The sequence below is a fragment of the Rhamphochromis longiceps genome, linkage group LG1 (assembly GCF_057381845.1).
Source record: "Rhamphochromis longiceps isolate RC_006_pf linkage group LG1, R_longiceps_female_GT1.1, whole genome shotgun sequence".
Classification (NCBI taxonomy): domain Eukaryota; kingdom Metazoa; phylum Chordata; class Actinopteri; order Cichliformes; family Cichlidae; genus Rhamphochromis; species Rhamphochromis longiceps.
The window spans coordinates 36373732-36496952 of record NC_140557.1 but is presented as its reverse complement, the minus strand read 5'-3'; the positions used below and the strand labels follow the sequence as shown (position 1 = coordinate 36496952).

The 123221-nt window shown below is 40.3% G+C and overlaps 4 protein-coding genes and 2 pseudogenes across 11 annotated transcripts; 2 read left to right on the top strand and 4 right to left on the bottom strand.

Annotated features, from left to right (window-relative positions):
• The first annotated feature begins 15581 nt into the window (after positions 1-15581).
• Positions 15582-18479, top strand: LOC146679105 (myoblast determination protein 1 homolog). Of its 2 annotated transcripts, none has more exons than XM_085408021.1 (3): positions 15582-16347; positions 16760-16832; positions 17753-18479. In XM_085408021.1, exons 1-3 carry the CDS (start codon positions 15817-15819, stop codon positions 17959-17961), a joined length of 813 nt encoding a protein of 270 aa, XP_085264147.1. In that variant the 5' UTR covers positions 15582-15816; the 3' UTR covers positions 17962-18479. The 2 variants fall into 2 exon arrangements, with proteins under 2 accessions (XP_085264147.1, XP_085264156.1); XM_085408030.1 differs by having other exon boundaries at positions 16760-16836; positions 17760-18479.
• A 641-nt stretch (positions 18480-19120) lies between these two features.
• tnnt3b (troponin T type 3b (skeletal, fast)) lies at positions 19121-36699 on the bottom strand. 3 transcript variants are annotated; one of them, XM_085407998.1, is made up of 15 exons: positions 36564-36691; positions 31400-31439; positions 31270-31283; positions 29026-29154; positions 26491-26508; positions 26201-26221; positions 25132-25150; positions 24976-25021; positions 24171-24287; positions 23983-24060; positions 23543-23656; positions 23320-23429; positions 20750-20840; positions 20491-20531; positions 19124-19402 (listed from the first exon to the last, which is right to left on the bottom strand). In XM_085407998.1, exons 2-15 carry the CDS (start codon positions 31417-31419, stop codon positions 19366-19368), a joined length of 855 nt encoding a protein of 284 aa, XP_085264124.1. In that variant the 5' UTR covers positions 31420-31439; positions 36564-36691; the 3' UTR covers positions 19124-19365. The 3 variants fall into 3 exon arrangements, with proteins under 3 accessions (XP_085264136.1, XP_085264124.1, XP_085264131.1); XM_085408005.1 differs by lacking the exon at positions 26201-26221 and having other exon boundaries at positions 36564-36692; XM_085408010.1 differs by lacking the exons at positions 26201-26221; positions 26491-26508 and having other exon boundaries at positions 19121-19402; positions 36564-36699.
• A 20829-nt stretch (positions 36700-57528) lies between these two features.
• Positions 57529-58924, bottom strand: LOC146679103 (uncharacterized; annotated as a pseudogene).
• Positions 58925-59983: 1059 nt separating this feature from the next.
• LOC146679102 (uncharacterized) lies at positions 59984-68965 on the top strand. Of its 4 annotated transcripts, none has more exons than XM_085407971.1 (3): positions 59984-60100; positions 60410-60458; positions 62888-68965. In XM_085407971.1, the coding sequence occupies exon 3, from the start codon at positions 62894-62896 to the stop codon at positions 68720-68722; it is 5829 nt and encodes a 1942-aa protein (XP_085264097.1). In that variant the 5' UTR covers positions 59984-60100; positions 60410-60458; positions 62888-62893; the 3' UTR covers positions 68723-68965. The 4 variants fall into 4 exon arrangements, with proteins under 4 accessions (XP_085264097.1, XP_085264104.1, XP_085264090.1 ...); XM_085407978.1 differs by lacking the exon at positions 60410-60458 and having other exon boundaries at positions 62888-65099; positions 67943-68257; XM_085407964.1 differs by lacking the exon at positions 60410-60458.
• Positions 68966-72729: 3764 nt separating this feature from the next.
• lsp1b (lymphocyte specific protein 1 b) lies at positions 72730-79779 on the bottom strand. The gene is made up of 6 exons (XM_085406734.1): positions 79744-79779; positions 79321-79362; positions 74747-74887; positions 74442-74540; positions 72936-73019; positions 72730-72852 (listed from the first exon to the last, which is right to left on the bottom strand). Exons 1-6 carry the CDS (start codon positions 79777-79779, stop codon positions 72730-72732), a joined length of 525 nt encoding a protein of 174 aa, XP_085262860.1.
• A 4451-nt stretch (positions 79780-84230) lies between these two features.
• LOC146679100 (uncharacterized) lies at positions 84231-122576 on the bottom strand (annotated as a pseudogene). Its single transcript, XR_014911874.1, has 7 exons — positions 122362-122576; positions 116672-116812; positions 113934-114192; positions 99165-99319; positions 98142-98436; positions 96479-96604; positions 84231-86408 (listed from the first exon to the last, which is right to left on the bottom strand). The product of XR_014911874.1 is annotated as an uncharacterized LOC146679100 (transcript).
• Between the last annotated feature and the right edge of the window lie 645 nt (positions 122577-123221).

Genomic DNA, 123221 nt, shown 5'->3' with positions numbered 1-123221 from the left:
TAGCGTGCTTGTGATGACTGGAAGTAGTGGGCGTTTAAAGAAGTGGGAATGTGGATAATCGGGAAATAAGAACATGTCCTCAGCTCAGTGCAATCCGTCACCATTATCAGATTCATATTTTACCCATAATGCTGTGCCTTCTTTTTTGTAAATAATTTAAATTACTAGCTTCATAATAATTTGCAATATGAACTGTTTAGATATTTGACTTTTAGAAAGATAACAATAAACTGTATATTCAGTGATGTGAAATATATTCAATCAACATTAGTGAGGTGTATTAACCGATCTAAATCCAGCTGTATGTGGAGCACTTTATTTATTTATTGGAGTTTGATAGGGCGCAGCTGTTCCAGTGAAATGGACAAGAACAGTAGGAAATGCTTTCGGCCCATTTGAAGAACAAGCCTACTCAACTGAATCCCAGACTTTCATTTGATTTTACTCCGATTACATAGTGAAAGCGGTGAAAATGTTAGGAGATGTGTTTTGTGGACTAAATTTTTAACGTGTTTCCCACAGACTCACCTGGATGTTCAAGTTAAAGAGGATTTGTATCATACAAATGTACATTTGCATTTTCATTAAAGGTGTCCTTTGAAAAGAGACGTTGCTCTGATTTTTTTCTAACCAGATGCCGTGCAGAAGAGCTGATTTTATTCTTGTCCTGCCCTGTAGTGGCCAAAGGCCAACAAATGTAGCCTCATCAGGTCCAGGGTGGCTCTATTAAGAGCGATAGTGACCTGTGAATGAACGCTGTGTGCGAGACAAAATATGATCAGGGATAACAGAGGATATGGTAAATGGCCTGCTTTACTAGTCCCTAAGGAACCCAAAGCGCTTTGCACATTCAGTCATCCACACACTGGTGATGGCAAGCTACATTGTAGCTACAACGACCGAGACTGTCCGGGGCTCAAACCGGCAACCTTGTTAGAAGACGAACTGCCAACACTTGAGCCACGATCGCCCCAGGATAAAGAGACATCACCAAATGAATTGGTCCACAGTCATAACTGACCTGATTTTAGTGAGCCACACTTCTCGCGTAAGGATCTGAGAAGGGCACATAGTGATCATCTGACGAGACCTGCAGTGACGCAGCTGCTGACGACTGCCGACGTCCAGCTGGCTGGATGGCAGCTGAAAATAGTCACTGACATCACCAAACATGTAACTGATAAGCAGTGCCGAGCTGGTATCTGCAGCACTAAATAGTGCTGACTGAGTATGCTTTCTGGAAAGTATCTGAACTTAACTTGGTTTCAGGGGTAGTGTTCAGCTTGCTATTGCCAGATTTCTGGATGAAGTCCCATTCTGTTTAATTTCTCAGCAACACACCAGCCAACAGTTCATCTGTAGAGATGACAAAGAAAAGTACTTGTCTGGCCTTCAGCTTATAACAAATAAATTATAGCAAATACTGATTTAGTGATGATGTAGAGCATACTACATTATGTTGTGCACAGTAGGGGCATAAATACATAGAAGATCTGAGGGGCTGCTATCACTTTTCAACAATATCTTTATTTTTTTTACTGTGCAGTTGTGTTTCCTTTAAACTTTAAATCCTCTAGGGTTAACAGTATTAAGTGAGTCGTATCCCCCAAAAAAGAGAATCACTGTTTGTTTGCAAAGAGTTTCCTGTGGATGCAGCGCTTAGCTTATATGTGCATTACTTTAACTTAAACGTCTGTTAGCACAAGAAAGCTTGAAGTAAATGAACTAAAACAAAAAGTTTATTAACAGCTTACTCTAAATTGTTAAATTGCCAAATTCATAATTTATTGTTATTTACTGCCTTTAAATGTTGAGTTTTCCCAGCTACAAAAAGCTTGAACTCTTTTTAAAAATAGTAATTAGAGCATACAGAAAATAGTAAACACTAACACAGTAGATTACGTGTCATCCACATGGCCACAGAAATACCTATGAGTGCTCATCATATTGTTCCCAGCTCTGCACCAAGGTCCTCAGCAGAGCCCCAGTCAGTGAAAAATGCGATCAGGCGTACAGTGACTGTCAGCTTGACAAGCTCAAAGCAGCTGCAGAAACACACATAGCATTAGTGTGTGTCTGCGGCTGTGTATACTTATTTTACTTAAAGTACGGTGATCTCGTGATTTGCCTCTTGTTTCATGTGCACTAATAGAAAGTCCCTGTAATGTAAAACATTTTTGGGTGGAGACTTGGTTTTAGGTTACAGTGAGTCCCCATTGATAGAAATGTGATCTCTCTCTCCAAGTGTGCGTATGTGGGTGTGTATTCATAACTTTGTATGGACCAAAAATTGGAAGTTTACTATACTTGTGGGGACCAACAGACTAAAATCCTGGTCCCCACAACTTTGAAGGCATTTTTGAGACTCACAATGTGGTTTTAGTGTCAGGGTTATAATTAGGTTGTGGTTAGGGTAAGGGTAAAGGTTAGGCATTCATTTTTGATGGTTAGGGTTAAGGGAAACATTATCAATTAGATGTCCATATGAATACCCAACATGTGTGTGTGTGTGTGTGTGTGTGTGTACACAAAATCATGGTGTCCATCACTAACAGCAGCAAAAACAGGTTAGTGAGAATAACATCAGGCATGGTGTAGTACATGTACAGTTTGCATTTGAGTATTATATCATATTAACTGCAGTTTCTGATCCATTTCGCTTGCTTTGATTATCGCTGAGATTTTTCTATATTCTACTGATTAATTTGGGATATTCAGCTGATCAGACAGAAGGGTATATATAATCTTTTAAAAATTTACTAACTAAAATGTAAGCTGTATTCACTTCAGATGAAATACTTATGTTTAACAAGTGCTGATACTTCCAAAAACATGTAAAAACCCCATGTAAGACTTGGAATCGGAACACATTGAAAAACCTTTTTTTTTTGTTTTTTTTTTGCCTGTCCCGTTTGGCTCTTTTGCCATCAGAATTATTGTCTAAAGGCGAAGAAAGATGCCCAACGGATTTACTTTACCAAATGGACCATCCCAGCCTTGTAATGGTCCATTTGATTCACCTTTTATTGTTTATTTTATTTTCACTTGCTGAATACGGGACAGACTTGACTGGGGGAAAGAAGGGGAGAAAGAAAGAGGGAAAGAAAAACAGCTGAGAAGAGGGACGGGGGAGAAGGGCAAAAAACAAAAACCAACAGAATAAGCAGAGAAAAAAAATACATATATCGATCACCTGGATCACCTGTTGAGAAAGAAAAAAGAAAACAAGCAGAAGAAAACGAGAGTAATAGAATAAACAACATCACAATGATATATGGGAATATGACAGTAAATACTAAATATTAAACATTATTGTGCAGCACATAAGATCAACAGAACACAGTGTGCTTTGAGGTAGGAGCCAAAAAGGGTGTAATCCCAGAAAGAGCTGAGGAGAGTACCAGATGAGGGGTCACTCAGCAGCCGCGGAGCAGAAGCCAGCCACATTGAAAAACTTTTTAAAATTCCTGAATTTTCTTTTAAATTGTTTTAGGCTACTCCCTCATTATGTTCTTATGTTTTCACTAACGCTCTGCTGGACCTTCCTCATGTCTCTCTGTTGTGCTGTTTTCCAGTGCACAAGCTGAATCCTGAACACGAGCACGTACTGTGCATTATAGTAATCTGATGCGCTTTATCGTATACAGTGACTAAAGCGATCTCACTGAGAATTCCTTGGAATATCACATTCCAAGGAATTCTGTATCCATGCTCCAAAGATTGTGACACATGAAGCTTCAGTTCTTGGCAACATTATTTATTCACCAAATAATATCAGGAGGGGCATATAACATGAAACAAACTTATAGCTGGCTGATTGTGTATAATGAAAGGGTGTTGATTTTCTTTTATTTATTTATTTTCTTTTAAACTGTAAATAAAAGAACAGATTTCGACTTTGACATGTTGGTTAGCCCATTCATTCCTTACTGGTTGAGGCCAAAAGCTCATAAAATACATCAGTGCTATCAACATTTAGTGCTTCTTTTAATCCCGCGCCTTTGCACAGAGAGCAGCTTTGCTCTGGTTTACATCCAGCCCAGGGGTTGCTTACCTCAAACATCCCCACGACAGAGCTGCTGATCACGAGGCCAGATATCAGCGATGTCTGGACCCAGAGGGGGAGTGGGGGGCTGGACATTTGTCCCCTCTTCAGGAAGTGGCTGGATGGCTTTGTCACAACGGGAAAACAGATAGAGAGAGCAGGTTGAACCGCTTTGACCTTTAACCTCTGAGATAAACAAAGACAGAAGAAGAAGAGCTGATGTGTTCTCGTGACTAAAGCACATGACGAGTGGAAGAGTTACAGTTTGTGTGAATGATTTCTTCTTTTAAGTAAGATATCACTATTTTACCAATCTGTTGGTGCCTTATGTTTTATATCAGCTTATAAGTGACAATAACACTACACTGTTGACACCTGCGCACATAACATTATATCCACCACAGGGCCTGTTACTATGATATTGTCACAAATGTTTAATTGCTAATCATTTAAACTTTAAACTTTATCATTTCCATAGCATTAAATATTGCTGTGTAGTTAAAGCTACTGGCCTTCCATAGATCTACACAAAGCGTCCTTTAGTGTTAGTAATGCACGTGTTGCAGCAACAGTGCCTCATCACTCACTATGCAGTGTTAGTGCCTTAACCCAAACCACAGTCCTTTCCTAACCAGCTAGTGATAGTGAAAGTAAAACTAAGCAGTAATTAGGAAATTACTAAATAATTATCTAAAGGTTAATTATCTAAATAATATTAATGGGTTTATTTACAATCCAACTATGAACCTGTTAGTAAGCACAATTCATTATTGTTTCATTGCTCCTGAACAGTGACATAGTTCGGTAAAACAACAATTAACTAAAGTTTAACTATAACTTTACTATTTATTACCAAAGATGAAATACCTGCACAGACAATCTGAGTTGTCTTGGTATTAAAAGTCAGCCTCAACTAGCTAAAATCTTCCTAACAACCGGTTAAACATGCACATTTCTCTCATTTCCTCTTAATAGTGGTGAATCATAACTCAGTGTGTTTCACAATACCACGCAGACTTTCTGGAAAAATTATGTGCTTAAAAAACTTGTTTAAAAACTTTTTTGTGCATTAAATGTTTAAAAACATCATTCTTTTTCCTCACAGATTAAGTGAGCAGTGAGAAGTTGAACGTGAGTAAGTGGAGCTGGAGATCAGATGAGATGCAGCAGCTGCTGCTGCACGTTAACTTGCAGCCAGTGTCACTCACTGTCCCTGCAATGGTCAATTACTGTATGCACCCCACTCAGAATACTTATAGCAATTATGACACAACATCTACAGCATTTACGGTGCCTGTGGGAGGGCCTATGTTTACACGAAGAATAACGCACTGATATGGTATTTATGAGCAAGTAGAACATTTCTGAGAACTGATTTTACAAGACTGTGACACACCAGACTCTATTTTATATAGTGATGTGCTCACAAGGGCACACAGACAAGTCCGTCCCCTGAGTATAACTGTTTTGCAATAGTGCAAAAGAAATATGCTCATGACATTATTGGTTATGATTTTAAACTGACTTTGTATCCTGCTAAACGTATTTCTAGGATTCTCCTAACACCACCATGAGGCTGTCTTAAGGATGCCTTCAGGTGAAGACATCCTTTCTGGAAAAAATTGAATTGAGCTGAATTTACAGGGTTTTTTTTATTGGTTTGGCGCAGTTTTCACAAGCAATTGGTATATTTTCAAAACTCTTAGTACTTATATCACAACAGATCATCAAAAGTGCACCTTTTTCAAACATTTCAGCATATTTTCAATTGTGTTAGTACAATACACATAATGACAAAATATCATTTTCACTACACATAATAAGTGTTTCATCTAAATAAATGTTTCGTTCACAGTTACTGCCTTTCATAATGTTATCACTATAAAATTTTTGATTTGCATCTCTTATTATTCAGTTTAATACATTTTTCTGTCATTTAATTCAACCGATCTTAATGTTTAATCAATGAATCATTCATTATGTCCATGGATTTTCAACTTGACTGATTGTTGTCTGGTCATTTGTAAGTTCCTTTTGAGAGGAACAATGTCCAGGTGAAACAACTGCGTTCAGAATATATTCAGGTACAACACTAAACTGGCATGCAATTACTGTAACAGAGGTTGATGGAGCTGGACGCTGCTGTGAATCATCACAAGTATATTTTTGTTGATGAGGCCGGTTTCAATCTGGCAAAAACTAGACACAGAGGACGTAACCTTATTGGGTTACCATCCACGTCCCTGGACAACGTGGGGGAAACATCTCAATGTGTGCAGCTATATCTGAAGATGGTGTGGTAGGCTGTAGACCAGTTCTAGGGTCATACAACACTGAACACCTGATAGTTTTTTTTAAATGAACTGGAGCAGGCCTGTCAGGGAGAAGACATCGTCTATGTTGTTGTGTGGGACAATGTCAGCTTCCACCATGCACAGCTGGTTCAGGAATGGTTTCAAACACATCCTTGCTTCATGACCTTCCATGATCTTCCACCATATTCCCCTTTCCTCAACCCAATTGAGGAATTCTTTTCTACATGGAGGTGGAAGGTGTATGATCACCATCCCCATGAGCATGTCTCCCTTCTTCAAGCCATGTGTGAAGCTTGTGATATATATATATATATATATATATATATATATATATATATATATATATATATATATATATATATATATATATATATATATATATATATATAAAACTGTAATTATGAAAGAAGTTTGTTTTCTTTTCCAAATATGTCCTAGTCTGTTAATCGTTGATGCTCTCTTTTTGATTTATTTTTGCAACTTCCAGAAACGATAACCAGAACTCGCATTGATATCTCCTTTGACTGCTGAAGGTTCTGGGACCATAGAAATGAGCATTTCCAATTGTAAATGCCTCACTCCAGTCAGTTAAATAGAAATAAGACCAAATAAAAAAATGAAGGTTAGAGCAGGATAAAAAGCCTGCTGTCATAAAGTCGAGATTCTGTACAAATGTTTGATTGAGTTTTGTGCAAATTAATGTATATTTCCATCCAGTATCGTCCAACTCTGTTTGCATCAGAGAACAGGAAAAGGGTGCAATGTGATGTCTGCCCATCCATTTTCTGCTGCTTGGTTCACACAGGTCCTGATGCCTTTATCAGCTGTCACAGGGCAGGAAGCAGGGTACACCCAGGACAGGTCTGTCACAGGACTAACACAGATAGACAGAAAACCATCCACACTCCCATTTATACTATAATCTGGTAAAAGCAAGTCTTTTATTCACTATGTTCACTTAGCCATTTGTCACATTTTGCTTTATTGGCAAAAAGTGTGTTAAAGTGTGTTTGTGCAAGTGCATAAAGTGAAAGTGTGATAGCTCTTCAGCTTTGCCTGCCATATGCTTGACAGCTTGACATCAGAATCAGAATCAGAATCAGAATACTTTATTGATCCCTGGGGGAAATTATTTTTTGTTACAGTGCTCCATTTTAAACCAACATTAAGACAAGACAGACAATACGCTAACTAAGAATAGTACAATATATACATATATATACATACATACATACATAAGTCACTTATAAATAAATATTTGGAAAAGAAACATGTGTAGTTGTAGCACATGACTCAATTTCCCCTAACTATGCTGATATACGGATGATTTCAGAGGCTGTTTGGTGACAACTTCTTTCTTTGAAGGTCTACGTGACCTTCAGGGATCTGAAGCTGTTGCGTCTCCCCTCCACTGAAAAGAAAGACAGAAGGAGGGAAACCTCTCAGAAGCCAGACGACAATCACTTTGCTGTTACTGTTAACAGGAGTTGTAAAACTGCTATGTGTATCTGTGGGTTTCCCTTGGGCTCCATCTGGAATCCACATCCGGGTTTGGCAGGCCGTTGTGCGTGTCCCAACTTGTCCCATCAGATTGAGGTCTCATGGTTTCCTCGTTTGAGCTTTGATGGCAATGCTGACGACAAGTGAAGATTTACCATTTGTTTGTTTTTCATTTGGAAGAAAAAACAACAGCCACAACAAACAAAACTGTTAGGACGGTGTGCTGATTTAAGCAGTGTTTTTCTTTTCTTTTCTTTTTTTTATTTTCATGGCTACTAGACTAAGCAAGTACATGCACTGCTGACAACGTCACACTTTACACGAATAAAGAAAATATAGTTTAGTTTTCCTAGTTTTGTTTTGTAGTTTTATAAGTATGCATATAGTCATCACATTTTGTAACACAAAATAAATTAAAAAACTGGAAATCAACTCCAACAGCAGTATGTCACTGAACACAACTTATATTATATAGTAAAAACTGATGGGGCATGAGCTCCCAGTGTGATAACAAGGGTACGTATAAGGTGAGACATCCAGTATAACAGCCAGCAGATGAACATAAAGAGCATGGAAAATCCAGATTGAAGATGGAAAAACATGGAAAAACAATTATTCCATGGAAGCTAATCAGATAGTACTGATGAAATAGCACTTACTTAATTGATTAAATATTAACTGGTTAATTATTAATTATTTTACAGAAAATAAACAATTAAGGCAAACGGATTTTTACACATACATTTTATGGGGTAACTGTTTCTTAAACGTGCTAGTTTCCCATTTTTAAACTTACTTTGAAGTAAGTTGTGAGCCAGATAGCAAAAGGCTAAGAATACATTTAGTTATGCTCCACAATTTTTTTTTAATTAAAAAAAAAAATATATATATAATTTAGTGAAAGAAACTTAACAAAAATTGGGTTTATGATTTAGGATGTAAGACTCTTTAAGGTTAATATTCTGGTTGAATTTGTGCAAATTTAACAAAATGCAAATGATCAAATTATTGAAAAAAACTTAAGGAGAGAGCATTACAACAGTTACAAATTATAATGTTTATTGGAGGAAATATGTTTGTAAATGTTACATGAAAAAAAGAACATCACATTTTCCCCCTAACATTTTGAAATCTTCATAACAAAGAAGATTCAAGACTCAATTTCCACTTAAGCATCACAATCTAAAGCTAAAATCCACATTTTTGTTCAGCATGATTTTTTTAATGCCAATAAAGAAGGTCTACATTTTGATACCAGGCTCTTCTGCATCAAAATACTTAACACCGTGGAGTTAGTAGTGGTGGTGTAGTTAGTTAATTATATTTCATGTAATGTTACATGTTCACATCAGCATGCCTCCCACACATCCAGTGTTAGAAGAAGCTGATGGCGTAAGACTGGACAAAGTAATGAGGAGTATTTTTCCCAGGCATCAAACTCATACATGCGTGATGGGGATTTTGAGAAATTTGGGAGGAGTTCTGCAAGAAAGCATTCAGCACAGAAACACAGAAACACCAAAATATCAGATGAGTATCACATAGTCAAAGATGAGTCACTTTGTTTCTATCTGACTTGTTCAAAGGGCTTGTTCAATAAAAATTTCTATTATCTGATGATACAAACAGAAATTCCATGCAAAGTGAGTGGATTGCCTTAACTGTTTGTATACTTGCATGTATTTGTGCACAAATAGCCAGTCTAAGTATGAGTCTGTATAATGAGTATAATGAGTGTGTGAGAAGTTAACTAGCAATGTAAATTTTTGTTTGTTTATTTTTTAGTCCATGGCTTTAAATGTTCACACTGCTGCCAAATATTCAGCCTCTCCCATCTTCAAAGCTCGGTACTAACTAGTTTCTACTTGGCTCTGACCAGGCATCTGTTTGGCGGCTTGCTTAGATGTTAAATCTTTCAGGCACAGTCCCAGCTGCATAGCGTCAGATCAGCCTTACTCATAAGCTTTAATATCAGACTATAAGGCAGAATTGTAGCAGCAGCAGTTTGTATCTATCTATCTATCTATCTATCTATCTATCTATCTATCTATCTATCTATCTATCTATCTATCTATCTATCTATCTATCTATCTATCTATCTATCTATCTATCTATCTATCTATCTATCTATCTATCTATCTATCTATCTATCTATCTATCTATCTATCTATATGCACTTTTTCTCCATCTGCAGTGGAACTCAGTAAATCAGTTTTCATGTTAGCGATTTGCTCACACCATTTCTAGTGTAAATAAGTCCAGTACATTTAGTACAAAGCTACCTTATAACAGAAAGATATAAATCAGAAAAGTTGCCAACACTCTGCTGACTCAGTACCTGCAGAGTTCCAAACCTCCTCAGGCATTACAGTTTTTCTCCATTGGTTTGGCTCATTTCTTAAAACCGAAATTACATTCTCAAAATAACATGGACAAACCTCCAAACCTCTTGGCAAATGTTCACAACAGAATGGCATTTCTCATTCATTTTATCAAATGGCAAATGCCTAAGTACATGTCTCAATTGTCTCAGTACATATTTGCAAATGATTAAGTACAAGTAGCCTACAGTTATACAGTTAGCCCACATTTAGCACATTTTCCAAATGAATAGATCTTGTAGATCTAAACTATTTAGTTGATTCTCAGTCTAATGATCATTCCCTCCTAAACATGTCAGCATGATTTCATTGTATAAGTACTCGCATGCACAACTGTCTGTTCAATTGTCAAAATTGGTCAAGAACATAATACCATGAATATTTGATAAATTGATGACAGTCATTGACAGTCAGGTGAAACTAGACTAACGAAGGGGGAGTGTCACACACAGGTGTTTTCCATGATTGTGTGCTGCCAAACACAGATATATAGAGCTTGACCAGAGCCAGTCCGATCTCTGAACATGGATAGACAAGGCCAAGCAAACTGACAAGGGGAAGTTCTTCCTCAAGGAAGAGGAGGAGGCCTGAGAATGCGTGGTGGAGGAATAGGGGGAAGAGGCCGAGGAGCGCGAAGACACTGCGCTGTCCCGAATGAAATTTGGGCCACAATTATAGACCATGTCATAAACCATGGCCTCACAATGGCAGAGGCAGGTCGTCGAGTGCAGCCTAATGTGCCTCGCTCTACAGTCTCCTTCATCATCCAAACCTACAAAGATTTGTAACATGGTGATGGCAAATGATGCCATCACATTGAGGCATATCTGTGATGCCATCCTTCAGGACAATCATATATTCCAGAATATAAACACAATAAGCATCTCCACAATAGACCGGGTTTTGAAGAAGCATCAGATAACAATGAAACCAATCTACAGGGTACCATTTGAGAGGAAATCTGACAGAGTGAAAGGAGCTGCGCTACCAGTATGTAAATGTAAGTCAGTTACTGGTTGTCTCTCATTGTAACCTTACCTGTAATCACAGTAAGCAGTAGTTCACTTATTTGGTTTCAATACCTCCTTTACCTGATTTCAGAATCATCTGACTTCAACAATTTCAACAGAAAACTGCAGTTTACTGTATGATACAATTCTCATTACAATCCTTATTTTGTTGTCCCCCAATCAAATCTATCTAATACTGTAGGTTTTACTGTAACATCTCAGTAAGTCATCAGTATTTCCCACTCCCCTTTCTATCAAATACCCCTGCAGTACTTCCTCATAGGCCTATCACTAGTTTAGAACCACTGGAGTAGTAGCCTGTAGTATATTGAACCTGTGGGGGAGAACATGTAATTGTCTAACTGTAGTATACGACTCTTCTGTATGACTGATTTTATGTTCTTTACTCTATTTTAGAGAATAATGTCATTGGAAGGACATGAGACCCCTTACATCCTGGTGTTCGTGGATGAAGCAGGCTTCAACCTGGCCAAAGGCCGAAGACGTGGCCGTAATATTATTGGCCACCGGGCCACAGTGGATGTCCCAGGTCAACGAGGGGGCAATATAACTATATGTGCTGCCATTTCTGAGAATGGTGTGGCCACTTACATCCCCAGTCTTGGCCCATACAACACACACAAGCTCCTCATCTTCTTGGATCGCCTTTATACCGATTTTATCCCTAAAAATGAGAGGGGACTCATAGGGCCTCACCTACCCATTTATGTAATTGTGTGGGACAATGTCAGTTTCCACCATAGCCCACTCATTAGGGGCTGGTTTGCAACGCATCCAATGATGGTCATGGGGTTCCTACCACCTTACTCTTCTTTCCTCAATCCGATAGAGGAGTTTTTCTCTGCTTGGAGGTGGAGAGTGTATGAGCATCATGCTCAGGATCAGCCGTCCCTGCTCCATGCTATGGACACAGCGTGTGACGACATTACAGGAGATCAATGCAGGGGATGGTTGCGGCATGCACGCCGTTTCTTCCCTCGTTGCATTGCAAGAGAAAGTATCCGCTGTGATGTGGAAGAGAATCTGTGGCCAGACGGACAACAGCGTGTAAATAATCAGGAGCGTGAAGACAGTGGACAAGAGCAGGAGAATGAGTACAGTGACCACTGAATAAGTCCTTGTATTTTGATTTTGTTTTTATACAATTTACTACTGTAATGTACATTTTCTTTTTACATATGTATGAAACTTTCTTTGCGTGTGAATAAAAAATGGTTATCATTTCCTTGGTAGTGAGAGTGCAATCTGTGATGTCAAACCTTGGAGGCTACTCTTTTCTGTTGTATATTGTTGGTCCTCTGCCATAGTGACAAAACATCTAAACATTTTGTATGGCAGTACACAATGCCAAAGGGACGATGCATTTTGGGGGCACTGACTATTCAGATTAGAAAGAAATGTAGTTTTGACACATGAGTGAACTGTTTTAAATGGTAAATGGCCTGTATTTATATAGCGCTTTACTAGTCCCTAAGGACCCCAAAGCGCTTTACATATCCAGTCATCCACCCATTCACACACACATTCACACACTGGTGATGGCAAGCTACATTGTAGTCACAGCCACCCTGGGGCGCACTGACAGAGGCGAGGCTGCCGGACACTGGCACCACCGGGCCCTCTGACCACCACCAGTAGGCAACGGGTGAAGTGTCTTGCCCAAGGACACAACGACCGAGACTGTCGGAGGGTTGCAAGGTCGGAAGGTTGCAGGGGCTCAAACCTGCAACCTTCCGATTACAAGGCGAACTCCCAACTCTTGAGCCACGATCGCTCAAGAGTTGATTTTAGGTGAGATATGAGCTTTTGCAGGTGGACCATGTTGTTGTGATCAACCATCCAGGTTTATTTTGACAAAAGCACCAAGAATGATGAGAATGTCCGATCTGTGTCGAGAAATGAGCCAAAACTATTGAGAAGGATCTTTGCCATTTTGGAGACACTGACTGTTTAAATGAGAAAGGGATTTAGATTGAAGCCTGAGTGAACAGTTTTGGAAGAGATATGGGCTTTTGCAGGTGACCTTTAGTGTTGTGCTAAACTGTAAGAGTGTTTTGCCAAATGATCTTAGAGTTTTGAGAGAGTTTCAAGAAATGAGCCAAACCAATGGAGAAAAACTCACAAAACTGTGCACCAAAACTGTGCACATGATTTTGTGAATATTCAGCTTCTGTGTGCCCCTCCTTATTTTCTTAAATACTTACCTAGGTGTATTCTGAGACCAGACAGACATGACAGCTCACAAGTCCATTACTGGGCCAATAAATAGAGACAGACAATTCCCATTAACATTCATGTCTACGGCCAATGTCACCCGTTAACTTAGAACCTCTCACGTTCTGTGTAAAAACAAAAAACAAAACTCCATTTGTACTCAGTGCAAGCGCTCTCATATATTTACATAATTCCTCCTTCCTATTATATAGTTTTTGCCAGTTGCAATGTCATGAACATTGTCACTTTCAAGAGTGACATTTAATTGCACTGCCATAAGGTTACGCTTGAACTGGGGGGATATGAGAGCAAGAGGGGATATTCCAAAATGATACCAGTGCTCACCTCAGCTAGAAGGGCACATGTCTTCGATTTCATGAGCTGCTAAAATTAACGCTCTCCCACTAAGCAAACTAATGCAAGGAGTCTGTGAAGTGAGGTCTTCTGTACCACCCCATTATGTTGTACTGGTTCCCTGAAGGCAAGAAAAATGGTATGATTAGGTCTACTTTTAAAAATAATCACTAATTAAAATGTCCTTATTGTTTTTGCAGTTAAGCCTTTAATAAAATCTCTCAGTCTGTTTCATACTTCATACCTTCAGACTTTCTCATGGTGATAGTGACCAAATGTATGCTGTTGTGGCCAGAAGTTTACATACAGTCATCATGAGCATTTATTTAAAGGATTATACCTCTGTGAATGAGAGCAATCCCAAAAAATGTTCAAACTTGTGCATCCAATTGATCTTTGTAGAGTCATTAAAGTAAAATCATTCCATCCCAGAAAAGAATTAATTAACCCAATTAAAATAAATTATTAAACCCCCAAATTACCATGATATCCGTGCCCATGATGAGTGTATTTAAATCTCTGACCTCAACTGGATGTATCTGTAGTCATATATAGAAATTTCTAGGCCCTACAAGGCTCCATGCAATTCATATGAGTCTAGAAGAATAATGGGATTTCAACAGTGTACACTGAAACCTTTAAAAAGAACATAGTTCACCTGTTTGGCCAAACTGACCCCCCCCCCCCCCCCCCCCCCCCCCCACACACACACACACACAGGGAAGAGAGGGAGCCATTTCTTTCTTAGATCTGAGCCCTGACGGCTGTGTGACACGTTGACCTGCTCAGCAGGACTGTCAGGACACCGCAGTAAATCACTGTGCTTGTCTAGTGTAACTTCATTACGACTCTATTCTATGTATTCTATTGTGCTTGTTTATTGCAGAAAATCTTTTTCAATAACCTACACAAGAAATGTCTTGTGTAGGTTATTGTTTTTAACATTAAGCTGAATGTTAATAGTACTGTTTCTGAAAGGAATTCTCTCTGATTTACTGTGGCATGGATCTTCACCTTTGAACAAACATGTTTAAGAATGAAAAAGAACATATTATCACATCTTTACGTGGGTGTGATTGGAAAATCATTGGGATCTTAAAGCAGAAATAGGGTCGGTGTCAAGCTTTCATAAATTGTCAGATAACTGTAGAAGTTGCAAATTAATAATAATTAAGCTTTCATTTGGATATATTTCACGATATACTGGTAATTTTAACCCTATAATGCCCTTTGTATCATATTTGATACATGAGTTTCTGAGACCTCTATCTCATCAACATGATCAAAACTTGCCATAATTTCAAAATGTTATGGACAAAACTCTTTTTTTTTCTAAAATTAACATTGTTTTTAACAAAAAGTTGCCAAAAACACCCAATGTATCATTTGTGATACAACAAATATACAATAAAAATGTATCATACACAGCATGATATGGTATCAGAAACAAACTAAGGTTCTTAGGTGAGGTGTAATGATGCTATTGAATGGCCATTCACACATGTGTTTGATCACTTAACTAGGACCATGACATGTATTCAGAACAGACTGAATGATTTGTAAAGATGGACACGATTGCTTTTTTATTGCTTCCTTATTGTTGCTGAGTTTCACCTCAGTGACCTCACATTACTCATTCATTCACACACACTCTCAAACAGACACACCCCTCACACCATTGGTCCCTTACGCAACATGCCCCGCCTCCACACTGCCTCCTTTATAAAAACAAACTAAGCTAAGGGAGGTGAAGTTCCACAGACTATCCCTTTAAACACACTCTCAGCTCCACAGAGTCACTTTTAATTTGCTTTTGAAAGGCCAGCTGACTGACAACGAGCAGCTTCTTTTTTTCACACCTTTCATGTTATGGCTTTTTAATTGAGGAGACTTTTATTGTGTTTTTCCTGTTATCACAAGGAGTTTTTAAGAAACCTTTTCATCCTCCTCACCTTTGATTTTTCGGAGGGAGTCCGATGGATCTGTCAGACTTTCCCTTCGTTCTCTCTTCAGCAGATGACCTCTATGACCCCTGCTTCAGCACCAGTGACCTAAACTTTTTTGATGAACTTGACACCCGGTTGATGCATGCCAACTTTTTGAAGTCAGAGGACCATCTTCAGCACCACGTCCCCATCACAGAAGAAAAGGACCAGCATGTGAGGGCCCCTGGGGGCCTCCACCAGGCAGGTCACTGCCTGCTGTGGGCCTGCAAGGCCTGCAAGAGAAAGACAACCCATGCAGACCGGAGGAAAGCGGCGACCATGCGTGAGAGGCGACGACTAAGTAAAGTCAACGATGCATTCGAGACACTGAAACGCTGCACAGCTTCCAATCCAAACCAGAGACTGCCCAAGGTGGAGATCCTCCGCAATGCAATCAACTACATTGAGTCCCTACAGGCGCTGCTCAGAAACAGCCAGGATGATAGCTTCTACCCGCAGCTCGAACACTATGGGAGTGACTCAGGAACCTCCTGCCCCCACTCCAACTGCTCTGATGGCTCGGTGAGTCCGTGAACAGCTGAGCACTTTATGTGCTGCCTCGTTAAATGTAAAGAATCTGTTGAGGATATTTATTGTTGGCAACAGTGAAGAATTTTTTTAATGGACTCAAAATGCAAAATGGACTCAAATGCATCTGAAATGTTTTGCAGTTATTAATTTGTCACAGTTTTAAATATGCGTGAGACGGCTGTTTCAAATGCATTTCTTGTACTATGTGTTTACTGTAGATGAGCTGTTTCAAATTTCAGTTTAGTGCCTAAATTTAGCTATAAACAGGACTCAGATTTGATTACTGTAATAAAATAAAACAATCAGAGACAGCATTAATTAGTCAGGCTGAAATATCAAGAAAACCATCAGTTTTTGTAAATGTTTGTGGTTGATTGTGACATGGTCTGATCCTTGTTTTCAGGTGGATTTTATCTCACCGAGTTCAGCCAGAAGTGAAAACAGTGACGCTTCGTACTGCAGCCAGAGAGCAGAGGGTGAGTTTGTCAGTATTGTCTTCTTATAAAACTGCTATCAGTTTGCAATTTTCCAACTGTGTGTTTGCTCTCTTTTTAATTTGACCAATCCTTTACAGTCTTCGAGAATATTAACATTTTAATATTTAACAAAACATAATCATTGTTTAAAATGGCCTCTCTTTTTTTCTTCTCTGTTTTAAAGTAAAATCATCTTTTACTCTTTTTAAATATATTTTATGGGGGTTTGTTGGCCTTTAAAAAGAAAGGACAATGGAGAGAAGACAGGAAAGCCGGGAGGAGACACACAGTAAATGGTTTTAGGGCAGATTTAATCCTATTACCATTTTGATATACTGAGTCCAGGGTTAGTGAGCTAACCCATCAGTCAGTCTTCACACTTTTCTACTAAATCTACCGTGTAATGACATCACAAGTGTAATTTTATAAACTCTCTTTAAAACTTTATGAAAACTTTCACCAAAAGCTGACATTTTACCAGAGCTTTGGTGAAGTTATTGATGGCAGCCAACATCACATTGTTCTAAGTTCTTGCTATCTTGACAGATGACAAAACCGATATTTCTCTTTTTTTAATATATATATTTTTTTCTTTTAATGCATAGTGTACTGTTTCAGCTGCTAAAACATTTATGCTAGTATGATAAAAATTAGAATTATGCATAATTATTAAGCTTGAACACTAGCATGAAAAATGAACACAGGGTAGTTTGGACACTACACTGATTTGCTGCACCATCATGTGGTTCAAAGGAGAATTATGCAGGAGTTGACCATTTACTCTTTTGATACAATCAGTAGTTCTCTTAGTGCCGGCTACTAACTCTTTTAATGCACTAGGTTTTTTTTAAGCTGGTCTTTTAATTCAACCAACAAAAGCAAGTAAACCAAAACTGATTTCTCCTGTTTCTTTTCTAAAGATTGCAGCAGCAGCAGCAGCAGCAGCAGTAAAACATCACTCATTTCCAGTTTGGACTGTTTGTCCAGCATTGTAGAGAGGATCAGCACAGATCAGACTGCAGCCCCCCCTGGGGACAGCGTGGTCCCCCAAGGCCCTGGATCACCTCACACCGGCACTGCTATCTCCAGTCTGTCTGCCGAGTCCAGCAACATTTGTGAATCCGTCTAAAGCTGATGGCGTAGGGACTCATTTTCATCAAAAAACATCTACCTCCAGGAGGAGGAGGAGAGCACAGGTGGCATGAAGAAAAAAACAAACAACAGTGTAATATTCCTGGGGTTTTTTTTGGGTTTTTTTAAGTCTTCAGATTAGGGACTTATAGAAGACATTTTTTTTTCTTAAGCTAGCGTCTCACTGAATTAGATAAAGTATTTTTTCCTGTGGTTGAAGACTTTTCTGGTGGATGACAAATTAAGTTTGAGTCTAGCGTCATCAGTTTTTAGCCTCCTGGATGAACCAAAAACTGCAGAGTGGCTGATAAATCAAAGCACTGCTATAAAAGAGACGACAGTTGGATATTTATACATGCTGATGATAACTGAGGACCATTTGGTGCACCTGCAGTTGACTGTTCATATAATACCATATAGTACTTTCAAATGGTTGCTAAAATAGTTGCGTAACACAGTATGTTTCTATATTATTTATGTATTACTGAAATGTAAATAAAGACATATTTATATTCTGATTCCTTTATTTAAATATGATCACCCCATAGCTTTCATCTTCCCTTATATTTTACTCTTCATTTTCAATAAGAGACAGCTGCCAACATCTGGATTTTTGGGGACACACCATTGATATATGGTCACCTTTTAAGTCAATGCAACAGTCAAAGATCATGAGTATTATTCATTCGGAGTCCAACTGACAAAAAGAGCCTAAAGCTGTCTTTTACTTCTAGTTTTGGTCTCCAATTGTGCTGAGCAGGTGGTGTAACTTGTGTGGATACTTTTGGTTTCACTCTAAAATCATCTTCACGTTTTAAAAACATCACTGTTAGGTAAACCAAAAGATCAAAGACAATCTTCTGTAGAGCTGAATTCTACTTTTGTGTTTCTATGAGTGACTTTCCTTATTTTACATACAGTCATCACTCATTTCATCTGTTGATAGCACAAAGATGTTGATATTTGCAGTGTCTCTGAAGTTTCTTTTAAAGTCTGCTTGTAAAAACAACAATTTGGCCTAAAGCTGAAAAAAGTAATATGATGTGAAAATTACAAAAGGTTTTTCAAAAGTTTTTCTTGTTTTTCATGCTGAACTTGCACAAGGTTCATCTATTCTTTTCTTTCTTTTCTCTATTCTAACAGACAAACTGAGAGGAGAAATGAATGCATTCACACAGATGATTGTTTAAAGTGCCACATGTTCTTTATACAAACAAAGCATAATTTTTATTGTTTATTTCATTACTTGAGCTAAAATCCTTGTGAAACTATCTCACTAAGGTAAACACAGGCACTAGCTTTGTTGTTGTTGCTGTGGATGTCATCGGGTGGGCGACTGGAGCTACTGCTGTGGTCGACTGAAGATGCCTCCTGCTCAGGCTGACTGGCACCGAGGGGCTGCTCACTTCCTGCGGCGTGATGCGGCTCCCTTCTTGCTGCTGCAAGGTGCAAAGTACAAAAAAATCCCCAAGAATCAGATCTGTTCAGTAGGCCTTTATGAATATCACACACATCATGCTAATGTGAAGTTACTGTATGAATACCTGAACAAAGACTATTTTATAAGCAGAGGTTTATTCAAGGGCTACATACAGCCCTATTTGCTAAATGTTTCAGACAAGTAAAACCATTTCCTGATAACCTTTTATTGTACTCCATGTTTTCCCCCTTTCTTTTAGTGTGAAGAGGTAAGAGTATATTCTAAAAATAAAAGGTATTACTGTACAGTATTTACCTTATAAATAAAGTGCCTTGAGGTGACTCTTTTTGTGACTGAAAAATTTTGTGAAACTTAATTGAATTGAAATTTCAAATTCAAAAACACACCATGAACAACAGTCGTCTTGCACTAAATTGAATTTATAATATGCAGAGGGTTAGAAAAAATGACAATAAAATTTCATTTCTTTGTAATTCAAACAGTTTGTTGGGATCTAAAACTGTTGTGCGGCTTCTGCCCATGAATTAAACATGCTTAACACGACTGAAAAGCTTTAAGTCAACAGCGCCCTCTGTTGCTAAAACATGTTTTATGACTACTTTCAAAAAGTAACCAGAAGGCATATGGTTGCATGGATGTAGAAAAGTCTATGGGATGAAGTATATCCTATAAATGTCCTTACAGATGCTGCAGACTTTAAATCTACAGACAAAACCAAATGATGTTGCAAAAGGAACAAGGACGAAGCATAATAAAGCAAAATATAGAGAAAGCGCCTGGCTTGCTATATTAGTTAAATCTGCAAACACATGGTGCACAGGCAGAAACGTATTCTTTTGTCAATTAAGAAAGCTCCATGTCCTTTGAGAGGACAAAATAATAAACTTACTTTATTTAGCATAAAATGAAATGAACTACTTTGTGAGTGTTTTTAATAGATTGAGTCAGGAAAAGGTCAAATCAGTGCAACATTACTACAAAAACAGATTTCTGTCCTTGTATGTCTCAATCACTCTCCTAAGAAGAGGGAATTTAGTAGTATTTAGTTTTGCTGCCTGATGTGGTCTGTTTATGTTCATAACTTACTGTTTCTGCAGTTCATCAATACGGTTCCTGAGAGAAACAACCTGAAAGACATCATCATTAGATACTTAGAAAACCTGTATGTTTGAACACTGAAATGCTACTTGTTGTTGTTGTGGTAGCACAAGTGACACCAGACAGGAAATGATGAGAATGATCTCAAAAGAGGTATTAATCGGATGTGAAAATATCTGACCCTACCTTCAGGTGAAAAAGACAAACCAGGACATTTGGCAACCAATACATATATTTCTTTACCAACCTCATATCTTTGCCTCTTAAGCTTCTCACAGTGGTCGTATTTTATTGCCTCAAGGTTGTGCAGCCATTCCCACAGCTCTTTTGCCTTTTCCCTAGCAAACACAAACCAAGGATTCAGTCTTATGGCTAAAGCAATAAAAAAAAAAAGCAGTTTTCATCTTTACCAAACAGAGTAAGAATTTTTCACTTAGCTTTTTTGTCAATACTAAAGAAGTGCCACGTGAAAATTCACCACAAGCTGCTCTATTTTTGACATAATGGTAAAGAAAAACTATTCTGAATTTAAAAAAAAAAATTGAATCCATCTTCTTTTGTTTGTTTTTTTCAAGCATTTTAAACATTCAAATACTGCATCCTCAGTAAGAGGCTGCGAGAACAGCAGGGGGACTCAACTGAACGATGACATAAAAAGACACATAAGGAAAAGGGGAAGTGGGATGGAAGTGGGTTGCAAAGTTGCTTGCAGTGCTAAACAACTGTGGGCAGACTAGAAAAGCCTAAATAGCAAGGCCTGTATGCAGGGCTCTATAGTGCGACCAATTTGGTTGCAAATGCGACCACATTTTTCAATGGTGCAACTAAAATAAGTCTTAGGTCACACTGGTGTGACCAACTGTTCAGTAAAAAAAAAAAAAGTCTCCGCAACTCTGAAAGTCTCCGTGTGGTCAACAACAGACACACATTATGCCCCTATCGTGGTCTAAACCAATCAGAGATAGCCAAGGGCGGGACCTCTCTGATTGGCCGTGGTCCAGATAGTCTTGTAGTCTTTCGCGTGTACGTTTGAAAGTGCAGGGCAGGCGGATAGAAAGAGGTGAGTAGCTTGAATAAAGTGATATCGATTCAATCCTGAATCGACTTCTAAATATAAATATATTTTGGGGCTAAAAGCTGACAGCTCACTGATTCTGAAGCGTTCGTGGGTCCGCGCTTTGTGTTTACTCTTTTTTTGTGCTAGATTCTGAGCTGCAGGTTTTGTCTCTCTCCAACCAAAATTCACTAAACCAGCAGCAAAAAAAGATCCAAACTATGCTTCACATTTGATAAATGTTCCCTCTGACTTTCGCTGTTTGCTTCGACCACGCTTCCAATCACACTTCAAGCACAGCTCTCTCTCTCTCTCTTTCTCTCTCTCAGTGTACTTTAAGAACAGTTTCCCATCTAAAAATCTGTCTTCTGCATTATTCATTTGCTTATTACCCACCAGTCTACCATTGTTTACAGCGCTGTTGGCCGCTGTCTTTTTTTTTTTTTTTTACTTAAATGTCCTCAGACAAGAAAGCCTAATTTCTGAATATTGCAGAATATTTTTAAGGTTATCTGCTATAAAAAGCCAGGCCAGGAAAATTGCCTTCATGTTTTTCTGTGTTTTATTCTCAGTTACTTTGACACAAAGGCATCTGCTGTGATGTTCACAATTCTGATGAAGTCTCACATGTATCAGTACTGATAAATGACCAGAATTATAATATTTCTGACTGTCTGAAGCAAAATTGATTCGAATCAAATTGGGACCTTGTGAATCTGAATTGAATGGATTATAGAAATCAGTGATGATACCCAGCCCTAGTGAGTACCCTTGGCCCGACAGAAGTGGATGTAGTGGATGAAAAATTTGGGTGCGCCTAACTTTTGAGCTGATACGCCTAAGAAAAGAAGTTAGGCACACCAGTGCAACCGTGGCAAAAAGTCAGTCTAGAGCACTGCCTGCATGAGATTTGGATGTCCAGAAGCTGCTGTGGGTGGGCACTGTGATCTGATTGAGTTTTGGCTGAGCTTGACTTTGTGTGTGTCACAGCAAGGCAGTGACTATTTTTAGAACCATGTTCATTTACCATTTTGGGTTGAGTTTCTGGGAGAATTTTAAGATAATCTTTTGACAAGTTATTGCTTTTAACAGTGCCTGATTGCATTGTATGTATGATTGTAAAGATACGATACTGTTTTTATAAAACTTCTCTGAAAGTCAAGAAAACATGAGAATTGTAAGACATTTGCCTTAATTTTTGAATATAAATCTTTACTCAAAATGTGCACTTGTTATATAGCATATAAAGAGCTCAGTTAGTTGTAATCTGTGAAATATTTCATGGTAATCATTCATAATAATAATGGATTGGATTTATATAGCGCTTTTCATGGCACCCAAAGCGCTTTACAATGCCACTATTCATTCACACACTGGTGGAGGCAAGCTACGGTTGTAGCCACAGCTGCCCTGGAGCAGACTGACAGAAGCGAGGCCATCACCAGTAGGGTAAAGTGTCTTGCCCAAGGACACAACGACCAGGACAGAGAGGCCGGGGAACGAACCGGCGACCTTCCGGTTACAGATGCGCTTCCCAACCCCCCTGAGCCACGGTCGCCTCACATTCATCTTCTTCATGTTGAGTCAGCTGCTGTTCCAATCTATCTGTTGCTAATACATTTTAAAAGAACAAATTATTGTAGGATCTACTGTTGTTGTGATGTGGAGCTATATCAAAGAAATTGAATTGAATTGAAAAGAACAGTGAAAATGAAATCAAATATCTTCTGTGGGTTTCCTTCATTTGTTCCCCTTTTTGTTACCTCAGCTTGTCATCACTGAGATTATCGACTTTCAGGGGTTTGCATCTCTCTGCAAGAACCTTCTTCTTCTTTTCTCTTTCAGTCTGCTTCTTGCCTCTTCTCTGTTCAATCTAGAGAAACATCACACACAATTAAAACTGTAAGTCTGCACAATTATTTAGCTGGCTGCTTTGTGTGAAGCTGTAGCAAAGATCTGAAACTTAATAAGTGAAACACATGGTACCCTCTGCAGGTGGCTGCTTAAGCCCGATCCCATGTTTGTCAGTGCTATCTTCTTCTTGGCATCATCATCAGCCTTTCTCTGAGCGTCGGCCTCCTCCTTTCTCATCCGCTCAGCCTGCAGAATGAATTTTAAAATTTGATTATTACAGAGCAAAAGGGAAGAAAAACCGCTTTTCTGTTTATACTGAGTTTGTCCAAAGGATTTTTGAAATTCCTGAATGAAATTACGGCTGCAGTGAGATATGCAGCATATTTGAAAATCTGAATAAGTAGCAATCAGTGTGTCACTACTCTTTTTTTCATCTGTATCCTTGCCTGCTGCTGAAGATTAACCAAACTACTGGAATCATTAATTACTTGAGAGAGTGACCAAACTGTTAAAAGAGATTTGTATTTTGTTCTGATTCACACCAGATCAAAAAGAGACAGTTTTATGCGTACCTCCCGCCTGGCCTGCCGCTCTTTATCTTGCTCAGCGCGAATCCTCTGCTGCTCAGCTCGCTCAGCACGACGCTTCTCCTGAAAACACAAATCAAGATACTTGATGGTCCTGCAATGCTTATTGACAGAAAAATACCATTACATATTCTGGGTTCATTCTGTAATAAATAATTGGGATGCAATCTCACAATTCTCTCCTTGAGAGCTATGAGTTCCTCTTCTTCCTTCTTCCTGCACTCAAAGTGAGCATCGATCAGTGACTGCAGCTCTACAAGATCTTTGTTTTGACGTTTCTTTTGGATATCCTGTAAGACAAGAACGGCATGAGGCTGCCTTCATAAACATGTACTAGCTGTGATCATACATGACACAGCTGATTGCTAGCCCAACACTATTAGAGAACCGTAAGTTAGTAGCAACAGACCCTTATAAATTCAAATTATATACATGGCAGATTACACTGTGTAATAATTGGAAGGTTGCTGGCCAATTGCTGGCTGCTCCAGTCTGCATCTAATACATTCATCAGATATTGAGCACGCGCTATGAGGTTAGATAGAAAAGAAAAAAAGGAAAACAGTGAGTGAATGGGTATGAATAAGTGAATGAGACATGTTGTATGAAGCGCTTAAATAGAGTAGAAAAGCGCGATATAAGAACCAGTACATCTACTCAAATTGTGGGGGATGGCCCATTGGTCACACACAGAGTCACTGCAGGTGGAGCAAGGCCCATGGGAAAAAATATGGACTCAAACCTGAGTAATTATAATTTTTGTTTATATTAAAAAAATAAAACTCTACTTGAGCTATTAAACTGACTTTTACTTTAGAAAAAACAAACCTGGTTCTTTAAAATGGATTCTTCTTTTTGTACAATGATCAAAAGTGTTGAGGTCTGGTTTTTAGTTTTGAAGTGAGACAAGCACTTAAGTTCAGCTTTATGTATAATCCTTTTCTGGCTTCATTTTAACATTTTAACAAGTCAGCTTACATCAAAATCCACTTTCTCGCCATCTGGGATCTTCGGAGCAGTGGGCCTGTAAAATAAAGTATGAGAGGTATAAACAAATAAGGTAATTTATAGTATATAAATGTACAGATGCTAGCTATGCAAAAGCCTCAGGTTCAAACAATAGTGCATACTTACTTAAACTTTGGCTTCTCTTCTGGGTTTTTGGCACAGAAAGAAAAACAAAAACACAACAGGGACAGGAGAGAGATTGAAATATTAGACATATAAATGTAGAGAGAGTGTAGTGTCTAAAGTGCTGGTTAATTAGGGAAGAAGATCCAAGTGGACAAGCTGAGTTATTTCTGAGGCTGCAGGTTGTTTCACACCTCCAGTAGATCATTGTATAAGAGTGAGTTTTAATTGTCCAATACTTTCCATTAACAGTGACCCAATTACTGTGCATTAGCTTCTGATTTAAGTAGCCTAATGTAATTACACAGCATGAATTGTGGGAAATTTACACAGTGAGTTCATATGTAGCTGTTAAGAGTAAAGGCTAGAAAATTACTCTGTGCATGAAGAGATATTCAATAACAAATAAATTACAATTTTGTCATTTATGCATTATGTAAGATTATGTAAGAAAGAATTAGGATTAGTAGTAAAATATTTTACAGTCCCCTTATATTTCTGAGGTTTTTATAGAGGAAAAAAAAGTAAGAATCTACAATATGATCAAATCTGTATTGCTTATATGACACCATTATTTATTTTTAAAAGTATGACAGAGCGTCACAGGTTATATTACATTCCACAGGCCTAAACTAAGAAACAAGAATGTTGATTTGATGTAGCATTTGCTGGTAAGCCCATCGGTGCACAGGAACGAGGCCACTGTAGTGTGTTACCTTACTTTTCTGTTATTTTTTTGTGCATTAGTGTGTAAATCAAAACAATATGATTTAAAAAGTGCAAATCAGGATCAGTATGCGGTGTCATAAATCAACACATAGAAACCTTTTATAGTTACATTTACTGAACATACAGTACATCAGTGCACACTTGTCACAACGAGGGACTTTGTATTTGTAACTGTTACTGTTAATCTTTTTTGTGGTAAAGACATAACTGGGATTGGGATGTGTGTGATTAGCATTTTATTTTCTTGCAGGAACCTACTATAAAAAAATAAAATAGAGACGGACAACATGGGGAGGGAAAAAACAGGCAAAGCAACATGGACTCAGCAGGAAATGCAAACTACCATCTTGATCTCCCTCCTCCCCTGGCAGGACACAATCATGCAAAAAAGAGAAGAAGCACAGATGAGTGGTGCAGCCCGTAACCATGACTCAGTATTAATGAATCCTTCAACCCGTTCCTCCAGGTCACATTGGTCACCTGATGCACAGACTAAACCGAATTGATTAATTCTGCCTTTCTCTTCAAGAAAGATCAGAAAAACAATTATACATGTGTGAAAGGTCCCCAGCCAACAGGAAAACAAAGAACAGGTTCAATGAGAAGAACAGAGAAGAATTCAATTCTACATACCTTCTTCTTCATAGGCCTCTGCATGCAGCAAGCATCCAAAGCAAGAGCAGAACAGAAACCATTAGTGATTGGACTGGGCAGCCTGTTCCTGTCCTCTTCATGGTGCGCAGCTTATAAAGCACATTTACAATATTGGGGTGTTTATATTCATACTGTAGGCAGCAGCAGCCACTGCATAAGTCCCATATCATGGCATGCATTCATTCTAGATTAACGTCGCAAGCACCTGTTGTTTTAAGTTTTATTTTGATAGGCAGCTGACTCCATATCAAATCTTGGATATCGAATGTTCATGTTAACTGAGTTTTAAGAAAAGCTTTCAACACTAAAGAAATAAATCGTTATTATTTGAAAACCTTTGTAAATCTGTCTGAGAATGATTGCAGTCAGTTATGCAGACACTAAGAAAGTTGCATATTCAATCTATGGATTACCAGAAGGATGATGCAACTACTTGAAAATGGTTAAATTGAAAGTTGCCATACTATTTTTACTCAACTGTGCCTGGGCCATGAAGCTGAACAAAAAATTATTAAATTGAAGCAGTGCAGCAAGAGTTCATTAGTTCAACAATAGTACACCAAAGCAAGGGACTTCTGCAGTGACTCTGTAATGAAAGATTCTAAATTTATTCGAGGGCTTGACAATATGTTTTTGCACCATAATACCCCAATGTAAATGCTACAGAGCAATTTGCTGGTCTCACTCCACATATACACACAGAAAAAAAGAAAGCTGGACTGAAGAAAGGAAAAGAAATTGCAAATTGCTTTTACAGGCTAAAATTTCCCATCATCCTTTATGATTTGGTCTTACAGAGTGACACGAGTTTGCCAAAATGCAAAATACTGGAGAAGGTTATAAAAACAAAATGAGACACTAAATGGATAGAAGACCATAGATGACCAAGGGAAACCAATTCATGTAAAAGCAGTGAATGTTCTTGTCCTCGCTTTCAAGATTTATATGCACAGCTCATATTCCAAACACACAGCAATATTGCTTAACCAGGACAATGAAAAATGGTTTTACTGTGTCTCTTCTAACACTGATGATGATGCAATTATAACTAGACATTTTAGAGAGCAAAATCTACATGTTTTCTGCAGTGCACTCCCAAAAGCGGTATCTACAACAAAAGGCCCTTTAGCATATGTCACTAGAAAAAGACTAAAGTGGAAAATGTATTGATATGTAAATGACAGCATTCATAAACTCAAGATTTTTCAGTATGCCAGTGCAACTTTTGTTGTTCTGTTTTTGAATGATAACATTTTGTAAAGTACATGACTGTGACCAGTATCCCATAGTGATATGTTACCTAGATTATAAGAAATCGTATAATCTAAGGATAGCACCAGAAAAGCACCAGTAAACTACACCTAAATTTGAATTGCTGATACTGCCTGGGAACCTTCCAAGAACTAAAACATATTCTGACCCTTTGTGTTTTCACCTAAGTCTAAACCCTGCAAACATGTTTAAATGTATACATATGGTTATATTTAAGAAAACAAAAGAGTCAAACACATCTCACATTTGGAGGAGATATACTGTTACTAGCTATGTTGTGGCTAATTTGACAATGGGTAACTAGACAATGGATAAACTTGGGTAAGCTAATTCTGGTTTTCGAAAGATTTAAAAACCTGTTCTGCATTAAAAACATCCATTAATTTGATCTAGGTATCTTCAGACCCTCTTATTTTCAAACAGGGCAGTTATGAAGAGAAGGCAACACCAGTGGAAAGGGCTAAATGGAAGCTAAAGTGGAACTAGATTAGTCAACTGCCAAAATATCGAACCCAACAAGGCACCTGAGTCTTTTATCATCTGATTAAAGGTGAAGTGTGGTTTGTTAGTCTTGTCTTGACATAACTGAGATCAGTGCTCCAGAGTATGTAAAAATCACATATGTAGTCTGGAGATGAGATATTATCAGTTTGTTCTGAAGGAATTTGAAATGTCTGTGTGAATGGAAAGTAAAAAAACAAAAAAACTTTAGGATGATTGGTGTTTCTGTTTTTTCACCGTTACAGTGTAAAAATAAACTGCATATTTACTTTGAAAATAATGAGTTAAGAACAACTTACTGAGCATTCAGAATTCATACCACAAAATCTAGCTGGTGCATAATAATCCACAAGTGGATTTTTTTTTTGGACGTTTTAGTTATTTGTTATGTGTTTCATCCTGTCTTCCTCCCATCACATCTGGTCATGTCAAATGGCCCCTCCTCCCTAGGCCTGGTTGTGTTTGAGGTTTCTTCCTATTAAAAGGGAGTTTTTCTTTCCCACAGTCGCCAAGTGGCGTTGTTTGATTGATGGGGTTTGCTCTGTATTGTTCAGTCAATAAAAATGAACTGAATATTTCCAAATATAAAATCAAAAACTTTAGTCATAGTGTTTGTCCTTTTGACTTGTCAGGTAGGATATTATTTGCAGTGTGTGGATGGTTACAGGACTGACTGTCCTATGGTTTAAAGTGCTGGATGTCCTTCATAAAAAAGGTGACGGGACTGCCCATGCCACATACCTTCCTCCTCATGAACCACCTGCTGCACCACCTCTGGCTCTGGTTCTGGTTCAGGCTCTACCTCTGCTTCTGCTTCTACCCGGGCCTCCGCCTCAGGGGCTACTTCTACTTCTACTACCTCCTCCTGGGCTACGGGCACACAGCATGCACCAAACCACCGGGGAGAGGGAGGATGTCGGAAAAGGCCGTTAATGAAGACCATAGACATGACAGAGCCATTAGAAACCAAAAGTGAGAGAGTACTTTAGTTACAGAGAGGATAGTTGAGCGAACAAGGAACAGTGCTGCTGGAGAACAAAGAGAGAGAGAAACAGATGATGATGAAAAATAGTCAGTTGACCTTTCACACAGAAGCCATATCGAACTGTTGATGTATAACTGAATGTATAACTGAAGAACAAACATTCTGGCTCACAAAGATCATTTTAGGTTATCGATGTAAAAACCTATAGGCTATCAGATGATAACTGAGCTCATGTTTAGAACACCATGTTTTGCAATCTAATATTGACAAAATGTTAGATATTAATGAATTATTACTATTCTGACATTTCTGAAATATTTTAAAAGACACTGTCATGGCATTTTCAAAAAAAAGAAAAACTGGTGTTTTACACTTGTTTTACATTATAGTTCCAATACTGTAGATTATCATGACATTATCAGTGTTAATGATAACACCCCTTTAGTTTTATTCAGGAACAATTTAAGCTTGTCTACACATGCTAATATACCTGAGCATGATAAACCCTAGGAACATGTTTACTGCCTACAAAATGTTTCACAAATGTATTGTAGGGAAACTATGATCAATGAAAATAATGTTAGCATAACTTAATAAATGTTTATTAAGTTAAGGTAACATTGCTAAACTAGTTTTTAGCTCTATCTTGTTAGTTAGCTAGAAACTAACCCGTCCAAAAGATTTTCACAGATATCATAACATCCTATTATTAAATATCCCTTTGAGCACCACCCGATTTGCTTGTGATATTTGGATGAATAACTAAGCATTATGGTTTTCATCCAAGCAGTTTGCTACATCAGCTGTTCAAAAAATAGCTGTTGTGTGAATTAGGTCAATGACGGAGGTACTGACATTAACAGATGACCATGTAAACAAGTCACATGTCGAGAAAAATGTAGATAGCCGGATGCTAAAAAACATTTTTTCTTCCATGTGAGTAAAAACTTCACTCCGCCAGAGAAGTCACCCTTAACTTGGAAGTATTTGATTGAGAGCTAGATGTTAGTTATGCTGCAGTAACAAAATAAAGATAAATAAATATGGATTAATGAATGAATAAATAAATTAATAAATCAATAATATGCTGTATTTTTATTCCAAGTACTCCCAGATTATGAGTTTCTTTTTTTCTTCTACACTGTACATACATGAGAGAAGGTTCAGATGTAATAGCATTGTCACCCCAAATATTTCTAATATAACTAGAATAAAAAGTGGAAGGTTAATTTTGCAGATCCTAAATCCTGTTGGAATCCTAATTTCATCTATGCATATGTTAGTATATAGTAATTTCACGGCTGGTGCCAACATCAAACACTTCAAATTAAGGGTAAAACAAACACTCAACAATTAGTACAGTGGATAAAGGTTGTGATGTCTGGCCGATCAGTTGTCTTTACCTTCCTCTTCTTCAGTTATTGAAAAAAAAAAATATGGTGGGACAAACAAACAACATTGTGTCATTTCATAATCACATTTAAATTTGAATTTGATCAAGAATCAGTCATAGGGGAAATGTTTAATTTGTATTTTAAATGGCAAAATGCAATATAATAAAGGCTTATGACATTATTCCCAGTGTAGCTTGGGACAAAAGGAAAGCAAGTGTCTCTGTGAAATCTATTTTCACTTTCAAGTTCAGTATATATGTGACAGGTGAAAAATAAAAGTAGCATATTCTATTAATGTTGTAACTGAAATATTTTGCTGTTTTCTATAAAATGTATTTATTCAATGTGTACAGTATACCAATGGATATAACAGAGGAATGTACACAATCAAGCATTGAGGCTCTAAAATGAGATTTTACCTCATCCGAAAGACTTCAAACAAAACAGTGCACTTACATGGGTAGCACACCTGCTAAGTTTGAAGTAGATCAGATGATCACTTAAGTAAAGTAAGTGAAGAACAGACAAACACACCGGCAGACGAACAGAGACTCCATGATTTATTAGCTAGATGAAAATGAACCAAACTGTGTGGTTGTCACTTACCCTCGATATTGTCCCTGAAACATGAAAAACACATCTTTCAAATATCAAACAAAAAATGTTTTTTTTTTTTTTTTGATAAAGAGTGAGTTTAAAAAAGAAGAAGCATGAGTCATTATTGGTGGGCACTTACACTTCCTCAGTGTCAGACATAGTGACAGCAGACTTTACACCTGAGGAGAAAGACAAAGAGTGAGGTACAGCAGTGGGATTGTGCCAGTACAACAAAGTAAACCTGGGATTCAATTCATGGGAACATGAGAAAACAAGCCAAAATGTATATTTTACTTTCCAGGTAAATTTTGTTCGTATTCAGGAACTATGGAAAAACATCTCTGCATTTGCAGTGACATAGAGGCTTTGTCCACACTAGCCTGGATAGATTTGAAAACGGCGTTTTCATCTGAAAACGTTCCGCGTCCACACTAGCGTCTTCAGTCGTTTTCACAGAGTTGTGCGTCGTCATTGAAACAGCCGAAAATGCTTGGGTTCTAGTACTGTGCATGCATGAAACGCAAGAAGATTCGACCTGCCTTATTTCTGTCTGCTGCTTATTTACTTTCCGGCTCTTTGAAACGTTGCAGCGAGTTTGTTAAATGGACTAACAACAAGGTGGAGTTGTTGCTCCACCTTGTACAAAGTTGCAAGTACAAAGTTGCAAAAGCGAGTGAAAGTTAAAGAATTTGAAGAAAAGCTATCTGGAGCATGTACAGACTGATATTAATCTTCAATAGGGCTGTCAAATTTGAGAGCAAACAAAACAACTGCTGTATAATTCCCTCCGCTATCTTAGTTTAATTGGTCACATGACGGCATCATATGACTAACATGCATCATCGTTTTATAAAGTCTCCGTTTTCACTGTCCACACTGCGACGCGAAAGCACCGTTTTCAAATGTATGTGTTTTTGAGAGCCTTTTCAAAACGTTGTGTTTTCCATGAGTGAAAACGCCGTCTCAGTGTGGATGGGAGGCCAAAATGGAGAGAAAAGGATGCGTTTTCAAACAGAAATACATTAGGACGTAGCCTCAGTTTGAGAATAACTGAGGTTATTCACTATTTTTGGAATTCTTCTATCTAATCTGTGACAGTTGTTCCTGTGCCTGCTTATAAGGTGAGAAAGCAGTCACATAGTGTATCTGTCCTTACTGTAGCATTTCCACACCTAATCCAGGGCTGTTTACTCAGCTGTTTGGAAGGTGTTATCCTCTTTGCAAGTTTGTGTTGATGTGTGAGAATTCAGTCCGCAAACACAGAAGATTGTCATCAGCACTTATCATATAAGCCAACCAAGCCATGGGGTAGGGTGTTGGAACTCCAAGCCAGTGTATTCCTAGTGTCTGTCCCAAGTCTGGATAAATTGCTGCCAGAGGGTTGCATCTGGAAGGGTATCCAGCCTAAAATGTTGGCCAAATCAAATCCATGGATCATGAAAAATGAGATCTCCATGCTGGAATTGGTTTCCAGGTAAACAATGACCGCCTGTGGTGCTATTGGGAAACAGGGTGCCAGTGGAAAGTTTGCTACTGTTGGCTGAAGACAAAAGAAGAGGAAATGGAGGAGTTATGCTTGGAAGCATCAAGAGAGAAGAAAAAGCAGGAGCGGCAAGGTGAGAGGGACTTCAAACGTAGACTATGGCTGGTAAAGGGAGAGAGGTGCCTGATATGATGGTGAGAAGTAAGCTAGATATATTGTGTGTGCAAGGAAGGGAAGTAAGGGCAAGAGCAATCAAAGGGCTCTTCTGCTATGGTTTAAATAGGAAGTGAAATGAAGCAGAAGACGAGTTTAAGCATTGCAGAGAGGAAAAGTACGGTGGCCCCTAGAAATAAAGCACGTACAAAGTCCAAAACACATGCAAACTCCGAAGCACATACAAACTGCAAAGCACGTACAAATTCCGAAGCACGTGCAAACTCCAAAACACAACGGAACTGCTCTTGGACGCTAGGGGCAGTGCTGAGCTCGATTTGCAAAATAAATGGCAAGTTTGTTGCAAACACATGGAGTTGGATACCAGCGGAAAACACCTGCAAGGATAGAACAACCACACTCAAATATATTCAAATAATTTAAAAAAAAAAAAAAAGTTCATTTACCTGTTACTACCACACACCAAATCCGGTCGTTGGTACTTCCTGGCTTGCGTAGCCACTAGGTAAGAAAAACTCAACACTGCCTCTAGTGTCCTGGAGCACTTCCGTTATGTTTTGGAGTTTTCGGAATTTGCACGTGTTTTGGAGTTTGTACATGCTTTAGAATTTGTACGTGCTTTGGAATTTGTAAGTATTTTGGAGTTCGCATGTGTTTTGGAGTTTGTAAGTGTTTTGGAGTTTTGTAGGTGTTTTGGAGTTTGTACGTGCTTTGGAAATTGTACGTGCTTTGGAATTTTTAAGTGTTTTGGAATTTGTAAGCGTTTTGGAGTTTGTATGTGCCACCGTAGAAAAGCATCAGACAAGATCACAAATTTGAAGGTGAAAATCGAAGGCATGACATGGAATATAAATGTGCGTATACACCACACATTGGATGTCAATTAATTAAAAGAGAAAGAGGAATTTGAAATGAGTTGAAATAAGTGGTATCTGTGCAGGACATGTATGAGGATCGAGACAGAGTAGTGAGGTTTGTGGTAGGAGTGACACCAGAGCTCTGGTCTCAGCCCCTTTTTGGGACCAGGTTTAAGAGAGTCTGGAGAGAAGAGAAATGAAAGATACAAGATAGAATACATGTGTGTGAATGAGAGAGAGTGAGATGGGCAGAAAGGTGAAAATGCAAGGAGCAGAGATAATGAAGGTAGATGATACCTGGGGTCAAGATTAGAAATCAGTACATCAGAGGTACAACTCAAGTTGATGGTTTGTAGATCTCTAATCTCCTGCAAGGCAGGACAAAAAGAGGAACGCCTCAGATAAAATTTATGGATGCAGTTTAAGACCACATGCAGAGTGTCGGTGTGACAGAAGAGGATGAAAAGTAGGCAGTACTGTACCGACCCCTAAAAGAAGTAGCCAAAAGAGGAAGAAGATGCTTGTAATATGAGCCATCTTTAGCTTAAAGATCATTAAAGGCTTGTTTTGACCTGTCTAGGATGTACGACACCTCTCACCCTATGACAGCTGGGATAGGCTTCAGCTCCCTCATGAGCCTACTGCAATATACTAGACACTACACATTAGCTCACTAAAAAGAGAGCAGTAAATCATCACTGTTTCACTTCACTTTTGAAGCCCCATTTTTGGATTGTTTTTAAAACAAGCAGTAACCCGACTTAGTTGATTTTACATTATAACAATCTGAAACTCTAAAATGGCAAAGGGTGTATGTGCATCTTAAACCAATCCACTTAAATCCACAGGCTAGATATTTATTTTATTCTCCTGATCTGTGAGGACATAAAAAAATTAACTTCACCTCCTCTGCAGAGATAGAGCAGAGGCAGAAATCCTTTAGCAGCTGGACAAATTGAATAAAAGTGAGTGCATCATAGTGAAAATGAAAAGTATGACAAATCAGTCAAATCAGATGCTAAAAAAATGGGCTAAACAACTTCAAGCAAATGTCTTCAACAAATATGTTTATGTGCTTTAAGAGTTCGAAAAGCATGACAAACAAAATCTAATGAACCCCACTGTGAAAACCTTCTTTTAGTCCCTTTTGCAATGCTGAGTTCCAAACAACTTCCCCATGGTTAAACGTACAAGGATAAGCTCTGTTGGAGGACTGCTACCTCTCTACATAGTCTATATTCAACTATATCATATTTGATATATAAAAAGTGTCTTTGGATGACTCTTTCACACTTAGTGTGGGCACAGCTGCAGAGGACCCAGAGGATTAGCTCTGGATCATATTTCTACCCATCAGCTGAGGAACAGTGTCCAAATAGCTTCTTTAATCCCTCGACTCCGTCCAGCGGGAGGATCCTTTCCAGTTAAACAGCCAATCTCCAGCCACCTCCGACAAATGAGCTCTTTGATCGACTTACAGCTGACAGCAGTCTCACCTCTGTGTGTCCAGCATTCATACAGCACATACCTACATTTCAGCGCTCTGTATATTTAGTGGATGGCGACTTCATTTCTTCAGTATGAGAACACTGAATGCTGAGAAGTCTTTCTGAGTCTTTCTGAAACTAAAACTTGGCGCTGAAACTGAAAGACTGACATAACAGGTGAGACGGCGGAGGAAAGTCGCATCCTGAGCCAATCATACTCAGATTTAGATTGAAATACCAACTTGATAGGAATATATAGACACATCACATCAGTCTGGGTGAGAGAAGATAGGTAGGTAGAAGATCAAACCTCTGTGTCTCCAAGATGAAACACCTGTTTGCAGTGCTTCTAAGAGTACAAAGGATATGGCATAATGACAATGATCTAAGATTAAAGAGCTACCAAGGCAAAATGCTTGATTAAATGCAGAAATCTAATAATAAGCATCTTCTCATCTACAACCTGAAACACAATGCTAAACTGGTGTACATGTGAGCATCTCTTCAAAAATCTTAATGTGTACATATTTGTGTGAATTTGTAAGTGGAATCAATGAAAATAAAAATAAATACCTGCTTGATGTTATGAGGCTCAGAGAATCTGCATATCTTTGTGGTTAGACCCCCTGATAAGCTCTAGGCTTATGTCCATTGCTCATTTGAAAGCCTCTCCAAACCACCATCACAGTATTATCCTGGAGTTACATTCATATCAGACATTTCAGAAGGACTAACTTCACATCTGAAGCCATGCTTCATCTCGATTGCAGCAGGTATGTTATTTGGGAATGACTGTAAATGTAACATAGATTAGATACTTAAAGTTGGAGTATCAAGTCCCTTCGCGTCTTCACAGTATGCAGTTTCTTGTACAACAAGCTGCTTAAACGTACTAAGTACAGCTGTCAGATTGCTTGAATGCATTTCTCCTTCATTGCAAATGATGATCAGCTTTAGAAAGCACATACATTTTGTTTCCAGCTTTCATCTTACATAGAAAATTTTTTAAGTGAACTTCCCAATCAAATTAGCCCAAGAAATTGGACTCCAGCTCTTGATATGGACTATAAACCATCCAACACATAAAGTACACATGCAGTGAACATGTCTATGTCCAAATGCTACTTTGCAGTGTTTGAGGACAAACTGTTATCTGGTGTTTATGACCCTGAGACTTCCTTCTCCTTCTCCGCAAATGTAACAAAACCAAAACCTCCAAAGCAGATATAAAAGAGCAAACAAAATCTCAGAAACCATCTTCAAATGTGAATCCAGGCTCTCGAGTGTCTCTTGTCATCTTACCTCAGAGATGAAGAGAAACTCCTCAGACGATGGAGATGAAGGTCTGTAAGGAACTGCAGGCTCCGCTCAGAGAATAAGTCCTTGTGTTATAGTATGTGATACTTGAGCCCATCAGGCCCTTATTGGCTGTGGGATGAGAACGAGGTGTGTGTGTAGCATACATGTTTATGTGTGGAGAAGGTGGGGAGGGTGTGGGGGGCCTGCAGCTATGACCCTGGAGAAGGAGATGGGTGAAATACTATGGATGGAAGAGGAGGGCTCAGGTTTTGGAAAGGAGCAGCTGAGAAGCTTCTGTTGCTAAATTTACAGTGATAGAAGGCTGAGTGTGGGGCTTACACATAAGCTTGGCATCCAGACAATGGAGAGAAAGTGTGTGTGTATGTGAGTGTATGCGTCAGCCGCTTCATCAGCCAGTCAGTAAAACAGCCAGTCAGAGTGAAAGAACAATAATAGAAGCGGGCTGCACACTGAATGCCCGCTGACAATCTGTCAGTTTTCTGTGATTTAAGGAACAATAAAAAAGACAATACTATGTCCTGCAGAACAAGCCTTGGTAGAACCTCAAAATCCCATCCTTTCGTGAACCTCGGGACCAAAAAATGGTCCCGCCCCAAAAGTGCTCTAAAAATGTTATATATCAATATTTTTTTCTACTTTAAATTAGTCAATCTTTTAAAACTACTTCTGCTTAAAATATCCATGTCAAGTTTTAATTATATTTTCATTGTTTTAACCCTTTAAATCCCAGTTTTATTACATTAGCGCCCTGTTTTTTTAGCCCCAAAAAACAAAAAAACTAAATATTTTCCAAAAAAAACATTTGAAGTAATATTTGTTTGTTATTATAATTAGGCCTTTAGATGGACTAAAGATTGGCACCAACAGTCATTTCGATCGCCTTTTATTTTTTTTTCCAGGAGCGCATTTCATAAAATGCACACTATCGACCACGCCCAAAAAGTGCTATAAAAAATTTATATATTAATATTTTATTCCACTTTAAATTAGCCAATCTTTTAGACCTACTTCTCCTTGAAATATTCATGTCAAGTTTTAATTACATTTCGCGGATTTTAACCCTTTATATCCCGGTTTCGTCACATGAGCGCACTGCTTTTTTTGCCCCAAAAACATAAAACATAAAACATAAAATATTTTCCAAAAAAAACATTTGAAGTAATATTTTATTGTTATTATAATTAGGCCTTTAGATGGACAAAAGATTGGCACGAACATTAATTTCGATCCGGTTTTAATTTTTTTTCCAGAAGCCAAAAATGTCCCCAGGCGGCGCTGCTGCTCCTGCTCCCCCGGGGAGGAGTGCCTCTGCCGCGGGTGTGTTTCGCGCAGCGCCGGAGCATATGGTTCGGTTCCCGTGTCTGCAGCACACACTTCCGCTACCACGTGAAAACAAATACGTCATTTCCTGTTGATTAAAAAAAAAAAAAAATCAAACGAACCTAAGGGCAGAAAATGTTCCGGAACGAGCAGCGGGCCAAGCTGCTGTGGTACGCGGGAAATTAGTGTGCCTTTTCCGGGTATCTGTCTCGAGCAGGCCGCTGGAGAACATGTGTATGTTCCAGCAGGCGTCACATGTGGAGCAAGGGCGCCACCCGGTGGACAAATAAAAAATTACAACTCTAAGGCCTGTAGTCCAAAACGAAACCTAAGCTGGAAACCTGACGATCGATTTGACCGTAATTTTTCTGGCGTGAAAAATAGCGTTTATAATGGGTTTCAATGGGGCACAAATCGGCCACGAGGTTCGGTAGTGGATGTATGCCTTTTATTCAGCCATTTAAGCTCATTTAAAAAACTCAGACTGAAATTTTAAAATAAAATGGGAAAAAAATACATGTTTGAAAATTTGGCTATACTCCATTAAACACAGTGGAAATGGCGTGGAATTAAAAAACGCAAAGGCCACGAAATGGTCCCAGGTTCTACCAACGGTTAATAAAACGAATAAACCTTTGAAAAACAGTTCATCAAATAGATTCAACAGACAAGATTTAAGGCTTTGTTGCCTGTTTTTGATAGTCATGGTAGTGTTGTTACTCCAGTTGTATAAACAAATACATACCATTGCATAAGGGTGGTTTTCTGTGGGGGCGTGGTGAACCATGGATGTATAAAGAGAACTGGATAGTGTGCCATTGCACTGTGCTTTGCAGCCAATGTTTCCAACAGCTCAATGGTGCTATAACAGTAAAGAAAAACCCCAACAACTATTAACTCTAAGTCTTTTATTTTCATCCATCCATGTTCTTAAACTTGTCCAATTCAGGGTCACAGGGGGGGTGGAGCCTATACCACCTGTCACAGGGCTGTACCTCATCAGTCTAACACACAGAGACAGACAACCATTCATGGCCTATTTGAAATTCACTAAGTAACCGAACATGCATGTCTTTGGACTGTGGGAGGAAGCCAGAGTACTCAGAGAGAATTCATGCAGACACGGGGAGAGCATTTGCAAACCCCACGCAGAAAAGTCTCAGGCGGCTGGTGGATTCAAACCCGGGCCCCTTTGAGGTGACAGTGCTATCCTGCATCACTACTGTGCCTCTCCTCTCTCTGGCTTTCTACTCTTCATATTGTAATTATTTTTTTCAAGCTGGACTATGTGTGTAAGAACTTTATTTGCCACTCAGGCTGAATAAATTATACAAAATGTACTTAATTTTGACTATTTGAATTTTACTTTTACTCTATCAGTCATCTGTACTGTACTTTGCCAGTATGCTTGTTTCACTGAAAAATATGGACATGATTTTTTTTCAGTTGGTATCCCCAAAACTGTTAATGTCTATTTTCGACTCTAGATCCAGTCTGACACAGACACTCCCAGACCACCTCCTCAGGCTCTTGTGTGGGGACATTCCAAAGCCAGATATGCTCATAATGTCAGCATGTCCTGGGTCTTTCCGGACCAGTTGAACAAGCTCAAAACATATCACCTAGGAACCATCCTAGTAGAATGCCGGATACCCTTAGCTAATCATCACTAATTGACCATGAGAGTGATAAACAGGTACATTGTGGAGTAACTAAAAAGCAGTAGGGGCATTATTTATGCTTGAATGATTCATAGGATCATTCAAGCACAAATGTTTGTTTCATAAAGTGCTTAAGCGGTTTATGAAACAAACAAACAAATCAAGGAGTGGACTGAAAATGAATAAACAACCAGCTGATGTCCAAAGAAAACTTTGAAAGAAATTCAAAAAGCCTGAAAAACTACTTTATAAAAATAGAAATAGGAAAGAAAAAAAACATGGTTTAAATGGACTCATGAATTTATCTTACCACTTATCCTGTACACAGTGTGCTGCCCGATTAGCTGCTTCTCAAGATATTAATAAATTCTGTTAGGATTCATTAAGGCCTCCAAGGAAGAAAGCCCTAATCCACACTGACAAATATAAATACATGAGTACCAGCAGAGTAATGAAGAGAAGTCTCACCATACCATACCACCTTTATTTATAAAGCACTTTAAAATAAAACCAGGGTTCACAAAGTGCTGTACATATATAAACAGAAAATAACATCAAATATGTTAAAAACAGGGGATTATAAAAAATAGAAATAATCTCTTAAAAAGTGCCAAAGACCTCAGCAAATAAATATGTTTTAAGAAGAGTTTCAAACTCACACAATAAAGTGTGTTAGATTAATCCAGCTGAGATGTAACAAAGGCATGGATTACCGTCTCAAAAAGTTATTTTGGCTAACTGCCTCAAATGAAAAAAGCTAGTTCTTACAACAGTTCTGACCTGGCTTTCAAGTTTAGGATCTGCATCTATTTTAACTCCCAGATTAGCAGTGACCAGTTTAACATAATGTGCCAAGGAACCAAATCCACCAAAAACCATCACTTCTGTTTTTTGCTCATTAAAATGTAAAAAGTTCAGAGTAAAACCATGAGCTAAGCTCTTCTGAATCATTATGGTCGAGCTGCATTAGTGAATAAATGACTGGATTTAACTGGTCAGCTGAAAGTCAGAAGTAGCCATGAACATGCTATTGATTATTAAGCATGGCTAAATGATGACAAATGCTGATAATTCAGCAGACTTCAGTGCTTTGCTTGAGCAAATACCGTTGCAGGAGATATAAGTCTTTAACCTCTCCCTGAGGCAGTCACGTCCCTCAAAACATCCACCATCATTCCCATTCCTAAGAAATAAGTGGTCTCCTGTCTGAATGACTACAATCTTGTTGCACTGACATCCGTCATCATGAAGTGCCTCGAGCGGCTAGTCAAAGGTCACATCTGCTCCTCCCTCCCCGACACAATTCAATTCAATTCAATTCAATTCAATTTTATTTATATAGCGCCAAATCACAACAAAGGTCGCATCATGGCGCTTCATAGATACAGAGAAAAACCCAACAATCATATGACCCCCTATGAGCAAGCACTTTGGCGACAGTGGGAAGGAAAAACTCCCTTTTAACAGGAAGAAACCATCTGCTGTGACCGGTTGGGGTGAGAGAAGGAAGACAGGATAAAGACATGCTGTGGAAGAGAGACAGAGGTTAATAACAGATATGATTCAATGCAGAGAGGTCTGTTAACACATAGTGAGTGAGAAAGGTGACTGGAAAGGAAAAACTCAACGCATCATGGGAATCCCTGGCAGCCTACGTCTATTGCAGCATAACTTAGGGTGGATTCAGGGTCACCTGGTCCAGCCCTAACTATATGCTTTAGCAAAAGGAAAGTTTGAAACCTAATCTTAAAAGTAGAGATAGTGTCTGTCTCCCGAATCCAAACTGGAAGCTGGTTCCACAGAAGAGGGGCCTGAAAACTGAAGGCTCTGCTTCTAGGAACAACAAGTAGGCCTGCAGTGCGAGAGCGAAGTGCTCTAATAGGGTGATATGGTACTACAAGGTCATTAAGATAAGATGGGGCCTGATTATTTAAGACCTTGTATGTGAGGAGCAGGATTTTGAATTCAATTCTGGATTTAACAGGAAGCCAATGAAGGGAAGCCAAAACAGGAGAAATCTGCTCTCTCTTTCTAGTCCCTGTCAGGACTCTTGCTGCAGCATTTTGGATTAGCTGAAGGCTTTTCAGTGAGTTTTTTGGACATCCTGATAATAATGAATTACAGTAGTCCAGCCTGGAAGTAATAAATGCATGAGCTAGTTTTTCAGCGTCACTCTGAGACAGGATACTTCTAACTTTAGAGATGTTGCACAAATGGAAGAAAGCAGTCTTACATATTTGTTTAATATGTGCGTTGAAGGACATATCCTGGTCAAAAATGACTCCAAGGTTCCTCACAGTGTTACTGGAGGCCAAGGTAATACCATCCAGAGTAAAAATCTGCTTAGATACCATATTTCTAGGCTTTTCAGGGCCGAGTACAATAACCTCAGTTTTATCTGAATTAAGAAGCAGACAGTTAGCGGCCATCCAAGTCTTTATGTCTTTAAGACATTCCTGCAATTTAACTAATTGGTGTGTGTTATCTGGCTTCATGGACAGATAGAGCTGGGTGTCATCTGCATTGCAGTGAACATTTATGCTATGTCTTCTAATGATGCTGCCTAGGGGAAGCATGTATAGTGTAAACAGAATTGGTCCTAGCACTGAACCCTGTGGAACTCCATAATTAACCTCAGTGTGTGAAGAGGACTCTCCATTTACATGAACAAACTGGAGTCTATTAGATAGATATGATACAAACCACTGCAGTGCAGTACCTGTAATACCTACAGCATGTTCTAATCGCTCTAATAGGATATTATGGTCGACAGTATCAAGCGCTGCACTGAGGTCTAGCAGGACAAGCACAGAGATGAGTCCACTGTCAGAAGCCATAAGAAGATCATTTGTAACCTTTATTAAAGCTGTTTCTGTGCTGTGATGAGCTCTGAAACCGACTGAAACTCTTCAAATAAGCCATTCCTCTGCAGATGACCTGTTAGCTGTTTGACAACTACTCTTTCAAGGATTTTTGATATGAAAGGAAGGTTGGAGATTGGCCTATAATTAGCTAAGACTGCTGGGTCTAGAGATGGCTTTTTGAGTAAAGGCTTAACTACAGCCAGCTTGAAGGCCTGTGGTACATAGCCGATTATTAGAGATAGGTTGATCATATTTAAGATCGAAGAATTAATTAATGGCAGGACTTCTTTGAGCAGTTTTGTAGGAATGGGGTCTTAAAGACACGTTGATGGTTTGGAGGAAGTAATTATTGAAGTTAACTCAGAAAGATCAATTGGAGAAAAAGAGTCTAACTTAACATCAATGGTACTAAGAGTAGCTGTAGATAATATTACATCTGTAGGATGATTATTGGTAATTTTTTCTCTAATGATAAAAATTTTATTTGTGAAGAAGTTCATGAAGTCATTACTAGTTAACGTTAAAGGGATGGTTGGCTCGATAGAGCTCTGACTGTTTGTCAGCCTGGCTACAGTGCTGAAGAGAAACCTGAGGTTGTTCTTATTTTCTTCAATCAGTGACGAATAGTAAGATGTTTGGCTTTGCGGAGGGCTTTCTTATAAAGCAGCAAACTATTTCTCCAGGCTAAATGATGATCCTCTAAATTTGTGACACGCCATTTCCTCTCCAGCTTATGAGTCATCTGCTTTAGGCTACGTGTTTGAGAATTATACCACGGAGTCAGGTACTTCTGATTTGAGACCTTAGTTTTCACAGGAGCTACAGTATCCAGAGTTGTACGTAGTGAGGAGGTAAAATTATTAACAAGATAATCGACCTCTGTTGGGGTAGCGTTCAGAGCTGGTCTGCTCTATGTTGGTACAGGTCATTGAAGATGATAACAGTGGGTGGATTATATTCCTAAACTTAGTTACAGCACTTTCAGAAAGACATCTACTTTGATAAAGTCTACTCTCCACTGCTGTGTAATCAATTATTGTAAATGTAAATGTTATCAGGAAATGATCAGACAGGAGAGGGTTTTCAGAAAACACTGTTAAATGTTCAGTTTCTATGCCATATGTTAAAACAAGATCTAGAGTGTGATTAAAGTGGTGGGTGGGTTCTTTTACATTTTGAGAGAAGCCAATTGAGTCTAATAACAGATTAAATGCCATGTTGAGGCTGTCATTTTTAGCATCTACATGGATGTTAAAATCACCCACAATAATTATTTTATCTGAGCTGAGCACTAAATTAGATATAAAGTCTGAGAAATCAGACAGAAACTCTGTGTAAGGCCCAGGTGATAGATGATAACAAGTAAGACTGGTTTCTGAGTTTTACAGCTGGGGTGGACAATGTTAAGCATCAGGCTTTCAAATGAATTAAAAGTCTGTCTTGGTCTTTCGTTAATTAATAGGCTGGTGTGAAAAATTGCTGCCACACCGCCCCCTCGGCCTGTGCGTCGAGATTTCTGGTAGTTAGAATGACTCGGGGTGTTGATTCATTTAAACGAACATAATCATCCTGCTGCAACCAGGTTTCTGTAAGGCAGAGTAAATCGATTTGTTGATCAATTATTAAGTCATGTACTAACAGAGACTTGGAGGAGAGAGAACTAATATTTAATAATCCACATTTCACTGTTTTACTCTTTGGTTCAGATGTGGATACTGTATTGTTCTTTCTTTGTGATCGTTTATGTTTAAGTTGTTTATTAAACTAAGGGTGATAGAGCTTTTGCTACTGTGGCCGCCAGACTGTGGAATTCTCTTCCTCAGAACTTAAGATCTGCAGACTCAGTGATTACTTTTAAAAAACAGCTAAAAACACATCTTTTTAAAATTGCGTTTTGTTAACTTTTGACTGTTTTTTTTTTATACCTTGTGAAGCACTTTGTGATCTTTTATCTAGAAATGTGCTATATAAATAAAATTTTACTTACTTACTTACTTATTGCTGGTTTTTAGTTTGTTTTTCGTCTTTTTGGGAGCTCCTGCTACCCCCCCAAAAACCCATCTCTATGGAGATGGGTTTTTGGGGGGGTAGCAGGAGGAGAGAAACTGCAGAGAGGCGTGTAAGACTGCAACTCTGCTTCCTGGTCCCAACTCGGGATAGTCATATTTTGGGGGGTTTAATAAATTTGTCCATATTTCTAGAAATGAGAGCTGGCAATGCACAGCACCCTCACTCACCTGGAATACATATGCAAGAATGCTCTTCATCGACTACAGCTCGGCATTTAACACTATAATCCCCTCAAAACTTGCCATGAAGCTCGTCGACCTTGGGCTAGGAACACACCAATCTGCAGATGGATTCTAAACTTCCTCACAAACAGGCCCCAGGTGGTGAGAGTTGGTAAGCACACCTCCTCATCACTCATCCTAAACACAGGAACACCACACGGTTGAGGAAGTTTGGCAACACTAACATCGCCTCAAATTTCTACAGGTGTGCAGTTGAGAGCTTGCTGATGAGCTGCATTACAGTTTGGTATGGAAGCTGCTCTGCTAGCAGCCGTAAATCACTACAGGGGTGGTGAAGGCAGCAGAGCACATCACTGGCACGAGACTTCCTGCCATTCAGGACATTTATCTTCAATGATGCCTCCGCAAAGCACACAGCATCATCAAGGACCACAGCCACTCAGCATATAAGCTCTTCTCCTTGTTACCATCTGGCAGACGTTACAAGAGTCTGTCTGCTTGGACTACAAGACTTAAAAACAGTTTCTACCATCAAGCCATACAACACCTCAACCACAACACTTAAACACACACAACACACTCCACAGAATGCACTCAGACGCTACCCTGCAGCTTTACAAGTAAACTGTAAAATCTGCACTGGTCACTTCACTTTATTGGTATTTATATTAGGAAAAAAATGTGCAATACTGTACTAACTGCCACTAAAGAAAATTGTACTGTTCAGTCTGTACTGCTGCTCATTCCTGCCACTGTGCAATATTCCATGTGCCCCCCCACCCCCCACATTCCTATTTAAGATTTTCTTTATTTAATCACTAGTGTGTACATATATTTATATATACATATATAGCTGCCTCCACCAGTGTGTGAATGTGAGAGTGAATGAATAGTGGCATTGTAAAGCGCTTTCGGTGCCTTGAAAAGCGCTATATAAATCCAATCCATTATTATTATTATTATTATTAGGGGTGCAACGATACTCGTATCGATATTGAACCGTTCGATACAGTGCTTTCGGTTCGGTACGCATATGTATCGAACAATATAAAATTTGTAATTTATTTTATCAACTTTCCTTCTGACGATGCTGTCTGTGTTGAGCGCTCAGTGAATCTGCGTTCGACTACTCCGCCTAGGCTGCACTGTCAAGGGCAGATCCACTGAGCGTTCAACACAGACAGCATTGTCAGAAGGAAGAGCGCAGGGCAAGCTAGCGAGACAGAAGTTAAGCTCTCCTTGCAACATGGCAAATTGAACCTCCCCCACCCTCATTCAGATCTGGCGTTTAGAATTATTTTGGTTTTCATGTGACGTATGACCCTGAAGGTAAGCGTGTCATGGACTAAAGTAAAACAGTATGTTCAATTACATGGGTGGGAACTAGTGTGTTAGCGCAGTTAGCTCGTTAATGTGTTGGCCGTCTAGCCCCATGCACGGGGCGATCAGGGGTAGCTCGTTAACGGAGATTTGCCGTGTTGTGGCGTTAACGTCATTTCAATGAGATTAACGCTGACAGCACTAGTGGGAACACAACGAATATGACTGCACATTTACGCCGACATCATCCTAGTGCAAAGACAAGTGGAAGCAGACAAAAACAACAAGCATGCATGCTACAGACTTTACCCGAGTCGTTTAGACAGCCGTTAGCACATGATTCTCCTTATGGGGACCTGATATGTTTAATATTGTGGCAAGCTCAGACAAGGAGGAGACGGAGGTGTCGTTTGGTCTTGCTTCCCGTGAGCTAGCCAGGGAGCACAGCCGTTTATTAACATCTGCAGAAGAACACTGCCGCTAGCTAACTGCTCAGCGCCGCAACCGCACAGCAGCAACAACAACAACAACAACACACAGGGCGCCCTCTGACCCCGGAAGGACACACCGTCGCAGCGAGAGGGCGTCACCCGTCACTATGGCAACATAAACAAAACATAACTGTACAAACAGAACCCCAAAAAGCCCTGACCCGCTACAATATGCTGCTGAGAATATAGCCCAGAAGAAGCGTATAGTATTTCTTTTATTTTGGAAAGAGCCATTTCTCTGTAATAAACTCTCTTTTCCAAAGATGAGTGATTCCTCAATCAGATACAGGGCTCGCAAAATCGCTAGCCCGACGTCCCGGGGCTAGCGATTTTTCCAGTTGGGCTACCAAAATCTATCTTTGCCCTGCCCGTCGGGCTATTGTAGGGAGGAAAAATATATGTCAATGCTTTTGTATTCTTTCGGAAATGTAGCTGGGTAATTACAGTGGGGCAAAAAAGTATTTAGTCAGCCACCGATTGTGCAAGTTCCCCCACCTAAAATGATGACAGAGGTCAGTAATTTGCACCAGAGGTACACTTCAACTGTGAGAGACAGAATGTGAAAAAAAAATCCATGAATCCACATGGTAGGATTTGTAAAGAATTTATTCGTAAATCAGGGTGGAAAATAACTATTTGGTCAATAGCAAAAATACAACTCAATACTTTGTAACATAACCTTGGTTGGCAATAACAGAGGTCAAACGTTTACTATAGGTCTTTACCAGGTTTGCACACACAGTAGCTGGTATTTTGGCCCATTCCTCCATGCAGATCTTCTCGAGAGCAGTGATGTTTGGGGCTGTCGCCGAGCAACACGGACTTTCAACTCCCGCCACAGATTTTCTATGGGGTTGAGGTCTGGAGACTGGCTAGGCCACTCCAGGACTTTCAAATGCTTCTTACTCCTTTGTTGCCCGGGCGGTGTGTTTTGGATCATTGTTATGTTGGAAGACCCAGCCTCGTTTCATCTTCAAAGTTCTCACTGATGGAAGGAGGTTTTGGCTCAAAATCTCACGATACATGGCCCCATTCATTCTGTCCTTAACACGGATCAGTTGTCCTGTCCCCTTGGCAGAAAAACAGCCCCATAGCATGATGTTTCCACCCCCATGCTTCACAGTAGGTATGGTGTTCTTGGGATGCAACTCAGTATTCTTCTTCCTCCAAACACGACGAGTTGAGTTTATACCAAAAAGTTCTACTTTGGTTTCATCTGACCACATGACATTCTCCCAATCCTCTGCTGTATCATCCATGTGCTCTCTGGCAAACTTCAGATGGGCCTGGACATGCACTGGCTTCAGCAGCGGAACACGTCTGGCACTGCGGGATTTGATTCCCTGCCGTTGTAGTGTGTTACTGATGGTGACCTTTGTTACTTTGGTCCCAGCTCTCTGCAGGTCATTCACCAGGTCCCCCCGTGTGGTTCTGGGATCTTTGCTCACCGTTCTCATGATCATTTTGACCCCACGGGATGAGATCTTGCGTGGAGCCCCAGATCGAGGGAGATTATCAGTGGTCTTGTATGTCTTCCATTTTCTGATGATTGCTCCCACAGTTGATTTTTTCACACCAAGCTGCTTGCCTATTGTAGATTCACTCTTCCAAGTCTGGTGCAGGTCTACAATACTTTTCCTGGTGTCCTTCGAAAGCTCTTTGGTCTTGGCCATGGCGGAGTTTGGAGTCTGACTGTTTGAGGCTGTGGACAGGTGTCTTTTATACAGATGATGAGTTCAAACAGGTGTCATTCATACAGGTAACGAGTGGGGGACAGAAAAGCTTCTTACAGAAGACGTTACAGGTCTGTGAGAGCCAGAGATTTTCCTTGTTTGAGGTGACCAAATACTTATTTTCCACCCTAATTTACGAATAAATTCTTTACAAATCCTACCATGTGAATTCATGGATTTTTTTTTCACATTCTGTCTCTCACAGTTGAAGTGTACCTCTGGTACAAATTACTGACCTCTGTCATCATTTTAGGTGGGGGAACTTGCACAATCGGTGGCTGACTAAATACTTTTTTGCCCCACTGTATGTCATTGGCATCGGTGAGCCACTGTCAATATGTGACATATTGAAATCGCGTTTGAATTTACGCTTGTTTTTTGCTTTCACTTTGCAATCGCGCGAACTGTGTATAGAGAGCGACAGTACTGATTGGTGAGTGATGATAATTTGCGCACCATTTCCTCTGACATCGTCTTATCAATCGTTAGCTTACTATGCAAACATGACAAGTGAAATCTCCCGCAGCAAGCTTAAACATATGAGAGATTGATCGCGCAGAGAATCGCTGACCGTTATGTGTGTGTGTGTAAAAGCAGCAGGATATATATTTTAGTTCTGCTGAGCCAAATGAGACAGGTCAGGGTGAAGAAGTGACAGCCAAAGAAAAGCTTACCACAAAACGGAAAAGTTATGACAAATCAGACTATAAGGCAAAAAGAAAGTGCAGCTTTATGCTTTCATGGACAAAAGAATTTCTGTGGCTGCAATATGACGAGCTATATAACCGGGGCTGCACATAAGTGGTCCGCAGGTGCGCATTCGCTGTCAAAATAAAAAAAAACGCGCACAAGATATGAAGTTGCAACGCGTGTTTGCATACATACGATTTTCTGGAGGAGGACAGACATTTGTTTAGAACTCTTAAAGATGTCGAAGAAGCAAGCTCCTTTAAGCAATTACTTTGGTGTTCCTCCACCTCCAAACAAATGTCAGAAGGAGTCCGAACCACAAAAGAAGCACGTATTCTCGGAAAAGTGGTTGCAGGAGGTGAGCTGGCTTCAAACAAATGATGAACGCACAGAGATGTGGTGCAGAATGTGCCGTGACAATCCCGCTCTAGCAGACAAAAACAGTGCTTTTTATATGGACGCAAATGCGCGTTGCAACTTCTTATCTGGTGCGCGTCTTTTATTTTGACAGCGAATGCGCACATGCGGACCACTTATGTGCACCCGTGTAAATAACATAATGTTCTGCCGGGTGTGTTGTTGGTTTTCTCTCGATTTCTGAGTCGACAAGCGCCTTTGTTACTGGGACCAGTCATTTTAAGAAAGGCCCCCATTAGAACCCATGAGAAATGCAAGAAATGCATTATTGCTCAGTCTGCAATATCTTTCCCAGAACAAACACCAATTGCAAATAACATACTAAAAATAAACCTGAAAAATCTGTTTAGAACAGCATACTATGTTGCAAATAGTGGCAAAATTTAGCAGTCTTTGCAAACTTCAAAAAGCAAATGGCCTAGATCTTGGTTCCACTTGTCTCTTACCCGTGACTTCAGTGGAAATTTCAAATTCAGGATCTGACACAGACTGATTCATGTCCTACACAGTTCTTACAAGTTCATAGAAATTTCTGTTCAATTAGAACCAAGTATTTGAGTTGATGATTGTAATTTTTATACAATGTTGTAATTTGTTTTTCAACAATTTTTTAATTAATGTTTTGTTTCCTTTACAATATTATACTTTAATGTATAATATTGTAAAGGAAACAAAACTTCAATCAAAAAATTGCTCTCTTTTTTATTCGGGCTAATTACATTTATTTTGGGCTACGAAAAACTGAAGAGTCCCTGCCCGAAGGGCTACCAGGGATTTTGAAATTTTGAGAGCCCTGAGATATATATATATATATATATATATATATATATATATATATATATATATATATATATATATATATATATTTTAATTACTTTTGTTTCAGCAACATTAAATTTAAAAACTGTACTTTTGAGTTAACATATATATTTATAATTTTAATAAAAGACAAATTAAAAAGGCATGAACATTTTTTTTGTATCGAAAAAATATCGAACCGTGACACCAAAGTATCGAACCGAACCGGTTCGATACTTTGGTGTCACCCCTAATATATATATATTAGGGGTGCAACGATACACAAAATTCACGGTTCGGTTCGGTTCGATACTTTGGTGTCACGGTTCGATATTTTTTCGATACAAAAAAAATGTTCATGCCTTTTATTATAAATATATATTTTAACTCAAAAGTACAGTTTTTAAATTTAACCCTAACCCTTGTGCGTGTTTTTTATTTTGACAGCGAATGCGCACCTGCGGACCACTTATGTGCAGCCCTGGTTATTTAGCTCGTCATATTGCAGCCACAGAAATTATTTTGTCCATGAAAGCATAAAGCTGCACTTTCTTTTTGCCTTATAGTCTGATTTGTCATAACTTCTCCGTTTTGTGGTAAGCTTTTCTTTGGCTGTCACTTCTTCACCCTGACCTATCTTATTTGGCTCAGAAGAAATGAAATATATATCCTCCTGCTTTTACACACGCACTCACATAAGCTCAACGATTCTCTGCGCGATCAACCTCTCACGTGTTTAAGCTTGCTGCGGGAGATTTCACTTGTCATGTTTGCATAGTAAGCTAACAATTAATAAGACGATGTCAGAGGAATTGGTGCACAAATTATCATCACTCACAGATCAGTGCTGTCGCTCTCTATACACAGTTCGCGTGATTGCAAAGTGAAAGCAAAAAAACAAGCGCAAATTCAAATGCGATTTCAATATGTCACATATTGACAGTGGCTCACCGATGCCAATGACATAATTACCCAGCTACATTTCTGAAAGAATGCAAAAGCATTGACATATATTTTTCCTTCCTACAATAGCCCGACGGGCAGGGAAGAGATAGATTTTGGTAGCCCGACTGAAAAAAATCGCTAGCCCCAGGACGTCGGGCTAGCGATATTGCAAGCCCTGTATCTGATTGAGGAATCACTCATCTTTGGAAAAGAGAGTTTATTACAGAGAAATGTGTCTTTCCAAAATAAAAGCTATACTATCCGCTTCTTCTGGGCTATATTCTCAGCAGCATAAGGAGAATCATGTGCTAACAGCTGTCTAAATGACTCGGCTAAAGTTAGTAGCATGCTTGTTGTTTTTGTCTTTGCACTAGGATGATGTCGGCGTAAATGTGCAGTCATATTCGTTGTGTTCCCACTAGTGATTTCAGGTTAATCTCGTTGAAATGACCTTAACGCCACAACACGGCAAATCTCCGTTAACGAGCTACCGCCGATCGCCCCGTGCATGGGGCTAGACGGCCAACACGTTAACGAGCTAACTGCGCTAACACACTAGCTCCCACCCATGTAATTGAGCATTGCACGGCACATCCAACATACTGTTTTACTTTAGTCCATGACTCGCTTACCTTCAGGGTCATACGTCACATGAAAACCAAAATAATTCCAAACGCCAGATCTGAATGGGGGAGGTCCATGTTGCAAGGAGAGCTTAACTTCTGTCTTGCTAGCTTGCCCTGCGCTCTTCCTTCTGACTATGCTGTCTGTGTTGAGCGCTCAGTGGATCTGCGCTGGACAGTGCAGCCTAGGCGGAGTAGTCGAACGCAGATTCACTGAGCGCTCAACACAGACAGCATCGTCAGAAGGAAAGTTGATAAAATAAATTACAAATGTTGTATTGTTCGATACATATGCGTACCGAACCGAAAGCACTGTATCGAACGGTTCAATATCGATACGAATATCGTTGCACCCCTAATATATATATATATATATATATATATATATATATATATATATATATGTATATATATATATATATATATATATATATATATATATGTATTTCCCGTAGTGCTGCATTAACATCATCTAGCAGACCTTCTGAGGGTACTTCAGGTAATCTTGGTAACTGGCTACGGGGGATCCAGGTTTCAAGCTTGGCCATGATCCTATTTTTCAGGTCAGTTCCTCTCGCACTCAACGATCCTTCTCCTATCGCACTTGGGGCTATGTACCCAATCTCGGGTGGGGGTGATGATATCGCCCCCCTGACCTGGCGTCCTGACTCCTCCTTGCCGTAGCATTTGTGTTGTACCTCGTCAATCTCTAGCTGTGAGAGCAGTCCCTTCTTTCGAATGTTGGAACACTGAGCTACTAGTTGTTTCGCCGTCATTGTGGATGTTGGGTATCGAAGAATCCATAGGTCCCTCATCCTATTCATGTAGCCCCTTCCGCCGGGGTTACTTGCGTAGTAGCATTCCAACAACGCTCTGTTTTCGTCTCTTGCCCACCGATGCCTTCTTGTTCCAGTAGCCCACTTTTCGTCAGGGTGCCCTGGTTCCTCAACACCTGACGCGGACCTTGTTGACTTCCAGATACAGACGGACAAAATGGTGGTGGCTAACCAACCATAGTGGTGGTAGACAAACAGAAGAAGACGGCCGTAGTGATCGATGTAGCGGTTCCGAATGACAGCAATATCAGGAAGAAGGAACACGAGAAGCTGGAGAAATACCAAGGGCTCAGAGAAGAGCTCGAGAGGATGTGGAGAGTGAAGGTAACGGTGGTCCCTGTGGTAATCGGAGCACTAGGTGCGGTGACTCCCAAGCTAGGCGAGTGGCTCCAGCAGATCCCGGGAACAACATCGGAGATCTCTGTCCAGAAGAGCGCAGTCCTGGGAACAGCTAAGATACTGCGCAGGACCCTCAAGCTCCCAGGCCTCTGGTAGAGGACCCGAGCTTGAAGGATAAACCGCCCGCAGGGGCGTGCTGGGTGTTTTTATGTATATATATATATATATATATATATATATATATATATATATATATATATATATATATATATATATATATATATATATATATATATATATGTATATATATTTAGTCTGTGAACTGTAAATCTGTTTTTCTTTGACTATTTTATTAATATTTTGCTCTTTACTATTTTGTTCTACTGTACCATTCTGCTGAGTGACTGTCTTCTGCTCATCAAATACATTTCATTGCAATGTTGACCCAGTGCTAACTTGCATATGACAAATAAAACTTAAAACTGAAGTGTTAAACATATTGTAACGTGCGGTGGAGATGAAGCCAGCCGCCTACAGCCAGATGCCGGACATTTATTAAAGGACTTTCTCTGCACAAAGCATGAACTGTTTTTATTGGAAAATTACAAGACCAAGCAATATGAAAAAAGTGTACTTAAACAGTGTGGCCTTAATCTATCGCAGAGGTGTGCAGGTGGATAGCGAATGAGCAACAGCTTTTGACTTTCCAAAAGTACTCATTTATTTACAATATCAAAAATAAAAGTGCTACCTCTACCACACATTACACGAGAGCACACACGGGAGCATCCATTACAGGAGGAGTGCGAAGAAGAACAAAAAGGGGATGACACACCAGTCATGAGACAGGAGGCGCCACCATGTGGTGATACACTGCATTACAATAGCAACTATTACATAGTCCCCCTGGTGAGAAAAAGGCTGTCCTCAGCCGTACACAGCTGAAAAAGCACACACCGCACCTAACAGTACCCTATACATAGAGGTTACAGCTAAGATTGGTGCACACACACAGGGCAAAAGACCATTTAAAAATGAAATTGGTGAAAATAAGACGAATATGTACAGTGGAAAATCAGTTTCCTTAGATTTTTCACTTTTTTTTTTTTAAGTAAATGCCAAGAATGAATCTTAACACACTAAAGAGCCATAAAACTGGATTAAGTAGAGCAAACAGAAACATCTACATATCATGACTCAAAATAGCAATGCAACAAGACAGCATCAAACAGGTTTAACCAAAACATTTCACTTCAGATCAAGCCTGGTTGTGTGAAAATCATTAGTCCATCTTTTGTTGCTCCAGCCAGACGTAACTCTGGGGCAACGTCTGGCCGTGAGATTATAATGTCCACCAGCAGCTGGGTGCTGGACAGATCTGGGTGAAAGACTGTCTGAAACAGCTCCCACACCAGAAGAAGAGTCAATGTCCGGTAAATCAAAGGGGAATGGCTCAGAGTCAATGTCAGTGTCTGCAGGGCGGCCAGGGTGGGTCTGAGAGTCAGAGTTCAGATCCCCTGCGGTCTCTCTCCCAGCAGGTGATGAAACAAAATGTTCTTTGGAAGTGAGAGAGTCCCAGGTATGGAACGGTTGCATGTTCACAACATGATAAACACCTGCATCCACACCGGAGTCCACCCAAGTGAGCTTGTAATTAACATCACTGAGTCTCTGAGATACACACAATGGTCCCTGAAACAGTGGTGCAACTTTAGCAGTAAAGTTAGACTGAGCGTCTGACCTGGGGTGCGTCTTAACTCTCAAAAGGTCACCAACACGAAACGTGGCATGTCGATGTCTCAAGTCATAGTAATGTTTTTGTCTGTCATGGCTATAGTCCAGAGCTGCTTTGGCGTGGTCATGAGCTTCCTGCAGGGAGGCTCTCAGAGTCTCAGGGTAAGGCACACCCAGTTCATCAACACCTGCTGTAGAAGGCTGAGTGATAAGGTCAAGCGGGGTGTCTAACTCACGACCATAAAGCATCATGGCAGGAGTCATACCTGTCCTGTCATGGGGGGCGGTACGCAGAGCAAAGCAAATCTGAGGGAGAAACTTGTCCCATGATGTGTGCTTATCACCTACATAAGCGCGGATTGCAGTTTTCAGAGTCCGGTTGACGTGTTCAGTAGCATTTGTCTGAGGGTGATATGCCGTAGTGAGTCTGTGCACCGAGCCTAAGGCAGAAACAACATGTTCAAAAAGCTCACTCACAAAAGGAGACCCTCTGTCAGAAATCACGTAAGTGGGTGTACCATGTCTAGCAAAAATGTCAGTGACGAATTTACCAGCTGCTACCTGAGATGTAGCTTCTTTGACAGTGCTGGCTTCAACCCATTTAGTCAACAAACACGATCAAATAAGCATTACCAGTGGGGGTGCGGGGAAGTGGCCCAACAAAATCCACACCCACATACTCCCAGGGTTTCTGGGGGACAATGGGAACCATAAGACCAGCTGCTTTTTTCTGACTTGGCTTGGTGAGTTGGCACACTGAGCATGAAATCACATAGCGTTTCACATCAGCTGCCATTTTGGGCCAGAAAAACCTAAAACGCAGTCTAGCCAATGTCACACCCAAGTGACCTGCTGTGGAGTGGTCGCGGTAATAGTCCAGCAAGGTGCCTCTCATGGAAGTAGGGGCAAATAGTTTCAGCTCTTTCAAAGGGTGCAAAGCACATGTGGACTTGGGTTCTCTGTAATACAAAAGAGAGTCATACACAACATACTGTAACAAGGTGGCACTGTCCGAGCTGTTCAGAGAGTCTGCTTCAATGTCTCTGAGGAGTGGACCTGTGACATGATCGTCTAACTGCAGCTGTCTCAATTGTGAACGGTCAGCCAGAATGACGGGGGGCAGAGTACGAATGTCCAGGCTGCCCATAACAGCATGATCTGGTAAAAGATCAGTCGGCCTGTCACAGGTCAGAGGCAAAGGGTTGCGTGACAGTGCGTCGGAAACTTTGTTTTGTGCACCCGGTTTGTGCACTATTGTGAAATCAAAGTCCTGCAAGCGAAATGACCAGCGGGCGAGTCGCCCCGTTGGGTTTTGACGAGACATGAGCCACCTGAGACTGTTGTGGTCAGTGAAGATAGTAACATGAACACCTTCAACATATGGGCGGAAATGTTCCAGGGCCCATATCACAGCAAGGCACTCCTTCTCTGAAGTGCAGTAGGGTAGTTCAGCTTTGTGAAGGGAGCGACTAGCAAAAGCCACAACATACTCACGACCCTTGTCATTCTTTTGCATCAACACTGCCCCAAGACCCATGTCACATGCATCAGCGTGAATGGAAAAGGGGGGGTTGAAGTCTGGAAATGACAGGATCGGGGCTGATGTGACATGGTCCTTCAAAGTGTCCATGGCCCTTCGACAGCTGTCATCCCAGTGGAAAGCATTGTCCTTTCTGGTGATGGCGTGAAGAGGTTCAGCATGGCAGGCATAATTCTGAATGAAGCGCCGATAATAGCCAGTCAAGCCAAGGAACTGACCGACGTGTTTCACCGAGGTTGGGGTTACAAACTCCTTAACCGCCTTTACTTTGTCTGGATCGAGCTTAACACCTGATGATGTGATGCGGTACCCGAGAAAGGTGAATTCATCGAGGCAGAATTGGCACTTTTTGAGCTTTAATGACAAGCCAGCAGCCTAGAGTCTGCCCAGCACCTCCTCAAGATCCACCAAGTGCTGTTCAAAGGTAGGTGAGGCGATAACAATGTCATCCAGGTAGACTGCGCATGTTTTGTAAATGAGGCCAGCAAGCACAGAGTTCATGAGTCTCTGAAAAGTTGCAGGTGCGTTGCAGAGCACAAAAGGCAGCACCCGAAACTGAAAGAGACCCCAGTGAGAGATGAAGGCAGTTTTAGGCTTCGAGTCCTCTGCTACCGCAACCTGCCAATAGCCTTGCGCTAAGTCCAATGTCGAGACAAACTTTCCCCGTGCCAGAAAGTCCAAAGACTCATCTACACGAGGCAGGGGATAAGAGTCTTTTCAGGTAACTTGGTTGAGCCCTCGAAAGTCCACACAAAACCTTGGTTCCGCGGCAGCTCTATTTACAATGACTACAGGAGCTGCCCAAGGGCATGTGGAAGGTTCAATGATGTTGTCCTTCAACATTTGTTGCACTTGTTTGTCAATCACACGTTTCTTAGCAGGTGATGTGTGGTAGGGTGGGAGATTGACAGGTGTTGCATTGCCAGTCTCTATGGCGTGCTCAGTGAGAGCCGTTCGACCAAGTTGACCATCAAACAAGGAGCTAAACTTGCTGAGCAGATTGAGTAAAGCATCCTTGTTGTTCTCTGAGAGACTTGCTTCAGACAGTTTGGCTGTTAAGTCTGAGCGAATCAAGTCCAAAGACATCAGTGTTCCAGGTGAATGTGAGTAATCATTTTGAAGGTCCTCTTCATTGTCTGCGAGTGGGCAGGGGATGTCCTCAATGTAGACTGTTCTAGTGGGAATGTGAATAGAAACAGAAGCTCTTGCCATAAAATCCATTCCCAGAATGAAAGGAGAGGACAAATCTGGTATTATTGCAAAACGCTGGTAAAGGTTTTTGTTCATGAATCCAATATTGAGCCAAATAGCACCGTCAGGGATACAGGGCGCATTATTGGCGAGGTTAACTGCAGGACAATTCCACTCACTTGTTTTTCTAGGGTAAGAGTCATTTACTTGAATGAGATCTGTTCGTACAGCCGAGAGGGAAGCACCCGTGTCGAGGGTAGCATCCACAGATGAAGCATTGAAGTTCACTTTCGTTCTTAGTGGGGTATTCCAGTGGACTTGTGAAAAATTGTCTTCCAAGTATCCAAGACTGTGTCCACCCTGTAGTGAATCGGGCGTGTAAGGCTCCGTTAGTAACTGGGGGAAGGTTGGCCTCTGTGAAATGTCCTCCCCTCCTGTAGTTTCCTGACTGCCTGTATTGTGGCTGGAATGTGGTGCTGCTTAATTCCACCTTTTCATGGCCAGGGTCAGATGGGCCAGGTACCAGCAATGGCTGGACTGGGCCATGCCTAGCGGTGTTTGAGGCTCGTTGTGGCAAATGAGGTTGGGTGTTACAGTTTGGGCAGGTGCGTGTAGTGAACCCTGGCTGAGAGCATTTGAAGCAGTAAGGTTCAGGCTTATAGTTGTCTTTGCCACATAAAGCAGGCTGTGGTCTTTGTGGTCACTGAGTGAAGCTCATGAACACGTAGCAGCAGGTCCATTACAGAAGTGACATTAGCACCATACAGGGCAACTCTGTATTTTTCAAGAGCATGTTTACTAATTAGGTCGATTCTGTCTTTTTCAGGTGGAGGACTCTTCAGTTTGTCAAACTCACTCAACATGTGGGCAACAAAGGTTGGGAGCGGTTCGTCCTGAGCCTGAACATGATCCAAAATTCCTCTCAGGATGCGTTCTTGGTTGTCGGAGGGCAGAAAAACTGTCTTAAACAGTTGACAGAATTGAGCCCATGATGTGATGTGGGAGCTCAATGCCTTGAACCATTTCCCGGGCTCTTTTGCAAGAAAGTGTGGCAGTTCGTTTAGCAATTGCCCATCGGTTAGGTTCAATGAGGCTTTGTATGTGCCAACTGCATTAAACCAGTCCTCAGGTTGCACTTTGCCGTCCCCAGCATACACAGGAGGCTCCAGTTTGACGTGATGTAAAGCTGCCGCAATTACTCTGGAAGTGCTGCTGAGCTCAAGTGAGTGAGATGGGAGGAAAGGATTTGTAGGTTGAAATGGGTTGCTGGCCAGGAACGGATTGGTACTGTTGGTGGGTTCAGTTTTGTCCCTCGCAGGAACATGAGGTATCGATGTGGCCATTGGGAAAACAGGAGACTGTGGGACAGCAGGAGGGGGAGAATTCCCCGTTGTGAGTTGGTCCCACTGCTTTAGTAAACTCTGCTGTATGTTCAGTGAGTCACGTGAACAATCACTAAGCTTATTCACCTCAGTTCTTAACTCCACCACTTGTTGGCTAAGGCTAGGAGTCACATTTTCAACTATCTGGCACATAGGTAACGAGGTAAGTTCCATGTCTGAGTCAGAGTCGTCTGGGTAGTGTGCCATTGCGATTTCAAAAAAAAATTAAGCCGCTCCAGGGCACAGCGCAGTTATTGATGTAGCAGTAAAAGAGTCAGTTAGGTCAGACTAGAAAGACAAAACTGCAAAAATGCGTTCAAGATTAAATTTAGAAAAACCACAAATAAAATTTCGCCCAACAACTGAAATTAGACTGGAGTGATCAGAACCATGTTATTACAATAGCGTGGAAGTGGAGTGGGTAGGGGTGAGCTGCCGTTTCTTTTGATCACCCATTTTCTCCTGTTTTGAATTAGTTAAGGAGGTTAGACTCTGTCTTTATTTTTGACTTTGTTTTGGTAAGGTCAGGGGTGCAAGATTTGTGTAGATTTGTTTTTGTTTATTATTTTGGCCTTGGCTCACCCTGAAGTGTTGACACTCCCGTTTTGTTGTTCCTCTTTTTTTTTCACTTTGTAAATAAATCACATTATAAAGAACGAATTTGTTTCCTGTGGCTGCTTGGGTCTTGTAATATTTGCAATGCAGTGAATTGCCGAATATCCCCACCCCATCTTTTAAAACTGAGTGATAGTTAGTTATTAATTTCAGGTATCAGAGCTCAGTATTCAACAACCAGCATCCCAGCACAGTTTCACATAAATAAGTATATTGACAATACTATCTCATAGTTGCTACACTGTGCGGCACAATACTGCCTCTGGTGGTAAATTCTATATCTATACTTTCAGAGGCAAAAAAGATTGTCATACTAATTTATTAATCACAACTTTATGATTGAGTCGCTAACCATATCATTATAGTGGACAACTAATTAGCCAGGTAACCATGCATGTTTTTTCTGTATTGCATGGCTGTGATGTAAACAACAATTAAATGTGGGTTACAAACCAGTGACCCCAGTCCAGCTGATGTCCACCCGGATGACTAAGTTGCTGTAAATAAAAGTTACCACCTTTCTTCAGGTAGAGGTGGCCTTCAGCTGCCTGTAGGGGCGGCACCTCCGCCATCTCAGGTGGCATGGAAACCCCCCCATCTGCCATTGCAACACACACTGCAGGAAACATTTTTATTTTTGGAGTAGCCACGGCCACTGTAGCTTGCTCCCCAAGGCTCAAATTCACTTCAGGACGGGACGGCCCTGTGGCACCCTGAGCTGGGATTAACAAGCAGAGAGCAGTTGGTCCTGACAGCCACTCACTGAAGGTAAACCAGTCAAACTCAGTGTCTGTTTGATTGACAAGCTGGTGGTTCTTTAACATATTCCTGGGATTTGATAGCAACAAGTGCACGATGTGAAATCTTAAACGCATGATGCATATCAGACATAATATCCGTGAGAAGGAAAGCTTGCAATGCAAAGTTTAAAATGAACTTTTCAGCAGTTTTGTGCTATGACAGCAAAAATCAAAGCACGAACCAGTTTTCAATCAAAACTGTGCAACAACAGATTTATTCTTGTCTAAATTAATTCTTCAATTATTTTCTTACACAAAAATGTTGTTTGCTTTGCAGTTTGACCAATAAAACACAAATAACATCTACCTAACACTTAACACTTCAGGTAAGTGTTTCGAATATGTGCAGCACTCTGATAACAATTGTCATGCTCGGCCTCCATTTTGCCTAATTGAGCTCTTTAAAGATTGAGGTCATGACACAGTTTGAATGCAAGCAGCTAATCTTATACTTTCCTCTTTTGAGTTGCTGCTCTGGAGACCTCCCACGTCCAACCCCAGAGCCTTAAAAGGGGGTCTTCTTGAGTGTCAGCTGGCCTTCTTGTCACTGTGACAGCAGGAGTCACTTTGACAACAGGGGTTCATGATAAACATTTGCAGAAGACCTTCCAAATATCCAAGGGTGTTAAAATTTGAAGGTGGGGCAGAAGATTTCACAGAAGATTTGCTACAATTAATGTATTTAAAGGAAATCAAGCTCATGTAAGGGCTAAACGTCTGATGCTTTCTTCGGACCAAACTGGTGCAAGCAGGACAATAAAAATTTAAGAAAAATCATCACTTCGAAACATGAGGCTAAGCTCACACTGGGAGCAACTCAGAGGATTTGGCCCTGGGATTAATTTCCAGCAGACTGAGGCTGTTTCAGTGAGTGCAGGACAGCAGGCAGCAGGTGCTCGGTGTCAGGATGTTTGCTCTTATTTCCCTAAGACTAAAATTAGAGTGCAGACATTTTCTGCAGCCACCCAAAGATACTCCAGAGTTCAGGAGGAAAGGGAACGATTCAGCTCATACTCAGCAGCACAGACTGCTTGAGTCCACAACAAAACAACATTATATCCAACTGAAACTAAGCCGGTTTCAAGCCGGAGTTCAACTTTGTAGAGTAATTCTCTTTCATTTGCGTCTTAAATTTGCTTCTTTTATAGGTATGTCTGATAATCATGGTTTTAGGCTTTGACCTCTAATTCTGTTTGGTAAGGTGTGGCTTAGACAGTATAGTAGATAATCCGTGAAATGCTGTATTTGTAGATCTATCCTCAGTTGTTCTCTTTGTGCCAAAGTTTCCTATGCTGAACCTAAAGTTGCCCCTGATGGCTCCTGTTGCCATTGTTGTGTGAATGACTGTATGAACAAACACATTGTAAAACACTCTATACAAGCACAAATGCTAAAAAGTTGTTATGTAGGTGAGGACACTTTACCATTTGTGCCATCAGTGGTTGATCATTTTCAGCCGAGTTTACTCCCTCTCACTTTTTAAAACTTTGGTCATGGACTCAAAGCTACCACCCCTCTCCTCAACATGAATCTGGTCACCCTCCTGTATGTGTCAGTGAGCTTCCTTGGGTTTACTTTTATTTGGTACAGAGGCCATTTTTAAATCCTGCAGTCTTCTTGAGACACTATTTTTAGTAGCAGTTTGTCATCCTTTCAAAGCAGTCTTGCCTTAAGGAAGGACTTTACATGCCTTTCTATTTCAAATAGTGACACTTCTTGTAACTGTGCAGCATCTTCAGGACCCAATTAAAAGTTATGAAACCTGCTAATGAGCCTGCTGTCATATGAGCTCATAGTTTCCCAAACCTAGCTGAAAACTTGGCCTGGAGCCCATCTGCAGAGGTTAAATCAGTAAATCTAGCATGCAGATGAATTCTGGGCACACAGCAAAAGATTTTAAGTGCACCTAAGCAGCAAAATCAATGAATGCAAAAGAAGAAAATTATAAACAGATAAAATACCATAATCAATCATCAGCACTCAGTGTAACTGAATTTATTTATCTGTAGTCAAAGATGTATTAAGTTCCATCAGATATCATTCACAGAAAAATATAGTATAAACAGAGATAGGACCTACTTTTTGCTTCACTACATTTTGCAATATTACAACAAAGTGCCACAAGAAACAGAAAATTTAAGTACTTTCCCCAACCTAAAGGCAGAAATACAGAGAATTGTCAAGTGATAGTGGCATTGTACTTTCAAAATCCAACATGCGTTTTACAAATCTTCATAGAAGTGGCCAACTGTGAAGGAAAAAACAAACAAACATATTATTAGCATTTACACTTGTAGAATGAATTACCTTTATCAAACACCTATTATCTCTAATTAATGAAGATAGGTTGCTCATAATATTTCTGGCACTTCATGTGTACATTTTGTGTCAACTTTGTTGTGGAACAAAAACAACATTTGCAGCTGTGCAGCGACTGAGATTATCATGCATTGCAACATCTCATAAAAAAAAACAAAAAAAGCTGCTCTGAAGACTTAATAGTCTATTTCTTAAGCCTTAAAAGGGAATTCCAAAACCTTTTTCATCATCAGTGTGTTTAGCAATGGTGATGTCTAACATCATCACAAAAGTATTTGTTTGATGTTTTTATAGAGTTAATTTCTTTTTTGAGGAAATGTTGTCTTTGTCTAATTACAAATATTGACTAAGCAAACTAGTCTTAGTCAGAACTCTTCTTTTGCATTATTTAGACTAATCCATCATCTCTCACTGACGTATGTCACCTGTTTTGTAGTGTGAAATGCTGATGGAAATCAACTACAGCAACGGGCTGGAGTCTGACCTTTCCCAGCCATATCCTCCGCCCTTATTGCCAAAGCCGGGAAAAGACAACGCAAGACTTCAGAAACTCAAGAAGAAGAGAGCCAAGAAAAAAGGCAGCCTCACACAGACGCCAATCCCCTTTCGCTCCTGTTTGTCGCCTGTCAACGAAGCAAGCACAGACCTCGAACACAGCGACCAGTCTAGCCCACCAAAGACACCAGATTCAGTCTACATTGCTGATTCATCTGTTTTTGGTTTTCCCTTTGGTTCCCTTTATAGTTACTCTCCATCTGCATTCCCTCATTCTCAGAGTATCTCGTATGGCCAAACTGGTGGCTTCCCTCCTCAGCCCCTTGCAGCTCAGATCAGGACAGTAGACGAGCAGGTAGCTCCGCTGTATGAGTGCTCCTCTTTCTTATTTGACGATGCTACTCCTTTTACAATGCCACCTTTGAGTCCACCAGCCCTCTTGCCACCCGATAAGCCTAAAACGTCACTTCTTTCTTCTACTGTCAATGTAAACATGACACAAAATTCCCATGGGTCAGCCACAACAGTCCCTCCAGTCACTATGTTGCAGTCCAGCCCTAAAATATCAACTCATGGCTTGACCCTCTCCCCAGCTGCCACCCACTATGGCCCAGACCTGGCACCTCCTCAAGCTGCAGAACAACCTTCTGTTCCAGTGCTGAGATCAATTTACAACAGTCACACACAACCTTTTATTTCGAGCCAGAGGGAGAACGATACTGGTTCAAAGGACAACCCTCAGAGCCAGATATCGTCTTGGACCGCCAGACCTACCAGTAATAGCCACTTTGTTCCAAGCCACATGTCTCCTGAAGTAACCGCCTCAAAAATATCACTTGTTGAAGCAGTGAAAGAGCCAAAGCCTGAAGTCACACAAACTAGGATTTATACATCAAAGGCAACATTTTATGAAATTTCTAAACCTTCCTCCATCCAAGACCTCACAGCAATACATTCAGCTTACCATGGTGCACAATTATCTGCCACATTCAAGGAGAAAACAGCTGTGTCAGTGGTGAAAACAGAGGAGAACACATCATTTTCTAGGACACAGCATGGAAGACCCAAGACTCCCTCTTGCATGCCAAATCGAGTATCCACACCCATTTTTGAAATATCAAAACCTAACCCGCTTTTATTTGCCGCAAGTCCTGCATTCAGCTCTTCTGAAGATATGCAAGTACCTGCTCTCCCCAAGGAGGCTCCAAGACACAATTCAGTGATTCACACTAGTGCTATAAGTAAACCCCCAGCTGCCACAGAAGAACAAAGGCAGACTCATAATAATAACATGTCTGCTTTCAAGCAAGCCAGCAATTACAAAGAGGTAGACATTCATACCCAGAGGAGTTCTATAAATTTAAGTGTTGGCAGTTCAGAGCTGTGCCATAGAGAGAAAATGACTGTACCTAACATCCCCATGGTCAAACCAACACCAACAGGACTTGTCACTCCAAAACAAAATGCAGGACACTTTTCTGGAAATGAAGCTTTGTCTTTGCCAAAGATTCCATCATTTCTTTACGTGCCAAAGACTCCTAACCCTACACCAGTGACATCAGTCCAAATACCACCGTGTTCCAGCCCAGTGTCCACCACCTATCGCCCTCCTGTCATCGAGGCACGCAAGTCTTTGACATCACTGCTGGAGAGTCAAATGTCATTAGCAAATTCAAAGCCCAAATCACGATCTACATATTATGGGCTGACTCCAGCTGAATATGCTGCCTATGGTGGAATTAGGACTATCACATCACATCACAGCCATGTATCCCTGAGGAATAATGAAAGCTTTGCCGATAAACTACACTCAGATGTATGCATAGATGGCTCAGATATCTCAAAGCCAGAAAAACAGCTCAATGGACATGAGGTTCTGCCCTCTTCAGTTCACAGTTTACAACCTGTGTCATCATCAAACAATTCTGAACATGCAGCTGAACAGGTTATATCTTGTAGGAAAGATGTCTTTGAGGAAAATTGGTCTGAAGCTCACAGTAATGGAATGCAATCACTTAAAACATCTAACGTGGACACAGTAAAACCTGAGATTCCCCTTGGCTTGGCACAGAAAACAATACAACAATCCCCAAGTGATGTATCCACACCAAAAGCCTCATACTCTGAGGCTCCAATACCAATACCTAAAGCAGGTGAGGTACTCACACAAAGTGTGGCACAGTTTTCTGTAGAGGCAGCACTAAAATGCCTCACTGATAACAATGGTTTGTCAAGTTCTTCCTCAGCCTTAACTAAAATACATCTAAATGCAGAAACACACCCTGAAGCAAAACTGGTACATTTTATAGAAAATGGTTACAAGCCCAATAAAACACCTCCAGTTTCACAGACTAATAAAAGAGACCAGTCAGGAAAAACAGAGCTAGGCCCAGTCCAAACTTACGAAACTGCTGGTGGAGTCAGTTTGCCAAATGTCCAAATCAATGCCAAGCCCGAGAAAAACCTGTCCGACTGTGAAAACCCATTAGTTCAATCTCCTCCCACACAGACAGAGTCCAAATTCTCAGAAAGCGACATAATTAATGATGAGTTCAACTCAGGAATGCAGCAGTCCAACAAAATGTTGATTAAAATACCTGCCGAAGCCACACTACACAAACAAAGGGAAGATGTCAAAAAGCAAACTAAAGTGTCCACTAAGACAAACATTGGGAACATTATGCCTTTAATGGCCGAATGCATCCCTGATATATCAATCAGTGAGCCCACTTTTTTAAATATGCACCCTAAGAAGACAGTTATCACAGCCCCAAGATCTGTGGTATCCTATGGGCCTGTCACAGCATCTGTATGTTCTGCCGAGTATAGTATCTACACACAACCTGTAGCTGACCAAAGACCCAAATTTATACAACCACCCAAAGCAGAAATGCAGGTTTATACACATAATCAACCAGTTGAAAATAAGAGCTGTCTGCCCATGTTATCAAATATGTCTGTAAATACAGAACCAAACCCTCCTGCCCTACATACCGCCATAATTCAGTCACCCAAGATTTCAAACAAAAACCCTTTAAAATCAGACTCATTCAATGTGCCAGCAAAAGAGCCTCAAAAGCTAACAAATATTAGCAAAAATATAAACACACAGACTATAGAATCCAGTAATCAAAGTAATGTTGTTCAAGGGATACGTTTTTACACAAACTCTAGCAGAGTAATTGCTCAACAAGCAACTGAAATCGTTCTTAATACTAAAGATGGAGTAATATCAAGCCAAGCAAATACAGAACCCAAACTGACAAATTATATTAATACTGATGCTAACAGAGACAAAAACTCAGCAGTTGACAAAGTACATCCACAGGCCATCACTGAGAGAGAAGGTTTATTAACTGATAATATGGCAATAGAATGTCTTTCCACTACAATTTCCAAAACAGAAAACATGCAAGAAAATTGTGAGTTTGAAACAAAACAAGCTGCTCCTAGTCTTTCAAAAGGGACCACGGCGGTTAGCATACCCTTAAATGAAAACAAACTAGCCAGCAAACCAAATGCAAACTCTTTCACAGATGCAGTTCCACCAAGATTATTAAGAAATCTGGAGGCAATTCATTGGGAAAAGACACAGTCAAACAATTTCCAGAACAGCAATACTCAGTTTATTCCTCCTGCTGAAACCAAAGTCCCCAACAGGCTTAACATGGAAACTGCCCTGCCAATAACGGCAGATGCAGCAGTGAGTGGTAATCCAATATTTAATGCTTCACAAGCTGGTAAGCAAACATTGCCTCCTAGCCCTACAATGAGGCATATGATACCAAAAGGCCCTCAGATGAAAAATGACAGATCTGAGAGTCTATCTTCAATAAAGCCAGTCATGAATACTTCTCTTTGTGGCTCTGTTGATGGTAACCAGTTTGGCAAATCATCTGACACACCTGAACAACAAATTGCTACTAGAAACCATGTGAATAAACAAGTCTCTTCCAGCGAGCCAGTTATAAGCAATAAATCTTCAGCAACTCCACCTAGAAAACTGAAAAACTCTGAAATATCTATGGATACAACAACTTCCCTTTGTACTGTTCATACTGCACCATATTGCGCATCTATGGAGCAGCAAACTACACAACTGGCAAGATCTAGTCAAATTATTGGAAATAATGCTCAGACTGTGAATTCAGTGGGCTCTCAGACTCTACTGAAACAACTTAGTTCTGCCACTGAAACAAACAAATCAATAGAAACTAACATGTGTGTTGTAAATTCTCCTATAATCTCTTATGGTGCTTCAAATAAACAGCCTGCTACAAATTTTCAATGGTTCAATGAAGCCACCAGTAATTTAAAAGTCCCGCATAGCCCCAATACAGCAACTAAACCTTCCCCTCTACCAGAGAGAAGAGTGTGTAATACACCTAAACAATCATGTACTCCTACCATACCCCTGTCCCCTCAAAGCTCTGTGACGTTAAACCATGTGACAGAAATAAACCCCTCTACTACCATAATGAACGATCAGATAAACCCTCCAATTACAGCTTTTCAAAATAATACACCTACTAGAACCACCGAGCCATTTGCTATCTTAGAGAATACCTCAAAAACAGAAATAAAACCCCTTAGAACTAATGATACTTCAGCCACTGAGGTAAAAATAAACTCCCCAATTCAACACAATAAAATTTCAGCTCAAGATGTAAAACTCTCCCAACTAAGCACTGACGCTAGTATTCTCACCCATCACAGCTATTCTTCGCTGCTTAGTGGACCTAGAGCAGAAGCAAAACCTCCCATTAAGCAGGTCGGTCTTGGGTCTCCAAGACAGTCCTCAGATGTACAAATAGAATCCTCAAAGTGTCCCCAGTATGTGGCTCAGGTTAGCTCACCAACTATTAGTGTTCATTCTATGACAGAGCAACTTGTAGAGAGCATTTCCCCCACAAATCCAGCAACAGATACTGTCATGAAACCACCCATGATTAAAGCCGATGTGATTGATTCTGCCACTCCTGCCTCTCTGCCTCAGGCCTCAATCTCAGTAAAAGCTCCATCCCCAAACAGAGGAACGTCACCGCTATCTCAGCAAAAAACTGGACTCAAAGGCAAGGATGTTCTCAAGTCCAAACCAGCTGCACCAACAGGAACCCCGATAGTCGAAGCCTCCACGAAGTCAGTGACATCAACTGCATCTTCAATTGCTGACAAGAAGCCTGTTGCAGCAGAAAAATCTCCTTCATCCAGTGAGCAGAAAACAGCCCAGAAGCCAAAAGGCCTTAAGAGTAAGCTTAGTGGTTGGACACGACTGAAGAAGCACATGGTCGTTGAGCCAGAGGAACCCCAGTTTCCAGAGCCAGAGGCTAAACCTCAGGTTAATTCCAGTGGCAGCAATAAGAAAATAGAACAAATTGATAACAAGTTGACAGCAGACCAACATGATCAGGAGGTAGCTACGAACAAAGAAGGTCCTAAAGCACTGAAGATGTGGGATGCACTCCTCTTTCAGATGTTCTCCACTAAAGAGCGAATTATGCACCAGATCAACGCCAACAAGACTGATTCAGACAAGAAAAAGTCTGCTAAAGATAATCAGGCAGAGGTTCCTTCATTTGTCAATCGTCTCCCAATTTTACTGTACAGCCCTCGATTTGACGCCAGGAAGCTGAAAGAAGCAGTGGAGAAGCCACTCACAAAAATAGCAGCAGTGTTTGAAAGGGGGCTGATAAAACGGAAATCTCAGGAGGAAGAACGGAAGGACTTCAACAGAACAGCCAAAGGATTTGGTTCAACAAAAGCTGCAGATATGTAATGATGGAAATGATAATGATTTGAAAATTATATATCAAATCGCTAATTCATAACTCAATAGACAGAACACTGAAAGTGATTTGAAAAAAACAAACAAAAACAAAACATTGGCTGACTATTCTTGGAAAGGTGATGAAGGCTGCAAAATGACAGCAACGCTGCAACAAGTGTTTGACCCAAGGCTGGAACTTTGTCATTGCCGTGGTGTAGTTTAAAGTATAAAGGTAAAGAAAGTAATGAAAAAGTAAAGAAAAAAAGAAAAGAAATCCCTGCTACACAATAGATGTTTTCAAGTACTCTTAGTGGTGAAGAAGTGCAGGTTTACTTGACCAAAAAAGTAAACTTGACAAAATAAAACATAACGCAAAAAGGAGGAAAAATATTAAAGAAACACATTATAAAGTCTAAATCTACTTGCTTAAATTTTTCTTTTTTCATTTGATCGTGGGCTAGTTGGGAGTTTTAAATGCTTTTATTGTAGACTGTAGATTTGTTTGTTTTATTTGTAATGCTTGACCTTTTTCTATTTTTCTAAACAATTTAAAGCTTCTAGTATTCATTGCTGGCAGGCAGTTTATCTGTGTAATAAAAAGGGCTTTGACATTCCTGCAACAACAGGGCAGATGGATTTTGAAAGAAGGCACACTTCCTGAGACAAATGAAGATTCAACGTGTGGTCAGAATAAATGTAGGTTTCTGTAAGTCAGATATTGATGAGAAAAAAGTGTTGGTTTTCAAGCAAGGCAGGAAACAACAATCAGTGTATAGGTTGGCATACTGCAGAGGTGGGCATTAATGAAAAAATATTGTGTTAACTACAGGAGCAATGTTTATGGTTTTAGCCATGCTAGCAACTTTAGGACGTGGATAGACCATTCTTCCAATGGTACGGTGGTCTGTTGGGTGTTCTTGACCTAATATCTTCACCTTCTACGTAAAGAAGCAATATATTTTGTACTGATATCAATGCCCCTGTTAGAACACAACCAAATTATCGTTGTTTTTATCTGCCACAAATAGTCATGGTCAAGTCTGGGACTTCATTAGGTCCAAACTTTAGTTTGTCCAGTTCTCAGATACCAAAGTACCATACATAATGGCTTATTAATTAACAATAGCATGCTAGCATGCGAACACACTAGACTAAAATGATTATGGCTGTTAAGTGTTATGCCTGGTAAACTTGTGCTAGCTTTGTCACAATGTTCTCAAAGCGTAAACACTGTTGTGCCTCAGTGCAGTCTGAGAGAGCTGCTAGCATGGCTCAAAACTTTTTTCTTTTTAATATCTTAATCATATATTGCTCAGGCTGGGGGCATCCCAGAATCAAATCCCTTTTCCATCACTCTTAATTCATAATGGTAAAGATTAGCTCCTCCGTCAGCAAAGTCAGTTACACCAACAGTTGCCTCAATGTGCTTTCTATTGTAAGGTAAAAAAAACCCTACAATAATACAACAATACAAAATGATACCTATGAAAGTAGATATTTTCCTGTATGAGCATGTTGGAGAATGATAGTTTCCACCAAACAATGATGATATGATAAACTATCTTCATCTAGTGTGATAGTTAAAACAACATGAACTGTTTTATTGGTGAGGATTAGTTTTCTGCATTGTTACAAATTGTTAAGGGCTTCTGACTAAATTGCAAGAAGGATGTATAACCACTGGTAAATGATGATGACAGTAAATATGGCTGATGTAGGAAGACAAACTGAAGGAAAATGAGTGAAGAGTAGATTTGTGATATTTCACGTGTCTGTCTATAGGATTGTGCTGGACGGGATGCTGTTTTGTTTAAATCTTTCTCTTACATTACTGGGATTCAACATCTGTTTAGTTTGGGTTTTTTTCTGAGATCACCATTGTGATGTGGAATTTCTTCATTGAAGGGACTTAAATCACGTAATCTAAAAACAGACCCATTTATTATGCTGATGCTTAATATATCTTTGTGTGATTTTTAAAAATATATAAAGTTTTGTGAAACTGTTAGATTTTTCTTTTTTTTTCCTTCTCTGAGGAAATACTGTGAAAGTTCCAAGTGGCGGCACATCAGAGAGGATAGCTCATTAGAATGTTCCACTGTTATACTTATTATTTTCAGCCCCTCCAAAGTCTTAACATTTGACTTCCCCGTTTGGTCAAAAACAGGGAAAGATCTTTTTTTTTTCTGATGGCAGTTTCCTGATGATGACAGTTTTGATGAAAAAAAATGCAAACAGGTAAAAATAGAGAAAATGTGACAGACTAATATAACACATTAGTTCACATTTGATGGTCAAGTGATTAATTCTGGAAATGGGCTAAAAAAAGTTTCAGTGTGCATTTGAGCAAAAGCAACAAATCTTTTATTTGTTACTCAGACAATTGGGTTTAAGTAATTTAATTTCCAAATTTGAGTGTAAATATTGTTCAAGACTGAACCAATTTTAATTCTAACTTACATTTAAGATTCATACAGTAAAACCTTTAGCCAGTATTTCACATTTTAAAGTAAAAGTAAGGCTTTGGTATGTGGAAAAGCCATGGTTAAACTAACTGTAAAAGTACTTCCTCCCATTGCTCAAAAATTAAGATAGATTATTTTCCATCAATATTCCACACATAGATTGTCTCATTTGAGCCCCGCCCACAATGTTATGACTTAGGGCTGGGCGATATGACCCAAAATTCATATCTCGATATATTTTTAGCTGGATGGCGATATAAGATATATATCTCGATATTTTTTTTTAAGCCATAAAGTAAGAACAAAAAGAGAGTTCTTAGTCAAAGCTGTTTCCCAGATGTCACACAGGCACTTTTATTAACATACAGCACAGATGTACATGAAAAATTACTCAAAATTAAATTATGAGCATTCATTAAATAATAATGCTCCATAAATAAAAGAAAACAAGGTTGTTTTTGTGCTAAACAAAGAGCTCACAATTGTGCAGTCAAAATGTAAACTAAAAGACGCTGAGCGTAATAACAAAGACAGACAGATTTCACAGCTGCTCTGTTCCCAAGTTTTACTGTGTGACTGATAGCCTGGAGTTTGAAATCCGCTTCATAACCACGTCTCTTACAGGTGCCATTTATGGTCCTTATACACACACAATACGGTAATATTACGTTGATGCACAGTACGTATCACTCCGCGAAGCTCCTCGGTAGCCGTAATGCGCCGACAATCTATCAAGCGGTGCAGCTTACCAAAGTCGTACTCAAACATTTTTGACAGATTGCTGAGCGCCGTGTACCACATAAAATCGGTTCGCGGCCATCAAGCACAACCAGAATTCATACATAAGGTGCGCTATCAACTTTTGAGAGAATGAAAGGATTTTAGGGTTAGCGCGGTTAGCTCGTTAGCGCGGTTAGCTCATTAGCATGTTTAGCTCGTTAACACGTTGACGCCGTCCAGCCCCACGCATGGGGCGATGCGCAGTAACTCGTTAACGGAGATTTGCCGTGTCCGTCTTGTCGCTGCCTGCACGTGAAGCGATGGGGTAGGAGGGGGAGTTGTCTTCAGTGAAGGCGAGGCGGAGTAACGTTGCGTAGAGACAAAAGTGGACGAAAGAGAGGCAAACTTGCGGCTCCACAACTATAATTATAACGTAACATAGACTATATCGATATAAAGGATATTGTCACATCTTATATCTCGTATAAAAATATATCGATATGTTTTAAAAACTCGATATATCGCCCAGCTCTATTATGACTCTATAAGAATATTTAATCACTTTTTCCCTGATCAGCTATCTCTCGATTATTGTGTGTTTTATTGAGCTCTTCATCATTTTCTATTTTGTATTTTATTGAGCTCCTTTTCTTTCTCCTTTTTGCTTGTTTTATTTTTATTTATTTTTATTTTTAACTTTTCCAAGCTATTTGCTGTTTCATAAAATTGTACTGAGCTGGGTCATTTTTGACATTCTGGCTGCTACGACATGACAAGTGTCCAACATTTTCCATTACAATAGTGCATCGTATCTAATGTTAGCATTACTAGTTAAAGGATTCTCTCACCTGACTGGCAGTTTATGTCCTCACTGCATCCGCTGTCAACAGAAACCTTCTCATACTTGCCGTGACCTGTCACCACAAATTTATATCTTTTGCCAGTGGAGCTCTCCTGCAATTCAGTCGATAAAAGAATATTGATCAAGACAAACGTTTAAAAGTTTCTGTTCCGCTATCCTCCGTGTGAGCGTGTACCTTTCCTTCTTTCCCAGACGATAACGTGTCTCCAAGGCTCTCCCATAAATTTTTCTTGTTTAAAACACCACCAGGGTTGATTTCCTGAAAACAGGAACAGTAAACAAACCACACTTTGGTATCTCTGTCTGAAAGAGCAACATGTAAAAGCTGCTGATGTTGCCATGAGGGGGCAGACTTTCACTGCCTAGCCTGCAAACCTGAGGCTGATTTACACCAGACAGAAGAGAAAGTGGGAAGCGAAAACTTCAAGTAGAAAAGAACAGAGAATGATGTGGACTGAAAGACTTTAAAGAATAAGAAATAGTAAGAAATTTAGAGAATAGAGGAAAAAGCTGAAACTGTATGAAACTGACAATAATAATAAAAATAATAATAAATAATGATAGGAACGGAATCATAGCTAATTTTAGAGATTTTTGTGAATCTGACAATAAATAAATAAGAACAACAACAAAAAAGACATTTTAAGGTCACAGGATGACGAAAAATCTTAAAAATGGGCTTTTTAAATTATATTGGCATGAAAGACTGCCATGTGGGAATAGCTGAGCACTCTTAATGTCAAGCACTATCAATGTAGAAAAAACAACAATGTGCATAGCAAAGCCTGGCAGTGAAAGCAGATGACACACACATGAAGAGCGGGGCAAAGTTTGATTTGCTCTTTTACCAAATACTCATGACATCATTCCCTTGCAGATGGCAGAATTCAACATTGCTTCTGAAATCAAACTTTTCTTCTTTTAAGGTTCACTATTTTGTACTTTATTTTGTATTCACTTTAAGGATTCACATTATATGAATCTTATTTATTTACTGATTTAGAGAGGTCTGAAGTCTGAGCTTTTGGTTTTATTTATACAAACTACACTGACCTCATGATACTTTGGGTATGTTTAAGTTGAGCATCCACTGCTATAGCAGTATATACAATGACAAAAAATATGAAATATGAAAAAATATGAGCAATGGGGTACCCTTTAAACAAAAGCTGATAGCAGCTGACACCGTGAACAGTGTGATACTTAAAGAGTGTGTTATAAGCAAGAAAATATTCATGTTCAGAGAAACATCCATTAAAGCAGAAGAAGTAGTTTTGTGTAAAAAGCACTAACCACTAGCTTGTTGAATAAGAAGTTTTTCTTTTTGCTGTGTGTGTGGGTTTTTTGTTTTTTTTTAACTGTGACAAAATCTGAACAAAAACATGCTCTTAGAACCATAGAAATCTTCCTGGGAGGATTAATAAACATGGAAGCAGAGGACATCATCCTGACATCCTGGTAAATGTTGACTTTTGAGCCACCCAAACCGACCGTATGAACAGCATGCATTAAAATCATAAATTAAACTTTTGGTTTTGTATATTTTTAAAGTAGTTGTTGCCTTTCCATTTTTGGTTGGAAAAAGACATAAAGACTGGGCAAAATACCTGTTTAAAAACTGATGTAATCAATTTAATGTAATTCATGTAGAAATAATAATAATAATAATGATATGACTTACGGCTGGTTTGGAGGGGGAGCTAGATCTGCTTCCGTCTTCACTTCCTTTCACCCACTGGTTGATGAGATCAGCAACACCCACTTTTAGAGCATCTGCGTCCTGAGAGGAATGTGAGAAACATCATGTATTACAGTAATATCAAAATCATTCCCCTAGGAAATCTTCCCTCCTGTTTTCTGTTTAAAATATATTATTTTGGAAATTATTGGAAACATAAAGGAACAACACCCCCCCCCCCCCCCCCCCCCCCCCCCCCCCACACACACACACACACACATACACACACAAGTTATGTTTCCATAAACCTTAGATGCTGTGATCGAGGTGGCATTTTGGTTCCAGGCGTCTCCGGCCTCAAACAGGTTCTTCTTGGATGCAACTGGTTCAGTGGGAGCAGTGAGATCAGTCACTGTCTGGCAGCCTGATCTGCCTTCCTTTGAGGAGAGCTGAGAAAAATAAGATGACAGAAAGAAAAGTAGAAAGGTTTAGGTCAGTTCTGAGAATCTAGTGAGAGAGTCACTATGTGAGCGAGTAAAGGAGTGCTAGTTTGTAAAGCAACCAAATATTAGTGGAATTTTTTTTGCCTTCATTGTGAAACGATGATACTCTACACATACACAAAAATGAAAACTCATTTGCACAACAGACCAATTTCTTCTACAACACGGGACTCACGACGGGGGACATGGACCCGTACAAAGCGTGCGGAGGGCGGTGAAAGAGGCGAAGCAGCGCTACGGGAGGAAACTAGAGTCACAACTCCAACAGAGTGACTCTAGGAGCCTGTGGCGGGGACTAAGGACAATAACCGACTATAAAGCACCAACAACCGGTATGACGAACGCGGCCGTGACTCTGGCAGACGAGCTGAACACTTTCTATGCTCGCTTCGAGGCTGCAGCTAAGGACTCCAACAATGCTAGTGCTAGCGGCGCTAACGGCTGCAGACAGGAAGATACTGCCAGCACCGGAAACGTGCTCGTCATCTCCAAGCATGAAGTAAGGAGAGCCTTCAAAAGAGTGAACACCAGGAAAGCAGCAGGACCAGACGGCATCCCAGGTCGTATCCTAAGAGACTGCGCATACCAGCTAGCTCCTGTGTTCACTGAGATATTCAACATCTCTTTATCTCAGTCGGCGATCCCCACATGCTTCAAAGAGTCCATCATTGTTCCTGTCCCGAAGAAACCCCACCCTGCTCCTCTCAATGACTATCGCCCTGTAGCCCTCACCTCAGTAGTGATGAAGTGCTTTGAACGCCTGGTCAGAGACTTCATCATTTCTTCACTACCAGACACACTGGACCCACTACAATTCGCTTACCGTCCAAATCGTTCCACAGACGATGCCATCTCTCATCTCCTCCAAACATCACTCACTCACTTGGACACTAGAAGGGGTAATTATGTTAAAATGCTCTTCATAGACTACAGCTCTGCATTTAACACCATAATTCCCTCCACACTCACCACCAAGCTGGAGCATCTGGGACTCAGCTCATCTATGTGTCAGTGGATCTCCAACTTCCTAACTGGCAGACCACAGGCAGTAAGGATGGGCTCAGCCTCCACCACTCTCAGCACTGGAGCCCCCCAGGGGTGTGTTCTGAGCCCCCTGCTGTACTCTTTGTACACATGACTGTGTGGCCACTACCAGCTCCACCACCATCATCAAGTTTGCTGACGACACCGTCGTGGTGGGCCTGATCTCTGATAACAACGAGACAGCCTACCTGAAGGAGATTAGGAATCTGGAGAACTGGTGCCAGAGGAACAACCTCCTTCTAAACGTCAGTAAGACAAAGGAGCTGATAGTGGACTTCAGCACTAAGCAGGAGAGGAACTACCAGACCCCCGTCATCAACGAGTGCCCAGTGGAGAGAGTGGACAGCTTCAAATACCTCGGAGTTCACATCACGCAGGACCTGTCATGGTCCTGTCACATCAACACCGTGGTGAAAAAGGCCCGACAGCATCTCTACCACCTCAGACGCTTGAGAGACTTCCAACTGCCCTCCAAGGTGCTCAGGAACTTTTACTCGTGCACCATAGAGAGCATCCTGACGAGAAACATCTTAACCTGGTTCGGGAACAGCACCATGCAGGACAGACGAGCTCTACAGAGGGTTGTGCGGTCAGCTGAGCGCACCATCCGCTCCGAGCTCCCTGACTCAATCTACAGCAGGCGGTGCTGGACCAAGGCCAGGAAGATTGTGAAGGACCTCAGCCATCCCAACAACAGACTGTTCTCTCTGTTGAGGTCAGGAAAGCGATTCCGCTCCCTGAAGACCAACACAGAGAGACTAAGGAGGAGCTTCTTCCCGCAGGCGATACGGTCTCTCAATCACACCACCACACAGTACTGACCCACACATATAGTTCTTACACACACACTGGACATTCTGGACATTGTTTTCACTTCATCACTTAAATCACTTGTACAGCTGCTGTTATTGTGTATATATTTATTTATATTTCTTCATACATTCTTATATAGTTCTATATTGTGTATTTTGTTGTACAGTTATTTTATACAGTTATTTTATATATTTTATCTTATTCTTTCCCAGTTAAATTTACCCTTCATTCTAATTTGTGTTGTACAGTTATTTCATTTTTAACCTTAATTTATATTTTATTCCTTCCTAGTTAAATTTACCCTTTTTAATTTTTCATATTTATTTCCTATCTTATTCATAGCCTTTTCCTTTTTTGTTTTCTTTAGGTCACGAGCAGTTGTCCAAGCATTTCACTACATATTGTACTGTGTATGACTGTGTACATGACAAATAAAATTTGAATTCTTGATTTTACATCCTTCACTTTAATACTTTACCTATTATTGCTATATATATATATATATATATATATATATATATATATATATATATATATATATATATATATATATATATATATATATATATAGCAATAATGATGTGTGATTCACAAGACAATGTAAACCAGTTTATTTAAAAAATGTTTTTAATGCAATAATTGTTGCCAGTCACAGGCAAATTGAATAGATGTAACTGTTTTTTCTCCACTTTCTTTATGTTTTATTGAACACCATCACCTTTTCGTTAATTTTAGAATTCTTTTTATTTGGATAAATACCCAGAAACACTTTTTCCCTGTGATCAATGATAGCCGTATTTTCAAACGAGCCAAGACCACACCATCTTTTTCACACTCAGGTTAAAATATGTTTATTTTAACAAAGACCTCACAATGTTAAAAAGATGTCTAAAGCAGCGGTCCCCAACCTTTTTTGCGCCGCGGACCAGTTTATGCCCGACAATATTTTCACGGACCGGCCTTTAAGATGTCGCGGATAAATACATCAAAATAAATCTAGTACCGGTACCGAAAAAAGAAGATTTATTCATAACACACCTGAAAAGACCCAGGAAAACTGAGTTAACGATAAAAGCAATAACAAAATAACCTGAAAACCGATAAAAACCCTGAAAACCATACATTTCAAACCTGAGGCTCAACTCTCGCGGCCCGGTACCAAACGACTCACGGACCGGTACCGGTCCGAGGCCCGGGGGTTGGGAACCGCTGGTCTAAAGTATCCTCTGAGATTTCAAGTGATTAGTCTGCGGAATCTGTTAATGATTACAAAAAATTATCCCACGAATATCCTCTTACTGGTTGAGAAGAAAAACACTCTGCAGTTTTACCTCCAGGGCGTGTGTATATTGTTCCAGTCTCTTGTCGATCTTGGAAACAGGAAGAGGTGGCAGTGTCTTCTTTATGTTGCTGGTGCTTTAGAAGAATGCATAAACAACTGAATCAGTCATGGCAAAAGTGTAATTCTGTCTGATTTTAGCATGTGGTACAAACTCTTTATGTCCTTCCAGAGGAAAGTTTGGTGTTTCTACGTGTAAATGGTGATGGACATCATATCACACTGAAAGAAAGCTTCCTGCACGTGTTAGATTTTGATCATTCTTGTGTGTGTTTTTTATTGGTAGGCCTACCTTCTCCTCAGAGACTCTGTTCGCTCTGTGATCTGAGGAATGGAAATTTTCTGTTTATTAATTTGCATTTCGCAGATCAACAATTTAAACAGGAGTAAAAAACCAAACAAAAAGGAGACACAAAAACTTCAATGTTCTTTCACAAAGGAAATCAGCTGTCAAATAATATTCTACTAACAATTACATAATTCCTGTCTTCATGACAGGCCAAAACATTACTCTGATAAATTCTCTGTCTTCCTTCTCAAGTCCTCATCTCAGGTCCATGCAACAAAGATAGTAAATGTTCCCTCTTCAACCAGGTTCAGTTTAACAGGATAAACCTTGATCCTATAATGTTTCTAATAAGAGTTGTTCAATACTTGACCTGTTAGACCTTTTGCAAAACACTGCAGGCAATTTGTTATCAGAAAACAAAGGTGTTTTATGCCTTGTTTTTACCCTCTGATAGAAATCCTTAACTTTCTGAGGCCAAAGTCATCCTTAACAACTCCCAAACCCAACCCTAACTTTAACCCTAGCCCTAGCCTTATATGTCATTTTTGTTTTTATTGAATTGTTTTTCCAAGTCTTGACTATCAGGGAACAAGGATTATTCTAATTGACACGCATGACTCCTATTTACATTTGTTTAGAAAAACGTCTCTTTTGACATTCTTCAAAATATCGGGTTAGTCATATGTCATGACTTCAGGGGGTTAAGTTACCTAATACTTTTATTACCGAGACAGATTTCACTTTGCAGCTGTAGGTTTTTCCTCTTGTAGCAGGTCAAATTATCAGTAGTTTTGCAGTCTTTCTAATAGCAGTGCTGCCAGATTCGGGGTGTATCAGGGTGTGTTTGCTTGAGTTTGCTTGAGAGTAGGCCTGCTGTTTTTCATCCTGACTCACCTTGAATTTACCATCTGCTGTGATGCGGCTGCTCACTTCATCCTGTAAAGAGACAGAGTAAGCTGAGACACAAATTCCTATAGAAGTCAGTGACACTGCACCAAAAGACACTGCAAAATAAAAAAATATATATCTCTGTGGTTCAGAGTTCATTTTACCCTTTCCCTGTTCTGAACTTTTTAACATCCATCAGGTCACCAAACCACTGAGGGTTAATGTTAGGGTGGTATAAACTTCAAATTTCAAAGAGGTTTTTTTTAACCAACAATAACAGGTTTTCTCACCATTTAAAAATCCTACCAATAAAACTGTGTCATGCAGTTCATGGCTGCTCTTTAATCAGTGCAATCAAACCTTAAGTTTGACAAATGACTCTCTTCCATTGCTGCACAATAGGTCAGCTGACACATGCAGGTTACTTACTGGGTAAAACTGTATGAGGAGTTTCTTTTGGGACATCAGGAGGCATTAAAGAGACAATGGGTTTAGACATGATTAATACAATGTAACATAATAATATGAGGTGCCATAAGGAACATTATTACTGAAACGCTCTCTCACACACAACTGAAACGCTCTCACACACACTACTGAAAAACCAAGGCATTTCACTTGAACAGGAAGGTGTTTCAGTTAAACAGGAAGGCATTTCAGTTAAAAAGGAAGGCATTTAAGTTGAACAAGAAGTCATTTCAGTTAAACAGGAAGGCGTTTCAGTTAAACAGGAAGTTGTTTCTTGACAAGGAAACTGAAAAAAGTGGTAGATTTCAAACAAACCACTACACAGATGTCTACTCAGCAACCTGCAAGTAGCCTAAGAGAAGCAGCTGCATTACTTAATATATAAGCCTCAGCATAAGTCAAAATTTTGAATAGCAGACACGCATTATCCTGGTTAATTTTTTTTGGCATATGTGCTTTTTGTCTTTTTTAGCAAAGAAAAAAATATCTTAAAATTATTAATAAAACCAGGGAGAGAAGGCTTAGTGTTCCTCCATTTAGCACAATGGATATGATATTTACTCAAAAGTATGATGATGTTAATGATGTCTGAGACACCCAATGCTAGATGATCCATGTAAAAAATTTATGATGTAATTCAAATAGTGGCACGTCATTAATATTTAGGGAAATCCAATTTTTTAAGTTGCACCAAATGCATTGTGTGATAGGGCATAGAAAAAAAAGATGTTCTAGGGTTTCATTTTCATCAGTACAAAAAGAACACTGATCCACCTCAAAGCCAAATCTCTTTTTTTAGAAATTCTGCCACAGGATTAATTTTGTTTATTACTTTAAAGTGTGTTTCTTTAACTTTAGGTATAGGCTATTTCATAAATTTTTAGTAGGCTTTATCCAGTGTATATGAAATAACTAAATTAGAACCATGCAATGTAACCATTCTGTTGTAACTATGAAATATTTTGTCTTTGAAGAAACTACTAATAAATTTATTATTGCATTTTTATCAAACAGCTGACATTGCCCTAGCAATAAATTTGGGAGCACTGATGAGAAATTATTGTATATTATAACATTTTTAATCAAATGAAGCAGAGACAGTGGGACCAGTTCACACAATTTGTTATATTCTCTTTGAGAACAGTTTAGACAATATTTTTCTGAAAAGTCTGTGTAACTTAGAATGACACCGTTATCATCCAACAAATCTGTTATGAATATAAGCTTGTTTAAACCAGTCGCTCTCGAAAATTGATTTTTGATTAAGTGTTATTACCCTATGATTTCATAAGGTTTAATTATGGGGAGAAGTTGTGGGTATAACTCATTATCTCAGATTTTAACCATTTAATTCTAAGGGTGCCAACCATAAATTCTAATTCTGGAGTTTTGATACCACCTTTATTGTATTCCTTCACAAGCTGAGATTTTCAATGTAAAGGGTTTTATTCCTCCACAAAAATTCGAAAATAACTGTGTTAGCCTTATTAATGCTTTTAGAGGAGATATATAGAGAATGACAAGGATAAATCAATTTGGAGATGCCTTCAGCTTTAGATAGGATGTTTCTGCCAAAAATAGTGAGGTCTCTGGTTAACCAATGGCTAAGTGATTTCTTCATCTCCATGATACAGTTAGAAATATTAGTGTCTTCTCTGCTAATTGTTTTTTTTTTTTTTTTTTTTTTAGATATTATCTACGGAAGCGTAGAGCTGCCACCCAGGCAAAAGAAAAATACAAGTGTATCACGTTATAACGTGAAAAGTTTATTGTTCTAACAAGATACTTTTCCTGTTTGTACAATATACTTTTCACGTTTGAACAACATAATATCACGTTATTACAATATACATAATTATCACGTTCGTACAATATAAATATCATATTGTACGAACGTGATAATTATATTGTTTGAACAATAACGTTTTCACGTTATAACATATATTTTATTGGTCGAGCATGATATATTGCCGTAAAGATACGGAAGTGTAAAACATAGTGAAGTGGGTGACAGTGCAGATCAGAGTGCGAGAAAATGGCTCGTTTATTGGAATTAATTAAGTTCTATTTTATGCTTGGATTGAGGCATGGGGAGATTTTGCTGTTATTGAGCAGTTTGGACAGTATTGTGATAAGCATGCGGACACTTAGAAGAAACCTAAAACACATGGGACTGTACAGGAGAAAGAATGAGTCCGATCCGATTGAGGTGGCACGATTTCTTATTGATCAACTGGAGGGACATGGGAGGCTCCATGGATACAAACTACACCACCTGAACTGCATTCAGGCAGGTTATGTTGTCACGCAGAGTATTGTGAGACATTTACTGAAATATCTTGACCCTTACGGTGTTGAGCAACGACGCAGAAATTGCCTAATGCGACGCACGCATGTAAATCCTGGACCAAATTTTATGTGGCATGTTGACTCCTATGACAAACTGAAGCCTTTTGGAATCTGTATAAATGGAGCTATTGATGGCTTTTCGAGAGTTATGATTTGGCTTCATGCCTATTCAACAAACAATGATCCCAAAGTCATTGCTGGATATTTCATAGCAGAAGTTGAAAAGAGGATGGGAACACCTGCTAGGATTCGCTCTGATTTGGGAACAGAAAATGTCATAATGGCTGAGATGCAACGATTCTTGCGCTGAACTATGGATCCGAACGTCAGAAACTGTTTTATTACTGGATCCAGCAATCACAATCAGCGTATTGAAGGCTGGTGGGCCTTTCTGAGACGACATCATGCTCAGCACTGGATAAATCGTCTCCAGGAACTAAAAGACCATGACTGCTTTTCTGGATGTTTTTTGGACAAGCAGCTCATATTGTTTACGTGCCTGAATGTCATCGAGGTATGTAACCATGTTTATATTCTTTTAATGAGTCATTGTGTGTGTGTGTGTGTGTGTGTGTGTGTATGTGTGTGTGTGTGTGTGTGTGCGTGTGTTAGAGAGAAAGAGAGACACGGAGAGAGAATAAAAAGTTTGCTTTAACACCCACGCACCATCCCTATTATCACTCCGTTCAGGATATGAAAAAAATGCATATTTCACTGGCCAGAAACATAAAATCGCACTGTCTAAAACAATTCACGTTTAATAATTACTTAAAATTTTCCACAGTATCACGTGTCTACCACTGTTATTCTTGTTGTTGAGTATTTTTGATAAACTCTGTTTTTCCGACTGCTTTTGATTGATTGATTGATTGATCGTACTTTATTCATCCCAAGGGAAATTGGGTTAAGGCTGCCAGCCGTGCCAGCGTGTTCTTTTACTGATATGAGATTTTTAAATTTTTAATATTTAATAGGAAGAGCTGCAGCAAGTTGCACATATGTGGAACACCCACATAATACGCAGAAGCAGAAATGCAGTTGCTCCAAGTGGACGTCCGATTCTCATGTACACCATCCCTCATCTCTTTGGAGGACAGGATCATCTGAAAGAGGTTTCTCGGGAGGCAGTGGATGCTTGTAAGCAAGAATGTCAACAGAGAGGAGGACCTTATACCTGTGATGAAACCGTTTTCAGCTTGTGTTGCCTTATAATGTCAGAGAACTTCTTACTTCCACCAAGCACAGCAGATGAATCCATTGAACTGTATTTCTTCCTGAGAGCCTATATACTGAAGGACTTATAAACCTAAATATAATTGGGCTTTGGGAATTTTTACGCATATATTTTTGGGTACAATGTTTTATTTGTGCAATAAACAATAGAAAAGACATTCATTATTATTTTGTTTGGATTTTCGGTTCAAGATAGTAGCAAGCAAGCATGTCTAAATATATTTAACCAAATCTTCGTACTCCAACCTTTTGGCATTTCCAATTATTTTTTAACTGAATTTCTATTATATCTGATTTCTGTTTTAAGACTGTCGAAAAAACATTTTTTAAACTGCTGATCCTATACATTATTATTCATGAAATATTGTTTTCAATTTTACTGAACACATTGTGCAACTGCTATTCATCCACGAACAGTTTCTTGTAAACTGGTAAATGTACAAATTCTGCATTATGTAATAATTAACAAACAGTGTTAGATGTTAACCTCCCTTTTATTTGTGTTCAAGGAGAAGAAAACACGGACTCTTGATAAACACTACAAAACTTAACTTATGTGCCAATTTTCTGTCTTTTATTCCAGTCAACTATTGCATCAAACACATTGCCTTCCTATTGCCTATGTTCTAAACAAATGACTGGTGGAAAGGTAAAAAAAATATACTTGAAAATAATTAATATTAAGTCTTTTGAATTATTACTAAACAAAACATCCCCTCTATAGCAGACATTTTGTATCCTACAAAACTGCACCACAGACCTGTGGAAAAGGACCTTGACACATGATAAGAACTAATAATAAGCATAGTTCACCTCTTGCTGCTAACCATATGAACTTATTAAACATAATTAGTTAACATTTAAACTAGTTAAACCTTTAAGTATGAAAACTTAAACTGAAATTTACATTTTTCATGGTGGAAACAAATTGATGTTGTCCACAATTTTTGAAAATAAATTCAAATATGAAATAAAACACTTCCCTGAAATTTAAGCTCTTTCTTTTTTTATACAATGATGTGTTCCCTGTTTGTGGGTTTAACAAACTTTAGAGCTTCATAGCCAGTCATTGTTAGTGCAAACCTTTCATTCTTTGGTTTAAACATGATGGACTTTAATCAAGCTATGCTGAACTCATGAGAGCTTTTAGCAGCCAAAACATTGTCCAGTTCATTTCGTAGTTCTGGGTAGGACGTGTATGTCCATGGTAGTTCCAGAAGAGGGCCACATGTGTGTGCCACAGGTCGTCGTGCCAGTCCATCCACAGGCGTGAACAGTACCTCAACCTTGTCAACACAGATGACATCTGACCCAGTAAGAAACCTGAACATCCTTCTGAGCCCTGTATCATCAAGTCCTCTGATGTACTGGTGCAGAAATCTGAAGCTCTGCTTCTCTGCTTGAGTGGTGGGAGAGACAGTAAGCAACTTCAAAAGCTTTCTCGTTGTTGGCTTTTTATCCTCATACATTTGTAGGGCATCTTGTGGGCTTTGAAAAGCTTCTTTTAGGAAGTAGCTTGCAACTAAGGACATTTTCTCTGCGGCATATGCTGGTTTTTGGATTAATTGTTTGTGTGCGACTTTCAGAAGAAGGCCTTTTAAGTTCTCTTTGGTTGGAAGCACTGATACATCCAGGCGATCCATGAGATCCAGCACTTCATCCCTGTCTTCATCTGTAAGATCTTCTTTTAGTGCCCTTGTTATCAGATCCCTATCTGATTGACTTAGGTAAAAGAGAAGACTTTCAAACAGCAGATCATCTGATACTTGATTCTCACCGAAGATGAGTGCCACTGTGAAAACAGGAGCAAGGCGACAAGGGAAATATCCATGGTCTTGAAATCCCTTCAGTAAAATTCTACCCATGGATTTCCACTCTTCTTCCTGCCATTTCGGAGACAGTGATGGCACTCTGAACTCCTCTCCTTCAGCTGTGTTGTCCACAAACTCTGACCAAAATGCAGCATACACATCTCTTGATATGCCATCTGCATCAGCTCCTTTTTCATCAATGTAGGTGTATTTTAGAGGGTGTATGAGGAGTGCTGGATCTTTGAACTGGCTGATCATCTCCTCCAGAATAGTAATCCTGTGAAGTTTGATGGTAACACAGACAACATCATATGATCCTGCAGAGCTTATTGCTTCATTGCTTATAGATGTATCTGGACTACTGACTGCTGTGTTTGTTGGAGGAAGTGTAATGGATGTGATGACCAGATCATCTTCCTCAAACTGCAGGAATGGTTCATCTATTACAGTGTCATCAAGTTGACAAGGCAGAGGCTCTCCAAGGTAGGGTCCAATCATTACCTCAGATGTGTCTAATAATACATCTTCATCAGCATTCCTAGATTCTGATGATGAGATCACAACAGTGTGAGAAGCTTCTTCATCTCCTTGATGTGAGTCAGTCAGTTGTGTAACATTGTTTACATGTGTTTTCCCTCTATCATAAACTTCTTCATCATCTTCATCATTGGAAAATCTTCTTGTGCACAAGTAAAATTTCAACATTCCCATTTTAAGTGCTGAATAGAGTTCTCCAACTGTGACATATTCATCAAATACGGCCTCTTCCTGATAGTCTAATATGTCATGACTGAACACCTCCCATCTTCCAAATTTGCTTTTTCCACTTGGAAAGAAAAGATCTTTTGCATACTGTAATATGTCAGCTTTTTTGGAGTCTTTGGGCACATCAAAGGTCCTTGTTCCTCCTCCTCTGTGCTTTCTCACTTGCTTACCTTCATGGATCCACCCTAACTCAATTTTTCGAGTCTTTTTCTCAGCTCATTTGTTGTTTTTTGCATATGTTCTTTTTCTCTTAGAAACAAATGCCTCCTCATGATCAGATTTCTTCTCATTTTCATTGATTCCCATCTTTTCCTTCAATTTTTCGAGCAATGAGTTTTTTCTTGATTCCTTAGTACTTGCACCACTGTTTTCCAAGCAGAACCGTCTGGCAGCTATCCGGTCACCATATGTTGGGATGTAACAAGACAGGGTCTTGTCATCCATGAAATCAATCACTGTGGCATCAATCTGTAATAACAGAGATATTTATTACTATACAGAAGTACAAGGTATGCCTGCTGCCACACCACATGAGGTACCTCACTAAAAAAATGTATGTACATTTCACATGTGTTTTGATAATTGTCTGTTATTATTTTAGTGGCAGCCATCAATATTTAGCATTTATTCTTTTCCTCTCTCTATGCCAGCAACATTAATGAGATTCTCTAACATGTTATTAATAGAAATATTACAGTATATACAATGCCCACCTTTGAAAAAGTAAATTAGTATTCACGTATCTTTCAGTTGCACAGAGCACAAAGGGTTGAACTCAGTGTTTTTTTTTAAATTGAAGCCAAATATCAATATAAACACAGTTTAATTCATTTGTTTTTAGATAAACAAGGAAACATTGTGCATCACATAATATAGCGATATATTTAAGAAACCTGGAATCTGCATACGGGTTAAGTAGTAACATGTGGTCATACAACGACCCAGTTTTATACAGCGGGTTAATTTGTTTTACATTCTCCATTCCATATAGATCCACACCAATGCAGCCTACCGTTACGTCCTTACGCAGTCAAAGCGAGAGAAGCGAAAACCGCTGTGGTTGTTAACTAAGCAATATGTCACATTTTTAGACGCTGTAACTTCGTAAAAAGCGAGTTTTACAAGTTTCCCCCTCAAGAGAGCACTTACGTGTTCTTGTAGCATTCGTAAGAGACAGTCCTCAGGTACACCACGATTCCAAAGAAATCTCAGAAGTGGGCTATCAGTGTTTGTGTCCATGTTGAAAGCAGGGCATTCAAAGTTAAGTGCCAGTTCTGAAGAGCGCGAGCTCTCCACAACTACCATGGATTTGGGTTTCCGAATGCAACACGTTTTACGTTCTTACAATAAAAAATGTTATTGTAATGGTATTTTTTTTAACGTTTGTACAATATATGATCACATTCGTACAATATGATATTTATATTGTACGAATGTGATAATTATATTGTACGAACGTGATAATTATGTATATTGTAATAACGTGATATTATGTTGTTCAAACGTGAAAAGTATATTGTACAAACAGGAAAAGTATCTTGTTAGAACAATAAACTTTTCACGTTATAACGTGATACACTTGTATTTTTCTTTTGCCTGGGTGGCAGCTCTACGCTTCCGTAATTATCAGCACTATATATTTAACTTTAGATTCAACTCTAACCAAAGCTATTGAGGAGTCAGAGCTTGTATGAATCGGTAGTAGTTCACATTTTTTGATACTGAGAGATAAACGAGATGCTTTAGAAAAAATTTAGTTTTCTCTACCACGTATTTATCTTTCAAAAAAATAGATGTATCATCTGCGAAGTGACTTATTTTGAAGTCTTTATTAAAAATTGATATTCCTTGTATGTCTTTAGAATTTTTGATTAATAGTGTTAACAACTGTATATATACCAATATAAAAAGCTTAGGGGAAATAGGACATACTTGCCGAATTCCCTGTTGCACCTTGAATCCATTCCTGGATTCAAGGAAGCTAAAATATTGTTAAGTAATGCGGCTGCTTCACTTAGGCTACAAGCACAGCCATCCCCAACCCCCAGGTCCTGGACCAGTACCGGTCTGTGAGTCGTTTGGTACCAGGTCGCAAGAGTTGAGGCTTGAGTTTGAAATTTATGGTTTTCAGGGTATTTATAGTTTTTTTTTTTAATTTTTTATATCGTTTATATTGTTAACTCGGTTTCCCTGGGTCTTTTCCCGTGTGTTATGAATAAATCTTCTTTTTTTGGTAGCGGTACTGGTTTTATTTTATTGTATTTATCCAAGACAACTTAAAGGCCGGTCCGTGAAATTATTGTCGGCCATAAATGATACGTGGCGCAAAAAAGGTTGGGGACCGCTGTATTAGCAGGACGCTGAGTAGACATCCTTGTAGTGTTTTGAAATATATCGCTTTTTCCATCAGTTTCCTTGTCAGGAAACAACTTCCTGTTCAGCGGAAATGCCTCTGGTTTCAGTGGAGTGTGTGAGTACCTTTCAGTAGTGTGTGTGAGAGCGTTTCAGTAGTGTGTGTGAGAGCATTTCAGTAGTGTGTGAGAGGTAAAATTTCAGTAGTGTGTGTGAGAGCGTTTCAGTAGTGTGTGTGTGAGAGCGTTTCAGTAGTGTGTGTGAGGTAAAATTTCAGTAGTGTGTGTGAGAGCGTTTCAGTAGTGTGTGTGAGAGCGTTTCAGTAGTGTGTGTGTGAGAGCGTTTCAGTAGTGTGTGTGAGGTAAAATTTCAGTTGTGTGTGTGAGAGCGTTTCAGTAGTGTGTGTGGGAGGTAAAATTTCAGTAGTGTGTGTGAGAGCGTTTCAGTAATAATGTCCCTTACGGCACCTCATACAATAAGACTTTATCATCAGAAGTTCATTACATTATATCTGAGCAATTTAACATCATCATAGGTAAAAAGTGCTGGGTGCAACTGAAGCTGACCCAGACCGATCCACGTGGTACACACCTGCTTCATTGTTAAAAAATGAAGAAGGAACTAGTCCATCTCAGATGAGTTGCAACATCCTCAAACAGAACCAAGGGAATTTTACAAGAAATTTAATTTTTGAAGGAAACACTTATAAAATCTGTAAAGTAATCAAAATTCACTTGCACATAACATATCACATGAAAACTTTGCATTGAACTTTAGCTTTAGTTGTTTTCTGTATTCTGATTGAACAATATGTCAATGCAGGAACAGTACAATCAATGTTCCCTCTAATTTTCCATGTGTCTGAGTGAACACCAGGGCTGGACTGGGACAAAAAATCGGCCCGGGCATTTTGACTAGAGACCGGCCCACCAGAGGAAAAACCATAAAGCCTTTGAATGAAAACAAATGCTGTTGTCACAGTGATGTACACTGTCTTGTTGGTATATATGTATCAGTCTAATACATCATCCTCCCTATTCTGGTATTCTAAACAGTACCCGAAAGTAGACTGCTTGGTCGAGTTAACCTCCTGAACTATCTACAACCCATGGTGAAAACCTGAAATTAAGACTGAGAAGACTAGAGGGGAGACATGATCATTACTGATTACTGATGACAGATTTAGATATATTTTCATAAACCATTCATTTGCCACATCAATAAACAGCATGGCAGGGCAAAGCATTTTTTCTAACATGGCAACCTTTAAAAAGCGATAGGAGATAGAAAGACAGGTGAGAAAGAATAAAACTTAATTGACTTTTTGATGGCATTTTACACACAGTACTGGTACAGTATCTAGAAAATGTGGGTAAATACTGGCATCATATCACTTGGCATCATCACTTGGCTACTTCTGAAGAAATTATGATGGGACCCTAAAAAAAATTACTATGTACCATAATGGATTTCTATACATTTTACATTAGATGAAAACGTTTGTTGTAAGATTGTAAGATTGTAAGATTCAGATTATTATTTTTTAAAAGCGAGACATATACGTATATGTAATCTGATTACTTTTTTCAAGTAACGAGTAAAGTAAGGGATTACTATTGCAAAAACGGTAATTAGATTACCGTTACTTTCCCGTAGGAAAAGTAACGGCACTGACCGCGGCACTGACCGCGGCACACCTGCACCAGGGTAAACCTCCGCCTACTGCAGTCCTGCTTTACAGGTGAAAATAGAGCAATACAGCAGGACCGCTGAGTCTTTGACTTTATTTATTTTCTGCTGTGTTTTACTTGCATCTATTTGAAAGAGTGAGTGTAAACACAAAAAATATTTTATTTTATGTGCTGGAATGTGTCGAAAATAGGTTTAAATGTTAAACTAATTTATTCAAGTCAGAGAATGTTGCATATAATTAAATTTTTGCTTGATGCATAAAGTTAAAAGATTAAAACTGATAAAACAAGTTTAAAAAAAGAGACTTTTCCATTTGATTACATTTTGTATGATGGATTATGTAGAAAAAGTAGAATTGGGCTGAAAGATCTATCGCTTTATCACCTCTTCAGGTTGTAAATCGTGTTTTCAAAAAGTAACTAAGTAACTAAGTAATTAATTACTTTTGAAAATAAGTAATCAGTAAAGTAACGGGATTACTTTTTGGGGGAAGTAATCAGTAATTAGTTACTGATTACTTTTTTCAAGTAACTTGACCAACACTGATTATGAGTATGAGTCTGTGGTCTGGGAGAGAGTCCTGTAACTCTCTGTCTGCAAAATACAGTATATAAAGACCAATGTTGGGCAATTAATTATATAGTTACTTCTTCAAAAAAGTAACTCAGTTTGGCAAACAACAAAGATTTTTACAGCTGTTTTTTTTTTTCAAATGAAGCCAAGGTGTTTTTTTAAATAAACATTTCAAACTATTTACAGCACAATCAGCTGTTCTGCATCAAATATGATGCCACACAAATTATTTGTGCCACTCCAAAAATAATTTCTGTCCACATAAAGGAGAACAATAGCCTGATACCTGCAGGCCTGACAACAGGAGATGTATCACTCCTGTAACACCTGTAACATTCAGCAGTCGCCTCATTGTTCTGACACACACAACAAAACTATTGACTACACTACACACTAAGTACACAAGATTTGTGCTGAACGTCGCAAATCTCTCACATCTCAAAACACCGTCGTCACTCCTAAAACTTCCCCCCGTTTCTTAACAACTTGCCATATCATTTTTTGATTGGTCGACATGGTACTTTTTTCGACCAATAGGAAAGGGTGGGGGTGTTTTTGGTTTTGTTTTTGCTCACAGGCGGAGAGTGCTTTCGAGCGTTTTTTCTTATAGAACGTTTCTTCCCGCAGTAAATATAAACAACGATAGTATTCAGGAAGAAAACCAAACATTGCACATATTTTTTAATCATAACTCTGGTTTAATGTGGCCTATCAACACAATTTAAAAACTGGTATAAAGTCCACACTTTTTCCGTCAATTGTTCCGTCTGTCCTGCTCACATCTCCAATGGTTGTACACGTTGTCATTAACGTGGCTTCACTCCACATCAGCCACGCCGCTTTGCTAGCTAAAACACCGGTGTCAGCACATAAGGACGCTGTCATAGCCTGCCGACGACGTGGATTAGCTGCGTATATACGAATGTGAATCCCATTATTGGCTGGACTATGGGATAAGGTGGCATCGTTCTAATCCCATACGGGAGCAGCCAGTCACTTACTTGTGGTGTAATCTATATTGGTGAATATCATGCGCCACTAGGCGGCAGTACTTACCCTTCTAGACAGGAAGGATGCTATGTGATGGATATAGAGTGAGCTGGAATAAACATGGTGGGATTCCACGTTATCGCCTAAACGAGGAGTTTTATTAAAAGAGCCCAACACAACATGGTGTCAGAAGTGCACTCGCTCTAGGCAGCGAAGAGAGACAGTGGAAAAAATAACCGTCAGCTTGGCGAACGGCTAGTGACGAAAATGACGGAGCAAGCAGCAGCGTTACCGGCGACTCCTGGCCCGGTTACGGCAGCTCCACGAGCGGCTACTTTCACCATCAAGCCACCGGAACCGTTCGACTTCGCAAAGCCCCAAGAATGGGAGAAGTGGATCAGACGTTTCGAGCGTTTCAGAATGGCAAGTAATCTGAATGGTTCAACTGATGCTAACCAAGTGAACACATTAGTATACTGCATGGGAGACGAGGCTGACGACGTGCTAAGGGGACTAGACCTAACAGACGGGCAGCGCCAGCAGTACGATGCGGTCAGAAACGCATTTGACAGACATTTTGTCCCCAGAAAGAATGTGATTTATGAAAGAGCAAAGTTTAATAAGCGAGTACAACAGCCAGCGGAAACAGTTGACTCCTTCATAACAGCTCTATATGCTCTCGCCGAAAACTGTGAATATGGTGAACTCCACGATGAACTTTTGAGGGATAGGCTCGTTGTGGGTCTTAAAGATTCATCACTGTCGGAGAGAATGCAGCTCAACAAAGATTTGACGCTAACCAAAGCTATCACAATGGCGAGACAATCTGAGGAAATAAAAAGACAGCAAACTGACCTCAGAGGCGACAGCAGCACAGGCAAAACAGCCATGGATGCCGTGCATGTCAGAAAGTCACAGCCCAATAAATTCAGAAGCAGAGAGCAAACGCAGTTCAAGCCACGAAAACCACAAATAACAAAACAAGAGAATAAAACGTGTTTTAAATGTGGAAAAACACAGATGCACCCAGCAGCACAGTGCCCAGCTAAAAATGCAGAATGCCACAACTGCGGGAAACGTGGACACTACGGGAGAGTTTGTAGGTCTACAGCTGTGCATGTGGTGGCAGACTGTGCAGATGGACTCCTCCTAGGTGAACTGGATTCAGGAGAAGACCCGTGGCTTGCTAACATCTGCGTGAGAGGCAAAAGCATGACCTTCAAATTAGACTCGGGGGCAGATGTCACAGCTATCTCAGAAGAGACATTCAAAGACATTAAGCAGCCAAATGAGCATCTGCAAAAAGCTGAAAAGCCACTGTATGGACCAGGAGGTGCAGCACTGACCATGCCTGGGTCCACAAAGGAGGACATTTCCTACAGTGACAGGAGCACTGCAGAGACAATCTATGTAGTCAGAAATCTGCGTGTAGCTCTCTTAAGCAGGACAGCTTCTGTGAGACTGAAATTAATTGCCCGAATGGACAATGTTGACCTTGAGACAGTGAAGAAAGCGTACCCGAAGCTATGGGATGGGCTCGGGCTTGTTCAAAAACCGTACACGATTAAGCTGAAGCCCGACGCTAAACCTTATTCACTGAAAGTGCCCAGGCGTGTTCCGCTCCCACTACTGGGCAAAGTCAAAGCAGAGCTACAGAGGATGGAACAGTTGGAGGGGCCCACAGACTGGTGTTGCGGCATGGTCGTAGCCCCTAAAAAGGACAAAGAGACAGTCCGCATCTGCGTGGACATGACACCTTTAAATGGGTCGGTGTGCCACGAAAGATATATCCTTCCCTCTGTCGACCAAACACTAGGCATGCTCACAGGGGCGCAGTATTTCTCCAAGCTCGATGCTAACATGGGCTTTTGGCAAATGCCGCTATCCAAAGAATCTGCTCTCCTCACCACGTTTATTACGCCATTTGGTAGGTACCATTTCAACCGTCTGCCATTTGGTATTTCCAGTGCACCAGAGCATTTCCAAAACATGATGGTGACAGAAGTGACAGCCGGCCTCGCGGGAGTCGTATGCCACATGGACGACATCCTGGTCTGGGGATCTACGAGAGAGGAGCACGACATGAGACTCCACGCTGTCCTCGACCGTGCAGAGAAGGCAGGCGTCACCCTGAACATGTCAAAATGTGAGTTTGGCAGATGAGCGGTGAAATTCTTAGGATTCATTGTGTCATCTGAAGGCATGAGTCCCGACCCTGACAAAACTAGCGCGATGCAGAAGATGAAAGAGCCAAGCACTGTGAGTGAGCTTAGGAGCTTCTTAGGAATGGTGAACCAGCTGGGGAAATTCATCCCAAACCTTTCTGAGAAAGACAAACCACTGAGAGACTTGCTTTCAACTAAAAACATGTGGTACTGGGGGCATGAGCAACAAAACGCCTTTAACAGTTTAAAACAAGAACTGTCATCTGCACCAGTGCTACAGCTCTACAACTCAAACAAACCCCAGAAGATCTCAGCAGATGCCTCTTCATACGGGTTGGGGGCAGTCTTACTACAGAAAGACAATGATGTGTGGTCACCTGTCGCGTATGCCTCGCGATCATTGACAGCCACAGAGCAGCGCTACGCTCAGCTGGAAAAAGAAGCGCTAGCGCTCACCTGGGCCAGCGAAAGATTCAGTGACTTTATTCTAGGGCTACACTTTGAGCTTGAGACCGACCATAAGCCACTAGTGAGCCTACTCGGAGGACAAGCCCTGGATTTGCTTCCACCACGGATACAGAGATTCCGCATGCGCCTGATGAGGTATTCTTACACTATAAGGCACATTCCAGGCAAAAGCCTCACCACAGCCGACACGCTGTCACGGTTGCCGTTGGCAGGCAACGTGATTCCCAGAGACAATGACCTTATGGAGGACACTGATATCTACGTTGACACAGTGCTGGAGGGCCTTCCTACTAGCAGCAAATACCTTTCAGATCTCCGTGAGCAGCTGCAGTCTGACAGCGTCTGTTCGCAAGTCATGAAGTACTGTGCAGAGGGCTGGCCGGACAGGAACCAGCTGCAGGGAGTGGTGAAGCACTACTGGTCTGAAAGAGCAGTTTTGAGTGTACACAATGGACTACTACTGAGAGGTACAAGGTTGGTCATACCTGCAAACATGCGAAACGCAGTTCTGGACAAAATACACGAGGGACACCAAGGAGTAGTCAAGTGTAGAGAACGTGCGTGACAAGCAGTGTGGTGGCCAGGCCTGAGTAACCAGATCGGTGAACTTGTCCTTAAGTGCAGGCTGTGCATTCAGGAGAGAGTTAATGTGAGGGAACCTCTTATGCCCACACGTTTACCTGAGAGGCCATGGCAGAACTTAGGAGCTGATCTGTTCACACTAAAAGACAAAAACTATCTGTTAGTAGTGGATTACTTCTCGAGATATGTCAAGATTGCTCAACTCAGTCCAACTCGTTCAGCCAATGTGATTGTGCATTTAAAGTCAATATTTGCACGCCATGGAATCCCTGAAGTATTGCTCACCGATAATGGGCCACAATTTGCATGTCAAGAAATGAGAGACTTTGCAAAGGACTACTGTTTTGAGCATGTCACCAGTAGTCCCAGGTACCCGCAGAGCAACGGCGAAGCGGAGAGAGGCGTCCAGACCGTCAAGAATCTCCTCAAAAAGGCTAGCGATCCATACAAGGCGTTGCTGGCATACAGAACAACAGCACTGGCAAATGGCTACAGCCCGGCTCAACTTCTCATGGGGCGCAGGCGTCGTACTACCTTGCCAATGCTTCCTGAAACCTTACAGTCCTGTCTGCCTGATTTTCAGCAGGTTAGTTGTTCGGAGAGAGAGAAACGGCTGAGACAAACCGAAAGTTTTAACAAGAGACATAGAACGAGAGAACTGGATAAATTGGTGCCAGGACAACCAGTCTGGATCACGGATGCAAGAGCACAGGGCACAGTGACAGCAGTCCACCCGACTCCACGATCGTACGTCATCAGTGGGCCCCAAGGGACAATTAGAAGAAACCGCAGTCATCTTGTGCCGATCCCGCAAACAGAGGCTCAAACCGAAGCCACACAGATCCAAGCTACTCCTACAGAGAAAGTTTCTGAGCCAAGCGCACCCCATACACCAGGTGTGGTTAGAACCCGGTCTGGTAGGGAGGTGATTAAACCCAAAAGACTTGATCTGTGAAGCTGATTGTTTGAAAACGGAAAAGTGTGTTTCAAATGCTGAGTTGTGGTTTTGAGGGTAGCATGTTGAAAAGAAAAAAATGTGTTTATTCTGTTACAGGTTGAAAAGAAAAAAAGTGTTTATTCTGTTACGGGTGGAAAAGAAAAGAGAAAGTGATTATTCTGTTACAGGAGGAAAATAGAAAGTGTTTATGACAATACTGACTTTATGTTTCCTGAAATGTTGGGGTATGCCTGTATTGAAAAAAACTATATGCAGTTATGTTTTGTTTGAAGAACAAAAGAATGTACCAGTCTGACTTCAGTAAGGGGGATGTGGTGTAATCTATATTGGTGAATATCATGCGCCACTAGGCGGCAGTACTTACCCTTCTAGACAGGAAGGATGCTATGTGATGGATATAGAGTGAGCTGGAATAAACATGGTGGGGTTCCACATTATTGCCTAAACGAGGAGTTTTATTAAAAGAGCCCAACACAACATTACTGACTAGCACTGCAAAACAGAATTGTTAAAGTTTTAATTTTAATTTCACTTCAGGTTAGATTTTTTTTTTGTGCGCAGAGACCATGCCAGCAGTGCGCAATTGCGCACGTGCGCAGCTTAGAGGGAACATTGAGTACAATACATCAAATTTTGTACCGGAGCATAGTAGATGTTACCTTTTCTGTAAGGAGGTTTACACTAGACACCATATGATTATGGAGACCCAGTAAATACCAAAAGAAGTCCTACAGATCACCCTCGGTTTTACAAGTTACCTTGAATGTTGGACTCATGGGACCGTAGCAGTTTAATGACTCTTCGCCTTCACTGCTGTTGCAGAGAGAAATGGCAGAGCTTCTGTTTTCCAGCTCGCTCCACTGGTCTCTGCTGTCTGTCAGTCGCTAGGAAAAAAAAAAGAAAAACAGAACATTTGTATTTGATAGACAGATGTGCAGTAAAAGTACTTTCTGTCCTTAATTTGTATACACTGAAGGCAAGGTAAATATATGCCTCAAAGCAGTATAAAGCACATATTTGCATTGTTTTTTTTTTTCGAGTTTAAGATGATTTAAATTAATAAGCTTTCTTATTTCTTTAAGGCACATTAGTATCCACTTCACCCTTGGGTGGGGAAAAGTAAAATAAAACCAGATGTTGCTAGTTTTGGTATCGCAGCCTTTGTACATTATGGCAGAAAAATTTCCTAAGAGGATCAAGGTTTGTTTCCATAAAGCACAAACCACAATTGTAACAAATAACTACCCCCCATCAAAGACACAATGACAGCATCTTAAACAATAACACTCCAGACATAAGCTGTCGTAGGATTAATGGTACAACAATATACCTCTCTGAAAGTGTAGCTGGCGTTTGGTACTTTTAGAGTGCACCCCTTTCAAATGTTGGCGGGGCTGGGTGTTGATGCATAATTTTGACACTTTTCCCCAATATCGCCCAATTTTAAAGTGTGAAACTTTTAAAACTTGTTTTCACTGTTCGCTCAAACTGCATTAGTTGGTGGCAAAAGCCTAATGAATACCTAGCCCACTGCTGGTGATAAAAACTGGAATTTCCACAGCGCCTTACATCATTGGTGCTTCATTTTGACACCCTCTAAGCCAAAGCAGCATTCTTTCACTTTATTGCTTCAGATCTGGAGCCAAATTCTATGAAATTGGAGTTGTTTAAAAAGCTTGCGTGTACTTCATGAAACACTTTTTATGAAACACTAGGGGAAACAGGACATTTTTCTGGAGCTATGTCAGTAAAGTACTGACATAGCTGCTTTGTAGATGTCTGAATAACAAAATGAAATGCCTAAATCCCAACTTCTTAACATGTGAAACTGTTGGACACATTTGACAAATTGTGTGAGAGATTGAATCATGGAGGCAAAACTGAAGTTAGTTTGTCCTTGATGTTATTATCTCATGAAGATTTCATGAGATTCATTGTTTTTATGTGCACACGATGGATTATAAATGACATAGCCAAATATAAAATTTCAAAATTGTTTCCAGAAGAGTGTAATTCTAGTTGATTTGGAACCTGTGTGCTTGCTGCATGACATCTATGTCAACAGTGTTTTATTGAAAATGGATCTTCAGTCTGCCTTTATTGATAGACTCACAAACCTCCTGACATTTTCTGAGGTAGCATTTTGCAAATCTTACATGAAAGTATGATCTTATTCTCAAGATTGCTCTACATTGATCTTATTGTGCAAAAAGGACAGTTACCTAAGTAAATTTAAATATATCTATTTTAAATATATTTTATATGTAATATATAATAAATATATTTTTAATTAATTCTCTCTATATATAATATATATACATGTGTGTGTGTGTGTGTGTGTGTGTGTGTGTGTGTGTGTGTGTGTGTGTGTGTGTGTGTGTGTGAATCCATAGATTTCCTTACAATCTGTACAAAGCAAACCTTGTTTTGCAGTGTTCTTTCTTCTTCATTGTCCTCCCTCGCCTCATTCTTGTCATCCCTGTGTCGCCACACCCTTATGTGGTGGAGGTCTTCCTTCACTTCATGTGTGAAGTCCACCTCTTCCTCCTGTTCATCATCTCTTGGAGTCTGTCTGCTTTCTGTCGGCCTCCTCTCTTTCTGCAGAGTTGGCTGCACCTCTTCTTCTTCTCTCTCCTGCTCATGCTTGTTATTCTCATTCTTCTCCTCCTGTTCCTTTTGCACCTCCACCTCCCCCTTCACCCTGCAGGCTTCTTCACTGTGGAAAAGATAATTACATTGAACTGACCAAAATGTTGTGATCCAGACACATTACCACAAGTAAAAACCTTGGGGAAAACAACAAAGAAAAAAACTCTACATAACCTACACAAATGACTGCATTTCAAAATGTAAAATCACTTAAGTACTGTACTTGAGCAAAATGAGCAGGGTGTAGTAGAGGCTGACAGTCATACTGTATGATTTCACCTCACATGATATCATCTTTCCCTAACGTTTTCTTAAAAATATAGCAATTATGTTACATTTTACAACTGCAGGAAAAAAGAAAAGAAAATGTTGAAGAAAAGTAAAAAAAAACATATTACTTTTCCTAAAACATCTGCCTGGCTTCCTACAGAAACTACGCAACACTTTTTTAAAGCAGGCATTTGCAAAATATCACCACCAAAATATAATTTTGTATTATTGCAACAAGATAACCCACAATTTTCATGACTGTGACTTATTTATTTTCCTATATTTTCATCAAATAAAGTTTTATTTCATTCCTTTTGTTAAGCAAGCTCACTTCTAATTCTTTTTTCATTATTATTATTTAATTATTTTGTCAACCCAAATACAATATAGCAACATGCTATGTTATATTTTATTTGTAGCTTTTTGTGTTTAAGAATTAGAGAAGATGAGTAATGCTGTGTGTCTATTACCTAGATTGGGCACAGCAAGACATTAAAAAAAAAGAACAAGGAAAAAAAAACTAACAGTGAGTAGGGAGCATATCGTGGCTTCATTGTTCCTGCTGCCAAATACGATGTCATATCTGCTGGCCGGCAGGTTGTGTGCTGCAACCTTGTGTCGTGTGCCAAGAAGACCGATGAGCTGTAAGATGTCCTGACTTCCTTTTTGTCATTCGAGGTCTATAAGAAGTCAAATGCAGAGAAGGGAACACAACATCTTTAATAAATTAATGCTATATACCAAGAGTGTGCAAAAGATGTTTACATCAGACCATGCATTTTTTCTTAGCATTGCAATAATTATTTATTAGAATTATTTACTGTTTCCCCACATAAACCCCTAGGTTACAAGTTATGATTAAAAATCACTACAGGTAATAATAAACATACTTAAATTCCTCCTGTGCTTGCAGAGCAATTTCCCTAACAATCATTATGTAGAGCATTATTAGTGTAAATGATTGGGCAACCAAAGTGCAGATTTGGGAACCATAACAGAGTGTAGATATGAATGTCATGGTAATTTGAGCTTTTAATGATTTCCTTGAACTTTTTCCACTTTGCAAAGCATTTAAGCATTTAATGACTTCACTAAACAAGAATTGGTGCACAAGTTCTACAAAGGGTCAAAGGTATACAGACGAGATCAAATAATTATATACCCCCACTATTTTTTGGTTAAATCTCCCTCAATAACTCACATCTTGCCGGGGTGGTTTTAGAAGTCATTAGATCCAAGTGGTTGTCATACTTCTTGCTATATATTTGTCTCAATATTTAAACTCTACCAGGGCCTGGCAGAACTGGTAGAGCTCATTTAAAATTGTTGATTTCTTGGCACTGATCTGGCTTTTAAAACAAACTTTCAATACGGTTGAGCTCAGAGCTTTGAGTGGGCAATTTCAGCAGCTTAATGTAACCCAGTTCCTAAAATCATCTCAAACAAAAGAGAAGAAAAAGCAAAACATTTAATGTTCATTGTTTCTGTTCTTACTGTCCTTGTTTAATGAAAGTGAAACGAGATCAAAATATTTATTTAAACATACACTCAACAAAAATATAAACGCAACACCTTTGTTACTGCTCCCATTCCCCATGGGATGGACGTAGAGACCTAAAATTCATTCCAGATACACAATATAACCATCCCTCCCAAACAGTGGTCACAAATCAGTCCAAATGTGTGGTAGTGGGCACATCTGCTATATTGAGATAATCCATCCCACCTCACAGGTGTGCCACATCAGAATGCTGATCTGACATCATGAGTAGTGCACAGGTGTACCTCAGACTGCCCACAACAAAAGGCCACCCTGGAATGTGCAGTTTTTTGCGCTATTGGGGGTCTGGGGACCCAGAACCGGTCAGTATCTGGTGTGACCACCATTTGCCTCATGCAGTGCAACACATCGTCGCATGGAGTCTATCAGATTGTCAATTGTGGCCTGTGGAATGTTGGTCCACTCCACTTCAATGGCTGCGCGAGGTTGTTGGATATTCGTGGGAACTGGTACACGCTGTCGTATACGCCGGTCAAGCACATCCCGAACATGCTCAATGGGTGACATGTCCGGTGAGTATGCTGGCCATGCAAGAACTGGGACATTCTCAGCTGCCATCTGCCCTGAACAATGTGAACCATGATTCATCCGTGAAGCGCACACCTCTCCAACGTGCCAGACGCCATCGAATGTGAGCATTTGCCCACACAAGTCTGTTACGGCGACGAGCTGGAGTCAGGTCAAGACCCCGATGAGGACGACGGGCATGCAGTTGAGCGTCCCTGAGACGGTTTCTGACAGTTTGTGCAGAAATTGTTTGGTTGTGCAAACCAATTGTTCCAGCAGCTGTCTGGGTGGCTGGTCTCAGACGATCTTGGAGGTGAACCTGCTGGATGTGGAGGTCCTGGGCTGGTGTGGTTACACGAGGTCTGCGGTTGTTAGGCCGGTTGGATGTGCTGCCATATTCTCTGAAACGCCTGTGGAGACGGCTTATGGTTGAGAAATGAACATTCAATGCACGGGCGACAGATCTGGTTGACATTCCTGCTGTCAGCATGCCAATTGCACGCTCCCTCATTGCTTGTGGCATCTGTGGCATTTTGCTGTGAGACAAAACTGCACATTCCAGGGTGGCCTTTTGTTGTGGGCAGTCTGAGGTACACCTGTGCACTACTCATTATGTCAGATCAGCATCCTGATGTGGCACACCTGTGAGGTGGGATGGATTATCTCAATATAGCAGATGTGCCCACTACCACACATTTGGACTGATTTGTGACCACTGTTTAGGAGGGATGGTTATATTGTGTATCTGGAATGAATTTTAGGTCTCTACGTCCATCCCATGGGGAATGGGAGCAGTAACAAAGGTGTTGCGTTTATATTTTTGTTGAGTGTAGATGGGACGCAGATTATATATGATATGCTCTGGTCAAACAAGGGTTAAGTTTTCTCAGAGGGTTGATGAGCTCTGATGAGAGCCTATTGTTTTACTCCACTCCTCGCATGTCAGCCAATCGGTGAAGCTCTAGGCAGCTCTTGTCCCTCCTTAGTACCAGCTCCCAAGTTTTCACTCTCTTGATCGTAAAGCCGAACAGAGCAGGCGGACTAAAACTTTGTTATCGGGCAGAGCGAAACCGGAAGGTTTACTGAGCTGTGGCTTCACGTAAACGCTGAGCATCCACTCGACGGCGATCAGGTTTTTATATGGGACGAATCCAAAGACCAGGTCAGCGATTCCAGAACCCAGAGTGTTCCACTGTTCACTGAATGGCGAGCCAACCCAAGATCCTAGGAGACGATATACATATACATGCACACTCATTTGCACATTGATGGACTACAATCCTCTACTGTACAAGTACTACGGTAGGACAGACAATCACACACACACTCCTTGTCGGACGAATTCTATTGGAATACACCCGTTTGTCATGGGCCCCACCGGTACCATTTGGACTTAAAAAAAGACATTCTTTTACTTGTGCACAATTTTATTTTATTCTATTTTTTTTGCTACTTTGGGGGAAATTTTTATACTTGACATTCTGTTAAAACCTGTTGAAATACTGTGTTGTTTACAAATTTATTTTACAAGGCTTAACATCACTAAAGTACTTTTGAAGCCACACAACTGTGTTTGTCTGGTTTCTCTGCCATTCGTGTACCAGAGCTCTAAGAGTCGTTCTTAATCTTCTGATGCTAGCCCAAATTACTTATTACCTTGGTAATTATCCATTGGTACTTTATATAACTCCACGTGCTACAAAAGTGGCGAGCCAGCCAGGAGCTCTTTGGTGCATGAATATCAGCAGTGAAACCTCCTTAAAGTGTGTATTTTCATTTAAACATCTTTTGCTATTGCCACAAGATGGATTTTGTATTGAGCTCAGGTATCAAAGTCCCCAATGCAGTAATTGTTAGTGGTATACTCAATTCATCGGATGATGAAGAGGTTCTTGACTTTTTGAAGCAGTATGGTACCTTTAGAGCCGTCCCAGTTGTAGACTCCAAACTCCGAATTTTTCAAAAATCTGATCGTTGAGTACCGAAGTGGTAACTCCATTGATGCCTTAACTGATCTTTTGCCATGAAGTTGAAGGGAAGCCCGGTGTAAAATACCATGTAAGAGCTCTCTCCAGCGTTTACACTGCCACCGGACGTTTACACCGGACGTTAGATCGTTCAGCGGTTTCACAATACTTGAGTAGCCTTTAGGAACTGGGTTACACCCTCCCCTGGGTTACACCCTCCCCTCTTGAATTCATGCAAGTCCCTTTGCATGCCTACTGCGAACTGCATCATCTAAGAACAATAATTCCGCTTTAGCATTTAAAGATTCAATGAAAGCTGTGGTTAAGCCCTGAAATAATGATTTGACCACAGTGACAAGGGGATTTCCCAATTCAGGGTAGTCTAGCCTTTTTGGTGGCTGGCAACTTCTTTCAGATCGTCGGACAGGAATTTCTTTGCTTGTTTGTTCATCTCTCTCCTTGTTTACTGTTTCTCTGTCAAATATCAAGTCCCCTCCTTCCTCATCACTCCCTAACATGTCTGGGGGAAGTAGGATTTGTTCATCCCTCATGTCAGGGCAATCCGTAGAAGGTAAGTCTTTTTCCTTTTCAGATTCATCATTTCCAGGTAAGTCTCTTTCCGTTTCAGGTAAGTCTTCTTCATACGAGGCTTCTCTATAACTTGTGATCTGATTGTCATAAGGTTGGTTGTGGTCAGCATGACTGGCTGGAACAACATCGGATATGGTGTCTGCACAAGCTGGAGTATTACCAGCCAACTTGTCTTGATCTGCAGTCACATTATCTTGACCAAGACTTGATTTATGAGTCAGCAGAACATCTCGCTTGACAATGTACGCCGAGTCATTTGGCACTGATCTATCTGCAAACCAGTGGATTGAAACAGTATCAGGGTGATCTGCTCTTTCATTGTCTTTGTGAGTGGTCTGTTGAGTTCTGGGCCTTTTCTTTGGTTTTGGTTCTTCAGGTTTCACTTCCTTGGCTGCAGAGAGGAACCCACAAGGGAGTAAGAGGTCTCTGTGTAGGGTGCGTAAGGGGCCATCCCCGCCCTCTGGTATAACGGTGTAGACGGGGAGGTCTCCAGCTCGTTTCACCACCACGTAGACGGTCTGCTCCCATTTATCGGCGAGTTTGTGCTTCCCTCGAATGCATATGTTCCTGACAAGGCTGGACTGGGACAAAAAATCGGCCCGGGCATTTTGACTAGAGACCGGCCCACCAGGATAAAGATTGAAAATGTGACGTCATTCAGGGGTAAAACCGCAAAGGATTCTGGGAACTTGTGGCAAGAGGTACTAGCGCACACAGGCTTTCAATTGAGCTCAGTTACACAGCGATAATAAGAAACCCAAAAAATGGCAAGAAGCTGTTGTATTATTAACTGCAATAGCCGGTCGCATGACAGCCACGGGAAGCCGACGGGTAAAGAGATCGTTTTTTTTTTTTTTATCGGATTACGTCCTTGAAGAGAAATTTTTTTAAGCCATGTTTCCGAAGTAAGAGCCGACGGATGGTCTGGATATGCCAAATATAACGTCTCAGAACACTCCAGCTCACATGTTAGTCTGCTCCAAGCATTCCCACAAAGGTCAGAGTTTTGTAGTAGTTAATACGTCATTTTTCTTAACATAATTGGTGATATAGGTTACAAGCAAGTCTGGCGCTGAACAGAAATTATCGCGCTATGCTCCTTTATTTATTGTGCATAAATAGTGAATTGTCCTGACACAATATTGCGTTTCGCTTCTGTTGTTACCATGGTACATTGACAAAAACATATACTTTTATTCACAGGATAAAACAGTTGTTTTGTATCACTAATTGTCCAGTACGATTACAGCATACAATATTATTGTCACTGCTACATTTCTGTAATGCTACCAGAAATTATTTCCACTGCTAATTAATTACGGTTGAGCTCAAAGGTTATATTAATAAACGGTTAACGAATGTGTATTTATGACGACGATTTGTGAGACTGGTAAACTTACCTTTGTTCGTACGATGGTCTTTCGTTCTACACGGTGCATTTCAAGGTCCTGCACCCATCCGTCGGTAAACTGTACCTGGGCTTGTTGCAGTGACCTGAAGTTACTAAACTTCATGAGTGTATGCACTCACTCCAAGAACCGTATAATTCTAAATATGAGCGTGGTGAAAGTTGGGCAGCACGCTAACGTCTTTGGTCCACTCTGTGTGCTCGTAAGGGTCTGACCCTTTCACTCCTTTGATTTTTTCCTCGTATCTTTTCTTTGTCTTTTCGTCGAGTCTGTCTTTGTACGGACCGGCATTGTTCTCCTTTTGTTTTGTACATTCCTTTTTTGTGCGGCAAAGAAAAAACAAGAAGGTATTGAAACCGGAGAATGAATGTTTTGCGGTGCTGCAAATGCTTGCATTTGATGCGGTACTTGGATTGTTTTGCCACGAGTTCCCGGCATGCAATGTGCGAAAATCACGTGATTGCTAAACAAGGGGGCGGGTGCATCCGGCCTCCTCGGCTGTAATTGGTCCAGCCCAGAGTCGATCATGACCAATTGGCCAATCCAACACCTTTCATTATATATACCCTGAAAAAAAACAAAAAATCCATCGGCCCATAAAAACAAAAAATCGCCAGCGGCCCACTGGGCAAATGCCCGGTATGCCCGATGGCCAGTCCAGCTATGGTTCCTGACCAGCACTCGGTCCCCAATTTCCAAGGTAGATGTGGTCACATGTTTGTCAAATCTGGTTTTGTTCCTTTCGGCTACCTTTGCAGCACTCCGTGTAGCTATTTTATAGCTCTCCTCGAGATGGAATTTGAGGTCCTTAACATATTGGAAGTGTAACTTTTTTCATTGTTCTCTCACAGGTAAACCAAATGCTAAGTCGACAGGCAACCGTGGCTGACGCCCAAACATCAGCTCATACGGTGTGAATCCAGTCACCTCGTTCTTGGTACAGTTGTATGCATGAACTAAAGGCTTTACAAAATCCTTCCAACGTGACTTGTCTTTGTTCTCCAGAGTTCCAAGCATACTTAAGAGTGTTCGGTTAAAACGCTCCACCGGGTTGCCCCTGGGGTGGTACGGCGTAGTCCGAATCTTCTGTACGCCTATTACTTCACACAGCCCCTTGATCAGCTGAGACTCAAAATCAGGCCCTTGATCGCTGTATAATTTTTCAGGAATGCCATAGTGTACTATGAAATGGTCCCACAGACACTTTGCGACAGTCTGAGCTTTTTGGTTCGATGTTGGGATAGCGACTGCATATTTAGTAAAATGATCTGTGATGACAAGAACATCTTTCACATTACTGCTGTCTGGTTCAATGGATAGGAAATCCATGCAGACTAACTCAAGGGGTCTTGATATTCACCAAAGGTGCAGCCTTCTCAGGTAACGTTTTCCTGCGCACACACCTGTGGTAGGTCTTTATCTTTTTCTCCACATCTGAGGACATTCTCGGCCAATAGAACCTTGCTCTGACCAGATCGAGTGTGCACTCTATTCCCATATGATCCATGTTGTCATGTAGGCTTGTCAACACAGACTCTCGCAGGTCTTCAGGTAAGACCAACTGATAATGTTTACTACCACCTTCATGGCGTGTTCTGTAGAGAATGTCATTGCACAGCTCGAACCTGTTCAACTCTCTCAGCAATAGGACTACGTCTGGAAGTTCTTTCCTCAATGTGGGAGGGGGTTTCTTCCCACTCTCCATCTGGGTGATAATATGTCTGATGCACCGATCAGATCTCTGGCTGTCTCTGAGATCTGCCTGTGAGAGTTTGGGAATGACTTATAGGCCTCCCAACGTCTCTTCGTGCTCAAAACTGTCAGGTACAGCATCTTCAGAAATGGCAAGACTTTTGACAAGGGATATACCTGCATCATCACCCAAAGCTTCAGAGGTGGTTGAATGATAAACAAACTGTTTCTCACAGATAGCATGAACAACATCCTGATGGACTGAGTCAATATTGTCTGGATCTGACAGATGTTATTTTGCGAACTCTCTTTTTGAGATGTAAGGTCATCAGGTAGCTTGCCATGAGGACGACGCGAGAGTCCATCGGCATCTCCATTTTGTTTTCCAGAACGATACTGGAGTCTGAAATTGAATGTAGAGAGGGCCGCCAACCACCTGTAGCTGGTTGCATCGAGTTTTGCTGAGGTGAGGATGTAGGTCAGAGGGTTTGAAACTGTGACAACGGTGAACTGATTGCCATAGAGGTAGTCACTCAGCTTCTCTGTTACAGCCCACTTTAAAGTCAAAAACTCGAGCTTATGTGCTGGATAGCGGGACTCACTACACGATGAACCTCAACTCGCGTAGGCGATAACCCGCAGCTGTCCCTCCTGCTCCTGGTATAAGGCTGCTCCAAGGCCCCTAGTGCTCGCATCTGTATGAAGGATGTAAGGCAGCTTTGGGTCAGCAAAGGCCAGGACTGGAGGCGATGTTAGCTTGTCAATGATAGCCTCAAATGCTTTCTGGCATGCAGGGGTCCACTGTCCGTAAAACGGCTCCTTTGGATCATGATACTGATTACTCCTCCCTTTTGATTTGCAATGCTTCCTCAGTGGTGGATAACCGGACACTTTGGGAAGGTCTGGGTTAGCCGATGATGAGCCGGAACCATGGAGGAGCGCTAATGGACTTCAGCTTGGGTTGAAGCCCTCCAGCGCTTCCCAGGAAGATGATGACATGCTGGACATCGGCCTGGACATCCATGGTTTGTCGGAGGATGAGCAGGAGAGCTCATTGTCTGCCCAGTGTGCCGCTACTGCTGCACCGGTTGGCCACGATGACGCCTCTCTTTTTTCCCTTTTTCACCGTGCTGCTGAGAAGGTGCAGACCGATTGGCCCTCTCCTCTGCTAGCTCAGAAGCCGTCGCAGTTCACAGGTTTTTTCCTCCGAACGGAGCCCGCAATGGCCAAAATCCCTCAGGCCGGCACTGTGCCATGAGCTCCGTCACTATGCTCCAGACATGCCAGGCGATGTGCCTGGCGGAGCTCGGATCTCTGGTTCCTGATGACAGCCCGCTGGCACCTTTTCTTAACAAGGTCAGAGTCGCCACGGATTACATCCTCCGTGCATCCTGCTGTGCAGCGCTCTCCCTGGGCTTCAACAGTAGTGGCACAGAGGTGTGGCTGACCCTCTCTGACGTCCTGGATATGGACAGGGTTTTATATCTGTGTCTGCGGCTGGGTTATTCGGACATTCAAGCTCTGCGCGACATCATCCCCTGACGTCAGGCGAGGCCCAAGCCTGCAGCTACCCCTCACAGGCCCGCCACTCCTTTGCCGACTGGCAAGAGACCAGCACCTACTGCCGCAGTGGGTGTGCTGCCAGCAGGAGCACATCCTCCAGTCCGAGCTCCACGCCAATCGGTCTGGAGCCCCCGGTGGAACCCAACGCCCAGAAGGAAGAAGCCTCAGCCCTCCTAGCTGTGGTTCCGAGTGGAGAAGGGGTCCAGCAGCAGGAAGACGCTACTTTAACCCCTCTGTTGCCGCCCAAAAGGTGCCACTTAAGTTCTCTCCAAGCACAAACCCCCTGCACACAAAATGCCTCAGGTTGTAACTCCCTGTTCAGGTGTGTTAAATGTTCAGGTGACCACATTAAGTGTCGCCGCTGTTTTTCATTGTTGTACCAATGGCCAGACATGCTCCTGTATGCATTTCCCCCCAGTGGAAATGATATCTCCAGTTCTAGAGACAGTGTGTCGGCAGTCTCTCTCTCTGATTCTAGTGGCCCCTTGGTGTCCACAAGGTCATGGTATGAAGAGATAATCAGCCTGCTAGCAGCGAGTCCTTGGCAGATTCCAATCCGCAGGGACCTCCTCGCTCAGGCAGGAGGAGAAGTGGTTCATCCACGCCTGTGGCGTGATCTGTGCACCTTCATGCTTACCTCCTGAGAGGTCAAACTTGATTGCTAAGGTTCTGCCACCTAGTAGCAACAATTCAGAGCGCTAGGGCCCCATCTACTAGAGGCTTGTATGCTTACAAATGGCGAGCCTTCGAGCAATGGTGCCAGGACCGCCACACTCTCCCATTTCAGTGCTCTATCCTTCCTGTTGTGTTCAGGTCAAATTTGACCGATTTACAGCTTAAAGCACTCATAAATATTGTGTTTTACATCCGATTGCCTCAAGGCCTTATGCATCCTCCACACCATGCACTAGAACATTTCACAGTGATTATCGCCTCTTTTGTTGAATTTTGAGTGTTTGATTACATCTGTGGTGTTCCCGGTCAAAGGTGATCGCCATAGGAAATGAATGGGAATCCCACTGAATAGTCCACTGAACGACCCATTGAGTGGGCCACTGAACGACACCCACTGAACAACACCACAGAATGGGTCACTAAACGACCCATTGAATGGGCTGCTGAACGACACCCATTGAATGACCCACTGAATTGGCCACTGAACAGGTGGGTGGAGTGCCTACCAGTTATGTTATGACTGAGAACCTTCACAGACATACCAGCTATGTACAATGCAGGCCCTGAGGTGACAGTTGATGAGCACCTGGTACCTTTCAGAGGTTGCTGTTTCTTCAAGGTGTACATTCCAACAAACCAGGAAAAAAAGAATAAAGATCTGGGTAGCAGATCTTTATACACACACACACACACACACACACACACACACACACACACACACACACACACACACACACACACACACACACACACACACACACACACACACACACACGGCTTCTGTATTTTGCTTCTGTATTTTGTAATACATTTCCAGTGCGTATTTGTATTTTCAATGCAGTTATTTTATGTCTAATTCTATTTATTCATGTTAAACACTACTTTGAGACATTGTTCAGAGCTAAAGAAGGTTGAGTAAATGAATAAAAATAACCGAAGGGCTATTGTGGATGTTTTGACATTCCTTCAGGAGCTGCTCAATAAGGGCCTTTCATTTTCAACAATTACGGTTTATTTAGCACCTATATCTGCTTGTCATGTTGGCTTTGACAGGCTGACACCAGGTGCACATCCCCTTGCTATACATTTTCTGAAAGGGGTTCGCTGGCTGAGAGCCATGCTTAAGTCCAGTGTCCCTGCTTGGGACTTGTCTTTGGTGCTGTTTAAACCCATTGAATCTGTGGATATGAAATTTCTCTCAAATAAGACTCCATTCCTTCTTGCTTTGGCTTCGGCAAAGCGGGTGGGTGTCCTCATGTGCTGTCTGTGCATCCCTCCTGCACATAGTTCTCTCCTGATGGCCACAAAGTCATAATGCGTCCAAATGCTGCCTATTTTCCCAAGATCATGCCTGCATTTTATAGCTCAATGGAGTTTGAGGTGCTGAGCTTTTGCTCCCCTCCTTTGGCATCTGAGGAGCAGAGGAAGATGCATTCTCTTTGTCCAGTGCGTGTGCTACACACCTACATTGAGCGCGCTTAGAATGTGCATTTGTGTGACCAGCTGTTTTTCTGCTTCGCTAATCCAACTAAAGGTAGAGCTCTGTCTAAACAGAGGCTGTCCCACAGGATTATAGAAGCTATCTCACTGGTGTACAGCACCAAAGGCCTTGCTTTGCCCCACTTACAGTGGGGCAAAAAAGTATTTAGTTAGCCACCGATTGTGCAAGTTCCCCCACCTAAAATGATGACAGAGGTCAGTAATTTGCACCAGAGGTACACTTCAACTGTGAGAGACAGAATGTGAAAAAAAATCCATGAATCCACATGGTAGGATTTGTAAAGAATTTATTTGTAAATCAGGGTGGAAAATAAGTATTTGGTCAATAACAAAAATACAACTCAATACTTTGTAACATAACCTTTGTTGGCAATAACAGAGGTCAAACGTTTACTATAGGTCTTTACCAGGTTTGCACACACAGTAGCTGGTATTTTGGCCCATTCCTCCATGCAGATCTTCTCGAGAGCAGTGATGTTTTGGGGCTGTCGCCGAGCAACACGGACTTTCAACTCCCGCCACAGATTTTCTATGGGGTTGAGGTCTGGAGACTGGCTAGGCCACTCCAGGACTTTCAAATGCTTCTTACGGAGCCACTCCTTTGTTGCCCGGGCCGTGTGTTTTGGATCATTGTCATGTTGGAAGACCCAGCCTCGTTTCATCTTCAAAGTTCTCACTGATGGAAGGAGGTTTTGGCTCAAAATCTCACGATACATGGCCCCATTCATTCTGTCCTTAACACGGATCAGTCGTCCTGTCCCCTTGGCAGAAAAACAGCCCCATAGCATGATGTTTCCACCCCCATGCTTCACAGTAGGTATGGTGTTCTTGGGATGCAACTCAGTATTCTTCTTCCTCCAAACACGACGAGTTGAGTTTATACCAAAAAGTTCTACTTTGGTTTCATCTGACCACATGACATTCTCCCAATCCTCTGCTGTATCATCCATGTGCTCTCTGGCAAACTTCAGACGGGCCTGGACATGCACTGGCTTCAGCAGCGGAACACGTCTGGCACTGCGGGATTTGATTCCCTGCCGTTGTAGTGTGTTACTGATGGTGACCTTTGTTACTTTGGTCCCAGCTCTCTGCAGGTCATTCACCAGGTCCCCCCGTGTGGTTCTGGGATCTTTGCTCACCGTTCTCATGATCATTTTGACCCCACGGGATGAGATCTTGCGTGGAGCCCCAGATCGAGGGAGATTATCAGTGGTCTTGTATGTCTTCCATTTTCTGATGATTGCTCTCACAGTTGATTTTTTCACACCAAGCTGCTTGCCTATTGTAGATTCACTCTTCCCAGTCTGGTGCAGGTCTACAATACTTTTCCTGGTGTCCTTCGAAAGCTCTTTGGTCTTGGCCATGGCGGAGTTTGGAGTCTGACTGTTTGAGGCTGTGGACAGGTGTCTTTTATACAGATGATGAGTTCAAACAGGTGCCATTCATACAGGTAACAGGTGGGGGACAGAAAAGCTTCTTACAGGAGACATTACAGGTCTGTGAGAGCCAGAGATTTTCCTTGTTTGAGGTGACCAAATACTTATTTTCCACCCTAATTTACGAATAAATTCTTTACAAATCCTACCATGTGAATACATGGATTTTTTTTTTCACGTTCTGTCTCTCACAGTTGAAGTGTACCTCTGGTGCAAATTACTGACCTCTGTCATCATTTTAGGTGGGGGAACTTGCACAATCGGTGGCTGACTAAATACTTTTTTGCCCCACTGTATTTTGTATGCGCAGTCCTTTGTTAACAGCTCTTAATGCTTTGGCCTCTGAGTACCGATGCAGAGTTTATAGTCTCAGCTGTCAATTGTTTTCTGTTCAGAGTGGAGGGTTGCCTTCCTGTCTGTCCCCCACTCATGGTCCTGGATGAGGTCACTCATCGGTGTGTGTACATTGAAGACTGTGAGTATCTGTGTAACACTTTATGATGAACAGTATTTATAAATTCATGGATTTTTTTTTCACATTCTGTCTCTCACAGTTGAAGTGTACCTCTGGTGCAAATTACTGACCTCTGTCATCATTTTAAGTGGGGGAACTTGCACAATCGGTGGCGAGGTGGACTCACTGAGCATTTTGGCTCGGTGAAGAGCGGCTATTGAACTGAGGGATGACTGTGATGACAGCGGTTATATGTGCAGGTGGGCTGTATCCCAATTCAGGGTCTGCAGCCTTAAAGTACGCGGCCTCAACAATCCTCAAGGGCCGCGTACTTAAAGACCGCTAAGGCCGGAAGTGCGAGGCTTGTGAAATGGGACGGTCCAGCCTCCGTTGCGCTGCCCAGGTTGCCTAGCAACCATAATACTAACAGCTGGAAACGTTTCATACAGCATTGTTTGACAGAATTGAAGGAGAAAATCTTTTGTTCATTTGTTTTTTTGTTTCTACATGAGCTTTGATCATTCTCTGTAGGATTAAGCTCAGCTATTGAACGGCGTATATTTTAAAGTACAGGCTTTAAAACCAAGTTAGTACAAACGTCACTAATGTCACATAACTTTGCCGACATGTGGCCAACAGTAATGTTTTAATGTTCTTCGTTATTAAACATTTGCACATAAATAAGTGACATAATATTCAGTACTTACTTAAAGTTTACTCTTCGGGCGCCCCTCATCCGCAGTTTTTTTTCGGCAAAATTATCCACACCCACCGCCGCGCTATGCATTCTGGGATATGTTGGGCCACGAAGTCTACACCGCCACGTCCTTAAAATTCAGGGAAATGAAGGACGCATTTGAGGGCCGCATTTCGAGCAGCCTTCGAATTGGGACAGCCTTCGTCGTGTCGCTGTGACGTAATCGGCCTTAAAATGCGGCCTTTAAGGCTGCAGTCCTGAATTGGGATACAGCCCTCATCTGCCTTAAAGACGTGAATAAAGGTTTCTTCAGCCAGGACATGCGAGGGCGTGATATCCCTTACTTATGTGTTGTACCTCGTTCCTCTCCTTCAGGGAACAGAAGTTATAGACATAACTATTCGTTTCAAGTCTTTAGGTTTTGTCACTGTGCCTCCCCTGTATTACACGTTTCATGTCTAGTCTCCCTTGTCTTCATGTTTGTTTATCGCCTGTGTCTGTTTTGTGTCAGTTATGTTCCCATGTCTGATTCTTCCCCAGTCCCTGTGTCAAAGTGTGTGGCTCATGTTTCCTGTTTTATTTTGATAGTCCCTTGAGATGTGTTCAGAGTGTTCTGTTTTGCTTCCTCCCTGTCTCATTGTGTCAGATGAGTTCCAGCTATGTTTCCCTCGTGATTCTCATCCCCTCATTATCCTTTGTGTATTTAGCCCTCTGTCTTCCTTTGCCTGTTGTTGGACTGTCTGCCCTTTGTTTCCTAGTCCCATGTTTTTCTTGTTCCAGGTAATTTCGATCCATGTACTTAGTGTTTAGTTAGTTGAATATTAGTCTCCCTTTGCTTTGTTTGCATTTCATGCAGCCAGAAATAAAGGCTCACTTTTTGTTAATATTAAATTGTGTCTTGGTAGTCTGAATTTGGGTCTACTCTCTCTCTACACTCTTCACCGTCTGCCACTGCAGACATGACAATTTGAGCCTATATGAATGCTTCAACACTATGCACGCAATTCTTGTTTTTAAAGTCATTAAAGGCGTACGCTGTATAATCATTCCACTCTGAAAAAAATAACAAAATGACATGGCAATCATGCCCATGATGAGTGTATGTAAACATCTTACTACAACTGTAAACCAGAACTCTTGTGTCTGAATGAACCTCAGATCACTATAGTGAGGTAAATCTGCTCTGAAGATGTAGGTTTAACACTATGTTAGTATGCCATTGAAGGTACAAATCTATTTGACCTTCACTGGAGCTTCTGTTGAAGTGTCCTGGGTCCTACTCCTTGGTTCTAGTCCTCCTGCCTCCTCCTGTCCCTCTTCATCCACCTGATGTTGGTCACTCTGAGGGTTTGGTGGTGATGCTGAAGGTCTCTGCTCCTTTGCCCTGCAGCCATTCTGCATCTCTTGCTCATTACGGGTTTCTAGCCTGTGGCTCCAGTCACTGAAACCTTCATCTTCATCCAGGCCCACGGAGCAACTGGGCTTCAGCTCCTCATCTGACCTAAGAATAGAGCACAGAAAATTTATCACTTACCTGATCTCAGAAACCGAAGCCTTGGCCTTGGGTGCAGTATTTTTAGTCATGTAGTCTTTGACATGTAGTCTTTGACTGTGTTAGGGAGATTTGGACATTTTCACACTACTCATAAGTAATTGGTCCTTTAAACAGAGGAAGGAGAAGTATCACATGCCTTTATGGGAAAGCCTGAAAGTCTCACAACATAGTATAACCAAAAACAATGTGTAAATAATTGTCAGAAAATAGCTTTAATACTTAATTTATGTATTGTAATTTAACCATGTTTTCATTATTGCTAATCTTAATGACATTCATAGTCCATATGGCAGACATCCAGGTTTATAATATCACTACAATAATCACTATCAGTGGTGCAAAAGGTCAATGTGAAGTTAGGCAGAAGATGGAAAATAACTAATCAGTAAATCTGGCAAAAATGGTCAGAATCTTACTAACTTTAATAAAATAAAATCTTGACAGCAGACATGGAGTTCAGGACCCAGTCTGATCATTTGAAATTTTCTGACTCTGTGTGTGAGAGCTCACCTGTCTGAGGTGTAGAAAGGTAGAGCTTTTAATCTACTATCCTGAGTGAGCCCATCCCAGTCAAGAGAAGAATAGTTATCAATAATTAATACGGTTTTCTCTCACATTGGGAACACCCTTACACAAGTTTAAATGATTCCCTCTTATGATTACACCCCCTCCACGACTTGAAGTCTTATGCACAACATCTGATGACCTGTATGTACCAACCATGCTGAACTGATTTTTTTTTCCAAACTGACCACATAAGGTAGGAAAATATAAAAGGAAAGCCAGTCAGTTTTCTTATTTTCAGTTAATTCTGCTATTCACATTTTCAGAACTTGATAGTCAAGTTTAGATTCTGTTTAGTTAAATTTGTTAGGCAGCAAGTGAGCTTGCTTCGGAGCAAACAAAGAAAATATATTCATGGGGGCAAAACTGTTGAAAGATGGCTGGCAGGTGGCATATGGGATCTTAGGTTTCAAGCTCCATGGAAACAGAGACAATAACTGTGGAAACACCAAACAGAGGCACTGCTGCCTCCAGTTTCAGAAAACCTCAAGTCAGCAAACCAACCTTATAAGCAGCAACAGATTAAAAGCTACTGATGTCTCTAAATAACTCCAAGTAGAATTTGTTTTTACACAAATGTTTCTCTTAAAAAAAGCCATTTTCAGATTGTCCCTTGCTAGAGCAGGAGGCACTGGATGTCCTTTGGCAGAATGTCTTACACTGGATCTTCTTCCTGATGCAAACTCAGAGGGGATTTGTGTCTCTCACTGGAATCAAACTGTCACCCTCATACTTGCCAAGCATATGTGTTAACCATTACACCACTGGAAATTCCAGAGTACCCTAGATTTCTCTATAAAGGTTCATATTATATTCAGCATTTCAGATTTTAGCAACTGGAATTCTATTTAGATTCATCTAATTCAAATCTTGTCCTTTTAGCAATCTATAATAACAGGTGTCTCACAAACTAATTATATGTGACTGGGTGGTAGTTAAGGCAATGGGTCAGGAAAAGAACTTACAGTTGTTAATACAGACATTTTCTGATAAGAGGATGAGTGAGTTGTGCAGTTTTTGCTGAGTATCATAAACTCAAGCGATGGGAATATTTCCTCCAGAGATTCCCTTTCTGACATCTGCCCATACAACCGGAAGCTGATGGTGCAGCAGCTTTTTCAGCTCCTTTACCTGCAGCATCACTGGGCTAGGTAACTGGGCTGAATGTACTGATGACACCAACACACGCTTTTCCACAACAATGAGCACAGACAGGCTGAGCTGTAAACATGAAGAGCAGCCCGTCTTCAGTGTTTGCTGTAAATGCAATGGTTGGGTTAGTGAGAGAAACCAAGCCTTGTTGGAACAGATAGTATCAGCTGAGAAGTCTTGCTAGAAAGCAATCCAAGCAAATTAAATATTCTTCTTGGTTGTCTTATTGGTGTACTAATCCCAGCTTCACTTGATTAACATTCCTAAGTTTTATAAACTGCTGCATAAAGACTAAACATGCATGCAACTCATTAGAAGAGTCTTTAACTTGGACATTTTGCAAAGTTTGTGATGTGAATTCTTGTTGTTTTAAGTTTATCAATTTATTACTGTGAAGTATTCACAGAGCACAAGCTGTCCTTGTGTGTAATGAAAGTACAGCCTCTCTAAGCAATAAAACATATTTTTTAAAAGTGATGTAAGTGGATGGATGGATACAGCTCTGTAACATTTCTTTGGGTGGAAGACTATAAACAACTCAGCTTAAGCCTAAGATAAAAGGTTATTTGTTATGTGACGAGAAAAATTACATACTTTTATATTTTCTGTTTCTAGACAGACTTGTTGATATTTACGTAGCAAAAGCTGTAAGAAGCTGAATAAGAAGCTGGAAGGCCTGACAAACAATGTGTGCTACAACATTACTTACTCTGTGTTTTGTGTGTAGTGGTTCTGTTGGGTGGGCTCGAGCCAGGACGGGCTCTTCTCTCCTCTCTGCTTTTCCCTGGCCCTTCTCCTTCTCTCCCGCTCAATCTCTTCAGCATCCTCCTGGCTCCGCTGTGCTGTCACCCTGCAGTTCGCACAAATATCATTACACTTACAGGACACACAGTGTATACTGCAAATGCAATGTTATACATTTTAGAAAAGACCTTTTAAGAGGCTATATGTAGCTTATCCAGCCCTTACTGGATAAGCGCAAGGACATGGATGGATGGATATATTAACTCTAAATGGAAATCAATTCTTCATTAATTTTTACATACATACATACATACATACATTTCCAAAAAAGTGTATTTGAAAAAAAAAGCCATAAGTAGTTGTAAAATTCTTCTCATAGTTTTCATGTAATTACTGTTGGTGGACTTTTAAGCTGTTGAAGAGATGGTAAAGTTGGCTTCCCCTCAGTGTGTGCCCATGTAACTGCCCAAGGCTCCCCAACCTTCCAGATTTGCTACATTGTTCTGAGTTTGTGGACACCTACTGTGAATATTAGAACAACATGTGATTATTTAGAAGGTTACTCTGCCAGGAAATATGCTGCTCTGAAAGCCAGTGTTTTGATTCAGTATTTCCATGAGAGCGCTGATGTTGAGCAATAATGCCTGCATTGCTCCAACTCATCCCAAAGCTGTTGAATTGAAATGAGGTTGGGGCTCTGTGGATGCTCTTAGAACTCGGGGAAAAAAATCTTTTGGGAACTTGCTTTGTACACAGGGTGCTACAAAGATGTCACTGAACTAAAATTTCCTTTAATTTAGTCTAAGAGGCCAAACCCAGGATGATATAGTGAGGATTGAAAGTTGTAAGAAATGAAAAACTGAACTGACCTTATTAGCATCGAGCAGCCACGCTGGCACCCAGATCTATGTTATGCACATTTGCTATTTATCTGGTACAATGTTGAAATGAACCTATGGAAAAGTCTATGCATGATGAGTTTTTCACACATAATTTAAAATTCACTGGAAAGAACGAGTTCTTTCCCATCAAAAGCGCATTAGTTCATTTGCCCGATTGGTTTTAGCTTCCAGTGGGTGTGACCTGATAACAATAACTCCTTTTATTGTCCAAGAACATCTGGTGGAGTTTGAGCCAGCTGCCGTGCTTTTTCACTTAATTTCAATCTCGAGAGAAAAACAGAGAGAAGGAGAGTGAGGAGGTGGAGGAGGAGGTCAAGATATGGAGGAGAAGGACAGAGAGAGACCTTAATGCTCCATCTTGTCATACAACTCGAGGTCTGGATAAAGTCTTGTCTGGAAATTGGAATGAGCAAAACCTCGGAAATATTTATTCATCTGATTGGCTGGGAGTTTGACATCACCTAAATCTCTGGACTTTCTATTGTGTACAGAAAGGGTCTTTGGAGTGTGATGTCATTGTTTTGAAGGAAAATGTCAGCTCATTACAATTTGGATACAGTTTTAACAGCCACAATGGCAGTGAATTCATCACTTTAATTGCTTCTGTTTGGAAACATAACAACATTGTTGCATATTCTTTATTTCTGGCATGCAACAAGAGACGTTGGGCTTAAAATAAACACCCTGGAAGCATTAATAAAAAAGAAGACAATAAATGATTAAGTTTTAGCACTGTGTGTAAACATTCAACTATTCAGCTTTGATTTCTTTTTCTGGAATGGGATGGTAATGCTAATGTCCATGTTGTAGTATAGTATACACATCATTACATGATTAGCTTGATGAATGATACATATCACCTATATATCACATCGAATTTATTCCACACTAACTTGTTTTGGAAATTGTTAGTCTGTGATCAATCTGTTTGAACCGTATGCATTGGTAGAAAACTGCACCAAAGAAAAAAAGCATCAAAATAAATGATGGGTGTAAGTTTAATAGTGAGGTAGTCGATTCAACGCTATGTTAAAATATGACTACATAACATTAAATATCACATTTACATCCTGGTGCAAATAATTGGTTTCGTTTGTTTGTCAGATTTTTATTATTATTATTTTTAAAAAGGGATATTATCTAGTTTATGGATTTAGTTTGCTATTAAAGCTAGCATTAGCTGCTAACTTATCATTCTTGACTCTTGTCCACATATAATCACTGCTGGCCCATGCCAGCAGTCAAAAAGCTTCAAAATACATTACTTTATTTTTAGTGTCTCATTTTGAAATATTTTTTTCTGACGTTTCATAAAACTGTAGAAGAACAGCAGGAACAAAGAAAGGCAAAAGTGTGATCTTGTTGGTTCTAACTGAAGGAATACATAAAACATGCAGAAAATTTGCCAGTGCAGTGCAATGCAAAAGGCTTAAATATAAATCAGCTCATCTGTGGATAAAATCTTTGTGAAAGTTTTTAATAAGCAACTGAAGAAAATCTCATTGCTTAAGACTTTTAGTGAGGACGCTGACCATAAGTTCTAAGTCAAACATGCTGTGGTTGTTATGTGGGAAAGTGACCTACATAAGATTGTACTCACTAGAGATGTAGTAGGAGTCATGTTGTCAAGTCTGTCTTAAGTTTGCTGTAATCTGATTTGATGTGTGACAGGGCTGTTTTGGCTTCGCAGTCAGGCTATGGGGAGAGAGAGAGTGGGTGGTGATGGGTCAATTGGAGATCAGGTTTGATTGTCTGGACCTCATCACTACTGCATGAAATGTAACAAGGGGAAGAAGCATGAAATCTTTATATGTCCATATGTGTTGGCTATTTGCTCGCTGATGTTTGATGTTTCTGTTGGTGTCTTTTGGAGCATTTTGAATGAAATTATCTGACAAATAATATGACCTATTGTGAGGTACAATGCACTCAGAAACTAAAGTATTTTTGATTGGATGTTGCTTATAACTAATTAGCACCTATGCGGTTTTTGAATACACGATGGCAACAAGCTAACTAGCATTTTCTGACAACTGTTAACCTCTCATCCAGATTTGTTACATAAACTTCTGGCTCCAAAAACAAAAATGGCAGCTGAACTGCTAACCTGAACAGATTAAACATGTAGGAGTCTAGAACTCTTCTCCAGAAGAAGTCACTAAATGAAGTGACCTAATGTTTCTCACACTGGAAACGCAACATCCAGAAGAACAGAGTCAACTTTTTGAGTGGGCTATGCAAATGTTTTGGAGCCTTTTGGAAAATGATAGCCTGTTATCTATTTAGCATAATTTGTTGCCTCAAGGACAGCCTACCTGCTTCCTAACACACACACTGTTTGCTTATCTAAAAGCTATGTTTAGGAAGTGGTATAAAAAACTGTGTCAGGTTAAATTTCAGAATTAGTTGATCATGCTTGCTGAATTATTATTTCTGTGCAAAGGCAAATGTAGTCTTATCAATTCCTGTAAAAATGTAAATTAACGCATGAAATAATTGCAATTTTACATATGTTGGCCAAACTGTAAATATAGTACTCTCACATAGTCTTTAATTTTTATGGTTTGTGATGTGATCTAAAATTAGATGACATCCCACTGACACTATGTCCTTAAGTAATTGCTTCCTTTGAGTAAATAATAATTATGTACCTCTCTGGAAGTTGATTAGGCAGTATTGCGGCTGTATAAACTGCATATTTGTGTGGTGAGGTTTATAGAGTCACATCACTTTGTTTAAGGTGAGTTGAACTTTATGGTTTCTGTCAAATGTTAATACTGGCAAATGTCATGCCTTTGTACTTATTTGAGCACTCAAAGTATTTTCTTACTAGAAATCTCATTCACCAATCACACACATTCATACGGTGCTTTATAACATTCACGCACACACATAGTCCCATATGGTCCACTGGGGTAACTAACTGTTGGGGCAACTGTTGTTGGAGGATACTGACTCCGCCAGTGCCAAAGTATCCTTTGGCACTGGCGGAGTCAGGGATGGATTCACCAATGTTTTGACTGGTGGATGACCTACACAATCAATCCATGCAACGTGTGGTATAACATCAGCAGCACTTAATCTATGCACACAAAACAGTGGACAAAGAACTGACCAACAGCTGGCTTGTCTGCTGACTTGTTGCATTCTACACGACTGCTTTTAGATGCAATAACAAATCAGTCTGGCAGTGTGAAACTGTTTGTGTGATCTGCCAAAAAGCACAGTTTTGTATTGTTGCATTTTCTTCACATGCTCAGACAATGTATTGTCTCTGCAGAGTGGTCTGAACTACACGGTATCCTTGGGGTCTGCTGGGGTATTTAACACAATGTTAATAACCATAAAATTACAGAGGATGTCTGTCTGATTAGCATAATTTTTTCCACCATTTACACAATGAGGCAATGCAGGCCTGCAGAACAGGATTTTCTTTGTGTGTGTGTGTGCGTGTATGTGTGTACGTAGTAGAGCAGGAGGGGGTTCAGGAGTCAGCCAGATGATGTCATAGACATTAAGAAAGTTGCAGCTATAAAGGAAGCCATTGAACTCAGCCTAATGTCATTTTGAGTATAGTCACATAGCAATGCTCCAGCACTCATGGAGGAAACAAGAAATACAAGAAATACAGAGACAATGATTGTATCACTGATTCAGGGTCCTGTGCCTATTAGAGGTGAAAAATTAGAGCAGATTGCTGTAAATGGCCAAATTAGGCAAATAGAGAACAGAAAGCAACAAATGGCTGGTTGAATTAAAAATCATTGTGATGATAAAAGTAACTTAAATTGAGCAATTACCTCCATTGTTTTAAAGGAGGAGCTGCAGAAACTGTTTAGAACTCATTTTACAAACTTCTATTTAATTCTTGGTAACTTGTCAGGTCATGCTCCAAAACAGTGGTTAACAACTAGTCAGCAGAAGACACTTCTTTACGTTTTCTTTAGAAAAATACTTATTTTCTGTCTTATTTTGTTTAACACTAAAACTACTAAACTATACATTTTAATTTCTCCGTTACCACATTTCTGGTTTAGAAGTATACACAATTTCAGTAGGATGTGAAATACGATTCAGATAAATGTGGTGCAAACTGGTTGCAATAAACCTAAACAGGGGTGAGGTGACATGTAAGTACAAAACAGAGATACTGGACTGCTTTGTTATAAGCTTTTCACTCACATCATTTGAAAAAACAGTCACAGCTTCATGTTATTTGCCAAGTACTCCATTGTAATGCTGAAGTCATGAGGATGAAATGTCTTGATTTTCAAAAAACCCACATCACCCATCTTCAAGGACATAATTTAAACCATGAGACCTGCATGCATACAATTGCATATTAAAGATAAAGTAGAAAGGACTAAGTTGAAATCGAAACATAAAAAAGCCATGCTGCTTTTCTGCTGTAATCAGTTCATCTCTTCATTTTTACAGTTTTTCAATTTGTACATTACAGCCAATATAGATGACGCTTGGTTACAAACAATATGGTCATATGATCATAATATAAGATGTATTACAAATATTGCACGTTCAAAAATGTATCTTGCTTCAAAGTATGGCTGATCGAAATTTTAGCTGTACTCATAGGTTTTTAATATCTGCTAGATATGCACTTATCTTAAGTTTATCGCTAGCATTTAAATATGCATTTGCATTCTTCTACTGTTTTGGCTGATGTGTCATTATGTATCTACTCATTTTATTGTGCAGGTGAAGAATCTGTGACCAAAAAACATTTCCCACTGACCTGATGAGGTTCTGCAGAAGCTGCCTGCTGGAGCTTCTTCTTCTGATGGAGTCTGACATGGTGAACTGGGCCGCTCCTGGTCCGTGGTCCTGGATTCAGTCCTGCTTCTGAGTTTGGTGTACTCTTAGACCTTCTTTACAGCTTTTTTCTTTTATCTTACTAGCTCAAGTGGGCCTCTCTCTATTTCTGTCTCCCCCCCTCCCCTCTCTTTCTGGTCTCAGGTCTCTCCTCCCCCCATGTGGTTTTCATTGAGGCACTTTAACCCCCTCCACCTCCTCTTGCCCTAACAAATGTCATGTGACTTTCCCAAGGGGGAAAGTGAGATGATATCATAACACTGAACTGGTAACAATACTATATGCATGTAACTCTGTGTTTTCTTTCATTTAATTATTACTTATATTCATTTAGTAACACTTCAGACTGTTAATAATGCACAAATTTATACTTCCTATGTTGTTTTCTAATGAAAAAGTACATTTTCTTTACATTACCTGAGAATATTCAAACACTCGTTACCAGTCAATATCTCTCATTCAAAATCCACAGAGCCTGAGCTGCTAAGTCATTTATGTCAGCCACTGCAAGTGAAACAGACTAAAAAGCACTGGTATCACACTTTTTAACAGATTCCTTCAGCATGTGTTCTAAAGGTTAAAGGTCATGTTGACTTTTGGTAATTGATGAGCTGTCACTTTTCTGTTCTCTTTCATGTAACACAGCAAAAACAACTGGAAATGTCTCTGTGATCTTTAGTGCTCACAGTCCTGCCTGGAACTGCTTAACACCAGTGAGAGTAGCTCAGTCAGAGCTCGGAACCTGTCAGTTTTAAGGACGTTTGTGTATATTTTGGATTTGAT

Excerpts from the sequence above, each read along its gene's own strand:
- LOC146679105 (XM_085408021.1), top strand. The coding sequence starts at position 15,817 with ATGGATCTGTCAGACTTTCCCTTCGTTCTCTCTTCAGCAGATGACCTC. Across the intron at positions 16,348-16,759 it reads CCAACTGCTCTGATGGCTCG|GTGGATTTTATCTCACCGAG; the intron begins GTGAGTCCGTGA and ends CCTTGTTTTCAG. Across the intron at positions 16,833-17,752 it reads CTGCAGCCAGAGAGCAGAGG|ATTGCAGCAGCAGCAGCAGC; the intron begins GTGAGTTTGTCA and ends TCTTTTCTAAAG.
- tnnt3b (XM_085407998.1), bottom strand. The coding sequence starts at position 31,419 with ATGTCTGACACTGAGGAAGT. Across the intron at positions 24,288-24,975 it reads GCGAGAAAGTGGATTTTGAT|GATATCCAAAAGAAACGTCA; the intron begins GTAAGCTGACTT and ends CTTGTCTTACAG. Across the intron at positions 24,061-24,170 it reads TAGCTCTCAAGGAGAGAATT|GAGAAGCGTCGTGCTGAGCG; the intron begins GTGAGATTGCAT and ends TTGTGTTTTCAG.
- LOC146679102 (XM_085407964.1), top strand. The coding sequence starts at position 62,894 with ATGCTGATGGAAATCAACTACAGCAACGGGCTGGAGTCTGACCTTTCC.
- lsp1b (XM_085406734.1), bottom strand. The coding sequence starts at position 79,779 with ATGTCCCAAAAGAAACTCCTCATACAGTTTTACCCA. Across the intron at positions 74,541-74,746 it reads CCTCGATCACAGCATCTAAG|GACGCAGATGCTCTAAAAGT; the intron begins GTTTATGGAAAC and ends CATTCCTCTCAG. Across the intron at positions 73,020-74,441 it reads GCTCCCCCTCCAAACCAGCC|GAAATCAACCCTGGTGGTGT; the intron begins GTAAGTCATATC and ends TCCTGTTTTCAG.